The sequence below is a fragment of the Chanodichthys erythropterus genome, chromosome 12, assembly GCF_024489055.1.
Source record: "Chanodichthys erythropterus isolate Z2021 chromosome 12, ASM2448905v1, whole genome shotgun sequence".
Taxonomy (NCBI): Eukaryota; Metazoa; Chordata; class Actinopteri; order Cypriniformes; family Xenocyprididae; genus Chanodichthys; species Chanodichthys erythropterus.
The window spans coordinates 53,553,162-53,678,955 of NC_090232.1; the positions used below are offsets into that span (position 1 = coordinate 53,553,162).

The 125,794-nt window shown below is 37.2% G+C and overlaps 2 protein-coding genes across 3 annotated transcripts; both read right to left on the reverse strand.

The window, feature by feature from the left end:
- Nucleotides 1-4,014: 4,014 nt before the first annotated feature.
- On the reverse strand, nt 4,015-12,246 carry LOC137032637 (deoxynucleoside triphosphate triphosphohydrolase SAMHD1-like). 2 transcript variants are annotated; one of them, XM_067404484.1, is made up of 11 exons: nt 12,063-12,246; nt 11,127-11,255; nt 10,940-11,040; nt 10,455-10,590; nt 9,987-10,078; nt 9,734-9,897; nt 9,310-9,461; nt 8,674-8,751; nt 8,473-8,580; nt 7,668-7,787; nt 4,015-5,249 (listed from the first exon to the last, which is right to left on the reverse strand). In XM_067404484.1, exons 1-11 carry the CDS (start codon nt 12,162-12,164, stop codon nt 4,998-5,000), a joined length of 1,434 nt encoding a protein of 477 aa, XP_067260585.1. In that variant the 5' UTR covers nt 12,165-12,246; the 3' UTR covers nt 4,015-4,997. The 2 variants fall into 2 exon arrangements, with proteins under 2 accessions (XP_067260585.1, XP_067260586.1); XM_067404485.1 differs by lacking the exon at nt 12,063-12,246 and adding an exon at nt 11,740-11,860.
- Nucleotides 12,247-30,202: 17,956 nt separating this feature from the next.
- LOC137032470 (deoxynucleoside triphosphate triphosphohydrolase SAMHD1-like) lies at nt 30,203-102,109 on the reverse strand. Its single transcript, XM_067404233.1, has 18 exons — nt 102,104-102,109; nt 98,481-98,641; nt 98,266-98,381; nt 73,093-73,153; nt 68,386-68,392; nt 62,869-63,003; nt 62,688-62,812; nt 49,911-50,019; nt 44,890-44,981; nt 44,713-44,798; nt 39,285-39,418; nt 34,672-34,819; nt 33,758-33,846; nt 33,283-33,372; nt 33,091-33,195; nt 32,722-32,899; nt 30,605-30,699; nt 30,203-30,367 (listed from the first exon to the last, which is right to left on the reverse strand). Exons 1-18 carry the CDS (start codon nt 102,107-102,109, stop codon nt 30,203-30,205), a joined length of 1,902 nt encoding a protein of 633 aa, XP_067260334.1.
- Between the last annotated feature and the right edge of the window lie 23,685 nt (nt 102,110-125,794).

Below are 125,794 nucleotides of genomic sequence, written 5' to 3' on the forward strand. Positions count from 1 at the left end.
TATTAGTTGATACATTATTTATCACTCATAAATCATTGAAGTATTTATGTCTAAATTGTTTTAGTATCAGTATCTCAATAAACAATTATTAATCATGAACTAATGATTATTGTTATTATTATATGACACTCAAGGACACCGTACAATTAAAATAATAAACAATAAACAACAATCATTATTACAATGAAGGCAGACTTGAAATTATAGACATAAAAGCAAATCGCATTAAGCCTGCCTAAAAAGATGCGGTCTTAAGGAAAGATTTAAAAACAAGAAGACTTTCACTGCTTCACACATCCTGTGGTAATGAGTTCTGTAAATAAGGAGCTGCATGACTGAAGGCAACAGCAAGATTAAAAATTAATGCTGAAATAGGACGTCACTGACAGATTCCTCGTTTGATTTGAATTCTGGGTGATGAACCAACGTTAAGGGAAACACTACTAAAAATATCATTGTAAAACATGGACATTACTCTACAAAACATAGGCCCAAAGCCAAAAATTTCTAATGATTTAAACAAGAGTGTTTGAGGGTATCAAACGCCTTGAAACAATCTAGAAATAAAAGTAAGCTTGTCTGAGGAATTAAATTACTATAATCAAGCATATCAAGAATTCATCTAATATGACTGTGAATATCTCTCGCTTTGATAAAAAGGTATAATAAAAGGTATAATTATCAGTCTATTTGCAAAAACATGAGAGAATAATTTGAAATCATTACAGAATACCAGAATAATTAAACCATGCTTCATTGATGGTGATAATTCAGCTTTATCTACACATTCTTTTAATGCTTCGAAAACTACGATTCTTGTTATGTTTATATAGTTCTCCTGTGATGCCATCAATACCTGGGGACTTTCCATTAGACTTCTGTTTAAAAGCAATGTCTAATTCTGAAATCTCAATGTCAGCTTCCATCTTATTTCTAAAATCAGAGTCTATAGTAGGAACTTTATCTTTTAGGGAGGAAAAGAAGAAATCACAATCTCTCTCTGTAAATTTAGATTTATATAACTCATTACAGAAGGAATAGATGTAATCATCACTGTTTTCTCTTTGCTTATATTATTATTAATGGTAAGTGTATTAATAGTTTTTAAAGCTTATTTATGTTTTTCTAAATTAAAGAAATATAAATAATTTCCCCCTCTTCAATCCACCTGGCTCTAGATCGTATAAATGCTCCTTTAGCCCTTTCTGTTTAAAAATCATCCAACTCTGATTGTAGAAAGTTTCTGCTCACTCCCACTAAGGATGTCTTTATTACCAAATTCATTTAGTCTTGATAAAATTGTTATTTGCCTACATTTTCTAGCATTTGCAGTTTCCCTTCTTTAATTGCCAATCTTTTAATAGTAAATTTGACCCATTCCCATTTGCCAACTGAGGATAATTCAGACATAGTTTTAACATTATTAATCATTAACAAAACAGAATTACAAAAGGATTCACATTTAAGTAGATTATTATTAAACTTCCAATGAGTTCTGGTAGACGGTGAACTGCCATTGCTTCAAAGAGAGAGTGAAATGACACTGTGATCAGTTAAAACTGAAGGAGAAATATGAGGAAGAAAGAAGATTACTAGTTATCAACCAAAAGTCCATCCTGGAACACTGAATCCATCCTGAAAAGGATCCTTATGCGGGTTCATTACACGCCAAACATCGATTAGATCCAGAGACTGAGATATATTATAAACCAGGGGGTTATGAGAAAAAGTGGTGAAAGGAGTGGGGTATCTATCCTGCCATTCATCTGGAACAGCGTTAAAATCCCCTCCAATAATAAGTTTATCTGTAAAATATATGTTCTTCCAGTCATCAATTTTTGTAGCCATATTCTGAAAAAAAAAAAATAGCTTATTAGCGGCCTTGTTAGTGTAGCCATAAACATTAATCAAGATGTAAATGCATTAATTTGATTCAAGAATCACCATAATCCAGTGACCTTCATTATCGCCTGAACTAGCAACAATTTGACTGTCCATCCGTTTAAACAAAAAGGCGATCCCTGCTGAGTGGGAAGTTCAATGAGAGAATAGATCCTCTCCACCCCATTGTGACTTCCTGAATCTCACATCTGCATCAGTTGAATGAGTCTCTTGAAGAAAGAAACAGTTTAATTGAACTTGCTCCTTGCAAAAGAGAAAAACTGCCTTACATTTAACATTACACCTAATACCTAATAAACTACACCTAATTACATCTTTAAAACATTTAAAGATAACAGAGAAAAAGACATTTTTGAATTAAGAAAAACAAAGGGAAAAAAACTGCTAGCTATCAGATATCGTTCCTCTTACACAGACATATGTTAGTAACACATTAAAGGCAGATATAAAATAACTTAACATTAGTCCAGTGGACTATGAACATCGGTCAAGTAATATTTTTGATATTACCTTTGTAGTGGACCTACCTAGATCCCTACAATCGCATGATCTAAAATGAGATGTTACTGTGCCCTAATATTCAGTACTCTATACACAGAAATAAAGTTACAACTCAAAAACAGGCCCATCACTGCATTCACCATAGATTAAGCTGTCACTGCATATCCCTCGCGAAGGTAGGCTTTCAAGTTTTTCTTTCTTGTCTCCTCAACTTTGGGCCATAGACGAGCATGAGCCTCACTGTCATCCTTACAGAAATCCTCTCTAAAATGGATTTTTCTTTCCATGCAGACCGGTGCATTCGTCGACATCCTCCAAACCATATCACCTACAGTTCTCATGCCAAATTGAATGATTGTATTGACATCCACTCCGTGATTCTGACGATTTTTATCAGTGTTCTCTTTCAGCTGGAATTCAAAGGCACGAATGTATTCTGAATTCTCATCAAGCTTACGACTGAGGCTTTGGATGGCGGCGTACAGAACACTAGTGGAAATCTCATCCTTTTCCTGCACTGCTTTCACTCGTTTGGGCTCAGGACTTTTGAGAGGGGTGTGAGGCACTGCTGTCGAACATCTTTAGCAGACGGCACTTCAATCTCCATCGAATCAATAATTTCCCCTTCTGCTTCACCTGAAGCTTCTCCAACATAGGCATGTTCTCCAGTTTTTGCGCCATAACGCTTCAGTGAGTACAACATAAAAGGGCAAGCAAAGCAAAAGTTCTCTCGAAGTTAGTAATAAAAATGTTAAAGTAAACAAATAATTGCAAATGCAATAATCATAGATGGCCTTTAACACAATTTTATCAGAGCCTATGAAAAGTTCAACTTGTCACTCTTGACACGCCCCCAATAACATGAACCCTTGTGAGGTGTCAAGTGACATTCGCTATTTTGATAAGAATATATCATAATATGAATAATTAGTGGTTTTGTGTATGTTCAGTTTGTATTTATTCCCAGTTCACAAGTACTTCAACTGACCATTCCATGATAATCTTCATTTATTTTGATAATATATGCCAAAGCCTATTTTTTTCCCCAGAAATGTATTCAGACTTATTCAAATTGTGTAAGTAAAATGACACTTATATATAGACTAATTATTTTCATTGTTTTATATGATTTTCATAGCAGAAACTGATTTATTACATGAAACAGTCCAAAAATGTCTGGGTCGTCTGGGACACAAAGGCAGTTTTTCCACCTTTTGACCACAAGATGTCGTTAGTGTGCACCGTTTTAAAAAGCTTTCTGAACCTTTTACGATACAGTTGAGGGGAAAGCCTCTGTGCTTTGCAAAGCTTCAAATCACTCATTTTACAGTAACATACTGTAAAGTACATTACAGTAAAGAACAGTGTTGCCAGTATTTTATCATCACTTTACAGGACAATTTTTAAACACTACAGGTTAACAGTGATTCATTAATCACAAAACATGTCTACAAAGCAAATAAACGAATACAGACAAAAATAGAAGAAACACAATCAAATTTATTTAAGAAGGGTTGACACTGAAAAAGCAAAACTTTTTTTTTTTCATAAATCAGTAACAGAAATCACTAACGATTTCCCCAAAATCACAGATAAGATCTCTTACATCTTTAGAGAGGTTACAAAATTAAGAGAAAAAAAAGAAAGATACATTCCAGATAAACTGTTTTCTCTAAAACTGTGTATCACCCAAAAAATCACTCATAGAAAACATAATCAAATCTCTGCACACATAAGAAAAGAAATCATATAATATGAACTAATTAATCAATCATCAAACAAACCTGTCATAGCATCACTCATTTTTACAGTAACATACTCGAAAGTAGATTACAGTAAAGAACAGTGTTGCCAGTGTTTTACCATTAATTTTCAGGACAATTTTGAAACACTACAGGTTAACAGTGATAAATCACTTTCATAAATCACCAACGCTTTCCCCAAAATCACAGATATGAACTCCTACATCTTCAGAAAGGTTAAAAGATTAAGAGGAAAAAGAAAGATACATTCCAGATAAACTGATATCTCTAAAACTGTGTAACACCCAAAATTACTCATAGGAAACATAATCAAATATCTGCACACATAAGAAAATGTAATATGACCTGATTAATCAATCATCAAACAAACCTGTCATAGCATAACTCTTAAACACCCTCTACCGTTAACCATTAACTATATCCAAAATCCACCAACACCAAATACAGCTGCTCAGACAATAATATCAATCAGCCATTATTCCCAAATACCCTACTGTATATATAAAGAACTAAAATATTTTCAGATTTTTATTTTCATTGCTTTTTGTCATCAGCATCTCTATTCACAAAATAAGCTCACATAGACACACGAGTCATGACTTCAGCAGTGCAGTAGTGGAGGTTGTCAATCCATTTTAACCAAATTAATTGTATGATATGCCAAGCAATGAATCATTTATTCACCCTCATGTCATTCCAACCCCAAATGACTTTAGATTTTATTCTGATTTACCTCTCCTACTGAATTGGACTGGGAAACCTAAAAAGTAAATCATTGATTGTTGTTAAAGTTATTTAATATTTATTTTAAATATTAAAATGGGTCAAACTTTACTCTGTCACATGTTTAAGAGACTGAGCAGGGTTTCCTCTGTCCCATGTGTCAGGATTGCGATACTCCCCCTCCCTCAGTAGGTAGTAGGGCTCGTTGTATTCTTGACCCTCATAGAGCTTCCACATGCCTTTGATAACCTTACAAGAGCGGACCACATCTATACCACAGCGGTCCAAAGAAGGACAGTCCTCTGTGATGGAGCACTCGTTGCCTCTAAATTCATCTTGATCGTACACCAGAATCACAGGCTTGAAGAAGAGAGAAAAGATCAGACAATCAGGCAATCAAATCTCTGCACACAAACACCCAAAGAAATCATAAAACTTTGTGTCTAAACACCTCATTAACAGCAGGAGTTGGTTAAAATGACATAAAAGTTATAATGGATGAATGAAGTGTGCACTGTTTTTTTTTTTTTTTTACATGATTCCCAATTATTTAGGCTATATTCATGATTTATTTGTAAAGGTTTTACATTTTTAATTCATTGTTGTAATTAGCAATTAATTTAATTTGACTTCTGAAGCAGATCTGTTAAATGATAGCATCAGTTAAAGTTGATTAAGGGTCAAGATCAAGTTATCTGCATCAAGCCACTCCTATAATCACTGTTGTGGTTAAATTAATAGACTAACTGTACATCATGTGTGTAAGACTCCAGTGAAATCATTAGGTAATTATTCCCTCACGAATAAATCTCTCAACGAATAAAACTGGTGGTGTCTATATTATGATAGACTACTTAGCATTATAATAATATTAACAAATTTATTTCTTAAATCATTATTATTGTCCCTGGTTCACTCTTGTTAAGAAAGACCCAGCTAACAGAATTTTGTTATAAGAGCGTTCTCTAAATACTCAGTGTTGGTTCTGGAAACGTAAAAAATGTCCAGTTTTCTTGATGTTAGAGGAAAAAATGTCCATTTTTCTTGACGTTAGAGGAACTTTTTTATAAGGTATAATGTTCTGTTGATCAGCTTTATCAGAGAAGAAATGTTTTCTGAAAACATGCATTTGCTGATAAAGAAACAACATTATTATAACCAGGGGTCAAGAGCTTAACCAAAGCAAACACTGATCTCCATGATGATGACCTCAAACTAAACATCTAAACTTCTATTAATTCTCAATAAGATCTTCTATAGACGTGTGACAGAATTAAAGTCAGTCTGGTTAGTAATAAGTGAAGCTGGTAATGCTGTTTGTGGAGTTGTTTAATCAGATCTTCAGAGATTTAATGTATTTTATCATCAGTTCATCTAAGGCTGTGGCTGAAGAAAGTTGTAGTTTGTGTTCTTATTTCTCTTTCTTTCAGTGTTTGTTCACAGCAGGTGTTTGAATGATTGAAAGAATGTTTCAGGAACATCATACTAACCTTTTGTCATGATCATGAGTTGGAGTGCCCTGTTTAGCCGCCAGAGGGCACTCCAACAAGGACTTTTGTCACCTGTTTAAACTTAATTTCCCATAATTCACCTCCTGGACTGATTATCCTAGTTTCATTGCACTCAGCTGTTTTGTGTTTGATCATTAGTTCTGTCTATTTAGTCTTAGTTGTTTCTGTCCTTGGTTGTGGTTTGTTAATTTATGTTACATGCACTTTTTGTATCTCTGGCTTTCTGTTTATGGACTGTTACTGTGGATTTTGACCCTTGCCTTTTCTTTGGATTTCGACTTTGGATTACCCAATAAATGCTGCAACTGGATCCTAACATCTTGTTTTTGTGTGCAACCGTGACACCTTTAAATAACATTCTACTAACATTAAGGAAACTGAACATTTTCATGTTCTTGGAATGTTACAAATCAATGTTGAATTTTAGATCAAAATTAAGTTGAAAGAACATTTGAGGAACATTATACCTTATAAAAACGTTCCTGTAACGTCAAGAAGACTGGATGTTTTTAGTGTTCCCAGAACCAATACTGAATATTTAGAGAACTTTCTTATAAAAAAATCCTATAGAATATATTAGCTGGGGTAGCAGTGGCTGGAACAGACTTTAACCCTCTACCACACGCATTATGATAGACCTATAGAAAAAATATTTGGCTCTTTTTTCTTTTCTTAGAATGGCTTAACTTGAAGTGCTGTATAAAAAAAAAGGGAAAAAAAATAAAATAAGGTAATTTATGATATGTTGCCATACGGCAACAACGTGTAAATAACTTAGAATAAGTGTTAGTATATATAGTTAATATTTTTCCTCAGAAATGTTGTTTGTATTGAATCAATCAGTGCTATTATAAGCTTTAACAGTAATTATAAACAACACCTTATACTTATTTTCCAACATATTGTGCTTTTATTTATTCCATTCTCTTTTGCTGAATAATGCTTTATATTCTTTGAATTTCATTACTTTTTCATGATTATTATTTAAATTGCAAATATACAGAGTTTAAAACAAATATAATACTGTTCATCATGTATCATTGATGAATGTATCATCGTGTATCACTGAAGGATTTCACTCTTTCAGTGTTAGTTTTTAACACCTGTGGCTGAGACTACAATATACACCAGGGTATACATACCTTGACTATTTACATGCACATTATGGAGTGTTTTTGTGTGTTTGTGTGTGTGTGTGTGTGTGTGTGTGTCTTGTACACTGTGTCTGTGTATGGACATGAATGATGAATAAACCATAAACACACACCTCACCACGGCGCCACCATTTGAAGCACTCCTTAGCATCCCTCTCCTCCTCGTCAGACTTTTTTGTGTAGTAAACCCTACCAACATATTCAGTAAACTCCTCCGGCAGCAGACTGGATACCTGCAGATACAAGTGAAATAATGTGTTTATGATTATAGATCTGGGAAACTTAAACTTCACTTAAAATTTGATCTTTAAAGTAACAAGTGGTGTTGAGCTGTTTCATAACCATCTAAATACTTCTTAATAATACAATTTTCACCTTATGAAAAAAAGTACAAGATGATAATTTAGTGCTTAAACAATGGCTTGAACAAAATCTAACCAAACACTGATCTCAATTATGGTGAATCAAGTTGTTTTAAGAGACAGGAACAGAACCACCAACATATCTATAAATATAGAGAAATATAAATGTTCCTTCTCCATGTTTCTCTGAGTGTTTTGTAAAGTATTTCTGAGTTTGTTTAATAAAGAAGCTGCTGCACTAAGATCCTGATGTCTCTCCTTCGTTCTGCAACCAGCAACTCTGACAGGAGCAATATGATGATAATTTAGGTCTTGGGCAATCGCTTAATTACCTGCTATCACTAATTTGTTACTGTGAATGTGTGATGTATAGTAGCCTGTCAAAACTAATGTGACACTCTGTATAAGTACACATTTTTTCTTGAAACTACAGACTGAATAAGACAACGTGACTTTATTTTTTACATAATCTAATGATAAATTGTATGTGTAATTCAAACTGGAGAAAAAAAATCAGAAATGCTAAATTACTTAAGCAGCAAAGTGGTAAGTATACCTCGTATTTCTTAATCTTGAAGGGTTCAGTGGGGTTACTTTTCCTGTAGAAATAGACCTTGTCGATGGGTTTTTTATCCTTGCTGAAAGTACAATCCAGCTGAATCACCTGTGTGAGAGATTTACAATATTACAGCCACCTAAATATGTTGAAATGAAGCATAAAAGTCCAAGTGGAAAGTCAGTTTTAAACATAACATACATCAATGATGAAATCCTTCTTATCCAAGAACATAGTTGGGTGTTTGTTCCATTCTTCCACTGCTTTATTCCAGTTTTCCTGTAGCATTAATGATTAAAATCAAACAAATGAGAACAATTTGTCCACAAGAGATGCACATGATAACCCTTAACAATAAACAATTGCCATAAATGTTTCTTATTTACTAAATGTTTAATATTTAAACATTTCTTTACTTGTAAGTGCACATTTCCATTGACTGTAAAGTGTGACATTATGAAATGACAAATAAGATGCAAGGCATGATTTGTCATTTGTTAGTGGAGATGATGAAGTGAAATAAAAACTTTACTGCAGTCAAGACCAGAACTACTTTAGCCATTGTCTGGTTTGATCAGAAAACTGCAACTGGTAAACTGGAAGAGTCATTTAAGGGAACAGCACAATAATGGAATAAATTATATTTGCCCATTATGAAATTATAATTCTTAACAGGTGAGTTAAGTTTCAAAGGTAAAACTGTGTTTTGTAATCTAAGATCCAGTGCTAAATTAAGTTCTAATGATTACATTAATGCCACTGGTTTGTGGTCAACAATCTGTAAATGAATGTAATGTCATTCATTGATCCATCATGTTTTCCTCAGCTCTCTTCTACCTGGAAGATCTGTTTGTTGTTGTATTCAGTTTCTGTTACTCTGGTCTCTCCCACACACTTTGGCAGACGTCTGTTCACAACATCCTCCAGTTTCATCCTGGCATCTTTCAGCTCGTCATCAGTGGAGTACAAGATCTCCTCAAAGATGTGGTCTGATGAACGGAGAACATTTTTTGATTTAACTTTATTTGATGGCTATAAAAATTTTCACTGGTCAAATGAAATCAACACAGTAAAAATCATAATATGATCAAGATGCTTTGAATAATCTTTATTTACTTCATCTGAACCCTGTTTATGTTTGTGTATTTCCAGAATAGTTTAAGTTTACAAACAAACTATTTTAACAAGCTAAAAAAGGCAGGTTGCTGAGAAGCTCAAAATGCATGCGGCTACCCTTAAAAGTGCCATCTGTCCATCTTACCTGTCAGTTTGGACAATTTTGCAACCCTTTCCTTGTCGGATGCTATCGTACGCTTTCGTGAGCCACTTGACCTCTTCTTCTGGCCATCATCTCTTGAAGGGGCATCAGTAAACGGTGAGATCTTGGTGAGCTTGCCTTCAGCTGCCTTGAGGGCTTTTGTGATTCTAATGAACAAATCAAACATACATGAACCAATAAATAACTAACCAACACAAGGATATTTCGAGAACTGAGTAAAAACACTAAACCATACTTTATTTCGATGATGTTGCTGATCTTGTGCTGGTAGGCCTGACTGTAGAGAGTGTACCGGGTTTTAAACATGTCATAAACACTATCTGCCACCTGTGAGAGAAACAAGAGCACAGACTGACACACAAACACTGGAAAATACTGGAAAATAAAATTCACTCAATACTGAATGAATAGTATGGCAGTATCTATCTATTGTCAGTGATTGACATCTGATTCTGGAAATGTCTTTTTCATTACTTAACCACACTGTAATGGAGGATGAATATTTATTTATTATATTTAAACTGAAGTGAAATGTTTTAAAATACAATTACAGAATGAGCAATGATTGATCACTTAAAGATCTTTAATGGGTTATATAATGCATTATCATAACTAAAGTCAACATTTTGTAGTTGTATATGGATGTGATACTGCAGTGTTATCAAAACAGAGTGAAAGTAATCGTACGAGTAATAAATGATACCTTGTCTCTGAAGCAGATGTGATTTCTCCTTTTCACCTCACCCACCTCGTCCACCTCACACACCTGACACACTCGAGCAGATTTCAGCAGCCGCTGATGGTCGAAGCTGTTTGGGATGCCGAGGTGATAACAGTCTCTGTGAGATAAGAGAGCATTTAAAGGTATTTTCAGTACTGTGTTGGATTGTGCAGACCGAAATGGCAGGTGATGCTGATTTTATGCTGACTCCTAACAGTGTGGATACAGCAGTAATACTGATGCCATAGCAGAAAGGCTCTGTTCAGCCATGATTCACACGATCCACAAATAAATAAAAGTGCCTGTTAATGAGGGGTTGTTGAGATGCTAAACATTTTGGGGGTGGAGCTACCAAGATAGGAGTGTAAAATAACAACCACTTAAACATTTTCCAAAGTAATATTGTAAATTTGATCAAATTTAATATAAATGTAAAATAGCATCCTTTTAAAATGTAATATTTTTACCTTGCAAAATAGTCCCATCTGCGCACATCAATGCCGTTCCATTTATTTCTCACAATCTCAAACAGGAAAGTTTTGTCCTCACTCCAATTCCTCTCTTCCCGCTGGAAGAATGAAAATACTTTCAATTCTCAACTTAAATTGTGTATAACTTGCATTGAATTAAAGAGCATTTTACAGTATTTTGTACCATTTCATCTGAAGTAGTATGGTCCCCATCAATTAATTTCTTAATAAAGGTGAGATCACTCTTGTTTATCTTTCCCTTCAGTTCTCCATTCTTCGTTAATATGTTCTCAAGCATCAAGCTTGATGCTTCCTGATGACAAAAAAGCATTATAAAAAATGTATAAGCTGTATATATAATATAATTATTCAAGAGTGGTTCAGTATCTAAAAGTCAGTGATCTGCAATTTATTGGTGTCCTGTTTTTCTATTCTTGATGGCTACCACAGAAAAAAACAAAAAAAAACAATGACTTAAATACCGTTCGGTAAAAAGAAAAGTATGATGATTTGTTCCACCTAAAAATAAATAATAATAATTTTTGACAAATTTACAGATCAGTGATGAACATTTTGAACATTCTGGGTGATTCATTATAAATGTTCATTACTGATCTGTAAAGTTTTTAAAAAGGTCTTTTTGGAGTGGAATAAGTCATATATGAAAAGTGCATTTCATAGAAGAAAGTAAGCGTAAAGGTGATAAAACCCATATGACTGACTTTCTTCTATGAAACACACAAGGATAAATTTATAACAGCATGTCCAAGCTGTTCTCCAGTGAAGTGAATGATGACCGTGTCTTGTCATTCTCTTCCAATTTTTAATGCTGTGTCTTGGTGTTGAGGCTGTGCCCAGTGTCTGAGGCACATGTAAACACCAATAATCATTGGCAGACGGAAGTCTATGACGTCACACGCAGGGTGCCCGCGAGTATAAAAAGGCACCTGAGTTAAGGCCCTTTCACACAGGACGCGGTATGCGCTGCGCTCGCCGTTAGGTTCAGCGCAGCTCTTCAGATACAAAGCGATTTGCGCTGCGCTGGCCAGAACACAGTAGGCGGATTTTCCAAACTTGTATCGGGAGTTCTATACGTCTAATCATTTGATTGTTGTTCCACCTTTCGGTCAGCAGCAAAGTATATGTCCCGTGATAAGAAGTGAGCGATAGCAATCCCTGCTTGTAAGAAGAAGAAAGAGCAGCTCTTGACAGTGTCTGTCATGTCTCCATGACACAGCTTTTCTCCCGATGTCTCTATAGGACCAGCAAACTTGTATTGTATAGCTCTGGAAATTCCAACACAGTAAATAGCTGTTCATCCCATAGACTGTAAAAAAAGATGGACGACGCGACACCGCTTCCTTCCATTGTATTGAACTGAAGCCAAAATAGGCCGTTGAATGGGCGCTGACAGGTTACGCAATACGTCAAAAAAAAAAAGTTTGGAGCCTGGGCATGCGCAGAAGGAATCGTCAGTTGAGCCGGAGGCGGAGTCGCGATATCAAACTTCCGCCCAGACGACTGCGTCATCATTCATGTATTTTAAATAGACTATAAAATTATACACAATTTAAAAGTCTACCTATAAAATAATAGGCTATTCTGTTTCTAGAGCAATAATATTTTTGAAACAGCAAATTCAGTAGATAAAATCAATATAATATGCCACTAGAAACAACTCTAAATCGTCAGAAACGGTCCTGCCATTTTAAATCAAGTTCAACTAACGTTACAGGAGATCGATTGCTGTAGTTAGAGTAAGCTATCATTAGTTTAGTCCTGCTAATTATTATTTTATACCCATAAAAATAATAAGTAACTGCCAAATAACGATCACCTGCTTTTTCCCGACATGGTTAACATTAGGTGTGTTATCTTAACTAATAACATTTATTAATTAGCTTATAACGCCCACATTTGATGTTACAGAAAAAAAGTTCAGTGATCCGTCAGATCCTGTAGGTCGGTTAGTACAGTTTACTGCTGAACAACTCATTTTGTTGGTGTTAAATAACAAAGAAATCGAAAATTAACAGTTAGTTAATACATCTTCAATCTCCCCTCGAAGCTCCGACAGTCCTCAGACAAGCTGTCAATCAACTTCGAATCATGACGACACGCCCCGTTTTTATAGCATCAAATTGTTAGCTAAAATCTAAATCATCACAAAAACGAACAATTGAATATATATCAGTGTGATAACAACTACCTTAAATGACCAAAACCATCTTTCAGAAAGTTTTATTTGAAGCAGAATTTATTTTTAAGTTTTCACTGAAGTCTCATTCGACTGCATTGAGAGGGTGGGGTTTATGACCTGTACTGCATCCAGCCTCCAGGGGGCGATCAAAGAGCCCGTGGCTTCACTTTTCAGAACGTATGAGACACACCCGGTTCATCCATTTTGCTTTCCGATTGTTTGGATGCCCCGTTGCTATTGGTCGCGCGGGTAATCGTCACAGAGCGCAGCGGCAAAAGTTGAACTATTTTGAACTTTGACCGCGGCGTGCGCGCAAGCTGCGCTCCGTTGCGTCTGCGCTTTGGTCGACGCAGTCCTCGCGCGGCACGGGCGCAAGCCATTGAAACAAATGGGTTACATAGCGGTGGGCGTTTGGTATCGATATAATTTAATTTTGCCTATAAAACAAAGTGATTATTATTACTAATTATGTCACTATTCGCAAAGAAGAAAAACGTATTATGATTTTGCACTGGCCACACAAACATTTTTTAAAAAGTCAGGATTAAAATAAGTTGACGTTATAAACAAACGTTATAAACGCATTCTATAATACAGTGGTTCCCAAACTGGAGTACACGAACAAATGCTGAGTAGTTCATTTAATTCTACCTTAAAATAATATTTAAATCAAGCATGTATTTCTAACTGCCAAAATGCCGTAAATCCAGTACATTTAATCAGATTACCTCATCATTTGGAATCAAAAATGACTGTATCCACACAAGCAGCATGCATATAATAGATGGCGTGCTGAATCTGCTGCCTTAAAGGTCCCGTTTTTCGTGGTTTTTTGAAGCTTTGATTGTGTTTATAGTGTGCAATATAACATGTGTTCATGTTTCGCGTGTAAAAAAACACAGTATTTTTCACATAATTTACTTATCTGTATACCGCTGTTTCCACTGTCATAAAAACGGGCTGATGACTTCCTTGTTCTATGAAGTCCCTCCTTCAGAAATACGTAACGAGTTCTGATTGTGCCAGCGGTTCCTGTGTTGTGATTCGACAGCTCTGAGCGCACCTTGCCCGGAAAGGTCACGCCTCTTACCATAACGTGGAGATGCATGCGCTCAGTGTTATTGTAAACATGTCTTTAATTTTACCCTATCAATTTGAGCCGGAATCAGACCCGGTGATTGGACTGCGGGATGAAAATAACAGCGTTTCGACGACATGGCGACAAACACACTCTACAAACGCAACTCTTGTGTATTCCTGTGGGTGGAGGTTAGTCAAAAACTGTTTTAGTGACGTCATTAAAGAAGGAAGTAGAGGGATGTAGTCCAAACTGGCCGTTCGATGTAGGCGACTTCTGTTAAATAAAATATCTCGCTTGGCATTGAACTTTGAGCTTTAAAATTTTACAGATTTTATTTATACTCTAACAACAACATTACACACTAACTAAAGTTTGAAACATGGGATCACGAAGAACGGGACCTTTAAATCGCGCTAAATTACTGGCGTTCTCGACAATGCACCTTTGTAAAAGCGGGGATTTAGCACTTACTCGCATGAAGAACAAATATAGACACAGATAATGGATTCATTTCGATTTAAGACTCAAACTTTCTCCGACACAAAAACATACCTTGTGTGAGTTCTTGTGTTTAATGATGATAACGAGCAAGCACGCAATTGTTCCCAAATATCCACATGACTGCAAACGTGTCAAATTATACAACAGGTCAAAAAACAAAACGTACTTTTTAAACACATTACTGTCAGTATTTACTCTATTTTGCAATGAAATAATAGTTCTAACGAAAACTACAGCAGAACTTAAACACACGTCTGTGTTTCACGAACAATTATGCGGCTTTGAATGAATCGTGAGAATCAATGATTCATTGATTCATTCACAGCCATTCATTACTGAATGAATGACTCGATGACTCACTCATAAACTTAGTTTTACTTAGTTTTACCATCATTGCATATTTCTCTAATGAACATTTTTATATATTATTTTATTTATTTTGTAACATTATATATTTTATAAAGTTATTCATAAAGGTAAAAATATGCACTGGAAAATCAATTTAGAGGGCAAATATTGTCCCTTAATGCACTGTAAAATCCAATAAGTAAACCTTACTTAAAAAAAGCATGCAAACCGATTGCCTTGAAAAACCAAGTAAGGTGAAATAGGAATAGTATGTAGAACTAACAAGTGCCTGTCTAGTATTGTACACTTACAAGAGAGCTCCAGTAACTTAAAACAAATTTGTATCGTATACTCAATCAGAGATGATTAAGATTAGATGTAGCCTACTTGTCTTAGTATAGACTACTCAGAATTACTATTTTAAACAACTAAATCATTTAAAGTAAAATACACTTTGTGAGTATTCCTAATGCTGCGTTCATACCAAACACGAATAGAGCGTCAAATTCGCGTCTACCGCGTCTAGTTTGCCGCTTGAACATTTTGAATGCATTCGCGCGTCTAGAGCGAAATAGACGTGCGTAAAAAACAAGCGTTTAAAGCGAAATTGACGCACATCCGAGGCGAAATCCGCTTCTTGTGGGAGGGGCTAGGCGTTGCTAGGCGGTTGTCTGTTTGCAAGATGGCTGATATTGATCGTGCGTTCATCGAGAGAGCTACCGCTTTGTATTTGCGAGTCGATAAACGTGTACGTGACTCAAAAGTGAAATGTGTATTTACAACTTACCAGGTTGCCCAATCTCCTCACTGACACTCTTCCAAGCGAGGTCCTTTTTATTCCTGTCTCTATAGAAGTATGAACTTGTGTCATAAATCTCTGGGTGACTGCTCACTGATAATATCAGTCATTCCTCCATTTTGAATGAGTGACTCCGGGCGGGCCTGCCGCCACAGCAGCAAGCAGGCTCCTGATTGGTTAACGCGGTGCGAATTTACGCCAAAGTTCAAATTTTTCAACTCGGACGTGAATTCGCGTCAAACGCGTAAATGCACAAAAAGCACCATTCGCGCGTAACGCTCAATTCGCGTAATTCGCGCGTCAATTCGCATCTTCCGCGCCACGCTAAACGCCTCATTCGCGCCGCGAGACCTCCAGACTTAACATTGAAATCATTCGCGCCAGACGCTCTATTCGCGTTTGGTGTGAACACAGCATAACTCATTTATGCAAGTTGTGCTAAAGTGATGTTTTCTGCATACAACTTGGAATTACCGAGTTTAATTTACTTCAAAGGCAATCCAGTTTACTTGTTTTTACATTCCATATGAGTCCATCTTGCCGGGTGTTAAAAAGTAACACTGAAGCAGTGTTAAAGTTAATGAGATAATTGATTGATGATTGAGTGATGATTGACAATTAGTGGAGACACCTGATGTTAATAAGCAGAATCATTGTAGGAAAGAGAGAAAAAAGGTGTTAATTAATGTTTTATGAATGTTTCATTTCAAGTCACCATGAAAGAGGTCAGTGTTTGCTTTAGTTGGGCTCTTGACTCTTTACCTTTTATTATTAATTGTTCTCTGGCTGCTCCAACTTTGTGTTTGTAAAGCACATTTGTTATGGTCAGAGAAATTATGATTTGGTCACAATGTAAGTTGTTGGTGATATAATCATCATGTGATGACCTGATGTCGTTTAGAGTCTAAATCTCTGATTCTGTGTGCTTGATGTGTAGCTTTAGTATTAATGATTGTAGTCCTGTGATTTTACAGCTTGAGATCCAACAATAGCATGACTTTATCTTTTAAGAATAATACATTATGCACTGAAGCTTCAGTGTTTAAACACACACAGACATCAAGAATCAGCATCTGATTCTCAAGAACGGTGACGATAAATAAATACAAAATACTGACAAACAGATCAACTCTGAACATCACAAAACAAGCTACTGTCACAACAAAACAACAGAAAAATAAAAGCAAACATGAACAATCTACGAAAATTACAGGACAATTCAGCTGCATAATTTATTCATGCAGCAGTGCATGATGGGAGCCATGTTTTTGTTTTGATTGGTGGCTCCCATCATGCACTGCAACATGAAGCACTTGATTGTCACCATTGTTGAGGGTCATATGCTGATTCTTCATGTCTGTGTGTGTTTCAAAAAAACCCTTCAGATCATAAAAGCTCTACTGGATCTCAAGCGGTAACAGATTTACTATAAAGAAATAATATAACATCTACATCAGCAGTTAATACTGGATGTCACCAATGAATCTGGCCATTTCACAATGAGAAAACACAACCATTATGACTGTGCTTACCAAAGCACTGTAAACCTAAATTGAGCAACTTTAGCTCACATCACTTTTGGGAAACACAGCTCAGATCATAGTTTCTCTGGCCATAACAAATGTGCTCTACAAACACAAAGTTGGAGCAGTCAGAGATAAATTAATGTTAATAAAGAGAGTCAAGAGCCCAACTAAAGGAAATGCTTTTCACCATCATGGTGACTTCAAACTAAACTTTCATTCAAACATTAACATCTAAACATCTGTTAATTCTCAGTAAGAACTTTTGTTGATGTATGACAGAAATCAAATCAAACTGGTTAATAATAAGTGTAATAATGTTTAATGGCTGGAAGTCAGTTGTAGTTGTTGTGTCTCTCTCTTTTTCTCTTGTTGTTTCTTCAGTGATTCTGCTTATTAACATCAGGTGTCTCCACTAATTGTCAATCATCACTCAATCATCAATCAATTATCTCATTAACTTTAACACTGCTTCAGTGTTACTTTTTAACACCCGGCAAGATGGACTCATATGTTCACTTTGGGTGTTAATTTAACACTGGGGATTTTGCTGTGTACTATCTCCTGGGGCAGTCCAAAAAAGCTGCACAAGACACAGATCTAGCCATCTGGGGTCTGAGTCAGGAGATTTTGGGAGATATATATTTCCTTCTGGGGGTCCGTGAGGGTGGAGTGGTATTTAGCAAAGACAGAAGAATTATTTTTCTCTCTTGCTCTAAGCTTTTCAGGCTTCTCAAACCAAAATCAAAGTTTGTTCGTAAGTGAGGTCATCAGTGACTTAAATGTTAACTTAAAAAAATAAAATAAAATTCAAGCCCTCTAGAGCACTGTCCACGAGACTACAGGCACAATGACATAATTTAAGCGCTTTATCCAAAATACAAACTTCTACAGTTTACACCCCTAGAAGGCCAAATGTACTGTCACAAATATCACAATACAAAATTGTGTCAATTTTTATTGTGCATAGTTCACCCAAAACGCAAGTTTAGACAGATGTAACTTATCACCATCATAGACCCAGAAGGTCACACATTTTAGCTTCTAAGTTTAATAATTATTATGAAAAATTAAGAATAAAATACATTTAGAATTTAATAAACATGAAAAATATGTATTTGTACAGTAAAATTTTTGTGCTTACCTTCCAATTTTCACCTAATAAAGAGAAAAAACAGGAGGTTATTGTACAGTATATGATGTATTATCAGTGAAAAACTGATGTTTGCACAGATTGCTGCAGTCTATTTTAAAATTTTAAATATATTTGAATTAATAATTTTTAAAAAGAGAAAGAATCTGTTGAATGAAGATTCAACGTCAAATACAACATTTTTTACAGTCACTTGTCGCCACCTGGTGGTGAAACAATGTAATCGATAAATGCGTCGTTTTTAGCGCCAAGTTTCTTTCAAGAGCTCATTTGCTCTATTTTGATCGATAACATAGACATTAGTGTTTTATCTGAACTATAAACTTTGATCTCATTACTTCTGTGATAATTTGAATATTTGTAACAGAAATAAAGATACTGTGTGATTGAAAACACTGTTTGTGCAGCTGTTAATAACAGAGGTGTAAAGTCCAGGGCTCAGAAAGTAAAAGTCCTGCCATATTTTTCATTCCACCCACTGAAGCAGTGTTAAAGTTAATGAGATAATTAAGTGATAAATTGAGTGATGATTGACCATTATTGAAGACACCTGATGATAACAAGCAGAATCACCAAAGGAGAAAATCACAATTTTTAAGCCACCATCGTGGAGATGAGGGTTTGCTTTAGTTGAGCTCTTGTCCCTTGATTTTTTTTTATTATTAGAATTTGTTTGGGCTGTTGTAACTACATTAAAACCAAGCAGACAAGCAAAGATGGTCAGGTGGTGTTGGTTATGTTTTCACATAATCATTATTTTACTTGAATCCCTGAGCTCATTTAGAGCCCAATCTCTGAGTTGGATTTACAGTTATTGATTACAGCAGAACTGTGATTCTACAGCAGAGGGTCAGCTTTTACAATATGATTTAAAAAAAATTCAGAAAAGGTGTGCTGAACAAATAAGAAAAAAAAGTATTTTTTATTGTAGGCACACACAGACATCAAGAATCAGCCTGTGAATCTCAACAGTGATTCGTTCGTGAACCGGACATCACTATAACTCAGATATTGGGCTCTAAATTAGTTCAGTGATTCAGATCAAATAATGATTATGTGAAAACATAACCAACACCACCTGACCATCTTTTCTCTCTGCTTGTCTGAGACAACAAACAAAATCTAACATTAAATAGTCAAGGGTCAAGAGCTCAACTAAAGCAAACACTCATCTCCACGATGGTGTCTTAAAAATTGTGATTTTCTCCTTTGGTGATTCTGCTTGTTATCATCAGGTGTCTTCAATAATGCTCAATCATCACTCAATTAATCACTTCATTATCTCATTAACTTTAACACTGCTTTATTGGGTGGAATGAAAAATATGGCAGGACTTTTACTTTCTGACCCCTGGACTTTCCACCTCTGGTTAATAATACCTACATGACAACTGCTCTCTCATGACGAACTTTGAAGTAGATCAACTGACGTAAGGAAACCATGAAACTACCACACTGACGAGCTGATATGTCTGTTTCTATTCACAATCTCAGCACTCATTTTCATGTGTTTGTGTGTTCTGATCTCACGTGCCGATTGCACCTCTGAACTCCACAGCAGTTTGTTTGCGTGTCACTCGTAGCGCGTCTGTTTGTGATCCAGGGACAGAGCGAGCTTGACAGTTGTTCATGCAACGAACTTCATGTCTGTTTACATTTTAACACATTTAAGTGAAACTATCGAGAGTTATATCGAACAGTTTTTCTATCATTATCAATTAAGACATACCGTTGATAAATATCGATACGTTTTATCGCCCAGGCCTACTGCTTATAATGTCTATTAATCAGAGGTGTCAAGTAACGAAGTACAAATACTTCGTTACCTTACTTAAGTAGAAATTTCGGGTATCTATACTTTACTGGAGTAATTATTTTTCAGACGACTTTTTACCTCCTTACATTTTCACGCAATTATCTGTACTTTCTACTCCTTACATTTTAAAAATAGCCTCGTTATTCCTATTTCATTTCGGCTTGTTTTCATTCTGGCTTGAAAAAAAAAAAAAAAAACTATCCAGATAAATCGCGCCATCCGGATAGAGTGAATTCGATTGTGGTTGGATGAGAATAAACATATACAATTCTAACACCCTATTGGGTTGTACGCGATCCAGCGCACCTGCACGTCACAAATCACGTCAAATCACAAATCACATCACACTCCAGCAAGGATGACAGTGCTGGGGGTCGTTACTCGAAAAAGATTATTTCTTAAAAGATTATTTCTCTACTACTGGCTCATTTAGCCTATCAAACGGGTGCTTTCTCTTCGTCCTCCGCAAATTAAGCTAGGTAGTTCGGTAGAGAGACGTTAATTAGCGTATACACCGTTTTTTTTTTTTTTAGCGCGACCCTTTTTATTTATATGACCCATAGGCATATACAACCATGTAGCTAAACAAGCCAAAACGAATTAATTTAAAACGAAACTGAAGGTAAACCTGCGTTGCTCTCATGGTGTTATACCTCTCTCTTTCGGTGAAGTGGGGCAGTGCTCTTGCTGAATGGCACGGATTGCACTACGGACTATTGTTCCTTTTATATGTTTTTTAATAAAATTACTCCTTTTTTGGAACGCACTTCTGCGTCATCTTAACGAGACAGTCAAGGAGGAGTAGATTGCGCAAGCTGCGCCCTTTGTTTAACGTTAGTTTATTTATTTATTTTTGGTTTATCGCACCATAGTGTATATTGTGTCTATGTATTTGAAACATTTGAATGGACTGATAAAGGGAGCTGTAAAGTATTTTTGTTGAAGTACAATGTCGTTTTGACCATAATAATGTACTAAATCTAACTCGTATAAATATTACAGTAGTAGCCTATAGAAAAATACTATACATTCATATATAGGTAAAATCGAACTCTGAGCCTCCTGTACCCATTCTGTGACGACAAACAACTTCATTGTGCAAAGGATTATGGGGGTCCAAAGTGTCCATCAGTTATACCCTTTGAAATCCTTCATTCCGAAGGGCCCTTTAAAGTGGCCAGTTTTGAACACTTTGGTTTGGAACTACCTTCAATCTGGCGGCCATGATTGTTTTCACTCCGAAGTGCCCTTCGGAGGGCGATATATCCCATTTGGAACGCACCAAGAGTTTGTTGCCGTTTGTTGGATGCTCAGACGACCAAACAAATGCCGATTAAACATGTTCAGTCTGGTAAAAACAGACTCCGACCAACGCCAACACCTATCCAACAGACGAGTTTGTTGGCGTTTGTCGGTGCGGTGTGAACTTTGGCGGTTGGCGGGTGTTAATGTCAAGCCCTGATTGTTACTAACCTGCCCTGGGTACACCAAAACTACCCACATTTTTCTTGTCCGCTGCCCTCACAGATTCCTGCAGTTAAGTTTGGATGTACATTTACATTCCAGTAAAGGTTATTGATGACATTTTGAGGAGGTGGAGTGCACAATAGACCCCTGTGACACGGCCTAAGCTTTTGTCCTTAATGGCATTTTTTCCCCTTACATTACTTTTACTTTTATACTTTAAGTAGTTTTGAAACCAGTACTTTTACACTTTTACTTGAGTAAAAAGCTTGAGTTGATACTTCAACTTCTACAGAAGTATTTTTAAACCCTAGTATCTATACTTCTACTTGAGTATTGAATGTGAATACTTTTGACACCAGTGCTATTAATGCTTTATAAATGTTGAACTGACTATTTACTAATGCTTAACTAATGCTTCATAGTGTGCAGTTATTATAGTGTTACCACATTATATATTTATTTATATTTGTGTGTTTGTACTGCATGAGTAAATATGTCTGCAATATGTTTATACACATGAAGAATCATATCTGATCACATGTACATCGATATATTATGAAGTTTATTACTGAACATAAAATTACATATTATGATATATTAGTAAATATGTTTATTAATTTCTTATGTATTATTCATATAAAAAAGAGGCCATATATTGAAGCTTGAATCTAAAAGACCTTCTGAGTTACATGTTCCTAAAAATTAGATATGAAAATAATGATTGTAGTGTGCAGTAAACATAAACAACAGTGACCCTGTTTGATTTCAATCATTCACAGTGAGAGCAAAATCGAGGCTTCACTGGCAATAACACATGTGATACTTCATTTTAGATTCCTCATTCATGATGTCTTTAATATGTCAGCAGAGACAAAATAATAAAGGATATGTTACTCTATGATTTTTACAAAGTTTATACTGTAAGAAAAATCAGCCCCAAAAAAGCCCTTCTAAATAATTCATATGTAACAACTGACCACCAGCTGACCACAAACACTGGCATCAAAAAGTGAAAAGCTCATGCACTTACCACTATTTAGGGCTTCACTGATGCAGTTCTCGTACAGATAAGAGAATGGACCATGGCCTTAAACATATAAACAAAGAATATATAGAATTCTTGTTTGGTATTTTCCATGAGAACATTTTATACCATCTTCATTTGATTAAATATATCAATCACATATTATGTCATGCACTGTAAAATCCAATAAGTAAACCTTACTTAAAAAAAGCATGCAAACCGATTGCCTTGAAAAACCAAGTAAGGTGAAATAGGAATAGTATGTAGAACTAACAAGTGCCTGTCTAGTATTGTACACTTACAAGAGAGTTCCAGTAACTTAAAACAAATTTGTATCGTATACTTAATCAGAGATGATTAAGATTAGATGTAGCCTACAGCAAAATCCCCAGTGTTAAATTAACACCCCAAAGTGTACATATGAGTCCATCTTACCGGGTGTTAAAAAGTAACACTGAAGCAGTGTTAAAGTTAATGAGATAATTGATTGATGATTGAGTGATGATTGACAATTAGTGGAGACACCTGATGATAAGAAGCAGAATCACTGAAGAAACAACAAGAGAAAAAGAGAGAGACACAACAACTACAACTGACTTCCAGCCATTAAACATTATTACACTTATTAATAACCAGTTTGATTTGATTTCTGTCATACATCAACAAAAGTTCTTATTGAGAATTAACAGATGTTTAGATGTTAATGTTTTAATGAAAGTTTAGTTTGAAGTCACCATGATGGTGAAAAGCATTTCCTTTTGTTCATGTTTGCTTTTATTTTTCTGTTGTTTTGTTGTGACAGTAGCTTGTTTTGTGATGTTCAGAGTTGATCTGTTTGTCAGTATTTTGGATTTATTTATCGTCACCGTTCTTGAGAATCAGATGCTGATTCTTGATGTCTGTGTGTGTTTAAACACTGAAGCATAATGTATTAGTCTTAAAAAGAAAAAAATGCTATTGTTGGATCTCAAGCTGTAAAATCTCAGGACTACAATCATTAATACTAAAGCTACACATCAAGCACACAGTCAGATTAATTCATCATCAAATTATATTGTGACCAGATCATATTTTCTCTGACCATAACAAAAGTGCTTTACAAACACAAAGTTGGAACTGCGAGAGAACAATTAATAATAAAAGGTAAAGAGTCAAGAGCCCAACTAAAGCAAACGCTGACCTCTTTCATGGTGACTTGAAATGAAACATTCCATAAAACATTAATTAACACCTTTTTTCTCTCTTTCCTTCAGTGATTCTGCTTATTATCATCAGGTGTCAACACTAATTGTCAATCATCACTCAATCATCAATCAATTATCTCATTAACTTTAACACTGCTTCAGTGTTACTTTTTAACACCCGGCAAGATGGACTCATATGGAATGTTTAAAAATGTGTTAAAAATGAAATGTTGTAAAATGTGAAAATGAAAAGGATTTAATAAATTCTGATTTTAATTCAGTGTGTGTGTGTGAAATATATATATCTCATTATAGTCAATGATTGTACACTGTCAAAGCCAATTTTGTACTCTTTTTGAAGGGTCAATTTTTGTACTGTTAAATAAAGGTGCAAAATTGTCACCAAAGGTACAAAACTGGTCTCTTAAGGTACAAATCACTAGGGTAAAAATGTGTAGCTTTTTACCATTGTACCCCTAAAGGTACAATTATGTACTTTATTTTCTGAGAGTGTTGAAGTAAAGTAAACTCGGTAATTCCAAGTTGTATGCAGAAAACATCACTTTAGCACAACTTGCATAAATGAGTTAGGAATACTCACAAAGTGTATTTTACTTGAAATGATTTAGTTGTTTAAAATAGTAATTCTGAGTAGTCTATACTAAGACAAGTAGGCTACATCTAATCTTAATCATCTCTGATTGAGTATACGATACAAATTTGTTTTAAGTTACTGGAACTCTCTTGTAAGTGTACAATACTAGACAGGCACTTGTTAGTTCTACATACTATTCCTATTTCACCTTACTTGGTTTTTCAAGGCAATCGGTTTGCATACTTTTTTTTAAGTAAGGTTTACTTATTGGATTTTACAGTGTGGGAAAAAAAATGTCTGACATAAAAAGTTTGTGAACCATCTTATTCATACTGAAATAAAACAAACTCCTATTGTGCAAATAAACCACATTAGTTAAGGAATGCATTGTAAATCATTTTAGAACCTTTATTCATTATTCCTTTTATTAAATTATTTGTTAGGTTTTAAAATAGATACTACAGATATACAGTAGAAAGAGTTTTTAAATATTTTCTGCTCAGATGTGCTCATGTATGTTGACAGCACTCACCTAAATTGTAGCACAGAGCAGCAATTTTGACACACAGCTCGTCTTTCGGGGAAATCAGATCCTCATGGTTTTTTTTCAGAACGTCAATCATACATCCTGCTAAATATGCCATCCTTCAACACACACAGATCAGACATCATTTTAAACACAACACAGGGCAAAAAATTACATCAATTAATACTCTGCACTTTATCTTTACAAATTAAGAAACATCCCTTAAAGGTGAATCAACCACACCATCTGTCTGTGCATCTTCCACAGCATTACAATCTATAACTCATTAAAAGGTTTTTCAAGACATTAAGGTCATGGTGCACATGATGAAGTCAGTGACTGTGTGGTGTGTGGCATGTGGTGGCACATGCTGATTAAAGGTACATTCAGTAACTTTAATTAATAACAATATGTCCAGTATTTCGCAGAGACCAGTCAACAGTTTGATCTCACATTGATCTCACCATGAGCTCCCAGGATACTCGTGGTGTGGTCACAATGTGAGGTCAGAGTGATCTAAAAGTGTAACCTCACAGTGCAAATACTAGGCACCCAGCATGCATTGCAGCATGAAGCTTTTGATTGTCACTATTATTGAGATTCATATGCTGATTCCTGGGGTCAGATTTACTAACAACTTGTGCCAACGCAAACCCTCTTTTGGCATTAAAAAACTACTGTCAAGATTTACTAAAGATACAGAGAGAAAAGTTAGTGCTAAAAAAAACTTTTTTTTTTTAGGTGGCTGACCTTATTGCATATGCATTTGTAGAAGTTCCCTTTCGAAAGGGAACTCTACACTGCGTTTTACCGCATATGGGGAACGTTACACGTGAACAGGTGTCTGAAAGCAATGTATCAAATCACGCGCTAACCGGATGTTGAACGCAGTTGGACATAGTGGTGTATTAGAGGTAAAAAATGATATAAATACTGTTCAGTTTCTTGCACAAACCGATAGTTTCGTGTCTTAGGACATCAATGTGTCGTCACGAGCCACAGGGTTTAATTTGAATTTGTCTATGGAAGTTTTTTCGACTCTTATTGTTCAAGTTCCCAATCACTCTTATTATTTGACTGACAGATGGCAGCGGTTGGAGTTAAAAATCATCATTTGTGTTCAACTGAAGAAACAAAGTCACCTACATCTTGGATGCGCTGGGGGTAAGCAGATAAACATCAAATTTTCATTTTTGGGTGAACTATCCCTTTAATAAAGACCACAACTGACTCCCCCAAAGACTGCTAATTACCCATTATTTGCTTCATCCAATCCATTGCTCATCTACTTGGTATTCATTATTGTTAACGTCCATTTGTGTAGTAGTTTTTACTTTCTGTTTAATTATTGATTCAATTTTCTTAGTAGTTTAGTAATTTTCCTTCATAGTATTTAGTGTGATATTTTAGTCTTGCATATCTTTCTGTTAATAAATTCATTTTTATTGAAAACTGTGTCATTCTTGTGTTGATAGTCAATTATTGTGTTGTTACATCCTTCAGCTGAAAGAGAGTGAACCTTGAAGGAGTGTATGTTAAATATCTGTCAATAAATTCCAGGTATGTTTAATAATATAATAAAATAAAATTCACTATACAATCTAACCAATTGTAATATAGTGGCTATAATATTGTAAATGAGTGTACTATTGATGCAATTTTATTTTTTATCTTTTAATTTACATTTTTTGAGAATGTGAATTTTTCTAATCGAGACAGAAAGAAAATTTCATTTTGGGAATGGAGAATAATAATTAGCTTGAATATTCTATCTCTAAATGTGGGCGGGAATGAAACGCCTCTTTCCCCTGATTGGTCAACCAGACGTCAAACCATGTCGTCATCAGTTGTTCATCGTTTCAGCTCAACAGAATAAAAGTCCCTCGCTCTACAGCTGTACGGATTCTTAACGCATTTATTCTACATTTCATCTCTTTCTCATCAAATAACCAGACTAGTGAATGGCTTGACACAAATCGTACTGGTGCAGAGTCAGGGCTTAATTCTGTGTAGACATTAATTCATCTACACGTGAAATATTAGTTGCTTGATGCACTGGGCAGCCGGAGTGAATGTACAATACATTGCAGTAAAGTGCAAAGTACCAGTATCGATTTAAGTGTAAATCTGCAGCAGTCTTTTGTTTTAGATAACATGGATGAAATTTGAAATGTTATGAAAGACAGGCTATGAAAAGATATGTATTTGTGTATTTTGCAGTCACAGTATAACTATTAGGCCTATTTTGATTATTTTTTTCATAGAGAAGTGTAGGAAATGTAGGTTATCACTAGCGTATGATATGTCAAATATACAGAATGTATATAATAGGCTACATTCTATTTTTTTTCCTTTTCTTAAAGTCATAACGTTTGTTGTAGGAAATATTCTGAGTTTATTTCATTAATATTGAGTGTTAATGAATGTCACACAAAACGGGATATATCGCTCTCCGAAGGGCACTTCGGAGTGAAAACAATCATGGCCGCCATGTTGAAGGGTCGTTCCAAAACGAAGTGCTCAAAACTGGCCATTTCAAAGGGCCCTTCGGAATTAAGGATTTCGAAGGGTACAACTGATGGACACTTCAGGCCCCCATGATCCTTTGCACAGGGAAGTTTGACGTCACAGAGTAGGTACAGGAGGCTCAGAGTTCGATTTTACCTATAAATGTATGTATATTATTTTTCTATACTACTGTAATATTTATACGATTTAGATTTGGTACATTATTATGGTCAAAACGACATTGTACTTTACAGCTCCCTTAAACAGTCCATTCAAATGTTTAAAATACATAGACACAATATAGCCTACATGTGATAAACCTAAAATAAATAAACTAACGCTAAACAAATGGCACAGCTTGCACAATTTACTCCTCTTTGGTTGTCTCGTTAAGATGACACAGAAGAGCGTTCCAAAAGAAGAGTTTTTTTTACCCACACACCCTTCATCCATTCGAAGCTCTCACTCCGGAGGGTAAACCCTTTGAAGGAATTAGGGTATAGGGATGAGCCCCTCCGAATGGAAAGCAGGGCTACTTGAATTTATTCAGTTTTTTGAACGAATCGGTTGAATTCCTACCTACTGGCGACATTAATTTCATAATCCAAATATTGTTTCTTTATGTCATTCATTTAATATTTCTGTATTCAAAATGTTGTTTAAAACAATAATCTCATTACATTACGTAATTGTAATTGCTACACATTTACTGCCCTCTCTGAGAAACATTATCTACCATCTCATTAAACAGATCTGAAAGCAACTTCAGATGCTGCTTCTTTGACACCTCTGCAAGCCTTTAGTTGATACTGATTTAATTGGTAACAACCTATAGTGTCATATTATTCTAAGAACTTAACATTAAAGATGGCATACTTATACATATTTAATAAAATTAGGAAAAAATCCTCAAAATCAATGAAAATCAATTGCCCTTATGGTAAAGTTATTTTCTGACACAGACAGATGGCAATAAATAGCCTATAAAAATACTCTTCATCTCTTTATTGTTAGTGTTATTTCAGGGTTTTGATGAATGAGATGCATTTTAGAGTTCATAATATTTTCATATTTAATAGGCAAGAATGAACCTGGTGTTCTCCATGATTCCTGCACAGCAAAAACTGCAGTGTTAAATTAACTCTCCTGGGAGTATATGTGAGACCATACTCAAGAGTGTTAAAATAAGAGAGTTAAATGAACACTGAAGCGGTGTTAAAATTAATGAGTTAATTAAGTGATTAACAGTGATGATTGAGCATTATTGAAGACACCTGATGATAACAAGCAGAATCACCAATGGAGAAAATCACAATTTTTTTTTTCAGAATATCAGCTTTATCAATACAATTCAAAGGATTTCTCAAAAGTTGTTCTGAGCAAAAAAAAAAAAAAACCTATTTTAGGCACACACAGACATCAAGAATCAGCCTGTGAATCTCAACAACGGTGACAAGCAACATATTCTGATCAACAGATCAACTCTGAACATTAGAAAACAAGCTACTAAAAAGTCACATAACAACAGAAAAAAATAAAATATGAGAATAAAATAAATTACTAAGACAATTCAGCTCATAATTTATTCATGCAGCAATGCATGATGGGAGCCATGGATGAATTTTGATTGGTGGCTCCCAGCATGCACTGCAACATGCTTTATTATTCTCACCGTTGTTGAGATTCACGGGCTGATTCTTGATGTCTGTGTCTCTAAATGAAAGAGCTTTTTTTTTTCTTTTTTTTTTGATCAGAACAACTGTTTGTGAAATCCTTCAGATTATATTGATAAAGCTGATCTTCTGCTGCAGAATCACAGTTCTGCTGTAATCAATAATGTAAATCTAACTCAGAGATTGGGCTCTAAATGAGTTCAGTGATTCAGATCAAATAATGATTATGTGAAAACATAACCAACACCACCTGATCATCTTTTCCATTTGTTTGTCTGGATGTTATAACTCAGTTACAACAGCCCAAACAATATTAAATATTAAAAAGTCAAGGGTCAAGAGCTCAACTAAAGCAACCCCTGAACTCTGTGATGGTGACTTATAAATTGTGTTTTTCTGCTTGTTATCATCAGGTGTCTTCAATAATGGTCAATCATCACTGTTAATCACTTAATTAACTCATTAACTTTAACACTTTTCAGTGTTCATTTAACAGTCTTATTTTAACACTTTAACACTCTTGAGTATGGTCTCACATGTACTCCCAGGAGAGTTAATTTAACACTGCAGTTTTTACTGTGTGTTATTTCAGACAACAAAGCACTTGATTGTGATAAGCTTATAATCACGACTTCAGAAATGGAAGGTAGGAAATTTCTGAAAGCATGTGAAGGCAGTATATATTATGCCCTTTTTTGTTACCAAGGTTTGTCACTTGTGTAATTCCAAAAATTATCCTGTGTATATTTACTCATCAGTTTCCTCAATTCATAGATGATTCATGTCTTTTTAATTCATTGATTAAATGAATTTGTTTAATGCATTTATATATATAAGTAAAACTTTATTCCTTTGATTGTACATTACCCAAGTGAGTGTTCGAAGCGAGTGTGAGTGGCGCCCGGATACACCAGATATGTTCCTCCGAGCTGTTTGATGTGACGGAGTCTCTGAAACTGAGGTGTGTCAATGATCTTCACCAGCAGGGGGTGCAGCTCAATGTGACCATGAATGGGGTCATTGAAGATCTACAGCACAGAAAAGAGCAAATACTATATTCTGTTCTCAGTTTAGAAATACACCAGGAAAAGTGAGGTTTCAGAAAATATCAGCTTTTTGATGACTGCATCAATAAGGACAGCACAAACTAACATGTTCATTTATTTATTCAAAGCAGCCCAATATACTAATTTTATAAAAATAAAAATTAAATCAATTTTTAATAAATAAATAAATAAATAACCTGGTGTCATTTTAAGTTTTACCTTGCCAGATAAAGTTTCTTTGTCAGCATTTTTATCTGTAGCAGGAGCAGCCACAACACGTGACGATGAACTTGTTCCCTCTCCTGCAAAGATGTCTAACAGAAATAAAGTCAGTCTGGTTAGTAATAAGTGAAGCTGGTAATGCTGTTTGTGGAGTTGTTGAATCAGATCTTCAGAGATTTAATGTCTTTTATCTTCAGTTCATCTAAGGCTGTGGCTGAAGAAAGTTGTAGTTTGTGTTCTTATTTCTCTTTCTTTCAGTGTTTGTTCACAGCAGGTGTTTGAATGATTGAAAGAATGTTTCAGGAACATCACACTAACCTTTAAATAACATTCTACTAACATTAAGGAAACGGAACATTTTCATGTTCTTGTAATGTTACAAATCAACGTTCCTACAATGTTGAATTTTAGATCAAAATTAAGTTGAAAGAACGTTTGAGGAACATTATACCTTATAAAACTTTCCTGTAACTTCAGGAAAACTGGACGTTTTTAACGTTCCCAGAACCAACACTGAATATTTAGAGAACGTTCTTATAACAAAATTCTGTTAGCTGGGAAGCCATGTAAGTTGCTTTGGATAAAAGTGTCTGCCAAATGCATAAATGTAAATGTAATCATTTTGAATGGATCCGCATTGTATTTAAATTTAGTCCTTTGGTATCTCCCTGTGGGCTCGTTTGACAGGTTGATGTGCTTATTTGTTTAAGTTACTGTATAACTGAGCAGAGAAAGTACTTCTAAGTTGTAAAGAATGTTTGTAAAGTATGTTTGCAAAAAAGAACTCTGAAGGTTTAAATCTATCTTGAGTTTCTTCTTTAAAGAAATAATAACATGGGGTTGAAAAATAATAACAATACAAATGTTTTTGTGCAGTATTGATTCAGAGAGGAGGGGGGCCTTGGCACAAAAAAGGTTGGAAATCACTGGTCTAGGTTACTATTGTAACCCCCTTCTGGAGACGTTACGAGACGTAAATCAAAAGTCGGCCTGTACAATCAATCAGATATCGATACGGACTAGTGTCTGTGAATATTAAAGCTAAAAATGACTGCTATAGGCCTTTTTCACAAGAATCTGAAATCACGTGATGCCGAGTAAAGTTAGTTCCGCTATGCGTCTACGGCTATTAGATTGATATGCTCTTTTCTAAAATATCACTTCTTACCTTTTCTGTTTTGTCTGTTTTCCAAGTTGCTGTTGTATAATCTACAAAGAAATTATTTTCTACTTGTTTGTAGCTTATACGGCCACTCAGACCGTTGCTCAAATTTACCGGCAGGTGGATTTATTTTACCAGCTGTCAGGCTACGGCTACGCAGCTACTCATTCAGCAATTTCCCCGATCGTATCACGTACGACGAACATAATTTTTTTAATGAATAAATTATATAAATAAACTCCCAATATATACTTTAATGGGGGATATAAAGTCGTGAGATACAGAATATTGCCGTGAGTTTAATACGTTTTAAAAATATATAGCATGTATTAATCTCATATGGCATCACATCCCACATTCAAGCATAACTAATCCTGATCGATTAAAATGATTAAACTACATAATTAATTTCCAACTCCACACTGTACACAACTATCAGTCTAAAGACAATTAATGCAAAGTTGCATTAATGTTGCAACAGCACAATAATACTGTGCATAATACACACTTTAAGATGATGATGACAGGAAAATGAGTGAGAGATGACTGAAGTGTTTATATCCAGAAATATCATTAAAACACAAACTCAAAGGTCTTCATTGAAATTACAGATATTGCACAGTAAAAATTTAGCCTACTTATTACCTATTATAAATTAAATTAAATTAAACTAAATTGTTAGCTTTATAAACTGATTTGATTACATTTTTAAAAACATTTTTATTTGTCCTTACAATGTTTATATAATATATTCCCTGTACTCATGACTGTAAAATATGTGTCATACCGTGAAACCGCCAGAATCTTAACAAAAAAACATCCTACAGACTTTTGGTCATACCGCCCAGCACTAGCTCCAGCTTATTATTATTATTATTATTATTATTTAAATAGCTCAAGACAAGACAGATGATGCACATAAATGTAGTCAAAACAGCAAAACTGGAGTTACCTGAAACACCACTGGAATCAACGAAGTCGGATTCCTTGCACCAGTTCTGAAAGCTCTCCTCAGCTATCTGCTGGACCTCCTTCTGATGCTGCTCAATCCTCTCATCGTTCTGATAAGTTTTTTTGTAGTACACCCTAATAAGCCATTCATGAAACTTCTTTGGTTTAAGACTGGACACCTGCAGAGACAAGAGAGAACACACAACCAACATTTGTGCTCTCCTTTGGTCATTTGAAAGTGTTTTTATATATATAAATATACTTTAAACTTAAAAAAAATTGGTTAAAACACTGAATGAATGGGGAAGACTAAACTAGAGGGCCTTTTATTGGTCAAATATGATTTTTGTGATAAAGTGAATTTTTGTACCTGGTTCTTCTCAATCTTGAAAGCTGTGTCCCTGTTGTACTTGTTATAGAAGTGAACATTTTCAATGGGCTCTTTACCCACTTCACCAAAACCCATGTCAAGAATCTGAATGAGAAGAGATTTCAGACACAACATTAAGTTAATCAAATTCAAGAGGTAGGAAAGAGACTGATCTTCACTCTTTACACATACATAAATGTCAAAGTCCTTATCATCAAGTGCTGAGCTGCCAGACGTCCTCTTCTCATTGCACTCGTTGACAATCTTTTCCTTCAGTTCTTCCTAAAGGTTTGGAAGAGTATATTAGAAAACAAATATGTAATATAAAATGAAAATAATGTATATATATATATATATATATATATATATATATATATATATATATATATATATATATATACTCTTCAGTAATACGTCATGCAGTGTATTACAACATCACATAAAAAAATGAACATATTGATATAAAACATTTAAACACTGTCACATATACAGACATTAACAAATAAACTCTGAATAACAAAATTAAACAGCATCATTTTAAGCATTTATTTAGATATTTCATTACAATAAATGCTTGAATGAACAGCAAAGCAAATAAACAAAGGCAAAAATAACATTCACATAAATTAAATTGTTATATTGGACAGTTCAACAGACAGTAAGATACCTTTATTTTATCTTCCTTCAGTTGGGCCTCTCCAATAAACTTTAGCTGACGTTTGTCTGCCATTTTGAGGATCTTATCAAAGATGTGATCTGTGGAGGGGAGAGTAAAAGACACGGGTCAATAGAATATTATCATATCGATAGAATATTATCATAGCATTCAAAGAGCATATTTATATATAGCATATTTAGATTAATATGGATCTGGATATTAACATGACGTACAGAATACACATCATTTCATACAATTATTTCAAGCATGTAATGTGAACCAAGCTGATCCTTGACTTCAAACAATTCAGACTCTTATCAGAAGGCTGTTTTTTGTTTATATATTTATTTATTTTTGATTAGATAGTAAATTGCTTTAACACATAAACTGCCCCCAGTACCGCATTTGATCAGACATTGTGACCTCGAGCCTTAATGAATTGTGCACTCAGGGATTTCAGAGGATTTCATGTATTATTCATGCATCTTGATTAGAGTTAATTTCAAATGAATCAATAATTCAATGATTCTAACCTTTGAAAAAAAAATAGAAGTACACAATTTGAGATATGGTTCAAGTCTTCATTCATAAGTCATAAGATACAGTATCTGTAACTCTGATTTGTGAATGAATTGTTCGGTCCAATTTTAAGTGTTCAAAGAGGGATTCAGTTCTTGAGTCCTATGATCACATTAGTGCCTCAGGAAAGGGCATATTGTTTGGAGGATAATCTGAAAATAGGGCTTTTACAAGAATAAAAATCATAGTATTATGAAATTACATTCACAAGGAGAGCAGGCTGATTCTAATAGGGTCTGGGGGAAAGCTTCAATACCATTTCATTATCATTTTAAAAGGGCCAAACCAGAAGATGGACATTAATATAGACATAATAGCAGAACTGAAGATATCTAAAATCTTACTAGAAAAAGTTCCAGAATCAGTGAAGTTGACTTCCTCACACCACTGCTGAAAGCACTCCTTGGCTCTCTGCTGGACATCCTGATCAGTTTTTTTGTAGTACACTCTAACAAACCATTCATACAACTTGCTTTGTTTGTGACTGGTCACCTGCAGGAACAAGAAAAACCAAACACGTCTTTCTCAGAGAAATGCGCTTTATACCTGGGGATGAATTGTGGTACATTCATACCACAAACTAAATAGAGCGATCTAAAAAAAGCCTGAGCTCAAATCCCTTCATGAATTATAAATAATTATGAATCAAAAAGTGTTTGAGATAAGCGTTTGAGTGGTGGATCTAGGAATTTTTAAAAGCAGGGGGCACCCTTTACAGAGAAGGGCCAAGTTTAATGTTCAAGTCATGCGCAATTCTTAAATTAATGAGTTTTTCATACATTTTCCTCTTTCCTTTGCTGCTGGCTCTAGATCAAACTGTTCTTTAAAGCCCTAAGTTCAAGCACTTTCTGGATTTAGAAACTATATTTAATTTCTTCATTAAGAATAAAGCACATAATAAAATATGTAACAACATTTGAAGAAAAAAGCTTCTGTGCAAATTTGGAGTTCTGTTTTTCACACTTCGCTGTGTTTTGGGTTCCAACAAGAATATTCATAAGCACAATGATAAAATAAAATAGGTGTAGCTTAAAGGTAACCTATAATGCCCCTTTCTACAAAATGTAATATAAGTCTCTGGTGTCCCCCAAATGTGTCTGAAGTCTCAACTCAAAATACTCCATGATTATTATTATTATTTTATTTATTTATTTATTTATTTTTATTATACCATGTCCTAACTGCCTACTTTTGGGCGGGAGAAAAAATGTGCTGATTTGGTGTGTACCTTTAAATGCAAATGAGCTTGTGCCCCCTGCCCAAAGCTCACAATTCCAATACACTGAGGCATTGCTCTGTTTGTTCTATTTCTGGCTTGATTAAAATTTCAGTGAACTGTTCATAACAACTATACAGGCGCGCCGTTGGCACGGGGGACAGGGGGGTCAGGACCCCCTTAGTTTTGAAAAGACAGAAATCGACCCCCGCACTTTTGACAAGGGCTGCTTCAATCAGTCACACTATATCATCTTTTAGCTTAGGATATTTTCTTTCAAATGAGACCATTTTCACGTTTCTGTGAGCTTTTGTTCGTAAATAATCAACTGTTTTGTCGCAGATGTGAACAGGAAATGCGCTCTCGAACGGAGAAACACGACGCGATCTCCAAGCAATCGATCACAGCGTGCTACCATTTTAGGTAATGTTAGCGTTTGTCAATCAAGCCAAACCATCCATTCAGAAACCGAGAAATTTGACACTTTAAGGTAAGGAGGCTGATCTCTCAGGTTGACGCGCGAGCTGGCTTGTTTTGATTTCGGTAATTACATCTAGAAAGTTAAAAGCATTGATGGCATCTATAAAAGAGATATCTAAAAAAGAAACTAAAGTTATTGCCTCAACCGCCGACAGTGGGGAGGACGCACGAGAGGACCTGCGCGTTTAATTGGTGTATACTGTAATACTGCATTTACAAAGCTTATCAGTGGCATGCACTTTGATCGCAGTGCCCCCGCGTTCCCATTTCTCTCGATTTGAACCGTGAGCTCCAGTCCATTACAATTTAGGGCCCTGGTATACTTCATTTCCCACATTCCGCTCAGTCTCAGTCTTCAAAGAAACTCCTTTGCCCAGGAGCGCGGAAAGACGCGTTCGGTATGCACACGTGCACCGTCCGTGGTCATAACAATAACAATAACACAACCCCCCCCCAACGCAGTTTGGTCCCCCCCACTTTGAAAATGTCTCCTGCGCCCCTGCAACTATATGTTTATTTTCAACCAAACATTTTAACACACCTCTACATAATGTGAGTGTCTTTATCTTACTTTAATTTTTACTTTAAAACTGCACGTGGAACCTAATATGCTGCCAGGCTAACAAATGCATCTTCTACTCGCACCTGTTTTAAAAGTAAACCACACGCTTTTATTTTAGCAGAATGCTTTATAAAGTAGGTTCAACAGCATTAAGTTAAAGAGCACAAACTTTATCGTTTAACTGAACTGTGCACATTCATTACGTTATGCTCTTGTGCCGTCCATACAATAAACGCATGTCTTTGAATGAGCGGTGTTCATACGGGTTGAATTGATGTAGATCAGCGATGAGTGACAGGGCAGGGGCACTTCAGTGGCCAATCAGATTTCAGGTGCCCCTCTAGCCCCACCCCTGTATCCACCAGTGGCTCATATTGCTTCATTTTATCAGGTATTAACAATTGTCTTCATCTGAACAAATATGTTGGTAGTAACTCGCTTAAAAATATGTTCTTAAAAATTCATAATCATGACAATTAAGAGATAATATTTGCATAATCAGTATAGCTCTGTATAATAAATGGCAAAACTTTTATATTTACTGTTTAAACATACAAAAATTTCAAAGTCCTCAGCTTTCAGTCCTGGGCTGCCAGACATCTTGGTGTCGACTGTTTGTTGCCATTTTTTCTTCAGTTCTCCCTAAAGGTTTGTAAGAGTAAATCCGTCAAAATATTACACAAAGGGAAAAATAATATAGACAAAAGATATTTTGAGGCTTAAAAAAAAAAGAAACCTTCAAAAAAATGTAATGTAGTGTGTTGCATATTAATCTGATATTACATTTAATCCTGGCACATCACATAAAAAGGTACATATTAAAACATTTAAACACACACACACTAGATATTTCACCAAAATACAGTAAGCATTTTAAATTAATGTATTTGAACATTATGAACATCAAACAAATGTAAAGGAAAACAACAACAACATTGTTTTATATGGCTAATAATAATTTGTTGTGTGCACAAGTGTTTTAGAGGTTAACAAACCCATTTCTTAGGAAATTTATAGTCATGACACAATAATTCCAATAATTCCATTCCATAAATGTTCAGTTTCTTTCTTTCTTTTTCTTTCTTTCTTTCTCTCTTTCTCTCTTTCTTTCTTTCTTTCTTTCTTTCTTTCTTTCTTTCTCATTATTTTCATTATATTAAACTAAACAATTAATTAACCAATATTCTTGGAAATGCTATATGGCTGGATTACATCTGGTCAAATTAGTTAGGATCACTTGTATCATACATAATAAACTGAACACCCTACCCACACAGCAGGAGACTCCTAGGCGGATCTGCATTCAAGTCGCCAAATCTGCGTGACTGTCACATCCGTTTTGGCACTGCCCACAGGATCAGGATCGCCTCCGGGCGAGTCCATAAATTCTACTGTCAATCAGCGGATCCTGAGCGGACCCATGTCGGATCCGCGGACACCCACGTGCCTTTACTGTAACGGTTGTATCAATTTGCAGGTCCCAAACGGACCTGCCGCGGAGGTAAGGTTTTAATCGCGGATGCGGAGCGGATGCAGCGCGGAGTCAAAGTGGTGTCCGCGATCCGCCTTCGTTACAGATCCATCACTGCGCGCAAGTGGACTCCGATACGGGTCCGTTCACGGCAGAGGTGGAAAGTCCAGGGCTCAGAAAGTAAAAGTCCTGCCATATTTTTTATTCCACCCACTGAAGCAGTGTTAAAGTTAATGAGATAATTAAGTGATTAATTGAGTGATGATTGACCATTATTGAAGACAACTGATGATAACAAGCAGAATCACCAAAGGAGAAAATCACAATTTATAAGCCACCATCGTGGAGATGAGGGTTTGCTTTAGTTGAGCTCTTGTCCCTTGACTTTTTAATATTAGATTTTGTTTGGGTGCTGTAACTGAGTTATAACATCCAGACAAGCAAAGAGAAAAGATAGTCAGGTGGTGATTGTTATGTTTTCACATAATCATTATTTGACCTGAATCACTGAACTCATTTAGAGCCCAATCTCTGAGTTAGATTTACATTATTGCCATTATACATTATTATTTTGATGAAACATTTGGATTATATTGATAAAGCTGATCTTGTGCTGTAGAATCACAGTGCTGCTGTAATCAATAATGTAAATCTAACTCAGAGATTGGGCTCTAAATGAGTTCATTGATTCAGATCAAATAATGATTATGTGAAAACATAACCAACACCTCCTGATCATCTTTTCTCTTTGCTTGTCTGAGACAACGAACAAAATCTAATATTAAATAGTAAAGGGTCAAGAGCTCAACTAAAGCAACCCCTGATCTCTGTGATGGTGGCTTTAAAATTGTGATTTTCTCCTTTGGTGATTCTGCTTGTTATCATCAGGTGTCTTCAATAATGGTCAATCATCACTCAATTTATCACTTCATTATCTCATTAACTTTAACACTGCTTCAGTGGGTGGAATAGAAAATATGGCAGGACTTTTACTTTCTGAGCCCTGGACTTTCCACCTCTGCGCGATACCTCCGCGGTGGATCTTTTGCTGTGTGGGTATGGTCTCATGAACTTCAAGAGTAAAGGTCACATTTATAACTTACTGTACAAGTATGTTAAAATGGGTTAACATTCACACAAATTAAATCTGTTACATTGGACAGTTTAACACAGTAACATTCACACAAATTAAATCTGTTACATTGGACAGTTTAACACAGTAAGTTACCTTTAATGTATCTTCATTCAGCCGGGCCTCCCCAATAAACTTTGGTAGATGTCTGTTAGTGATGCCCTCTAAAATCTTTTGGGCTTCCTTCAGTTTAGGACTTGAATGGTTCAGGATCTGATCAAAGATGTGATCTGTCAGAAAATTTGGGTCAATAAAATGTTAATTAAGCATGTCAGGTGAGTCAAGCTTCATTAGCAGACACTTCAGCTGATCCATGATGCCAATCGATACAATTTAGACTCTTAATAGAGCTGTCTTAAACTGCCTTACTATTACATGGACAACAAATTGCTTTAACACCTCCACCATCTAAACTATTTCTAAGTTCATTTCATAGTTCTTACACAGGAAAATCCCCATGTTAAATGATCACCCCTTAATGTACAGTACATATTAGGGGTGTGCCCAAAACCAAATACCTTATTCAGAATGACACGGATAATGGCTTCAAAATGAATAATGGATAATGAATAATTCTGCCAAATAATATTCAGAAGAAGCTGACACAGGTAATAGGTGAGCCAGGAGAAAGCATGATATTATACACAATAATGAGTGTGTGAAGTAATTGAGTATAAATTTAAGAATGAAATGAACACAAATTAAAATTTGAAAAAAAAAAAAAACGCATTGTTGTTGCCCCTTTGTGTGTCCCCACTGAGCAAATTACGTCCAGAAGACGTCTTTTTGAGGTCTTGTCTCAGGTTGAAAAGACGTCCACGGAGGGGCCAGAATGAAAGTTTTTATGTCGTCTTTTTTTGACGTCTTCTGGACATCCGATATAGACGAACAAGCAGAATCACCAAAGGAGAAAAATCACAATTTTTAAGCCACCATCGTGGAGATGAGTGTTTGCTTTAGTTGGGCTCTTGACCCTTGCCTTATTAATATTAGAGTTTGTTTAGGCTGTTGACTGAGTCATAACAGCCAGACAAGTAATGAGAAATTATCAGGTGTTGGTTATGTTTTCACATAATCATTATTTGATCTGAATCACTGAACTCATTTAGAGCCCAATCTCTCGATTGACATTATTGATTACAGCAGAACTGTGATTCTACAGCACAAGATCAGCTTTATCAATATGATTCAAATGATTTCAGAAAAGGTGTGTTGAACAAAAAAAAAAAAAAGTATTCATTTTAGGCACACACAGACATCAAGAATCAGCCTGTGAATCTCAACAGTGGTGACCATCAAAAAGCATTTTGCAGTGCATTCTGGGAGCCACCAATCAAAATTCATCCATGGCTCCCATAATGCATTGCTGCATGAATAAATTATGATCTTAATTGTCTTAGTAATTTCCTTTATTCTCATATTTTATTTTGTTCTGTTTATGCAACTTTTTAATAGCTTGTTTTCTAATGTTCAGAGTTGATCTGTTGATCAGAATATGTTGCTTGTCACCGTCATTGAGATTCACAGGCTGATTCTTGATGTCTGTGTGTGCCTAAGAGAAAGATTTTTTTATCATGTGAAATCCTTCAGATTATATTGATAAAGCAGATATTGTGCTGTAGAATCACAGTGTTGCTGTAATCAATAATGTAAATCTAACTCAGAGATAGGCTCTTCATGAGTTCAGTGATTCAGGTCAAATAATGGTTATGTGAGACCATAACCAACACCTGATCATTTCTCTTTGCTTGTCCGGGTGTTATGACTCAGTTAACTGCTCAACAAAACTCTAATATTAATAAGGCAAGGGTCAAGAGCCCAACTAAAGCAAACACTCATCTCCACGATGGTGGCTTAAAAATTGTGATTTTTCTCCTTTGGTGATTCTGCGTGTTCGTCTATATCGGATGTCCAGAAGACGTCAAAAAAAGACGTCATAAAAACTTTCATTCTGGCCCCTCAGTGGACGTCTTTTCAACCTGAGACAAGACCTCAAAAAGACGTCTTCTGGACGTAATTTGCTCAGTGGGTCTCTTTTAGAAATCAGAGCTTGGCAAGGTAATATCGACTAAAATACTACATTATACATATGTTCTACTATATGATATGTGTATTTAAATGATTTAAACCTTGTACAATATGATACATGAAAGAATGCAGCACAGCAGGATTGCAAATCAAATATTTGCATTACGTCTCTCAGAAACCAAACTAGCTCTCTGTCAAGAGTAGCCTAATCTTTTTAATCTTCGTATTGTATGATAGGCTACATTCTGTCTCAGCCTCTCTCTGGGATGAGAATCATCCACTGAATATATATTTTTTTAAATTTTATGTTCTCTAATCTACGAAGCCTCAATAGGGACGTGGTGATGAAAAAAATTTGGGATGGAAGAATTGCATATCTTTGCATTCCCTCGCAAAGATATTATCATTCCCTTGCAAAACCTGCTGTGAGCTCAGACAAACAGTTACTCTTTAATGTCCCGCTGGCTGTCAGTAGTGTTAGTGCACACAAATAATGCGCGGCTCTTAGATTTTGAACTTGTTCGACTGAAATATAAAGAAATGCGGTCAGTGCTTAACTCAAGCACACTGTTAGACCATGCCAGGCTTTTTAACACTGTTGCTAGTAATTTACTGTTGATTGTACATTTACTGTAAACTACAGTATGTTACTGTAAAGACTCCATTAACTAAATTAAAACTTGAGTTACTTCATTTCATTTACAGAAGCGGACTGTCTTTAATTGTCCAACTGCCATTTAAATTTATAAACTGATATATTATTACTACAAACTTATTCCATTAGAGTTCACTAAAAACATCTTAAATAAAAAGATTGTCTCTGACAGTCTCTGTGTAATCTGTGAAACTAAGCAACAAACATCATATCATCAAGAGTATTTGATCTTCTCCTGAACTTAAGCACAGGATCTACTCTTCAGCACAATGGTGACACACAAAACAGTAAACAGTTATATACTGTAAACTGTGCCAGTATATGTTTTTTTTTTTTGTAACTTACAGTTTGTAACTGTTAAAATAGATTTTGTGGGTGTGTCTTTTTATCTTACACCTTTAACCCTTTCAACCCCACAGGAACATCCTCTAGTGTCCACACTACAGAGAAAAAGTAACAGTGACGCTGTGTTGCAGTGAGATAATTAAGTGAATGTGTAAATGATGAACACCTGCTGTTAACAAGCAGAATCACTAAAGAGAAGAGGAACAACAAGAACAGAAAAAAAATAGATGAGCAGAAACACAAGAACTACAACTGGCTTAAAACCATTACACATTATTACACTTATTACTGACCAGTTTAACTTTATTTCTACAGAAGATCTTTTTGAGAATTAACAGAAGTTTAGATGTTGATATTTAATTGATCAGCGTTTGCTTGAACTGAGCTCTTTACCCTTATCACAGTTTCTTGATTCACTGTGTTTAACCCCTTGTGTTACATTCTTATCAGACTAAAGTTTTAAATTATCGTCACTGTGAAACTACAGCAAGAGTTCCAACGACAATCTGTTACAATGAAGAACTTTTTTAAATACCATGCAAAAAAAAAAAAAAAAATGCTTGCTGGGAGTATTGTACTATGCTGGCATCCAGCATGCATTGCAACATTTAAACTTTTAAATGTCACCATTGTTGAGATTCATATTCTGATTGTTGATGTGTGTTTGTCTAAGTCATACAGTATCTTATGCACTACATGACTTCAATATTCTTCTAAATAACTGAAACATTGTTGGATCTCATGCTTTTAAATCACAGACATAGTATAACCAATAAATATAAGATACCCATGAAATCAAAGATTAGACACAGAAAGAGATCAGTGAATTAAACAAGTCCAAGATTATTACAGTATCATCACAACAGCCAAAAACACCTGATCAACTTCATGTTGGCTTTTTCTTGCCATATCAAATGTGTTTTATAAACACTCAGTTTCAGCAGCCAAAGAAAACTAATGTTAAAGAGTCAAGAGCCCAACTAAAGCAAACACTGGTCACCACGATGGTGACTAAGAGACATAGCATCCACTTTGGCCGTGTTTTGCCATCTGGCATCTAATCTTGTAAAGCCTAGTGATGCTTTCGTTTCTGGTGTTCAAACACACCACAAGGCACTGAACACCCCTCATTCTATAAGTGATGGGTTTTAGAGGAAGAAGCTGATTTGGGAGGCAAATTTGAGATTTTTGAAAATAGTAGTGGGGTCTTTAGTGGTAAGTGCATTTAATGCATCAATGGTCAGCACACACTAAATGCACCAAGGCTCCCAGGGGCCCAAGCGGTCAGCTTGCGCTGTGGGGGCCCTGATGTTCTGCTTTATTTGGCAGTCTCTGGCCTTTAGAGGCCCCCAGCAATACTGCATGAAGAGCACTTTTTAAAATACCTAAGCTCTTTGTATTGTCTTTGTGATGCAGGCTCAAGGTTTCCTACCAATTCTTACATTCTGTTCCTGTAGTGATGATTTGTGGCCTCTGGGATGTAGAAGAAATGAAAGCTAATAGTCCTGTCTTTTATTTTTGTTATTACACTACAGGATGGATTGTACCTGCTAATGTAATTATGTAACAAGTTTTAATTTAGTTCATGGTATATTTACAGTAACATACTGTAGATTACAGTAAATAACTGTATAATCAATAGTAAACAGTGTTGCCAGTATTTTACTGTAAAAAAGCCCGGCAAGGTCTAACAGTGTGACCAAAAGGGTTTTGGGTTTTGCACTTTTCAGACCGTCTCTTCAGACTTGTTTCTTTGCCACCTGCTCATAGAGACTATTTTATATATTATAAAGCTTGTTTGAGGAAACTTGGGTTTGTTGTAGCTCGTTGCCTGTGTTACTATGATTGGAAATAGCTGTCATTTGTGTTTTAACAACGTTTAGCTCATGAGTTATTGATCCAGGAAGTTCGAATCTGTGATATTGCCAACTTTACCGAACACCTTGAGTTAAGCACTGACCGCATTTCTTTATATTTCAGTCAAACAAGTTCAAACTCTAAGAGCTGCGCTTTATTTGTGTGCATTATTATCGTATGTTACTAACTGAAACACTACTGCCAGCCAGCGGGACATTAAAGAGGAAGTGTTTGTCCGAGCTCGCAAGGGAATGATAATATCTTTGCGAGGGAATGCAAAAGATTAGATTTTTTTTTTTCTTCCATCCCAATTTTTTTTCCACCACCACGTCCCTTTAGGGGCTCCATACTAATCAGCTATTCATCAAGTCATCTTACTTGAGGTTGTGGCTGTCCTGTCATTACCCAGGTTTTTTAATTTTTTTATTTTATTATTTCTCTACAGTTCTGTAGAGAAACAAATAAATTGGTTTATAGCTCAGTGGTTAGAGCAGGGCACTAGCAATGCCAAGGTCATGGGTTTGATCCCAGGGATTGCACATACTCAGAAACAAATGTATAGAATAATGCAATGTAAGTCGCTTTGGATAAAAGCATCTGCCAAATGCATAAATGTAAGTTCTACCCATTTCAGCTGACCTGTGAGATTGGTGTACTTTTCCATGTCGAATAAAGCATCTGAAATCTTCAACATGTCATCAGCTTCTTTGAGGACTTCTGTTATCCTAATGCACAAAGAGAAACATGCATGCTTATAACAGTAAAATCTGGGAAAATGTTGGACTAAATAAATCTGCTCTCACATACAAAACCTACTTGACGTCAATGATGTAGCCAATCTTGTGCTGAAGGGCCTGACGATGAAGAGTGTATCGTGTGTGAAACATGCCATAAACATTATCTGCCACCTATGGGAGAAACATAAATCAAAATATCACTGTATCTCGGACTGTAGGTGGGGATACACCCTGGACAGGCGACTGGTCTGTCACAGGCTTAATGATGATGAAGCAGTGACAAAATACATGAAGTACCTTGGGTTTGACAGAGTCATAGTGAACCCAGAAAATAATAAAGTCAAAATGTTTATCCAATTTGTAAAATATTTTACCTTCCCTAATATAAGTGAAGTTGCTCCTGTTGTAAGAGCTGTGTTTTGTTTGTTAATGAAGTTCACCACAAGACACCCCATTGATCAAGATGGTTTTCATAGTCCTACAGTTGCCCCATTATACAACCATATGCTCAGGAACTGATCACTCAAATAGCGTGGTGCATGAACTGCAATCTGTATCTCCTGATGCACCCAGTTTTATTCTGGGAGATTTTAATAATTGTACATTGGAGAAATCACTGGGACACTTCAACCAGTATAACCTGTCCAACACGTAAGAATAAAATTTTGGACTTGTGTTATGGATCGATCAAAGGAGCTTACAAATCAGTTGGTAAGCCACCTATGGGAACTTCTGATCACAATACAGTATTACTTGTTCCTACATATAAAAGCATATTTTGAAGCGTGAAAAGGCACAGGTAATTAAGAGGAAGGACTGGTCTGAAGATGTGACGGTATGTTTAAAAGGGTGTATGGAATCTACAGATTGGACAGTTTTTATGGACTCCGGTTTGGACATTGGTGAATTAACAGAAGTAATTTGTAGTTATGTGACGTTTTGTGAGGGTATGTTAATACCTGTGAAATCTTTTAAGAAATTTCCAAATAGCAAACCATGGGTCACAAAATCACTCAAGTTTCTTCTGTCAAAAAAAAATAGGGCCTTTAAAGAGGGAGACACAGTTGAGTATTTTAGGATAAAAAAAAGAAATTAAGTGTGAAATCAAAAGGGCTAAATCAGTTTACAAGGAAGATCTTGAGGTAAAATTGAGAATGGGAAATTTAGGTTCTGCTTGGGAGGGAATGTATTTGATAACAGATCAGGATAGTAGGAAAAGTAAAAATAGTATTAATGTAAATGGATTCAGTTCAGATGAAGTTTTGCCGCAGGATTTTAATATTTTTATTTAAGATTTGATGTTCATGATTTTAAAGAGCAAATTGATGGGTTGAAAAATGATTTTTAAAGTAAATGGGGAGGATCCCAGCTAACAAAAAGAAGTTGTCAGAACGTTTTGTTAACATTCTCTTTAAGTTACGAAAACGTTATTTCTGAATGTTTTTTAAACATTGAAAACGTCCAGTTTTTTTAATGTATCAAGAATGTTTTTTCTTGGTTTATATGAACGTTAGAGGAACATTCCATTCTATCATTTTGGAAATGTTATGAAAACATTATTTTTGAATATTTTCTGAACATTCAAAACACCCTGCCCCGCTAGAAATTTACATTCCCAGAACATTCTCAGAACATTCCCAATGGTGTTTAAGATGTTGTCTAGTAATGTTCCCAGAACGTTCAGAGACGGTCAAGATGTGGAGTTCTTTTAAGGTTTGGGGGACGTTATTTGGCGGACTTTCTCTGAACATTTAGGGAACCATATTTTATTTGGAAATGTTCTCAGAACATCCCTGCTGCCCTTGTCAAAAAAAAATTGATAAAATAAAAGTAGCTGCTCAAACAAAAACTATTTTTTTTTAAATGTCTTATAAAAGACAAAAAAAAAAAACAACAGCAAGATTCTGCGTATGAACAATGGTGACAAAATTTTCAGATAAACAGATTAACTCTGAACATCACAAAACAAGCTACTAAAGTGACAAAAAAGATTTTTGTTGATTATGTCTGTGTGAGATCAAAACACTGCTCAAAACTCTTGTCTGTATAATAAATTTAAAAAAAACCCCTAACCATTAATAATGCAAAACTAGCAGTTAATAGTGATGGCCGATTTCGAAACACTGCTTCATGAAGCTCCGAAGCTTCATGAATCTTTTGTTTCGAATCAGTGATTCGGAGCATGTATCAAACTGCTAAAGTCACGTGATTTTAGTAAACGAGGCTTCGTTACATCATCTCTGTTTCGAAACATTTCGAAATTTCAATGGTTCACCGATAGAAGGCGATGATAAAGTGAGCCCATGAATCATGCAGATTCACTGAGAACTATTGAACAAGTGTCTAGGGCTTTACCCTATGGTTTTACCTGATCTCCGATCAGTTTTATACAGTTGTAGATGTTTTAATTATACATTAGAATAATTAAAATTAATAATGGTAGTTATTAATCACTTATTGGCCTGTTTAGCTTGAGCCATGGAACAAAGAAACAAGCCAACATATTATACAGACACTCTATATTTAATCTTATTAGATGATTAATTAATTCCATTTAACTGATTTTACTTTCAATAAAAATTTTGTAATACATTTGTTAAAGGGTATTTTTAATGCATGTTTGGCCTGAGTTTTGTTGCATTTGCACTGTTCTGACCACTAGGGGTCACCGTGGAGACAGGTGTCAGATTGTTTCGAAGCCTCGAATCATTACGGCACATTTGATTCAACTGCTTCAGTGTTTCATGAAACCTCGATCTGCCCATCACTAGCAGTTAATACATTTGGGATGATCAGTGAATAAGGACACTGAATCACCAGCACTAAACAAACCAACTCATCTGATCAGAATTTCTCTTGCGTTTTTTGCTATAACTAGCATGTCTTGAGTCAAATCTAGTGTTAAACATCAAGAATCAAGAGCCCATCTAAAGCAAATGCTCACCTCCATAACGGTGACTTCAAACTTTATTATTTTCTATAAAACACACACGCAGAAGGTGACGTTCTTGTGACGTTGCCACACGGTCCTCTGTTGTTCATTTAATAACGTTCTGATATGAGTTTAAGGGGATGTTCTATTTTGTTTTTTTTATGGTCGCGCAAGAATGTTACAAAGAGGACATTTGGGAAGTTAACAGAACGTCCTATAGAAATAGTCCCCTAAACATTCCTAGAATGTCCTGAATGTTCCCTGAAGGTCCACCAAATAACGTCCCCCAACCCTTAAAAGAACTCCACATTGTGACTGTCTCTGAACATTCTGGGAACGTTATTAGACAACATCCTTAACACCAGTGGATGTTCTGAGAATGTTCTGGGGACGTAAAATGTCTAGCGGGGTAAACTGTCACCTAGTAACGTTCCCAGAACATTCAGAGAAGGTCACGATGTGGCTTCATCTTCTCTTCAGTTCTATTTAAATTTTTTTACAAAAATGTTAGATGAACTTCCAACCAACTTTTCAAAAACATTTAGCAAATATTAATATCAATTAGATGCTACGGCAATGTTGTTCTCACAACGTTTTCTCTCAGTGTTATGAGAATGTTCAAGTAAAAATAACATTGTATGGACGTTCCATGAACGTTGTTCTCACAACGTTTTCTCTACATAATGAGAATATTCATTAAGTACAGATTACAATGTAAGGATGTTTTTTATAAACGTTGTACTCAGAACGTATTATAATAACATTATGAAAACATTCAGCAAATAATAATAACATTAAAAGGATGTTCTGAGAATGTTATCCTAAGAACGTTTTCACTCAACATTACGAGAACATCAGTCAAGTACAAATAACGTGAAAAACTCGTTACAAGAACGTTGTTATGAGAACGTTTTTGCTCAACATTACGAGAACATCAGTCAAGTACAAATAACGTGATAAAGACGTTACAAGAACGTTGTTGTAAGAATGTTTCCTCTCAACATTATGAGAATGTATTTTAACTATGAAAACATTATAAGAATGTTCCTGAAACATTATTTTAGGAATGTTTTTTTCTAACATTTACATATCTTTTACTTAAAGGTCCCGTTCTTCGTGATCCCATGTTTCAAACTTTAGTTAGTGTGTAATGTTGTTGTTAGAGTATAAATAAAATCTGTAAAATGTTAAAGCTCAAAGTTCAATGCCAAGCGAGATATTTTATTTAACAGAAGTCGCCTACATCGAACGGCCAGTTTGGACTACATCCCTCTACTTCCTTCTTTAATGACGTCACTAAAACAGTTTTTTGACTAACCTCCGCCCACAGGAATACACAAGAGTTGCGTTTGTAGAGTGTGTTTGTCGCCATGTCGTCGAAACGCTGTTATTTTCATCCCGCAGTCCAATCACCGGGTCTGATTCCGGCTCAAATTGATAGGGTAAAATTAAAGACATGTTTACAATAACACTGAGCGCATGCATCTCCACGTTATGGTAAGAGGCGTGACCTTTCCGGGCAAGGTGCGCTAAACTGCTGTCGAATCACAACACAGGAACCGCTGGCACAATCAGAACTCGTTACGTATTTCTGAAGGAGGGACTTCATAGAACAAGGAAGTCATCAGCCCGTTTTTATGACAGTGGAAACAGCGGTATACAGATAAGTAAATTATGTGAAAAATACTGTGTTTTTTTACACGCGAAACATAAACACATGTTATATTGCACACTATAAACACAATCAAAGCTTCAAAAAAACACGAAAAACGGGACCTTTAACATTAGTGAAAGTTGTGGAAATGTTCCCCATTAGCTAGGATGATTGTCTTTTTTTAATGTGAGTGATGTGATAACAGTTTTTAAACAGTATAAAGTCAGGAAGGTACATGGGCCTGACAATATAGGGGGTAGGTTATCGAAGGAATGTGCCGAGCAGTTAGGTCCAATATTTTATGAAATTTTTGCTCTGAAGCAGTCTAAAGTGATTCCACTTTAATTTCTCACAACCCCATCAGAACAACCAAGAGGACAGAAACTTCTCAAAGGTAAATAGATGCTATGTGAAATAGATTCATAACTAAATAAAAACTTTTCAATGCAAAGGGGTGCAAACTTCTGTACTCAACTGTACATTGTAGTAGGTATAAATGGAAAAAGTCATTTACCTTGTCTCTGAAGCAGATCTGTTTTTCCCCGTTCACTTTACACACTCTTGCAGATTTCAGCAGACGCTGATGGTCAAAGCCATTAGGAATGCCCAGATAATAACAGTCTCTGTGTGAGAAGAGAGGAATTAAAGTAATTCAGTACATGATAGAACAACACAATGGTCTACATCTGTTAAGTTTCTTCAAATGCTCAATTTTAGCCTGTTCTCATGATGCTAAGTGCCTGCAACTTAGTCATACAAAAACTGCAACAATATTGCATAGAGCAGCCAAGTCCCAGCTAACAGAATTTTGTTATAAGAACGTTCTCTAAATTGCAAGAATTAGATGCTTTGTCTCCAGTCAAGACTTAGAGAAACTTGTTCATGCTTTCATCACCAGCAGGGTGGATTATTGTTATGGGCTCCTCACTGGTCTTCCCAAAAAGACCATAAGACAGCTGCAGCTCGTACAGAACGCTGCTGCCAGGATTCTGAGCAGAACCAGAAAACATGAACACATCACACCAGTCCTCAGGTCCTTGCACTGGCTTCCAGTTGCATTTAGAATTGATTTTAAAGTACTGTTACTTGTTTATAAATCACTCAATGGTCTAGGACCTCAATACATTGCAGATATGCTCATAGAATATAAACAGATCACTCAGATCATCAGGATCAAGTCATTTAGAAATACCAAGGGTTCACTCAAAGCAAGGAGAGTCTGCTTTTAGCTGTTACGCCAGCCGCAGCTGGAACCAGCTTCCAGAAGAGATCAGGTGTGCTCCAACAGTAGCCACATTCAAATCCAGACTCAAAACACATCTTTTTATCTATGCATTTGCTGATTGAGCACTGTGCTATGCACTCTCAGAAAAAAAAAAAGTACATAATTGTACCTTTAGGTGTACAATGGTACAAAGGTACAAATTTGTACCCTTGTGATTTGTACCTTAAGAGACCAGTTTTGTACCTTTGGTGACAATTGAAGGAAAGAGAGAAAAAAGGTGTTATTTAATGTTTTATGGAATGTTTCATTTCAAGTCACCATGAAAGAGGTCAGCGTTTGCTTTAGTTGGGCTCTTGACTCTTTACCTTTTATTATTAATTTTTCTCTGGCTGCTCCAACTTTGTGTTTGTAAAGCACATTTGTTATGGTCAGAACATAGGATCTGGTCACAATATAATTTGATGATGATGTAACCATCATGTGGTGGCCTGATGTCATTTAGAGTCTAAATCTCTGATTGTGTGCTTGATGTGTAGCTTTAGTATTAATGATTGTAGTCCTGTGATTTTACAGCTTGAGATCCAACAATAGTATGACTTTTTTTCTTTTTTTTTTAAAGAATAATACATTATGCATTGAAGCTTCAGTGTTTAAACACACACAGACATCAAGAATCAGCATCTGATTCTCAAGAACGGTGACGATAAATAAATCCAAAATACTGACAAACAGATCAACATCACAAAACAAGCTACTGTCACAACAAAACAACAGAAAAATAAAGCAAACATGAACAATCTACAAAAATTACAGGACAATTCAGCTGCATAATTTATTCATGCAGCAATGCATGATGGGAGCCATGGATGAGTTTTGATTGGTGGCTCCCATCATGCACTGCAACATGAAGCACTTTGTTTGATTGTCACCATTGTTGAGGGTCATATGCTGATTCTTGATGTCTGTGTGTGTTTAAAAAAACCCTTCAGATTATAAAAGCTCTGCTGGATCTCAAGCGGTAACAGAGATTTACTATAAAGAAATAATATAACGTTTATATCACCAGTTAATACTGGATGTCACCAATGAATCTGGCCATTTCACAATGAGAAAACACAACCATTATGACTGTGCTTCCCAAAGCATTGCAAACCTAAATTGATGAACTTTGGCTCATAGCACTTTTGGGAAACACAGCTCAGATCATAGTTTCTCTGGCATTGCAAATGTGTTCTACAAATGTACTCGGTTACTAACGTAACCTCGGTTCCCTGAGATACGGAACGAGTACTGCGTATGGGGAAAGGTCTCCTTTTTCCCCGTTACTGAAGCCTTTTTCAATAACGCAGTGTAACTGCATCGTTATTGGTTCATTCATAGACAAGTTGTTGAGCCAATGACGGCGCGGCATAGCTGCGCGGCCTATGGCGACAGAGTGTGCGAATATTCCCGCCAAAATGGGCGGGGTTTAGGGCTATATAAGCGGGCGTTTCGCCATAGGATTTCAGGTCATTCGACTGAAGCGACGACACTGAAGCCGCAGCCTCGTGGCACGGCATGTAACGCAGTACTCGTTCCGTATCTCAGGGAACCGAGGTTACGTTAGTAACCGAGTATGTTCCCTTTCGATACTTCGCTCGTAATGCGTATGGGGAACAAATTCAACCGCGCCGTGCCACGGCAGGGAACGACTGGACTTGTCTTGGGCACCGTGAGGGAACCAGAGGACAAGTGAGAAGGCCGGAGCCGTCGAACCCTCGTTACACTACAAAAAGGGAGTTAACTCCCAGAGTGGCATGAAGCGGAGCTCGATAGAGGCCGCTGGATCATACCGAGAGGACCCGAGCTTGTAAGGTCGGGACATCCAAATGATAAAATCTGACAAAAGTGGACGGCGAGGACCAGCCGGCCGCCTCACAGATGTCTTTAATCGAAACTCCACTAGACCAGGCCCAAGAGGAAGCCATTCCTCTAGTAGAGTGAGCTCTAACTCCTATGGGGCAGTCGAGGCACATAGAGGACGTTGAAAGACGTTTCTTTGAGACCGAAGACCATTTGGTGTGGCCACCAAAGCAGATAAAGAGCTGATCAGATTGCCAAAAAGGCTGTGATCGATCAACGTAGGTCCTTAATGCCCTGACAGGGCAGAGTAATTCCAGCTCTCGCTCGTCCGACGAGAGGGAAAGCGCTGAGAGGGAAATGACCTGTGCTCTGAAAGGAGTCGAGAGCACCTTAGGGACGTAGCCATGCCTAGGTTTCAAAATGACTTTGGAGTCATTGGGCCCGAACTCAAGGCATGCAGGGCTCACGGAGAGGGCCTGCAAGTCGCCAACTCGCTTAACCGATGCTAGTGCAAGTAGCAGAGCGGTTTTGAGCGTCAGGGGCCTGAAGTCAGCTGAACGCAGTGGCTCAAAGGGAGGCCCTTTAAGAGCTCTAAGGACCAAAGAGAGGTCCCAGGTGGGAACAGTAAGAGGACGAGGAGGATTTAATCACCTAGAACCTCTCAAGAAACGCACCACGAGGTTGTTTCGTCCCACTGACTGGCCAGCGATAGGAGCGTGAAACGCTGCAATGGCTGCTACGTAAACTTTGAGCGTTGAAGGGGTGCGATCCAGATCCAAACGCTCCTGGAGGAAAGACAGTATCAGAGATACGTCACACTCCACTGGGTCTATGTTGCGTGTAGAACACCAGCCAACAAAGACTGACCATTTCTGGGCGTAGAAGCGTCTCGTGGACGGAGCTCTCGCCTGAGAAATGGTATTCAGCACGTCCCTGGGGAGGTTAGCAGGCTCCCGTCGAGGGACCAGAGGTGCAGAGCCCAGAGTTCTGGCTGGGGATGCCAAATCGTCCTGTTCGCCTGAGAGAGGAGGTCCCGTCTCAGGGGGATCAGCCACGGAGATTTTGTGGAAAGCCTGAACAGCTCTGAGGACCAAACTTCGCTCGTGACGTGACTTCGGCTCGGAGGACATGAGCGTCGTCCGTGTTGACTGAAGTCTGAACCAGTGATGGGAATAACGGCGTTATAAATAAATCGGTTTTCATCCGAGTAAGCTCTCTCTCAGCCATAGGACCTGCAAATTTTTTTTCTCTGGTGTGTGCTGCGGTAAGTCATACACAAATATAATTTTAAACTGATAATAATGTACGATGCGCTGTGTGTGTGTCTGTCAGAGCATGCACGCGAAGCGCGAGCTCAAACCAGAATACCCTTTTTGATGCTTGATCGAAAATATGTGAAATGATTTTTTTTTCTAGTCGACTAGTAGTTGTTCATTTAAGCTATTAGTTGACTAATCACATTTATATTAATTTAATTTCTTAAATACTGAGAGAATAAACCATAATAAGGAATGTTTACATAATAAAGGCTATATAGCACTCAATGGCACGCATAATTGCCATAAAGAACCGGCAAAAGTAATGATTATGAGTGTGACAAAAACAGTAAGGAGACATTTTAATTGTTTATTAATAAAGTAATGTTTTCTGAATCAGTGTCGGCTGCAAAGATGAAGTTGACATTGCTGATTCTCATTGCTGATCATCTGCTCATATGGACGCGTCTAGAGAGATAACGCACATTTCATTCGGATTAGGCTACATAATCAGAGTAGCCTCTTTCTTTTCGTTTTTAATAACTTCATTTTCATTAAAGTAGATATTTCAAGCATTCTATAGATATATTTCTCATGTCTGCGAGGCAAGCAGCCTCTGAGTTTCGGTTCATTTAGCCTATAAGACACGCTCCAGTTCACGCGCCAGTGATCGCGCCCGCGCCTCCATGTCATGATTTTATTGTCTGCTATATTTGCTTGTTATATATTAAATCAAAGCAATTGGTAGATGAAACATTGATTAAAATTAAGATACAATTTTTACAAAACGAAATTCACTTTAAAGAAAGGCTTTCTACAAAGCAAAACTTAATGAAGTGGTCAAAATCTTATCTGACCCACTCCATGTCTCCCGATATATTTGCGCATCTTATGATGCATCTTACTCATGCTGTTCACTAACTTTTCATAATCGAATAAATGGATTTAAAACATAACATAGGACTATTTAAACATAAATATGAAACTACGTTTTCTTTAATGGCTACCAACACAGTACAGAGAAATTTCATGTCGTGAGCAAGAGCGGATCATGAGTCAGGAGTCGCATCAAGAATAATTTATTCTTAGACTTATATGTAATATTGGGGGCATTCAATTTATTTGGCATATTTTTATTTATTTATTTATTTTTTTAAAGTAACGCAATAGTTACTTTCCCTGGTAATTAGTTACTTTTATAATGATGTAACTCAGTTACTAACTCCGTTACTATTTGTGAGAAGTAACTAGTAACTATAACTATTTACTTTTTTAAAGCAACGTGACAAACACTGGTCTGAACAGATCTGTGATCTGGCCTTCGGGCAAACTGAAGCGAGTAGCCTTGACTTATGGTTCCCAGAACCCAGCTTGACACTCCGGGGATGGCCCGCCAGGCCTCGGCCCGCGTGACAAGGGGCTGAATGGTATTGGGTGACGGGCCGCCAATCGGGGGCCCGTGCACCGGAAAGAGTGGAAGAGGAACTTCGCTCTTTCTTAGAGAAGGTAAAATATTCATAGTGTTCGCCATAAGAATGGCATTTTGCATGGACGCAGCACTGGGCCCAGTTAGCACAATACTGAACATATCTCCCACGCCTGGAGCTGAACGAGGCGGAGGGGGGGTGGAACGAAAGAGCTTTTGGGGTGGTCCGGCCGTGGCGAGACTTTGCCCCATCCTCTTCCTTCCTGAAAAATCAGGAAGGCTTAGGAGGCGTCGGGTCCAGCATAATTTTAGGCCGGGGTCCCTGACGTTGCCTCGGGAAGGAGGAGCGCCTAGGATGGCGCTGTTCCTTGGGTGGTGCTGCCTGAGAGGTAGAGGGGGCAGGTTTGTTCTGCTGAGCCGGCGCAGACTTGGGGCGGCTGGAAGCAGACGTGGAGCTAAAGCGTTTAGGCAGGAAGTGTCGCATAGCCTGAGACGACTTGTGTGCTGCAGTAAAACGCTCCGTAAAGCCCTCTACTGCTGGCCCGAAGAGACCAGAGGGAGAGACCGGGGCATCCAAAAAGGCCGTCTTGTCCATCTCCTTAATCTCAGTCAGGTTGAGCCACAAATGGCGCTCAAGCACGACCAGGCTGGCCATGGATCGTCAAATGGCCTGAGCTGTGGCCTTTGTGGCACGCAGGGCTAAGTCAGTGGCGCTGCGGAGGTCACGGAAGGCAGGTGCATCGACGCCGGACTCGTCCAGAGAACGGAGGAGCTTCGCTTGAAACACCTGGAGAATAGCCATGGTGTGCAGCGCTGAGGCAGCCTGGCCCACGGACGTGTATGCTCTGCCTGCCAGGGCAGAAGTGGTCCTGCAGGGCTTGGATGGAAGGGCCCTCTTAGTTTTCCAACCCACAGCCGTGGGGGGACAGAGGTGAGCCGCCACTGCTTCGTCCAGGGGCGGTAGATGCTCGTAACCCTTCTCTTCTGAGCCACCCACAGAGGTGAGAGCTGAATAATGTGTAGTACGTAGGCGGGCAGAATACGGGGCGCGCCACAACTTCATCAGCTCATCGTGAACCTCTGGGAAAAACGGTGCGGCGCGTTGACGAGGGGCCTGGCGGGGACCCGGCAGGAACCACTCGTCGAGCCTGCTCCGTGATGGCTCCTCTGGCGGAGCCCATTCGAGGTCCAAAATCTCTACTGCTTTCGAGAGGATGCGGAAGAGCTCGGCATCCATACCCGGCTTGCAGTCAATGGGCTCCAGCGAGGGAAGGCGGGCGGGGTCAGAATCACCGGCCCAACCTTTGGTTTCAGAGGCCGCGAGAGACATGAAGTCATCAAGCGGCTCGTCCTCAGAACCGCCAAAAGAGACGAGGTCGCTCGCATCTGCTGAGGGACGCAGCTCAGAGCGGGAGAACAGGACGGTGGGCTGCTCTCTCGGGGAGAGGGTGAGGCACGCGGGGAAGCCGGCGTGACGTCATCCAACTCGGTGCGCTGGGCCGCTCTGCCCCGGCAGCGGCAATAAACCACGGCAAAATCCCTCTTTTAGGCGCGCCGGATGGCGGCAGGAGACGGGCTGGCAGGCGGCCGGAAGCGGGAAGCGGGCGACTCGAGACGGCGCTCAAGGTGGCAGTCGACGAGGGCACCAGCGCTGCTTCGTCGGCGAGCTCAGCAGTCCGCTGCGGGAGCCTCTTCGACGGCGGCGAGAGTTTCTTCCCAAGCGAGCTTCTTCCAGGCGGCGAAGGCTTCAGCCGGAGATCAGCGAGGAACGATGTGAAGTCATCGCTGAAGGAAAGAGAACTGAAATCCTATGGCGAAACGCCTGCTTATATAGCCCTAAACCCCACCCATTTTGGCGGGAATATTCATGCAACTATGCCGCGCCGTCATTGGTTCAACAACTTGTCTATGAATGAACCAATGACGATGCAGTTACGCTGCGTTATTGAAAAAGGCTTCAGTAGCGGGGAAAAAGGAGACCTTTCCCCATACGCAGTACGAGTGAAGTATCGAAAAGGAAACATAAAGTTGGAGCAGCCAGAGATAAATTAATGTTAATAAATAAAGTCAAGAGCCCAACTAAAGGAAATGCTTTTCACCATAATGGTGACTTCAAACTAAACTTTCATTCAAACATTAACATCTAAACATCTGTTAATTCTCAATAAGAACTTTTGTTGATGTATGACAGAAATCAAATCAAACTGGTTAATAATAAGTGTAATAATGTTTAATGGCTGGAAGTCAGTTGTAGATGTTGTGTCTCTCTCTTTTTCTCTTGTTGTTTCTTCAGTGATTCTGCTTATTATCATCAGGTGTCTCCACTAATTGTCAATCACCACTCAATCATCAATCAATTATCTCATTAACTTTAACACTGCTTCAGTGTTAATTTTTAACACCCGGCCAGATGGACTCATATGTACACTTTGGGTGTTAATTTAACACTGGGGATTTTGCTGTGTGACGGACAACAAAAAAACTCCATGAAATTTCCTAACTCTTCCATCTAGATAGCAAAATTCTGTTTTTACTGTTTCTTATGTGTTCCATTATTATTATGTATTTGGTTCTTCTTTATGTAAAGCACTTTGAATTACCATTGTGTATGAAATGTGCTATACAAATAAAATTGCCTTGCCTAAATATCCAGTGTTGGTTCTGGGAACATTAAAAACGTCCAGTTTTCTTGACATTAGAGGAACATTTTTATAAGGTATAATGTTCCTCAAATGTTCTTTCAACTTAATTTTGATCTAAAATTCAACATTGTAGGAACGTTTATTTGTAACATTCCAAGAACATGAAAATGTTCCGTTTCCTTAATGTTAGTAGAATGTTATTTAAAGGTTAGTATGATGTTCCTGAAACATTCTTTCAATCATTCAAACACCTTCTGTGAACAAACACTGAAAGAAAGAGAAATAAGAACACAAACTACAACTTTCTTCAGCCACAGCCTTAAATGAACTGAAGATAAAAGACATTAAATCTCTGAAGATCTGATTAAACAACTCCACAAACAGCATTACCAGCTTCACTTATTATTAACCAGACTGACTTTATTTCTGTCACACGTCCACAGAAGCTCTTATTGAGAATTAATAGAGGTTTAAATGTTTTGTTTGATGTCATCATCATGGAGATCAGTGTTTGCTTTAGTTGAGCTCTTGAGCCCTGACAGTTATAGAATTGCTTCTTTATCAACAATTGCAGATGGGTTTTTTTTTTCACTTTAATGCAGTGATATGTCTGTTATTAAAAACAAACATGTTGATCTTTGTCAGTGCAGAAATGTTTTCTAAAAAAACACATGCAATTGCTGATAAAAATCAATTCTATAACAGTCAGGGCTGAAGAGCTCAACTAAAGCAACCACCAACCTCCATGATGGTGACCTCAAATGAAACATCTAAACTTCTGTTAATTCTCAATAAGAGCTTGTGTAGACGTGTGACAGAAATAAAGTCAGTCTGGTTAGTAATAAGTGAAGCTGGTAATGCTGTTTGTGGAGTTGTTTAATCAGATTGTAAGGCCCGCCCAATCGGCCCAATGGCGGTTTCCCACAGGACGGGGAAGGTTTCTTGCACGTTCCATCTTTTCAGTGTGGCAAAGTAGTTTAATTCCAAATAATCTTTTATCTGACTCCATGTTATTATGACCTCAAATTTAGTTTATAATGTCAATTGATTATTGGTCATTTGTATAATAATTTGGCTTTACATTTGAATATTCTATTTAACTCTTTACTCTTATTGTACTTGTTCATTCGGTTCTCAGTGTCGCACAGGGTCCTCGCACTGGCCATTCATTAATATGTGGGCCCACGATCACAAACTCGCCAGTCTTGGTCACTAGACAGAGGTAATTGACTATACTGTTTAGAAGGCCGCTTTCATGCTTGCTCTATCTAAAAGTATTTGTTTAGTCCCCATAGATCTGTATACACTTGAATTAAAGTAACACTGACTCTAGTCAGAGGTCACAACCACTACTACAGATAAGCCGACCAATATTACTTCTCTTATAGCAGCTTTGGTTTGGTTATGCCATGGTTTCCCATGTACACTTAGCTAGAGTACACAGTAAAATCCCCAGTGTTAAATTAACACCCAAAGTGTACATATGAGTCCATCTTGCCGGGTGTTAAAAAGTAACACTGAAGCAGTGTTAAAGTTAATGAGATAATTGATTGATGATTGAGTGATGATTGACAATTAGTGGAGACACCTGATGATAATAAGCAGAATCACTGAAGAAACAACAAGAGAAAAAGAGAGAGACACAACAACTACAACTGACTTCCAGCCATTAAACATTATTACACTTATTATTAACCAGTTTGATTTGATTTCTGTCATACATCAACAAAAGTTCTTACTGAGAATTAACAGATGTTTAGATGTTAATGTTTGAATGAAAGTTTAGTTTGAAGTCACCATGATGGTGAAAAGCATTTCCTTTAGTTGGGCTCTTGACTCTTTTTATTAACATTAATTTATCTCTGACTGCTCCAACTTTGTGTTTGTAAAGCACATTTGTTATGGCCAGAGAAACTCTGATCTGAGCTGTGTTTCCCAAAAGTGCTGTGAGCCAAAGTTGATCAATTTAGGTTTACAATGCTTTGGGAAGCACAGTCATAATGGTTGTGTTTTCTCATTGTGAAATGACCAGATTCATTGGTGACATCCAGTATTAACTGGTGATATAGATGTTATATTATTTCTTTATAGTAAATCTGTTACCGCTTGAGATCCAGTAGAGCTTTTATGATCTGAAGGGTTTTTTTGAAACACACACAGACATCAAGAATCAGCATATGACCCTCAACAATGGTGACAATCAAGTGCTTCATGTTGCAGTGCATGATGGGAGCCACCAATCAAAACTCATCCATGGCTCCCATCATGCATTGCTGCATGAATAAATTATGCAGCTGAATTGTCCTGTAATTTTTGTAGATTGTTCATGTTTGCTTTTATTTTTCTGTTGTTTTGTTGTGACAGTAGCTTGTTTTGTGATGTTCAGAGTTGATCTGTTTGTCAGTATTTTGTATTTATTTATCGTCACCGTTCTTGAGAATCAGATGCTGATTCTTGATGTCTGTGTGTGTTTAAACATTAAAGCTTCAGTGTGTAATGTATTATTCTTAAAAAAAAAAATAAAAAAAAGTCATACTATTGTTGGATCTCAAGCTGTAAAATCACAGGACTACAATCATTAATACTAAAGCTACACAAACACACAGTCAGAGATTTAGACTCTAAATGACATCAGGCCATCACATGATGATTATATCATCATCAAAAAAAATTGTGACCAGATCAAATGTGCTTTACAAACACAAAGTTGGAGCAGCCAGAAAAAAATTAATAATAAAAGGTAAAGAGTCAAGAGCCCAACTAAAGCAAACGCTGACCTCTTTCATGGTGACTTGAAATGAAACATTCATAAAACATTAATTAACACCTTTTTACTCTCTTTCCTTCAGTGATTCTGCTTATTATCATCAGGTGTCTCCACTAATTGTCATTCATCACTCAATCATCAATCAATTATCTCATTAACTTTAACACTGCTTCAGTGTTACTTTTTAACACCCGGCAAGATGGACTCATATATACACTTTGGGTGTTAATTTAACACTGGGGATTTTACTGTGTAACATTACAATAAACAGAGGTAAGGCTCACCCTATTTAGGTTGGTCGATCAACATTTTGTTGTCCTAAATGGAAATTCCCTTTTAGCCTTTACAGTCTAAGTACACTTGAACTAATGCCAAGCGTTAGTCGGAGCTCTAAAATCACAGTTGGTGTGCCCAGGAGGTAATTTAGATGAAAGACCCTGGGAAAGGGACACACCCATGGTTGCAACCAAAGTATCCCTAAACTCTTAAAGGTCCCGTTCTTCGTGATCCCATGTTTCAAACTTTAGTTAGTGTGTAATTTTGTTGTTAGAGTATAAATAAAATCTGTAAAATGTTAAAGCTCAAAGTTCAATGCCAAGCGAGATATTTTATTTAACAGAAGTCGCCTACATCGAACGGCCAGTTTGGACTACATCCCTCTACTTCCTTCTTTAATGACGTCACTAAAACAGTTTTTTGACTAACCTCCGCCCACAGGAATACACAAGAGTTGCGTTTGTAGAGTGTGTTTGTCGCCATGTCGTCGAAACGCTGTTATTTTCATCCCGCAGTCCAATCACCGGGTCTGATTCCGGCTCAGATTGATAGGGTAAAATTAAAGACATGTTTACAATAACACTGAGCGCATGCATCTCCACGTTATGGTAAGAGGCGTGACCTTTCCGGGCAAGATGCGCTAAACTGCTGTCGAATCACAACACAGGAACCGCTGGCACAATCAGAACTCGTTACGTATTTCTGAAGGAGGGACTTCATAGAACAAGGAAGTCATCAGCCCGTTTTTATGACAGTGGAAACAGCGGTATACAGATAAGTCAATTATGTGAAAAATACTGTGTTTTTTTACACGCGAAACATGAACACATGTTATATTGCACACTATAAACACAATCAAAGCTTCAAAAAAACACGAAAAACGGGACCTTTAAAACTTTTAATACCTTTGGTTTACTTTCATGTAGATGAAACCATTGTACCAGTTGCACTGAGACATTTCAAATGATACCAAACATGACTGTTAATTCATTTGCATTGACAGAACATTATAATTTGTATATAATTTTTTTAAGTGAACTGAGTGATGGGAAGAATGTGTAAAGGGAAGGAAGTGGGGGAGAAGGAGCAAATGTGAAGGAAGGACAGGATGGAAAGAAGCTTTCCCGCAACTTCACGCTGTGGGGTGTGGAGACAAATGGCTGTATGCGTTTGTGCTGTCCATATCTCAGGAGATCAAAGTATCTGAGGATCTGTTTATCTTACAAGATCTTCAGAGATTTAATGTCTTTTATCTTCAGTTCATCTAAGGCTGTGGCTGAAGAAAGTTGTAGTTTGTGTTCTTATTTCTCTTTCTTTCAGTGTTTGTTCACAGCAGGTGTTTGAATGATTGAAAGAATGTTTCAGGAACATCATACTAACCTTTAAATAACATTCTACTAACATTAAGAAAACTGAACATTTTATGTTCTTGGAATGTTACAAATCAACGTTCCTACAATGTTGAATTTTAGATCAAAATTAAGTTGAAAGAAAGTTTGAGGAACATTATACCTTATAAAAACTTCCCTGTAACGTCAAGAAAACTGGACGATTTTAATGTTCCCAGAACCAACACTGAATATTTAGAGAATGTTCTTATAACAAAATTCTGTTAGCTGGCAACATGGCAGAAAAAAAAGAAGTACACTGAATTTACATTGAATCTTCAATAAAACATTAAAACATATTTAATTATTTTTTTTAATATAAGCAAAGTTGGTAATGCTTCTGTTGACAGGACATTTCAATTATACACAAACTGCCAATTTTTTATTTTTTTCATGGACTGTAAAACAATTTATAACAAAACAAAACAACAATATAAACAATTTAAACCTTCTTTAAAATACTACGTACCGAGCCAAATAGTCCCATTTGTCCACATCAATGCCGTTTACTTTATTTGCCACAATCTCGTACAGAAAAGCCTTTTCTGCTGACCGCTGGAAGATGGAAAACACTTTGAACTTTAACACTGTTTCCTGATAAACACTGTCTGTAACAGAAGCTTAAAATAACAATGTTTTACCTGACTAACTCTTGGCTCTTTCCTGATTAATTGTCCAATGAAGATGATGTCTTCATCTGGATTTAATCCGGACTCTTTCATGGCCTTTTTCAGATTATTTTTCTCTATCATGTGCTTAAACATCTCAACAGATGCCTCCTCATGCTTGAGAATATGAACAACATAAAAAAGTACAATGATAGTGCTGTACACATGATCAAACTATTACATTACACTACAACTAACCCTTTAAGCATTAGCATCTACATACATACAATGTAGCTCACTGACCTGTGATCAGATCATATTTATATCTGTACAGGGAAATTATGATGCTTACCTGCCAATTCAAATCTGAGAAATGAAAAAGAGATTTTATTATGTAAGACATGTATAATACATCCACTGTTTAGCTGATTCTTTTATGCACACTCTCTCTCTCTAACTCACACACACACAAACACACACACACACACACACACACACACACACACACACACACACACACACACACAGGTTTGTATTGCTATCTTAGTGAGAACATTGCATAGACTTCCATCAATTTTATATCAGGTCAATGATACTTTCTTTCCCCAAACCCAACCCCTACTCCTAAACTTAACCATCACAGAATCATCCCAGCTAGAAATTTGTAATGCTCTGGGAATGTTTTCAGCAGCAAGTTTTATTTTTGTTCCCAGAATGTTCTGCTAAAAGGTAGGAAAATATTCTCTAAAAACATTCTAAAAAATGTTTAGTGATAACGTTGATAGAACATTATCCCCTAACATTCTTATTAAGTGTTTAGCGGGAAGCTTTCCATTGGCCGCTGGATGTGAACTCAAATGTTGCTTAGACTTCAAATTTTGGTTGAAAGTGAAACTTTGTTTAACGTCAAGCTCAACATTATTAAGCAACTCACAAACAGCATTAGCTTCACTTAAACCAGACTGACTTTATTTCTGTAGTGTACAAAAGTTCTTGTTGAGAATGAAAAGAGGTTTAGATGTTGACGTTTTATTAAAAATAATAGTTATGTTTGCTATCACCATTATGTAGATCAGTGTTTGCTTTAGTTGGGCAGTTTGACCTGACATTGAAATGTTAATTTTTGTTTAACTGCTATAACTGGGTTTGTTATGTAAACAACAGCCAAAATAATTGTGATCAGATGATGTTGACTACTTCTTGATGAGAAATATATGATCATCATAATGGTCTGACCAACTGGGTAACTGGTTGCGTTGGTATTTTTCTACAGCATGACAACAAACAGTGTTTTAATCAACGGATCTGTATAATTAAAAACAAATAAATCACATTACATAAAACATTTTACTGAGCCTCTTAAACACACAGAGACATCAAGAATCAGCATATGAATCTCAACAATGGTGACGTGCTTCATGTTGCAATGCATTCTGGGAGCCATGGATGAGTTTTGTATGGTGCACTGAGAATGCATTGCAGCATGAAGCATGTCACCATTGTTGAGATTAATACACTGATTCTTGATGTTTGAGTGTGTCTCAATGACAAAAAGAGTTTACAATTTTTTTTTTTTTTTTTTTTTTTAAATGCTTGAGATTATCTGATTAAAAAACACTTAGATCTAATGCTATAAAATCACAGAGTTGTTATAACAAATAATGTGAAATTAACACCATAGATTAAATTGGGTGAAGTCAGATTATCAAACTACTCTCTGGTAGAGACCTGCACGTGATCTGCGGGACCCAACGCAACAGAGTGCGGTGTGGGACAAGATTTGATGGGCACATGTAGGTGCGGGCGGTGAGACACTACTTGTGTGTGGGTTGAAGGGTTAAAAAGGTTTGCGGGACTCCAAACAAAAACTAATAAATTGTTATTCATATATTGCAAAAAAGCAACAACACTCTCAAAAAGGATGTGTTAATTAATAACACATTTTTTGTGTTATGGCTATTTTAACATATTTTGTATCATTTTAAGTTGATCATGTGTATAGAGAGAGAGAGAGAGAGAGAGAGAGAAACAACACTGTGTCCAACACAACATGTGTTAACTATCATCCAATCACACTGTAATAATTGAAAATATCTAAAGATACTTTAAAATGAACAAAGACATTTGCTTTACCATTTCAACCCCCTCTCTCTTGCTACAAGGGCCATTTGGAAGACACAGAGGTGCTGATAGTGATCAAGCCCTGAGGGGCCAAGATGTGTGTACATCGGGGGTCTACAAATGGTCACACCTTTAGTACAGTGGGGGGAAGTTTTAATCTTCTGATTGGTCAGTTTGAATGTCTCACATTTGAGTTTTGGTCACATGGTCAGGGAAGGGATAAAAGAAGATTGTAACTATTGCTCTGTCTTTCTTGGATTCTTGGCTTTCCTTGGGCACTCTCTGGTCCCCTCTCTCTCTCTCTCTCATTCTCTCTCTCTCTCTCTCTCTCTCTCTCTCGGGTAACTTTTTTCATACATGCTGTGTATGATTAATGGTATATGATTTTATCATCTCATACATCTATTTTATAATTATTTTAAGTGTAACCATAATCAGATATTGTCATTAAACCCTTTCAATTACAAATGATGTGCTAACTAGTTTTGATTTAGTATTAACATTAATGTGCTCCCTATTGCAATACAATATTGTCACACTATAGCAACGCTCTCCCACATATTTTGCTATTATAACTGCGCTTATTTCCGTCGTTGGTATAAGTTGCAGTGGGTGGTAATAGACAAGAAATTCACAGTTTTCTAACATCTTGCTGATGAAGTTTCTTTAATCACTCGGCAAACCTTACAGCCTGAACCGCTGTAGGAGTTCCACCCTTACAGATGGTGCCGAAACCCGGGATCCCTTGCAGTGAGTTTTCTGAAATCTACTTTGATCGGTCGTCAGAATGAGGACATTTTTTCACAGTTGATCTTTTGAATGGATTAAAGCTGACCTTCTCACCAAGGAATGGGTAAGTCTGTTTTAATTGTTTAATGGTATGATATTCAGATCTCCTCAGGGATGGAAGGGAACATTTCTGGAAAGAGTGACATATTGTTTGCTTTATGGAGCAAAAAAGTTGAGCCTACTTTGTGCAAACTCAAGAAACAATATATTGGGATAAAATGTTCAGATGATGAAATGCTCAAATGGTGGGACATAATTGGCAAACACCAAAAGAAATCAAAACATGGTGAAATAATTGAGGCTTTAAACTTCATAAGTTGTGGTCACTGGGTAGGGGTAGACCTCCACCTTATTTTCAGAAAAATAGGAAACCACATTCTAAGAGCAAAGATCAACGCTCATTTGCAGGTAAAACTCTAAGTGAGTTAACTGCATTGTTCATGCAAGGCCTCTAGCTATTAACTTCACTTGCTACTGTAGAAGATTTTTTATGGTGAAAATTTAGTATATTATAGTAAAGATGATGTACTTTATTCTACCATAAAATCATAAACTCACATGTGTGTAGGGCTGAACAGGTGTGTGCTGAAAATATGATAGCATGCTGTAAACAAGAAATTTGAATCTGTTTGTGTGAATGGAAAATCCTGTTTCCAGTTGAAGACTGTAAAATGACCTTTCCAATAATATCTATAGAATGTATGGCAAAGGGCAGTTGCCTGAGTATATAAGGAGACTGTAGAAGCAATTCAGCAGCTGTCTCTGAGACTGGGATGAGCTGTCTCTGTGGAAAGACGCTCCTTTATTGGCAATAAAGTAAACCTTCTGGAATTAAAGATATTTAAGAAGTGATTTTTTAACATAAAGTAGAAACCACAACACTACACTGTAAAATCCAATAAGTAAACCTTACTTAAAAAAAGCATGCAGACCGATTGCCTTGAATAAACCAAGTAAGGTGAAATAGGAATAGTATGTAGAACTAACAAGTGCCTGTCCACACAGCAGGGGACTCCTAGGCGGATCTGCATTCAAGTCACCAAACCCGCGTGACTGTCACATCCGTTTTGACGTCGCCCAGAGGATCAGGTCTGCATCCGGGCGGTGCCATAAATTCTACTGTCAATCAGCGGATCTTGAGCGGACCCATGTCGGATCCGCGGACGCGCACGCGCCATTTAATGTTACGGTTGTATCAATTTGCGGGTCCCAAACGGACCCGCCGCGGAGGTAAGGTTTTAATCGCGGATGCGGAGCGGATGCAGCGCGGAGCCAAGGCGGGGTCCGCGATCCACCTTCGTTACAGATCCATCACTGCGCGCAAGTGGACTCCGATACGGGTCCATTCACGGCAGAGGTGGAAAGTCCAGGGGTCAGAAAGTAAAAGTCCTGCCATATTTTTTTCCACCCGCTGAAGCAGTGTTAAAGTTAATGAGATAATTAAGTGATTAATTGAGTGATGATTGAGCATTATTGAAGACACCTGATGATAACAAGCAGAATCACCAAAGGAGAAAATCACAATTTTTTTAGACACCATCACAGAGGTCATGGTTTGCTTTAGTTGGGCTCTTGATCCTTCACTTTTTAATATTAGATTTTGTTTGGGCTGTTGTAACAGCCAGACAAACAAACAGAAAAGATGATCAGGTGGTGTTGGTTATGTTTTCACATAATCATTATTTGATCTGAATCTCTGAATTCATTTAGAGCCCAATCTCTGAGTTAGATTTACATTATTGTAAATCTAACTCAGCAGCACTGTGATTCTACAGCACAAGATCAGCTTTATCAATAAAATATAAAGGATTTCTTAAAAGTTGTTCTGATCCAAAAAAGAAACCTTCTTTTAGTCACACACAGACATCAAGAATCAGCCTGTGAATCTCAAGGACGGTGTCAAGCAACATATTCTGATCAACAGATCAACTCTGAACATTAGAAAACAAGCTACTAAAAAGTCACATAAAAACAGCAAAATTTAAATAGTGAGAATAAAGAAAATTACTAAGACAATTCATCTCATAATTTATTCATGCAGCAATGCATGATGGGAGCCATGGATGAATTTTGATTGGTGGCTCCCAGAATGCACTGCAACATGCTTTATTATTCTCACCACTGTTGAGATTCACAGACTGATTCTTGATGTCTGTGTCTCTAAATGAGAGCATTTTTTTTTTCTAAGAACAACTTTTGATGAAACTTTTGAATTAATTTGAAAAAAAAACTGGATCTTCTGCGTTGAATCACAGTGCTGCTGTAATCAGTAATGTAAATCTAACTCAGAGATTGGGCTCTAAATGAGTTCAGTGATTCAGATCAAATAATGATTATGTGAAAACATAACCAACACCACCTGACCATCTTTTCTCTTTGCTTGTCTGGTTGGTTTTAATGCAGTTAAAACTGCCCAAATAAATTCTAACATTAGAAAGTCAAGGATCAAGAGCCCAACTAAAGCAAACCATGACCTCTGTGATGGTGTCTTAAAAATTGTGATTTTTCTCCTTTGGTGATTTTGCTTATCATCATCAGGTATCTTCAATAATGGTCAATCATCACTCAATTAATCACTTATTTATCTCATTAATGCTTCAGTGGGTGGAAAAAAAATATGGCAGGACTTTTACTCTCTGAGCCCTGGACTTTCCACCTCTGCCGCGATACCTCCGAGGTGGATCCGCCACGGAGTCCTTTTGCTGTGTGGGTGTCTAGTATTGTACACTTACAAGAGAGTTCCAGTAACTTAAAACAAATTTGTATCGTATACTTAATCATTTACTTTAGATGTGGTAAAAAGGTACAAATTTGTACCCTTGTGATTTGTACCTTAAGAGACCAGTTTTGTACATTTGGTGACAATTTTGTACCTTTATTTAACAGTACAAAAATTGACCCTTCAAAAAGGGGACAAAATTGGCTTTGACAGCGTACAATCGTTGACTATAATGAGATATATATATTTTACACACACACACACTGAATTAAAATCAGAATTTATTAAATCCTTTTCATTTTCACATTTTACAACATTTCATTTTAAACACATTTTTAAACATTCCATATGAGTCCATCTTACCGGGTGTTAAAAAGTAACACTGAAGCAGTGTTAAAGTTAATGAGATAATTGATTGATGATTGAGTGATGATTGACAATTAGTGGAGACACCTGATGATAATAAGCAGAATCACTGAAGAAACAACAAGAGAAAAAGAGAGAGACACAACAACTACAACTGACTTCCAGCCATTAAACATTATTACACTTATTATTAACCAGTTTGATTTGATTTCTGTCACACATCAACAAAAGTTCTTACTGAGAATGAACAGATGTTTAGATGTTAATGTTTGAATGAAAGTTTAGTTTGAAGTCACCATGATGGTGAAAAGCATTTCCTTTAGTTGGGCTCTTGACTCTATTAACATTAATTTATCTCTGGCTGCTCCAGCTTTGTGTTTGTAAAGCACATTTGTTATGGCCAGAGAAACTATGATCTGAGCTGTGTTTCCCAAAAGTGCTGTGAGCCAGAGTTGATCAATTTAGGTTTATAATGCTTTGGGAAGCACAGTCATAATGGTTGTGTTTTCTCATTGTGAAATGGTCAGATTCATTGGTGACATCCAGTATTAACTGGTGATATAGATGTTATATTATTTCTTTATAGTAAATCTCTGTTACTGCTTGAGATCCAGCAGAGCTTTTATGATCTGAAGGGTTTTTTGAAACACACACAGACATCAAGAATCAGCATATGACCCTCAACAATGGTGACAATCAAGTGCTTCATGTTGCAGTGCATGATGGGAGCCACCAATCAAAACTCATCCATGGCTCCCATCATGCATTGCTGCATGAATAAATTATGCAGCTGAATTGTCCTGTAATTTTCGTAGATTGTTCATGTTTGCTTTTATTTCTCTGTTGTTTTGTTGTGACAGTAGCTTGTTTTGTGATGTTCAGAGTTGATCTGTTTGTCAGTATTTTGTATTTATTTATCGTCACCGTTCTTGAGAATCAAATGCTGATTCTTGATATCTGTGTGTTTAAACATTGAAGCTTCAGTGTGTAATGTATTATTCTTAAAAAAGTTATACTGCTGTTGGATCTCAAGCTGTAAAATCACAGGACTACAATCATTAATACTAAAGCTACACATCAAGCACACAGTCAGAGATTTAGACTCTAAACAACATCAGACCATCACATGATGATTATATCATCAAATTGTATTGAGACCATAACAAATGTGCTTTACTAACACAAAGTTGGAGCAGCCAAAGAAAAATTAATAATAAAAGGTAAAGAGTCAAGAGCCCAACTAAAGCAAACGCTGACCTCTTTCATGGTGACTTGAAATGAAACATTCATAAAACATTAATTAACAACTTTTTTCTCTCTTTCCTTCAGTGATTCTGCTTCTTATCATCAGGTGTCACCACTAATTGTCAATCATCACTCAATCATCAATCAATTATCTCATTAACTTTAACACTGCTTCAGTGTTACTTTTTAACACCCGGCAAGATGGACTCATATGGAATGTTTAAAAATGTGTTTAAAATGAAATGTTGTAAAATATGAAAATGAAAAGGATTTAATAAATTCTGATTTTAATTCAGTGTGTGTGTGTGTGTAAAATATATATATCTCATTATAGTCAATGATTGTACACTGTCAAAGGCAATTTTGTCCCCTTTTTGAAGGGTCAATTTTTGTACTGTTAAATAAAGGTACAAAATTGTCACCAAAGGTACAAAACTGGTCTCTCAAGGTACAAATCACAAGGGTACAAATTTGTACCTTTTTACCATTGTACCCCTAAAGGTACAATTATGTACTTTATTTTCTGAGAGTGTTGAAGTAAAGTAAACTCGGTAATTCCAAGTTGTATGCAGAAAACATCACTTTAGCACAACTTGCATAAATGAGTTAGGAATACTCACAAAGTGTATTTTACTTTAAATGATTTAGTTGTTTAAAATAGTAATTCTGAGTAGTCTATACTAAGACAAGTACATCTAAAGTAAATGATTAAGTATACGATACAAATTTGTTTTAAGTTACTGGAACTCTCTTGTAAGTGTACAATACTAGACAGGCACTTGTTAGTTCTACATACTATTCCTATTTCACCTTACTTGGTTTTTCAAGGCAATCGGTCTGCATGCTTTTTTTAAGTAAGGTTTACTTATTGGATTTTAGTGGATTAGCAGCCCAATAGCAATGATCCTGTTTGTATTTCCAAACCTGTAATTGTGCTAAACATGTTGTGCGCATAGAATACATTTAATTACATTTTCACGGCATGTCGCAATCCGTGACGAAGCAGGCGAGAGCCAATGAACGTTGATATCACTGCCGTAAAACGTGTCGTGTAAAGCTTTTTGAGGCGGCAATTTTTGAATTCATAACGATCGCTGGATTTGTTTACGGTCTCTGTTGAGGACGGAGATGAAGATTGGCAGATGAAGAATTCAATTTGGATCTGTTCCTCGCAGTCGTATGGATTATAAAGATGTGGATTAAAGCGGATTAAATTGACTTTTGTGAATGTATGCTGCGTTTTGGTGTATTTTCTAGTCCTGTGTCTGAGAAAACGCCTTTTGTGTCCCATGGCGAACAAAATAAGTATTAAATGATAAATAATGGTTAATTAATGGTAAATAATCCTTAACAGGGACAATACACTAAGCATTGTTACACACAGACAACCGATGCCATGTACATAGGGCATATAGCATAAAGCTAGTTTGAAGAAGTGATGACATGGTTTAGAATCTCTAATGATGTTACAATATGTTTTATAGGTAAAAATAAAATTAATCATTTGACCCACTGAGCAAATTATGTCCAGAAGATGTCTTTTTGAGGTCTTGTCTCAGGTTGAAAAGACGTCCACTGAGGGGCCAGAATGAAAGTTTTTATGACGTCTTTTTTTGACGTCTTCTGGACATCCGATATAGACGAACAAGCAGAATCACCAAAGGAGAAAAATCAAAATCTTTAAGCCACCATCGTGGAGATGAGTGTTTGCTTTAGTTGGGCTCTTGACCCTTGACTTTTTATATTAGATTTTGTTTGGGCTGTTGTAGCAGCTAGTCAAGCAAAGAGAAAAGATGATCAGGTGGTGTTGGTTATGTTTTCACATAATCATTATTTGACCTGAATCACTGAACTCATTTAGAGCCTAATCTCTGAGTTAGATTTACATTATTGATTACAGCAGCACTGTGATTCTACAGCAGAAGATCAGCTTTATCAATATGATTAAAAAAATTTCAGAAAAGGTGTGCTGAACAAATAAGAAAAAAAAGTATTTTTTATTGTAGGCACACACAGACATCAAGAATCAGTCTGTGAATCTCAACAGTGGTGACCATCAAAAAGCATGTTGCAGTGCATGCTGGGAGCCACCAATCAAAATTCATCTATGGCTCCCATCATGCATTGCTGCATGAATAAATTATGAGCTTAATTGTCTTAGTAATTTCCTTTCCATTCTCACTATTTTTTTTTTTCTTTTCTGTTTGACTTTTTAGTAGCTTGTTTTCTAATGTTCAGAGTTGATCTGTTGATCAGAATATGTTGCTTGTCTCTGTTGTTGAGATTCACAGGCTGATTCTTGATGTCTGTGTGTGCCTAAAAGAAAGATTTTTATTTATTTTTTTTTTTAAATTAGAACAGCTTTTGTGAAATCCTTTATATTACATTGATAAAGCTGATCTTCTGCTGTAGAATCACAGTGCTGCTGTAATCAATAATGTAAATCTAACTCAGAGATTGGGCTCTAAATGAGTTCAGGTCAAATAATGATTATGTGAAAACATAAACAACACCTGACCATCTTTTCTCTCTACTTGTCTGGTTGTTATGATTCAGATAACAGCCCAAACAAAATCTAATATTAAAAAGTCAAGGGTCAAGAGCCCAACTAAAGCAAACACTCATCTCCATGATGGTCGCTTAAAAATTGTGATTTTTCTCCTTTGGTGATTCTGCTTGTTCGTCTATATCTGATGTTCAGAAGACGTCAAAAAAAGACGTCATAAAAACTTTCATTCTGGCCCCTCAGTGGACGTCTTTTCAACCTGAGACAAGACCTCAAAAAGACGTCTTCTGGACATAATTTGCTCAGTGGGGAGCTTCAGCTTTCTGTCAGTTTAAATGAAGGTGTCATGTCACTCTTATATTTTCGTCTTGATTGAAAGGATATTGTAGTTTAGGAAGTAATGCATATATGGCTTAAGGACAAAACAGTAAATATTCATATACAGTATATAGAATTATTAATTGCTTTCACACAGCTGAAATCACTGAAATTAGTGAAGTAAGAAAACTCAAATATATACTTACCAGGCCGGACTTCAGGAATGAACATGCCATCAAACAAATGAGAGAATGGACCATGACCTGAAAGGACCAATAAAGTAACAGTTGATCAATGACTATTTTGGTTCTGATGTATTCATCTATAATGAAGTCCATTCTTCAAAATTCAGCTTTACAGACAAACCAGGCATAAGGTGTATTGTTCACACTCTTCTAGATGCCCAAACTCCCAGTCAACATGTGAGATCATGTGATGATCACAGTGACCTCACATCATTCTCATACAGTGATACTCTCAGTGTTAGTAATATGTGAGCTCATTGTGAATTCAAAATGTTGAGCAGGTTGAGAGGAAGCAGTTCAAATATTGGTCAACGGGGGATATTCTCATGGTGAGCTCACAGTATGAGTGCACAGATTTATAAGAACATTCTCCAAACATACAACTTTCTTCAGCCACAGTCTTAGATGAAATCAACTGAAGATAAAAGACATTAAATCTCATTAAATCTAAAGATCTGATTCAACAACTCCACAAACAGCATTACAGCTTCACTTATTACTAACCAGACTGACTTTATTTCTGTCACACGTCTACAGAAGCTCTTATTGAGAATTAACAGAGGTTTAGATGTTGTCTCATTGTTTAATTTGACATTACCATCATGGTGATCAGTGTTTGCTTTAGTTGAGCTCTTGACCCTTGACTTTTTAACATTATATTTTCTCTGACTGCTGACAGGTGAATGCCATCCAGTAAAACATTTAGTGCTGCTGGATACCCACTAATAGATGTCCTAAACTTTGAAAGAAATTCTGAAAATATTTTGATGGCCATTTAAAAGCAGCTCTTTATTCTGACCATTTTTCACAAGCAACATATTATTCACAAAAATGAGTGAACCGGTTCAAGGAACGGAAACAAACTAATTTTTGACAGGAAGATAATCACAAATGGAAACGAAATAGAATTTAATCATTCTGAACAGAAACGCTAATTTTAAATGGCCATTAACTGGTTAATAATGTTATTTTATCGTTCTGTTTAATATTTTGATTTAACAGTCAACCAACCACAAATTCAAATAGTACAGCCTATGCAAATGTGACGCTGACGCATCCAACATAAGTGAAATGCCGTACACAGGCTCTAAAGTGTGTGAAATGCCCGCGCTGACGCGCTCATGCTCAGCTGTTAAGTCATCATAGGTCAGGTAAGTCACAATGCCAATGACCTAGCATTAGTTTTTCCGATGATGATATATGTCACCAACAGTCAAGCATTAGGCCTACATTTACGTGAAAATGAATGTCAAGTAATATGCAGCTTGTTGTGCGTTTTGAAACCAGCGAAAATTTGTTTGGAGTGTCTTTTGTAAATTATTAATGATGTCATGCTTTTACCTGTATTACCATAAATGGAGTAACAACTTACTCTCTTAGAAGGAAAATTCTAGTGGTTGTGTCGGCACCTCACGTGCACACAAACAAATTCTTGCATTGCTTACTTGATTCATGCTGAATGAGAAAGGTAAGCTTCAGATTCACTTTAAATGAATTCGTTTTGCATCTTATTTATTTTATTTGTTTTATTTCTAATAAATAAACCTGTTTCTCACCTTGAATATAGCAATAGAAGAATTTTTTTATTTATTTTGGCTTGACGTTTATATAGCCTGAATGGGCCTCTGTTACCTTTAGAGGTTTTCTTGTGGAGTAAGGGGAAGTAAAAGGTTTGTATGATGAATGCTGATGTCTAAGTGTGTTGATTTTTAAAGAGTTTTGAACAATCTAATATAAATCAGTTCAATGTTAAAAAAAATAAATAAATAAAAATAAATAATAAAATAAATAAAATTCTATCACATTTTCAAGTTTATTATTTCCTTTTCACATAACACTTCAATACCAAAAGAAAACTACAATAAAGCAGATTATTAAACCACTTTAATGCAGTCATTCATCTGTTATTAAAACAGACATGCTGATCTGCTTTATCAATGCAGAAATGTTTCCTGAATACATGTGATTGCTGATAAAAAAAGCAACTCTATAACCTTCATGATGGTGCCCTCAAAAGAAACATCTAGGCTATTTCTTAATATGCGTTCTTCAGCGATTTTGCGTCCTTGTGTTCTTGCTCTACGTCATCATCAACCGTCGAAGTTCAGTTCCAATAGAGGGTGTTGGTACACGATCCGTTATACTCATGCGTAGTAGACTCTTTAGAAAACACACATGCGCAAATGATAATTCTGTTTTGCGACAACCTGCACGATCCGTTTTGTGTGTGTGAGTGTGAGTGTGTGTGTGTGTGTGTGTGTGTGTGTGTGTGTGTGTGTGTGAGAGAGAGGGAGAGAGAGAGTATAACGTTTCCCCACACTTGTTTGTAGTTCTTCATGTAAGTGCAGATAGTCTTTGCAGAAATGCAGAGGTGGGAAGTCCAGGGGTCAAAGAGTAAAAGTCCTACCATATTGTTATTCCACCCACTGAAGCATTAATGAGATAAATAAGTGATTAATTGAGTGATGATTGACCATTATTGAAGACACCTGATGATAACAAGCAGAATCACCAAAAGAGAAAATCACAATTTTTAAGTTACCATCATCAAGGTCAGGGTTTGTTTTAGTTGAGCTCTTGACCCTTGACTTTTTAATATTAGATTTTTTTTGTTTGGGCAGTTTTAACTGCATTAAAACCAACCAGACAAGCAAAATTAAAAGACAATCAGGTGGTGTTGGTTATGTTTTCACATAATCATTATTTGATCTGAATCACTGAACTCCTTTAGAGCTCAATCTCTGAGTTAGATTTACATTATTGATTACAGCAGCACTGTGATTCTACAGCAGATCAGCTTTATCAATACAATTTTTTTTCAAAATCACAAAAAAAAAAAAAAAAAATTCTGATCAACTCTGAACATTAGAAAACAAGCTACTAAAAAGTCACATAAAAACAGGAAAAAAAAATAGTGAGAATAAAGGAAATTACTAAGACAATTCAGCTCATAATTTAGTCATGCAGCAATGCATGATGGGAGCCATGGATGAATTTTGATTGGTGGCTCCCAGAATGCACTGCAACATGCTTTTTGATGGTCACCACTGTTGAGATTCACAGGATGATTCTTGATGTCTGTGTGTGTCTAAAACATTTTTTTTTTTTTGTGTGTGTGTGTGACAAGGACAACTTTCAAAAAAGAAAAAAAAATGTATTGTAAAAGCTGATCTTGTGCTGTAGAATCACAGTTCTGCTGTAATCAATAATGTAAATCTAACTCAGAGATTGGGCTCTAAATGAGTTCAGGTCAAATAATGATTATGTGAAAACATAACCAACACCACTAGATCGTTTAACTTTGCTTGTCTGGTTGGTTTTAATGCAGTTAAAACAGCCCAAACAAAAAAATCTAATATTAAAAAGTGAAGGGTCAAGAGCTCAACTAAAACAAACCCTGACCTCGATGATGGTAACTTAAAAATTGTGATTTTCTCCTTTAGTGATTCTGCTTGTTATCATCAGGTGTCTTCAATAATGGTCAATCATCACTCAATTTATCACTTAATTATCTCATTAATGCTTCAGTGGGTGGAATAAAAATATGGCAGGACTTTTACTCTCTGACCCCTGGACTTCCCACCTCTGTGCATAGCATAAGCTACATTTAAAAGCATTAAAATAGACCCGCTGTTAAATGTTAAACACAATACAACTAAGGCCGGGTTCACACCGCAAGTGGCAGCAGAGCGCGTATTTTTTTTTTGCCGTCCATGTTAACAGATGAGAGCGTTCACACCGCACGCAGAGGCTGCGCGGCAGCGCGGAGCAGGAGCAGAGCAGAAGCAGCAGTGCCGCGATCGTTTCGGCGCTGGGTCTATTTTTGCTGTGCTGCTGATGCTCAATTAAAGTGAAAGCACACCTTTGATGGACAAAATAAATATGATTTCACACAAAAAGTGCTCAAAATGCACAGAATAAGCATATCTAGTGTGTTTTAACAAGAATTGAAGTATGCCAGGAAAGGAAATTAATATTAAAACATAGTTATAGAAGATTTACTCGTTTAAACTTGTTTTTAATTATTCAGTTTGGGTTAAAGTATGGTATATTATATAAAACTAAACTAAACTAGCCAGAAAATATGATATATAAACATTATTTTAGTTATTACACAGACAGCAATATCAAACCCGAGTTTGCAGTCTTGTAAACGTTCATGCGTCAGATGATGTAAAACACAAAGCTTACCTCATTTGTGTGCAGCAATGGATGACACGAGGCTTTTATTTTTATATTTATATTTATTTTTATTTATTTTATGTTTGTGAGTGTTGTACACCTTGCATGTTAACAAACTTTCAAGCCTATCAAGTTTAACAATGACCAATTATAAAAACAAATTTATAGCTGTCTTTGTAAAGAAATGCTCACTTTATATGCAGCTTCGAGCCGCTGCTGTGACGCTGTACAAACGCTTCCAGTGTGAATACTCGCGCGTCTCTGCAGCTGCAGTTCATGCTCACGCGCTGCTGCCGCTCTGCTGCCACTTGCGGTGTGAACCTATGGCGTTCGGACGAGGTCTAAAATATGAAGTTGCAACATGCACTCGTCTCACTGACGGCTTAATTTTTTGCTATTAAATCCATTCATTTTAAGACGCAGACGAGGAGTAGACGTCACGCAGACGTCACGTAAATCACGTGTGGCAGTGAAGTGTCGAGTCAGACGTTCACGCGTGATTCACGTGTAGCAGTGAAGTTATTTATTTATTTATTTTTTCGCTAACACGTATCAGAACACGGTCCTCACATGGCTCAGTGCAGTGTGTGAGCCAATGCACAATTTTATGGGGTTCCGACGAGCTCTTTAATATGAAGTTGCAACATGTATGAGGGGTGACTTCAACAAAATGTGATGATTGCTAAGCAAACTGAGAGGAGAACTAACGTGTATACGCACGCCAGCCGTCTGGCCAAAATCCCATAGTATTCAGGCGTCAGACGTCAGATATGAGACGTTAAACGTAACGGTCACGTGTTGGAGCTGCGCTCAAAGTGCGCGGCGGCGATGGCGGCGACGTAGTTGAGAAAGTATATTTTTTACTTTGCGTCTGGATAACGTACGTGTGGATAAACGTCTGGATAACGTACGTGTGGATAAACGTCTGGATAACGTACGTGTGGATAAACGCCTGGATAACGTACGTGTGGACTAGCGTCTGGATAATGTATGTGTGGATAACATTGATAATAATATTTTAGCTTTATTCTTATTTTGTCCAAAGGAAGCTTTAATTAAGGTGTAAATGTTCATAATTGTAGGAAGCATTACAAATCTGTCTCTCTGAATGAAGCTTGGCCATTCCTCCGGCCACCTCTGTTGCGCAAGCACCGCATTTGCTGACTTTTCTCCGTTTAAAGGACACAGCTGAACTATAGGCTTTCACCTCTTAATATGGAAAATAATAATAATAATAATAATAATAATAATAATAATAGGCTAATAATAATAATAATAATAATAATAATAATAAAATAACAAGCCCAAAAATGCATATAAATGGCCATGGTAACACTGCAAGTGCGCGCTTGGCTTGAAGCGGCTAAACAAATAAAACAGCAGAGACGAACTCAACGGTCAAACAGGTTTTTGTTTTTTTGTTTTTTAAGCGCATGTTTACTTAGAAAAATAATGTAAAAGTGCTGCAATGGCATAAAAAACATTAAGGTTAGCACAACGAAATAAACAAATATATTGCATGGTTATACACGCTCGTTTGAGATGTGTTGCATTAATTATTATTAGTAGGCCTAGACTTATTTATTTGTTCATGTGCTTGCATTCGATTTGTCTAATGCAATAAATTGAATTATTATATTTAAGCTTTAGTTATATTTTAAGTGATGTTGCTGGGTAAGTGAATTAAGAACAGTGCTCAGTCATAAAAAAATAAATAATGTTGTGTGTGCGTGAGGCGCCGACGCGATCACTTACATTTTCTTATAAAAGCGGGAAAAAAATAAAATACTCAGACATTTATGGTCACATTTATGTAACATTTCGAATCTGTGAAGGGTTAAATAGGCCTATTATTTCACAAGAAAAAAAATGCCTGTAAAATAAAGAAAGCAAAAAGAATTTCCTTTCTGTGGACTTCTCAAAAATGAACCGAAACTCAAATAACTTACTTGTCGCAGTTTGTTCCTTTCATTTTGTTAATATGTTTATTATTTAGGTGAAATAAATTTCGCGCATAGGTTATTTATTCCTTTTATAGAAGTGCTGCTGCCCAATGATGATGATGAATCCTCATGTTCTGTTGTTTATTCTGCTATTTGTTCATGTAGGCTAAAACTAATTAAACCCCTGGGATTTTATTAATGGGTCACAGACACGTATTCATTGTAATTTCGTTTAATTCTAATTTTACCTTGTCGGTTAATGAAAAGATAATGATCTCGTCGGTTGAAAGTCAGGGGAGGAAACGAAGTGACAAAGGCAACATTTAGTGTTCGTTTAGTTTAAGTTTTTTTTTTAACTAATATTTTTTTTCTTATATTCAGGTTTATTTCGATTAGCATAAATGTTTAATAGCTAGTTTTATTTTTTCTTACTTAACTATAATAACCCTGCCTGGGAAACACATCCACAACTGCAGTACAGTCAATTTTCCAGCTGTTTAAGCCATGAATATTTACAAATTCACAAACTAATTATTGCCGTCTGGGACACAATCTCAGGCCGGGAGTCTCAGACTCATCGAAGCCAAATACAGCTATTGATGCTCGGGAAGCTAAGCAATTTCTTAACGATCAGCATTTCATCTGAAAGAGGTTCGCCTGAAAATGTTGTCCAATAGAGGGAGCCACAGGATAAGGAATATTTTAAGCTTATTTTCCTTATTTTTAAGCTTATCTGTTTCCATACTTTTGAACTATAACCATTAAATTTCTTTAACCATGTTCTGACAATATAGTTTTACTGTACATTGACATATGAGAAATGCTTATCCCAAGAATAATTATTTTTATATGCTGTCTTAACTAATAGCCTATGACAGTTTGTTCTGCATGTGCATTTCTTTTTTCCGGTATATAGCTTACAATATTATAATTTCTATTAAAATACATGATTAAAGTGTTTGATAATAGGCCATAGCTTGCACTCTGAATTAATCTTTTAATTTCGAATTTGGTCTTTTAATTTAACTGTCTTTAATGCATCATGCATTTTTTTTTTTTTTGTTTGATTTGTTTTGTTTTATAAAGGATTTCTATGGGGGACAAAACTCTGTAACAATATGTTTTACTTGGATAATGCTGTCATTATCTTAGCAGTAGTGTTTATGACAGGAGAAATGTGTTGATTAGTTGTCTCTGGTTGTCACTGTAGGACATTAAGCCCAGGCATTTTCAAGTTAAGCAATAGCACATCTTTTAATGTCAGTTGATTGGCTAATAGTGTACGTTAGGTCATGTTTTCGTCAACATATTTAAACAAAATTAGGAATGGAGAAATATTCAGCGATTTTGAGGTGCGTTAAATGTGTTTTCTTTTTGCTCAAAACAAAGCAAAAACACTAATTTACAGAACTTCAGACAATTTACAAAATAACAACTGGCAAAACTTACTTCAGACGTCACGGCGCAGACGTCACGTAGCTTCTCACGTAGCTTCTCACACGGTTTTGGTCACGGCTTCTGCTCACGGCAAGGTACGCGACGATCGACACGACTGATTGCTTAGTTAGCATCGTAAATAGAGAAACGACACCTCATATAAATAGAGAAACGACACCTCATACAACATGCACTCGTCTCACTGAACGTCATGTCTGCGTCTGCCACATTACAGTTCGACTGCCTGGACGTGACGTCTGCGTTTGCTGCAAGGGTTTCCAGCATATTCCATACACTAATTTGAGCTTTATTATACCTATTCATTCTCTATTATTGTTTACACTTATGCTCATTGGAAATAATATTTAACGTTTTCAAGGCCATTCATTATTTTTAGCATGCAAGCCACCCATGCAGCTTTGTTACTACAAAGTGCCTACTTTCAATTTTATGATAAAATATATAGGCCTAGAATAAAAGTGTTTTTACGCTCTTTAATTTGAGACAATTCGCCAGGATGAATCAATGACGTTTTCCTCTAATATTTGCAGCAATAAATAAACATGAATATTTGAATGCATGTTAAAAAAATCAGAACAATTTAATATGAACCACTGTCTCATGCAATTGATCAGTCAGTTTCAAAAAACGTGGCACTAATGCCGCTGTGTGATATTTATACTGAATGAAAAAAAATTTCGCACAGTGGCCAAAAGAAAAAAATGAATAATAAAAAAAAAATAATAAAAAAATTGTGAGGGGATATTTGAATTATTTGTTAATAAACTAGTGTTTTCTGATTGTCACAAAGATGAATTTGACGATCTTGACTCATCTCCTCAACTGGACGCCCTTTAGATAAAAATGCTTCTTTACGGATTACATAGGCTAATAAAAGTTTGTTTTCGATTTTAATTATTTCGGTTTAAAGTAGTAATTTAAAGCATTTTATAGATATTTTTATCATCTCTGAGGCTATTCGCTTAGTCTCGGTTCATTTTTGTGAAGCCTTCCTTCTTAAGCCAGAGACGCGAAATGCGCATTCTGTTTGTTTTTTTATATTTATTTATTTATTTAAATCAATAGCGCACATTTATCTAGGGTAATTTTTTTTTTAAATTAGTATGGTAAAATGCATGACTTGTTTTTTTTTCTTTTTTCTCATCCATAAATATTATTTTATGCAAGTCGTGTTGATTTGTGAAGAAGGCTAAATTGATCAAACATATGCTCATTGCGCTTCCTGCGGCTGGCCGCTCGGTTGTTCCTCAAAAAAACAAAACTTGATTTTAACAAACATAGAATGTTCCCAAAATATTTCTAAATTAACTAAAGAAACGAAAAGAAATTGACCACCCATTAAAAAACAAAACTGGAATATTGTAATGGCTGCACATCAGCTGTGTTTGGGAAAGAGAGAGAAAGACAGACTCAGCTAAAATATAGTCTGATTATGGTTATGGCTAAAAATCCCAGAAAATATCGAGATATCATTTTTGTCTCTATCGCACACCTTTATATAGCCTATTTAATTAATCTTTGCTTGTTTGGTACACAATCCACTGATCATAAAGCTTAAAAAAAAAAAAAAAAAAAAAAAACCTTATCTTAGATTTTCTCAACTATATCTGCACTCTCAAAAAGGATGTGTTAATTAATAACACATTTTTTGTGTTATGGCTATTTTAACACATTTTTGTGTCAATTTAAGTTGATCATGTGCAGAGAGAGAAAGAGAGAAAGAGAGAAACAACACTGTGTCCAACACAACATGTGTTAAACTATCATCCAATCACATTGCTGCTACGTCACTCCACAAGCCGTTAAGCAAGTTTGTGCCTCTTTCTTCATTGGCGGATGACTTGTGTTCATTTTGACACATTCATTGTGTTATGATTTTAACACAGTAAATGTGTCAGGAAGGTGATCTGCTGTTAACAAGCAGAATCAAAGGAGAAATTCACAATTTTAAGTTACCATCATGGAGATGAGTGTTTGCTTTAGTTGAGCTCTTGACCCTTGACTTTTTAATATTAGATTTTGTTTGGGCTGCTGTAACTGAGTTATAACAGCCAGACAAGCAAAGAGAAAAGATGATCAGGTGGTGTTTGTTATGTTTTCACATAATCATTATTTGTCTTGAACTCATTTAGAGCCCAACTTTGAGCTAGATTTACATTATTGATTATAGCAGAAGATCAGCTTTTTCTACATAATTCAAAGGTATTTCTTAAAAAGTTGTTCTGATCAAAAAAAAAAAAAAAAACCTTGCTTTTAGGCGCACACAGACATCAAGAATCAGCCTGTGAATCTCAACAGTGGTGACAGGCAACATATTCTGATTTTAGAAACATTAGAAAAGAAGCTCCTAAAAAGTCACATAAAACAGAGAAAGAAAAAAAAATAGTGAGAATAAAGGAAATTAAATTAAGACAATTAAGCTCATTATTTATTCATGCAGCAATGCATGATGGGAGCCATGGATGAATTTTGATTGGTGGCTCCCAGCATGCACTGCAACATGCTTTATTATTCTCACCATTGTTGAGATTCACAGGCTGATTCTTGATGTCTGTGTCTCTAAATGAAAGAGCTTTTTTTTTTATTTTATTTTATTTTATTTTTATTTTTATTTTTATTTTTTATTTTTTATTTTATTTTATTTTATTTTATTTTATTTTATTTTATTTTATCAGAACAACTTTTGAGAAATCCTTCAGATTGTAGTGATGGGAAGTTCGGTTCTTTTCCGCGAACCGGTTCTTTCGGACAGTTCGATTCAATAAACCGGTTGAAAAAAACGGTTCACCGGTTCTTTTACGCTCCGACGTAATGACGTCATCCGCGATGACGTCGTCTATCACGGGCCGGGATGAAAAAACAAGTGATTCAAATATATAAAGTTAGTAATCATAACATCAGTCAACTAAAACATTATAATCTGAAGCGTTTCTTACAATTTAGTTTTGCATCTAAAGCATCCAAACACATATACATTACAGGCAGTGATGTGCAAACAAAGTTTTACAGTTATAAAGTGAATAAATTAGTCTTCATCATGATCCTCTTACATTATGATTAAATAAACTTACGTTTCGCCAGATTGGCCCCTCATTTCGAGTCCTCTCATAGCATCAGTTGTCCTAGTTAACCGGTGCTGTGATGTTACTGTTCGGTAGCTTCAGATCACACGCTGAATCACGCATGCGCAGTATCATCAGCTCACCGGTTCTCAAATCGGACACATCCGAAAGAAGCGGTTCTTCGGTTGTGTACTGATGATCCAAAAACCGTTGCAACCGGTTCTACTCGAGAACGAGATTGAGATTCGAGAACCGCGAGAGCGATTCAAAAGGAGTCGCTTGTTTGCTCTCGCTGCAGTTTGATTACGTCATTTTTTATCTTTATATCACCTTAATTGTTTAGAAATTAAAGCTGTCCATGGATTATTTATGAAACAAATAAATGTTTTGATAAATCTAATTGTTTTCACTCTTTTAAAAAAAATAACTTGAAAGCACAACTGCACAACTTTAACTATATTGCTTTTTAAATAATATTAATATAGAAAAATGAATTTGTTGAACTATTTCTGAACATTAGTTTGATCTGTGTACAAAATATTATGTTCATGTGGGCATGTAGTTTATTATGTACAGTATTATGTACAGTATTTTATGCTATTAATCTGCTATGGTGTATTTGGAAAAGCACAATAAACGTTATATTTTCAGTATGTTTTATATTATCACACTGTCCGATGTTCAACAACTTGACAATAACGTGCTTTTCGTTCACTTGAAAAGTTAAACGCATGCGCAGTATCATCAGCTCACCGGTTCTCAAATCGGACATGTCCGAAAGAAGTGGTTCTCGGTTGTGTACTGATGATCCGAAAACCGTTGCAACCGGTTCTTGACTCGAGAGCGAGAACGGTGACAGGCCGTGTATGTTCGTTCGTGTCGCGCATGTGCACTCATATCAGCTGCTCTGCTGCTCGTGCTCATCATCATCAGTTCTCTCTTCACAGCAGGTTAAGTCAGTACTGTTGGAGTAACTGAATAACTCCGGGATGTTGGTTTATTTCGAGAGGTAGTGTCAGTGTCAGGCACGTCAAAAAGTGTGTAACTTTAGTAATTTGTGGATTCATGTTTGCTTACTGGAGATGCGAACTGTTTGGAACGATTCAGACCGATTTGGTGAACTGGTTCGACCGGTTCACTGAAAAGAACCGGTTAAAAAGAACGATTCGTTCGCGAACCGGACATCATTATCAGATTGTATTGATAAAGCTGATCTTCTGCTGTCGAATCACAGTGCTGCTGTAATCAATAATGTAAATCTAACTCAGAGATTGGGCTCTAAATGAGTTCAGTGATTCAGATCAAATAATGATTATGTGAAAACATAACCAACACCACCTGATCATCTTTTCTGTTTGCTTGACTAGCTGTTACAACAGCCCAAACAAAATCTAATATTTAAAAAGTCAAGGTTCAAGAGCTCAACTAAAGCAAACGCCCATCTCCACGATGGTGGCTTAAAAATTGTGATTTTCTCCTTTGATTCTGCTTGTTAACAGCAGATCACCTTCCTGACACATTTACTGTGTTAAAATCATTGACTCAGTGAATGTGTCAGAATTAACACAACAAGCGTCGTCCCTAAACTCACACACTGATGAATTTAACACATTTTGAGTCAGTTTTAACACATCCTTTCTAAGAGTGTGTATTGCATTCATTTTAACTGGTCAAAAATAGCACATCTATGACACAAATTGTGTGATTTATGACACATTAGTGTGTTAAATATTTTAACACATTGCCTGTGTTAAGAAGAATAACACACTGGTTGAGTTAAAAAAAGTAACACAACACAACATGTGTTGTCCTTAACTAGACACACGGATGTGTTAAGATATAATGTGTTGTTTTTAACTCAACCTGTGTTATATCTTAACACACCCGTGTGTTAAGTCATCCGCCAATGAAGAAAGAGGCACAAACTTGCTTAACGGCTTGTGGAGTGACGTAGCAGCAATGTGATTGGATGATAGATAACACATGTTGTGTTGGACACAGTGTCGTTTCTCTCTCTCTCACACACACATTAGTGTGTTAAATATTTTATGCCTGTATTAAGAAAAAATAACACACTGGTTGAGTTAAAATTAACACAAAATGTGTTGTCCTTAACTAGACACACAGATGTGTTAAAATATAACACAGGTTGTGTTGTTTTTAACACATCTGTTTTAAGAGTGTGGTTGTCCTGCATCTTCAATAAACAAGTTAAAAAAATATACATATATTAATATATAACAATTTAGACATTTTTTTTTTTACTTTTTTAAATTGTAAAAGTATAAAGATAACATAAAAAGTATAAAGCCTAAAAGCAATGTTTTAGCGAAGTTTGTGTTGCTTCCCAGCCGGCAGAGCCATGTGGGGCCCAAATGGGTTTGACCTGGGCTATCTAACTGGGACCCAGCCAGTTTTGCACCCAGTTTCCATGTAGGCCCCACATGGATTTGCCCAGATGAAATGAACATTGTTCAGAGTGCACACTACAGGCTGTTAAATGTAACACAGAATCAGTGTTGGAGTTAATGAGATAATTAAGTAATTAATTGAGTGATGATTGAGAATTAATGAAGATAGGTGCTGTTAACAAGAAGAATGAATGAAAGAAAGAGAAACAACAAGAACAGAAAAAATCAAAACACTAGAACTAGAACTGACTTCAGCCGCAGCCTTAGATGAAATCAACTGAAGATAAAAGAAGACATTAAATCTCTCCAGATCTCAGCAGAGGATTAAACAACTCCATATACAGAAGCTCTTATTGAGAATTAAGAGACTGTTGTTGATGTTTTATTGAATTTTTTTTAATGTTACCATCATGGTGATCAGAGTTTACTTTAGTTGAGTAGTTTGACTTGTTTTTATAATGTCAGGGTTTCTCTGGCTGCTGTAACTGAATTAGTTATGGCAAGAAAAACAAGAGCAAACACAATCTGATGCTGTGTCTGCTTCATGATAAGAATATAATCACTGCGCAGTGGCTTGATTCACTGATCTTATGACTGAGTTTAATATGAGCAATATCTTACTGTGTTTTATTGTGATTCATGTAAAGATCCAGCACAGATTTAATCAGAAAATCTGAATGAGTTTTAAAACAGATTGCATACTAAACACTTTGATCTACGGTGAGATTTACTCACAAACATACATCAAGAATCAGCGCATGAATCTCAACAATGGTGACATGCTTAATGCTGCAATGCATTCTGGGGTCCATGGATGAGTTTTGCATGATGCACCCAGAATGCATTGTGGCATGAATCATATCACCACTGTTGAGATTCATACGCTGATGGTAGATCTCTGTGTGTGAGGAAGTTTTGCTGGAGTTTGAAAGTGTTTAGTGTACAATGTGTTTTAAAACTCATTTAGCTTTTCTTACTAAAACAGTTTAATCATTGTATTTCTAGAAGAGTCAACACAAACTTAACATTTTATTCATATAAAGCTCAGTCATTAGATCAGTGAAATAAGCCACTACATGACAGTTATATTCTTATCATAAAGCAGCTGATCATATTTTCTCTTGTCATTGTTGCCATAACAAAAGCTACAACAGACACAGTACAACTAACACTAAAAAAAAGTCAAGAGTAAAACTGCCTAACTAAAGCAACGACTGCCCTCGATCATGGTGACATCAAACAAAACTATTATTTTCAACAAATCATCAACATCTAAACCTCTGTTAGTTCTCAATAAGAGCTTCTGTAGATGAATGTCAGAAATAAAGTCAGTCTGGTTAGTAATAAGTGAAGCTGGTAATGCTGTTTGTGGAGTTGTTTGATCAGATCTTCAGAGATTTAATGTCTTTTATCTTCAGTTGATTTCATCAAAGGCTGTGGCTGAAGTCATAGTTCTTCAGTGATTCTGCTCGTTATCACCTAATTATCTCATTAACTCCAAGACCAATTCAGTGTTACATTTAATAGCCTGTAGTGTTCACACTGAGTAGTGTTCATTTCATCTGGGCTAAACCATGTGCTAAACAAGGGTGTGCTGGTTGGGAGGCGTCCGACCAGTGGGACTGTGACAGTTAAGGGGTTAATACGAACTTCTGTAGATGTCTGACAGAAATAAAGTCAGTCTGGTTAGTAATAAGTGAAGCTAATGTTGTTTGTGGAGTTGTTTAATCAGATCTTTAGAGATGTAATGTATTTTATCTTCAGTTGATTTCATCCAAGGCTGTAGCTGGAAGTAGTTCTTGTGTTTCTCTTTCCTTCAGTGATTATGCTTGTTAACAGCAGGTGTTCTTCACTAATACAAAATCATTATTCAATCACTTAATTATCTCATTACCTCCAACACTGATTAAGTGTTACATTAAACAGCCTGTAGTGTGCACACTGAGCAGTGTTCAGTTCATCTGGGCTAAACCATGTGGGGCCTACATGGAAACTGGGTGCAAAACTGGCTGGGTCCCAGTTAGATAGCCCAGGTCAAACCCATTTGGGCCCCACATGGCTCTGCTGGCTGGGTTATAGGAATACTCATGTCGTTTAGTTTTATGAAATCCGTTTTGAATTTTTTTTTTTACATTTGGGGGTTATTGTGTTTTTATCTTTTTACATTTTTAATGTAGCCTACACGCTTGATGGCCAACCCATCGATCGCAATCAGCTGCTAGATCTGAGACTGTTGCTGTAAAATATAATAAAATATATGGAAAAATGCATTATGCCTGATTAATGTTCAGTTTTTCAAGCACCTCTCTTCTTATATTTTACATTTAAAATATAAATTAGGATTCTAATATTTTTTTATCATGTTTTCCTTTCTTTTTTAAAAAGAAAATGTTAACTTTTATTCAGCAATAATGTTAAATTAAGATTTCTATATTTTGAATAATAATCTGCCAGTATTCATCAATCAATCCTGTAAAAATATCACAGAAAAATATTAAGCAGGACGATTTTTTCCGACGTTGACATTGAAGGATCATGCGTCAAAGAAGACTGGAGTAATGATGCTGAGAACACAGCTTTGCATCTCAGAAATAAATATAAAATATATTAAAATAGAAAACCATTATTTTAAATTGTAACAATATTATAATAACACTATTAACCAGACCCCGCCCCTTCAATAGGCTATATAAATAAATAAAACCTTATATAAATGATTCACCGATTTTATTTGTTTGTTTATTTATTTATTTGTCAAGTCCTCGATCCTTATCATTGCGTGAAATGAATCGTTAGTGGATGCGTGAAATGAAAATAGAGCTAAACAACGACGCTGGCACTCGCTCACCAATAGATGGCGTCGTTGGCCCATGTTTAATTAATTTTATCCGACAACAGAAATAAATGATTGGGTGCTTATACAAGTATGTAAATAAATAAATAGTTTCAGTAGCCACAAGAAGAAAAGAAAACAGATAATTTAACAAAGAAGTCATGAATAGAAGTAAAAACTACTGGCAAGAATTCTACACTCTAAAAAATGCTGGGTTAAAAACAACCCAAGTTGGGTTAAATATGGACAAACCCAGCAGGTTCACTCTCAGAAAAAAAAGTACAAAATTGTACCTTTAGGGGTACAATGGTACAAAGGTACAAATTTATACCCTTGTGATTTGTACCTTAAGAGAACAGTTTTGTACCTTTGGTGACAATTTTGTACTCTCTCAGAAAATAAAGTACATAATTGTACCTTTAGGGGTACAATGGCTTGTCACTGGGGCTGTACCCTCAAAGGTACACATTTGTACCCTTGTGATTTGTATCTTAAGAGACCAGTTTTGTACCTTAAGAGACCAGTTTTGTACCTTAAGAGATCAGTTTTGTACCTTAAGAGAACAGTTTTGTACCTTTGGAGACAATTTTGTACTCTCTCAGAATATAAAGTACAAAATTGTACCTTTAGGGGTACAATGGCTTGTCACTGGGGCTGTACCCTCAAAGGTACACATTTGTACCCTTGTGATTTGTACCTTAAGGGATCAGTTTTGTACCTTTGGTGACAATTTTGTACCTTTATTTAACAGTACAAAAATTTACCCTTCAAAAGAGTACAAAATTGGCTTTTTGACAGCGTTCAATCGTTGACTATAATGAGATATATATATTTTACACACACACACACTGAATTAAAATCAGATTTTATTAAATCCTTTTCATTTTCACATTTTACAACATTTCATTTTAAACGCATTTTTAAACATTCCATATGAGTCCATCTTGCCGGGTGTTAAAAAGTAACACTGAAGCAGTGTTAAAGTTAATGAGATAATTGATTGATGGTTGAGTGATGATTGACAATTAGTGGAGACACCTGATGATAATAAGCAGAATCACTGAAGAAACAACAAGAGAAAAAGAGAGAGACACAACAACTACAACTGACTTCCAGCCATTAAACATTATTACACTTATTATTAACCAGTTTGATTTGATTTCTGTCACACATCAACAAAAGTTCTTACTGAGAATGAACAGATGTTTATATGTTAATGTTTTAATGAAAGTTTAGTTTGAAGTCACCATGATGGTGAAAAGCATTTCCTTTAGTTGGGCTCTTGACTCAATTTACTAACATTAATTTATCTCTGACTGCTCCAACTTTGTGTTTGTAGAGCACATTTGTTATGGCCAGAGAAACTATGATCTGAGCTGTGTTTCCCAAAAGTGCTGTGTAAATTTAGGTTTACAATGCTTTGGGAAGCACAGTCATAATGGTTGTGTTTTCTCATTGTGAACTGGCCAGATTCATTGGTGACATCCAGTATTAACTGGTGATATAGATGTAATATTATTTCTTTATAGTAAATCTGTTACCGCTTGAGATCCAGCAGAGCTTTTATAATCTTCATTCTGCTGTTGGATCTCAAGCTGTAAAATCACAGGACTACAATCATTAATACTAAAGCTACACATCAAACACACCGTCAGAGATTAAGACTCTAAATGACATCAGACCATCACATGATAAAATCATCATCAAATTATATTGTGACCAGATCCTGTTTTCTCTGACCATAATAAATGTGCTTTACAAACACAAAGTTGGAGCAGCCAGAGAATAATTAACAATAAAAGGTAAAGAGTCAAGAGCCCAACTAAAGCAAACGCTGACCTCTTTCATGGTGACTTGAAATGAAACATTCATAAAACATTAATTAACACCTTTTTTCTCTCTTTCCTTCAATGATTCTGCTTATTAACATCAGGTGTCACCACTAATTGTCATTCATCACTCAATCGTCAATCAATTATCTCATTAACTTTAAAGGTGCCCTCGAATCAGAATTTGAATTTACCTCGGCATAGTTGAATAACAAGAGTTCAGTACATGGAAAAGACATACACTGAGTTTCAAACCCCATTGTTTCCTCCTTCTTATGTAAATCTCATTTGTTTAAAAGACTTCCGGAAAACACTTGGATCTCAACATAACACCGACTGTTACGTAACAGTCGGGATCATTAATATGTATGACCCCAATATTTGCATAATGCCAGCCCATTCGACGCATTAGACAAGGAAAGGCAGTATTAACGGCTGGATCTGTGCACAGACAAGGTAAGCAAGCAAGAACAACAGCGAAAAATGGCAGATGGAGCAGTAATAACTGACATGATCCATGATATCATGATATTTTTACTGATATTTGTAAATTGTCTTTCTAAATGTTTCGTTAGCATGTTGCTAATGTACTGTTAAATGTGGTTAAAGTTACCATCGTTTCTTACTGTATTCACGGAGACAAGAGCCGTCGCTATTTTCATTTTTAAACACTTGCAGTCTATATATAGCATAAACACAACTTCATTCTTTATAAATCTCTCCAACAGTGTGTAATGTTAGCTTTAGCCACAGAGCATAGCCTCAAACTCACACAGAATCAAACGTAACCATCTAAATAAATACTTTACTCACATAATTCGAAGCATGCATGACGAACATCTTGTAAAGATCCATTTGAGGGTTATATTAGCTGTGTGAACTTTGTAAATGCGCTGTAATATAGTCGAGAGCTCGTGTGGCAGAGGAAGCGCATCTCTTAAAGGGGCCGTGCTGAAAAAATCAGTGCATAGTTAATGATGCCCCAAAATAGGCAGTTAAAAAAATTAATTAAAAAAAAATCTATGGGGTATTTTGAGCTGAAACTTCACAGACACATTCAGGGGACACCTAGGACTTATATTACATCTTGTAAAAAAACAATCTAGGGCACCTTTAATACTTTTTAACACCCGACAAGATGGACTCATATGAAATGTTTAAAAATGTGTTTAAAATGAAATGTTATAAAATGTGAAAATGAAAAGGATTTAATAAATTCTGATTTTAATTCAGTGTGTGTGTGTAAAATATATATATCTCATTATAGTCAACGATTGTACGCTGTCAAAGGCAATTTTGTACCCTTTTTGAAGGGTCAATTTTTGTACTGTTAAATAAAGGTACAAAATTGTCACCAAAGGTACAAAACTGCACTCTTAAAACAGATGTGTTAAAAACAACACAACCTGTGTTATATCTTAACACATCCGTGTGTCTAGTTAAGGACAACACATGTTGTGTTACTTTTTTTAACTCAACCAGTGTGTTATTCTTCTTAACACAGGCAATGTGTTAAAATATTTAACACACTAATGTGTCATAAATCACACAATTTGTGTCATAGATGTGCTATTTTTGACTAGTTAAAATGAATGCAATACACACTCTTAGAAAGGATGTGTTAAAACTGACTCAAAATGTGTTAAATTCTTACACATCAGTGTGTGAGTTTAGGGACAACACTTGTGTGTTAATTCTGACACATTCACTGAGTCAATGATTTTAACACAGTAAATGTGTCAGGAAGGTGATCTGCTGTTAACAAGCAGAATCATGGGAGAAAATCACAATTTTTAAGCCACCATCGTGGAGATGAGTGTTTGCTTTAGTTGGGCTCTTGACCCTTGACTTTTTAAATATTAGATTTTGTTTGGGCTGCTGTAACAGCTAGTCAATCAAACAGAAAAGATGATCAGGTGGTGTTGACCTGAATCACTGAATTCATTTAGAGCCCAATCTCTGAGTTAGATTTACATTATTGATTACAGCAGAACTGTGATTCTACAGCAGAAGATCAGCTTTATCAATACAATCTGAAGGATTTCTCAAAAGTTGTTCTGATTTAAAAAAAAAAAAAAAAGCTCTTTCATTTAGAGACACAGACATCAAGAATCAGCCTGTGAATCTCAACAATGGTGAGAATAATAAAGCATGTTGCAGTGCATGCTGGGAGCCACCAATCAAAATTCATCTATGGCTCCCATCATGCATTGCTGCATGAATAAATAATGAGCTTAATTGTCTTAATTTAATTTCCTTTATTCTCACTATTTTTTTTTTTTTTCTCTGTTTTATGTGACTTTTTAGGAGCTTCTTTTCTAATGTTTCTAAAATCAGAATATGTTGCTTGTCACCACTGTTGAGATTCACAGGCTGATTCTTGATGTCTGTGTGTGCCTAAAAGCAAGTTTTTTTTTTTTTTTGATCAGAACAACTTTTTAAGAAATACCTTTGAATTATGTAGAAAAAGCTGATCTTCTGCTATAATCAATAATGTAAATCTAGCTCAAAGTTGGGCTCTAAATGAGTTCAAGACAAATAATGATTATGTGAAAACATAACAAACACCACCTGATCATCTTTTCTCTTTGCTTGTCTGGCTGTTATAACTCAGTTACAGCAGCCCAAACAAAATCTAATATTAAAAAGTCAAGGGTCAAGAGCTCAACTAAAGCAAACACTCATCTCCATGATGGTAACTTAAAATTGTGAATTTCTCCTTTGATTCTGCTTGTTAACAGCAGATCACCTCCCTGACACATTTACTGTGTTAAAATCATTACACAATGAATGTGTCAAAATGAACACAAGTCCACCGATGAAGAAAGAGGCACAAACTTGCTTAACGGCTTGTGGAGTGACGTAGCAGCAATGTGATTGGATGATAGTTTAACACATGTTGTGTTGGACACAGTGTTGTTTCTCTCTTTCTCTCTCTCTCTCTGCACATGATCAACTTAAATTGACACAAAAATGTGTTAAAATAGCCATAACACAAAAAATGTGTTATTAATTAACACATCCTTTTTGAGAGTGTGGTCTCTCAAGGTACAAATCACAAGGGTACAAATTTGTACCTTTGTACCATTGTACCCCTAAAGGTACAATTTTGTACTTTATTTTCTGAGAGAGTACAAAATTGTCACCAAAGGTACAAAACTGGTCTCTTAAGGTACAAATCACAAGGGTACAAATTTGTACCTTTGTACCATTGTACCCCTAAAGGTACAATTTTGTACTTTTTTTTCTGAGAGTGTTGGGTTAAAGGGCACCTATTTCACAATATGTAATATAAGTCTCTGGTCTGGACAAGTTTCAGCTTAAAATACCCCACAAATTTGCCCCTATTTGGGGGTGAGCAAAAACATGCCTTTTACTATATTACTATATTGCTTTCTAAAAAAATAAATACAAAATTGGCTGAAAAAAATGGCTGGGTGAAAACAACCCAATCCCTGGATTTGTCCATATTTAACCCAGCATTTTTTAGAGTGTAGCAGCTGCATTATGGACTAACTTTAACTTGTTTATTGAAGATGCAGGACAACCAGATATCGTTGAGAAAACCTAAGATAAGTTTTTTTAAGCTTTATGATCAGTGGATTGTGTACCAAACAAGAAAAGATTAATTAAATAGGCTAGAGCCAAAGACACAAGCAGCACGTGAAGTGATCCATCATCTCTTTTAGTTACAGCACATGAATGAATATGAAAGGTTATTTTGTTTATGTGTGATGTTAAAACATGGAAGAATTGAAAGAGAACCCCTGGCTCTAAACCCCTGTCCTGACATTTTATCCTACCATTCAGATTTTCCAACCAGGGTTTACTGCGCATGCACACATTAATATTGCATCCTTTTTCTCATGCTAAACAATATTTAATGTATCTGCATTACTGTGAGGGAAGGGTTGGGGTAGGTGTAGACTTCAATAAAAACGCAATTGGAATAAAAAAATATTTATTGTTGGTTCCATGTACCTGTATACCTTCTAGCTACAACCGCAAATATAACACATAATTATTGTATTTGCATTTCTGTAAGGGTATGTTTAGGGTTGTGGTAGGTGTTGACGTTAATAAACCATAACTTTACAGTAGCATTTTTCGATGTCGAATTGTACTACCCACTGTTTTAGTGGGAGATAGGGAAAATCTGACAGGGTAGGACAAATCGACAGAACACCGGGTTTTCTGCACCTGTTAATACAAATACATGTTTTTATGCATCTTCAAAAACATTTAGGCTAAATAAATAAATAAATAAAAACAAAAAATAATAATAAAATGTGCTCGCTTTTGTCTTTTGAGGTGTAAATGTTTTATAGTATTCTAACAGATCGCCTGTCAATCACTTTGGCGAAACTATAAAACTAAATATTACAACTCCAAAATAAAAGATATGCAAATATTGTTTATGTTAGTAAAATTAGCCCAAAATATAGCAGTGTTTAAACATTCGTTCTTTTGGTATTGGTCTAGAGACTCCTAGTGGTGAATACATGCTAGAACAACTTTTTTATGATTTCTTCAAAGTATCCGTGGATATGTGGACAAGAAGCAATTGCATACAGCATTTTTTATATTATTTGTATAAATGTTTACTTTTTGGAATAAAAAGCTATACATAAGAAAGGTAAAAAGCACTTAATTGCTAATTAAACATAATTGAGGATAAGTGTAAACAATAATAGAGAATGAATAGGTATAATAAAGCTCAAATTAGTGTATGGAATATGCTGGAAACCCTTGCAGACGCAGACGTCACGTCCAGGCAGTCGAACTGTAATGTGGCAGACGCAGATGTCACGTCCAGTGAGAGGAGTGCATGTTGCAACGTCATATTTTAGACCTCGTCCGAATGCCATATATTAGTAGGTACCGATAGTGTAGGAAAACCGTGACATTTTCTACTACGTAATTACGCGCATGCGTGAAACGGATCGTGCAGGTGGAACGGATCGTCACCGTCGACCTTTATGACTGCGGTTACGCCCGCTAAGTGGCAAAAGGCTGAGCAGCAGCATTGGTTTTCAGCGTGAATGTCGCGAAAAACACACAAAACACATCCAAAACGGGAAAGAGCTTTGTGATTGACTGTACAAATAGCTTTGACACAAAACCTGAGGTAGGCCTATATATTTAAAGACTGCCGAAAAAAGAAGCAAATGGATCACTGCAATTCACAGAAACAGGTGGACTCCAGGCAGAGAAACATGGATTTGCAGTTATCATTTTGTGTCAATACAATATATACGGTATGTTTTTTACCTCAAAATCCAACAATTTGTTATATATTGTGTTAACAACTCATCAGTTATTTACCATCTGCATAATTGGGTGTTTTTCAATAAACAACACTGACAAAAACTATATGTTTTAGGGCTGGACAATATGACTATATATTTAACACTGATATAAGTGATTACGCGGATTTAAACCTACCTATATTGTAGTTATATGAAATATTCACAGGCAGATTTGCTTTATGTGTCTCCCCGGCGTTGAAATCAGGCACATATAAATGTCAGGAAACACGACTCCAGGCTGCATGTCAATATCCATGGATTAGGTTTATTTGACAAGTTGTAAGAAACACTTTCGTGTCCAACCTTTAGTGCAATCGTTTGTTTTACTCGCGTTTTCGCAGTGTTCTCTATTAAATCCAGTCACACGCAGCAGGTTCTTTTACCACTCAGTCCAGCTGAGGGAGCGCGTTCCAGCGAGAAAGTGACGTCGATGCATACCCTCTATCCACCTGTTTCCGCGGGGCACTGCTGTAAAAAAGAACGTGGGTACAACTTCCGGTGAGGCAGCGGAAGTAGCATACCAATGGTATTTTGTGTGCTAATTAGCGAAGAGGCTAAGTGTTTTTTGGATCATTGTTTACTTTGTAAAGTTGCAAATCTTTATGAGAGATGTCGTTACGGCGCTCAGGGACAACATCTCAGTTTAGTACATTTATTAGTTAATAATATCACAATACAATAAACAGTTTTCATGCCCTTAAATGTCCTTTACTTTACTGACCTTCCACAAAAGTGCTGCTGCATGACTAGAGCATCCTCAAATATTGATGCTGGAATCTTAAATCTGTAAGTAAAAGTCAAACATTCGCAAGTTTGGATCGCTAAATCTTGAATGACTGTCAACTGTTGAATGAATGAGTATCACGTCCAGCTTGTTTACTTCGAACCGGAAGACACTCCCACTTTTGACGCAAGGCCTCATGGGCGTAGGAAACTTGTGGATACTCAAGAACGCAAGAACAGAGGACGCATGAAAGTACCCGGATGTGTTCTTGATATCGAGGATGCATCGAATGCAAACTTGAGAAAATCGAACCGTTAAAAATCTCAGAAGACGCTGCAGGTGGTCGACATACAGAAGCCTGCGAGCTTTAAAGTTCTCGTTCTCACTTATGAGATTCCCTACAAGCTCGCATATATGTGACGGCTCGTGAAAGTAAACCATTTGTTTTGCTTAATTTTAATAAAGTGATAACCTGAAGAAAGCCTGCAGTATTTTTATTGGAAAAAAAATAATCTTAACATTGACAAAGCTTGTAACACAAAAGCTACTCATTTTCATACACGCAGTGAAATAAAAAGATATAAATTTATATGAAAACAATGTCTATAATAATATGAAAGAAATCTTTTAATAGGTTATGACATTTGTTTGTGATGTTATGTTGTATTTATTGTGCATTAGCCACTTATAAGATGCTGGGGTGGTCAAGATCGCAGCACATCTCAATTCTCAAATGATGCGTTCTGTGTCCTCGCGTCCTTCCGAGTTCGTTCTTTCAAGGTCGCCTGGCAAGACCGGACTCCACGAGAACGCAAGTCCGTTCTCTGCGTTCTTGGAATTGAGAAACAGCCCTAAACCACTGTTAATTCTCAGTAAGAGCTTCTGTAGACGTGTGTCAGAAATAAAGTCAGTCTGGTTAGTAATAAGTGAAGCTGGTAATGCTGTTTGTGGAGTTGTTGAATCAGATCTTCAGAGATTTAATGTCTTTTATCTTCAGTTCATCCAAGGCTGTGGCTGAAGAAAGTTGTAGTTTGTGTTCTTATTTCTCTTTCTTTCAGTGTTTGTTCACAGCAGGTGTTTGAATGATTGAAAGAATGTTTCAGGAACATCATACTAATCTTTAAATAACATTCTACTAACATTAAGGAATCTGAATATTTTCATGTTCTTGTAATGTTACAAATCAACGTTCCTACAATGTTGAATTTTAGATCAAAATTAAGTTGAAAGAACGTTTGAGGAACATTATACCTTATAAAAACGTTCCTGTAACGTCAAGAAAACTGGACGATTTTAATGTTCCCAGAACCAACACTGGATTTTGTAACACCCCCCCAACCCCCCCCCCCCCCCCCCCCATATGTGTTAGAGCTACTCACCCATATCATGGCACAGAGCAGCGATCTGAACACACAGGGAATCCTCTTCTGTAATGTTAAGCTCTGGCTGATTCTCCTGTAAACTCTCAACCAGACATCTTGCTAAATATGCCACACTAACACACAAAAACAAAGCATGTCAGCTTATTTGAAAAATAATAATGGTACAGCTTAAAGGCCTGTCTGTGTAAAACTCAAAAAAGGGGTAAAATTACCCAATGGAGTGTTCAAAGCGAGTGTGAGTGGCGCCCGGATACACCAGATATTTTGATCCGAGCTGTTTGATGTGACGGAGTCTCTGAAACTGAGGAGTGTCAATCATCTTCACCAGCAGGAGGTGCAGCTCAATGTGACCATGAATGGGGTCATTGAAGATCTACAGGGTAGAAAATACATCAGTTTGTTAATTGAACGAGTTTTAACTTGCAACTAAATATAACCTAACCTGCTGGGTTAAGATAATAGTTACATAAAACGTTTTACCAATACATTTATAGCAATAATAACATTTTCTTTTATTATTTTTTCTACATTTCCATGCAGACAAAAGCTTCAGAGAATTTTAGAGTTGTTGTTGAAATATATATATATATATATATATATATATATATATATAACCACACAGCAGGAGACTCCTAGGCGGATCTGCATTCAAGTCGCCAAATCCGCGTGACTGTCACATCCGTTTTGACGCCGCCCAGAGGATCAGGATCGCCTCCGGGCGAGTCCATAAATTCTACTGTCAATCAGCGGATCTTGAGCGGACCCATGTCGGATCCGCGGACGCGCACGCGCCTTTACTGTAACGGTTGTATCAATTTGCGGGTCCCAAACGGACCCGCCGCGGAGGTAAGGTTTTAATCGCGGATGCGGAGCGGATGCAGCACGGAGTCAAAGTGGTGTCCGCGATCCACCTTCGTTACAGATCCATCACTGCGCGCAAGTGGACTCCGATACGGGTCCATTCACGGCAGAGGTGGAAAGTCCAGGGCTCAGAAAGTAAAAGTCCTGCCATATTTTTTATTCCACCCACTGAAGCAGTGTTAAAGTTAATGAGATAATTAAGTGATTAATTGAGTGATGATTGACCATTATTGAAGACACCTGATGATAACAAGCAGAATCGCCAAAGGAGAAAATCACAATTTTTAAGCCACCATCATGGAGATGAGGGTTTACTTTAGTTGAGCTCTTGACCCTTGACTTTTTAATATTAGATTTTGTTTGGGCTGCTGTAACTGAGTTATAACATCCAGGCAAATAATTAAAAAAGATGATCAGGTGGTGTTGGTTATGTTTTCACATAATCATTATTTGACCTGAATCACTGAACTCATTTAGAGCCCAATCTCTGAGTTAGATTTACATTATTGATTACAGCAACACTGTGATTCTGCAGCAGAAGATCAGCTTTATCAATATAATCTGAAGGATTTCTCAAAAGTTGTTCTGATAAAAACAAAGAAAAAGTTATTTTAGGCACACAGACATCAAGAATCAGCCTGTGAATCTCAAGGACGGTGTCAAGCAACATATTCTGATCAACAGATCAACTCTGAACATTAGAAAACAAGCTACTAAAAAGACACAGAAAAACAGCAAAATTTAAATAGTGAGAATAAAGGAAATTAATAAAACAATTCAGCTCATAATTTATTCATGCAGCAATGCATGATGGGAACCATGGATGAATTTTGATTGGTGGCTCCCAGAATGCACTGCAACATGCTTTATTATTCTCACCATTGTTGAGATTCACAGACTGATTCTTGATGTCTGTGTCTCTAAATGAAAGCATTTTTTTCTAAGAACAACTTTTGATGAAACTTTCAGATTATATTGATAAAGCTGATCTTCTGCTGTAGAATCACAGTGCTGCTGTAATCAATAATGTAAATCTAACTCAGAGATTGGGCTCTAAATGAGTTCAGTGATTCAGATCAAATAATGATTATGTGAAAACATAACCAACAACCCCTGATCATCTTTTCTCTTTGTTTGTCTGGCTGGTTCTAATGTAGTTAAAACAGCCCAAATAAATTCTAATATTAAAAAGTCAAGGGACAAGAGCTCAACTAAAGCAAACACTGATCTCCATGATGGTGTCTTAAAAATTGTGATTTTCTCCTTTGGTGATTCTGCTTGTTATCATCAGGTGTCTTCAATAATGTTCAATCATCACTCAATTAATCACTTAATTATCTCATTAACTTTAACACTGCTTCAGTGGGTGGAATAAAAAATATGGCAGGACTTTTACTTTCTGAGCCCTGGACTTTCCACCTCTGCGCGATACCTCCGTGGTGGATCCGCCACGGAGTCCTTTTGCTGTGTGGGTACACACATACATACATGCATACATGTGCATCTCAATAAATTAGAATATCATGAAAATGTTTTTTTTTTTCTGTTATTTTTTAATTTAATTCAATTTTTTTTTTTTTTCATTTTGATGTTTACAGCTTGCTGCTCATCAAAATAAAATAAAAAAAAAACAGTATCTCAAATTATTAGAATATTTAATTTCAAGTTCTATTAAATTACCATTCTCAGGGTATAAATATTGGGTTTAGGTCAGTAATCCCAACAGCAGTCATGGGGAAGTCTGCTGACTTGACAGTTGTCCAGAAGACGATCATCAAGACCCTCTAAAATGAGGGTAAGCCACAGAGGGTCACTGCTGAAAGAGCTGGCTGTTCGCAGAGTGCTGTGCCAAAGCATATTGATGGAAAGTTGACTGCAAGGAAAAAGTGTGGTAGGAAAAGTTGTACAAGTGAAAGGAATGACCGCAGGCTTGAGAAGACTGTCAGGCAAAGCCGATTTAAGAACTTAGGAGAGCTTCAAAAGGAGTGGACTGAAGTTGGAGTCAGTGCATCAAGAGCCGCCGCACACAGACGTCTTCAGGGAATGAGCTACAACTGTCACATTCCACCTACCAAGCCACTTCTGAACCAAAGACAACGTCAGAAAGCGTCTTACCTGGGCTAAGGAGAAGAACTGTACTGTTGATCAGTGCTCCAAAGCCCTTTTTTCAGATGAAAGTAAATTTTGCGTTTCATTTGGAAATCAAGTCCAGTGTGAAGTTTCCACAGTCAGCGATGATTTGGGCTGCCATCTGCTGGTCATCTGCTGTCATCTGCTGGTGTTGGTCCACTGTGTTTTCTGACGTCCACAGTCAATGCAGCCATCTACCAGGACATTTTGGAGCACTTCATGCTTCCTTCTGCTCTTTATGGAGATGCTGATTTCATTTTCCAGCAGGATTTGGCACCTGCACACACTGCCAAAGGTACCAAAAGCTGGTTCAATGACCATGGAGTTACTGTGCTTGACTGGCCAGCAAACTCGCCTGACCTGAACCCCATAGAGAATCTATGAGAGACACCAGACCCCACAATGCAGAAGAGCTGAAGGCCACTATCAGGGCAACCTGGGCTCTCATAACACCTGAGCAGTGCCACAGATTGATCGACTCCATGCCACACCATATTTATGCAGTAATTCATGCAAACGGAGGCCCAACCAAGTATTGAGTACATAGAAATGAACAAACTTTTCAGAAGCCTGACATTTCTGTTTAAAATATCCCTTTTTATTGATCTTATTAAGTATTCTAATTTATTGCAATGAATTGTTAATTTATTGTGAATTGTTGGGTTTTTGTTAAATCTGAGCCAAAATCATCACAATTAAAAGAACCAAAGACTTAAAGTACTTCAGTGTGCATTGAAATTATTTAATACACAATTTGAGTTGAATTACTGAAGTAAATGAACTTTTCCACGACATTCTAATTTATTGATATGCACCTGTATTTTTGTTGTTAAACTGATCTTACCTTCATCCTAACATCAGTTTGAAGCTTTGATGAGTATTTCTCTGCAATGATTTGCAAATCCCCATTGATCTTTTTTCTCACTGTGGGATCTAAATAACATTTTACACATTCAATGTAAGAAATAATTTATTTTAACAAAACAACAAGAAATCCCAAGTAGCCAACAAGTATGCTTGTGTAACAACTCAAAATACATTAAATAAATAAATAAACAAAATAAAATAAAAATCCAAACTTAAAATTTACGTATTTAAATCACATATAAAATTTCCATCCAGCAAAATCCCCAGTGTTAAATTAATACAACTCATTGTAAATATGTGTCCACACTACAGGGTGTTAGAAAGAAGCAGTGTTGAAGTTAATGAGATAATTAAGTGATTATTTGAATGATGATTGACCATTATTGAAGACACCTGATGATAACAAGCAGAATCACCAAAGGAGAAAATCACAATTTTAAGACACCATCACAGAGGTCAAGGTTTGCTTTAGTTGGGCTCTTGACCCTTGACTCTTTAATATTAGAACTTGTTTGGGCTGCTGTAACTGAGTTATAACATCCAGACAAGTAAAGAGTAAAGATGATCAGGTGGTGTTGGTTATGTTTTCACATAATCATTATTTGACCTGAATCACTGAACTCATTTAGAGCCCAATCTCTGAGTTAGATTTACATTATTGATTACAGCAGAACTGTGATTCTACAGCACAAGATCCAGTTTTCTTCAAAATAATTCAAAGGTTTCATCAAAAGTTGTTCTTAGAAAAAAAAAATTTAGACACACAGACATCAAGAATCAGTCTGTGAATCTCAACAATGGTGAGAATAATAAAGCATGTTGCAGTGCATTCTGGGTGCCACCAATCAAAACTCATCCACGGCTCCCATCATGCATTGCTGCATGAATAAATTATGAGATGAATTGTCTTAGTAATTTTCTTTATTCTCACTATTTAAATTTTGCTGTTTTTCTGTGACTTTTTAGTAGCTTGTTTTTTAATGTTCAGAGTTGATCTGTTGATCAGAATATGTTGCTTGACACCGTCCTTGAGATTCACAGGCTGATTCTTGATGTCTGTGTGTGCCTAGAAGGCAGACTTTTCTTTTTTTGATCAGAACAACTTTTAAAAAAATTCTTATTTTATTGATAAAACTGGATCTTGTGCTGTAGAATCACAGTGATGCTGTAATCAATAATGTAAATCTAACTCAGAGATTGGGCTCTAAATGAGTTCAGTGATTCAGATCAAATAATGATTATGTGAAAACATAACCAACACCACCTGACCATCTTTTCTCTTTACTTGTCTGGCTGTTATAACTCAGTTACAACAGTCCAAACAAGATCTAATATTAAAGAGTGAAGGGTCAAGAGCCCAACTAAAGCAAACCTTGACCTCTGTGATGGTGTCTAAAAAATTGTGATTTTCTCCTTTGGTGATTCTGCTTGTTATCATCAGTGTCTTCAATAATGCTCAATCATCACTCAATTAATCACTTAATTATCTTATTAACTTTAACACTGCTTCAGTGGGTGGAAAAAAAATATGGCAGAACTTTTACATTCTGACCCCTGGACTTTCCACCTCTGTGTGTGTATGTGTGTGTTCATATATTCACATTTATATGGGAACATGTATGTGCAATATACATACACAATAAAGGATAAAACTTTATGAAAATTACATGTAATGATATTTTGTATTCATTTCTAAATATATATTTTTATGTATCAATATATGGCCATACATGATCAATGCATATATTGCAGTATATTGAAAAATAAAAGCACTAGTTTCCCATATATGGAAATGTATTATGTAATATATCACATTATATTTTGCAGTATATTCCCATACATTTTTGTTCCATAAGGGAAGTCAGCGGTAGTTCTCGTGTTTCTTGTGTTTTTTTTCTGTTCTTGTTGTTTGTCACGGTCTTGCCATGTTTTTCTTTTGCTTTTGTTTTCTTTTTGTTCATCATCTGTGGATGTCTGCTTGTGATTGGGAACACCTGCCTGCGGATATTTAAACATCTGTTTGCTAACTAGCAGTGTGTGGAGTTGTTCTGTTGTTGTGTTCTTGCTCTTGCAGGAATGGGCACAGGTGGCAGGTGTCCTTGGCTTGGAACTTCTACACCACCAGATCCTCAATATTTCTTCAGTTTTGTGGTCATGGATGGGATCGTTGGCGTTTGAATGTTTCCTATATTTTTTCTGTTATGCCTTCACTAGAGATTTATAATAAAATATACTTTTGCAATGTATTTTTGTTGCAGTTATGAGCCGAACTGTAACTGTTTCTCTTTCCTTCAGTGATTCTCCTTATCATCATCAGGTGTCGCCACTCATGGTCAATCATCACTTTATTAATCACTTAATTATCTAATGAAATTTAACACTGCTTCAGTGTTACTTTAACACTCTGTAGAGTGGGACCATATGTAGGCTTAGTGTTGATTTAACACTGGGGAATCTGCTGTGAACTTGTAGTTAGCAACTCCCCAACACTGCAAAATGCATGCAACTAGATTAAGTGAATGATATTATCAGTTTTAAATTGCAACTCCTGTCACTAAGGGAAAAAAAACAAACAAAAAAAAAACAACAACAACAACAACAGCAAAAACAGTCAGTGCTTTTGATTACTGTTTTTTTTTTCTTTGAACGCTGATTTTTTTTTTTTTTTTTTTTTTTTTGAATGCTGAACGCAAATGGCAGGTCAGAGCCTGATCTACTATTTGAGAAATCATTGTGATTCTACACAGATCTGCTGAACTTTACAGCTAAGATGAGATCTCACACACAAAGGAGCCAGGTGTACTATTGAGACTTTGTTTTACTTTTTTGATTTCTGGACTTTACATACAACTTTTGACTCTATCAAACACTTTGTTTATGGTGTTGAGTTGGAACCAGACATTGTATATTTATTTAAATTGTGGAAATAGTTTATACAAAGTTTCTTTCTTGTGTTTTATAATGAAATTGCTGGCTGTTAACTGATTGGATATAATTTGTTCCAAACAATTATTTTTAAATCCTCCTAGAGGTGAACTTAGGCCCTATTTAAACTCTGTTGAGTTATACTAGGGGCTGTTGAATGCTTGAATCTGATTGGCTGACCAACGTTCTAAGGTGTGCAATGGGCTATATGCACAGTTACTTCCGTGCATATACCTAATTTTCCAATAAATCTGTTTTATTGATTGCAATAAAGACAAAGCTATTGGGACCGTTTAAAAATGCTGTCTCTGTAATTAGACATACACACATTTTCCCCCCAGCACTTCAAATGTTATTTTTAATGTGATGACCACAACCATTATTAGTTCATCCTTCTGAGATTTTCCCAATTGTAAAACTGAACAGTTTCAAAATGTAGGAAATTCAACATTTGATAGAAAACACTTTTAAAATTAAAATTAAAAAAGACAATAATTACCACTTTAACCAGCAGGTGGCAGCAAAGTAGCATTTATTTGCGCATATATCAGCCATAGGATGATTATATAGCCATTATAATATTGACATTGCTATTTATGAACATGTAAGTAATCGCTCTTCATATTACCCTCCTTGTGCCAATTTATCTATGGGTAGAAGGAAAAATAGACAAATTTCCAACGTGACAGCGCATGCGTCTATATCAGCTATGGAGCCTGTTCAAAATGCTGATGGAAACAATAACACAGTTTGCCAAATTCTGACAGTAACAAACCATTTTCCATTAAAACAATAATATACTGTAGAAAACAATGCATTCTGGGTAATATTTGTCATTTTTGAGAAAATAGCAGGAATATACTGTGAGTTAACATCGCTCAAAGTCGACACTCAGAGGTTGTGTCCTAAATCACACCCTATACCCTCATTCACTATTCCCTACATTAGTTCACTAATATAGTCCACTGGACAGAGTGAATGAAAATAAGTGAGTGAATTCAGTGATGAACACCTGATAACAGAACCACTGAAGGACAGAGAAACAAGACCAGAAAAAAGAAGAAACACAAGAACTACAACTGACTTCAGCCAGACTGAGTGTCAAACCAGTTCACAAACCAGTGTGACATTATTTCTTTCTTACATGTACAGAAGTTACTGTTGGGAATTAACAGATATGGATGTTGATGTTTTATTGAAAATAAAAATGTATTGAAGTTTGTAGTCACCATCGTAGTGACCAGTGTCTGCTTTAGTTGGGCTCTTGACTCTTTAACATTAGTTTTCACTGGCTGCTGTAACTGAGTGTTAATAAAACATGTTTGATATGGCAAGAAAAAGCCAACATGAAGTTGATCAGGGGTTTTGGTTGAGCCTGTAGTGATCTTCTACTTGTTTAATTCACTGATCTCTTTCTGTGTCTAATCTTTGGGTATTTTATCTTTATTGATTATACTATAACTGTGATTCAACAGCATGAAAACCAGCAACGCTTCAGTAATTTTGAAGATTATATAAGTCTTATAATGCATACACTATTTTGAGCTTCTGCATAACTTGCACAGCAGAGACATCAACAATCAGAATATGAATCTCAACAATGGTGACATCTAAAAGTTTAATGTTGCAATGCATGCTGGATGCCAGCATAGTACAAAACTCCCAGCATGCACTGCAGCATGAATAAATTATGCAGCTTTATTGCCACCATTGTTGAGATTGATGTGCTGATTTTTGATATCTGTGTGTCTAAATAATGCTGCAGCTGTTTTTTGTTCATGGTGTTTGAAAATCAAACTCTTTTTAGTTGATTGTTGTTGGAACTCTTGCTGTAGTTTCACAGTGATAATGTAAAATATTAGTCTGTTAATAATGTAACAATGGAAAAAACACAGTATGAATTCAGTGAATCAAGAGACTATGTGATGGGAAACCGAGGCTTTCTGAAGCATTTGAGGCTTTCATCAAATTGTGCCAAAAAACGGTTCATTATTCAAAGCTTTTAACACAGTGCGCATTAACGACATCTGGTGGTCAGACTTGTTTTCTGCACCATATCTAAATCATCGTGGAGCAGATCTACGGTTTGAAAAAGCACGTGACCAAAGCTTCGGAAGTCCGTGACATACTGAATCACTCTTGTCTTGAATCAGTTCTATCTAATCTGTAATCTCATCTAAATTAATTTGTGACAGTGAGACCACCACTCGTGTCATGTGTCAACGGATTCACATATTGATTAAAATATACAATGATGTGATCATAACTGATAATAGTAGTTAAAAAAATATTCTGGGTGAGCTGTTTAACCCTTATGTTCTGTTCAGGGTCTCTGAGACCACAGCAATAAAACATGATTAACCCTTATGCGGTCTTCGTTTGGGAAGTACACTCAGGGTCTTCGGGGTCTCCACAGACCCCAGGCAACAAAATGCAATTTTGTAACAAAATACTTGTTTTTTTAAAAAACATTTAATTTTACTCTGTTTATTAATGTTTTTACTCCATGTTTGTACAGTTTTTGGAGGATTTATCATATTTTTTAAATTTATATAAATAAATTAAAAAATATTTTTTTAAAATAGGTTTTTATACAAAAACACATTTCTAAATTTCATTCATTGGGATAACATGGATAATTTGACATGGTTTAGTGTAAGATTTTTGCCCATCTTTTGGAAAATGCAGTTTTAAAAGTAAAAAAACTATCATTTTTACCAGTAGATGGCTGCAGAGCTCCACTATATGCTATGTGCTATTTGAATGACTGAAAGACATCTTTTCACAAGTATTTTTCAGTTGAATTCATATCTAAATATTATGAAATCACAATTATAACAATAAAGGGTACTTTTTGTCAAAGTTTAGTATTTTTTGTAATGAAAAAAAAATAGTTTTTCAATATTGTTACATTATGATGAGACTCCACTGTGAAAATGGACAAAATTCATCCTCAAAATCAACATTTTGGAAAAATTATTTTTTTTCAGTACAAAAAATGCTAAACTTTGACAAAAAGTATTTTTTATTGTTATAATTGTGATTTCATAACATTTAGATATGAATCCAACAAAAAAAAAAAACTTATGAAAAGATGTCTTTCAGTCAGTCAGATAGCACATAGCAAATAGTGAAGCTCTGCAGCCATCTACTGGTAAAAGTGATTTTTTTTTACTTTTAAAACTGCATTTTCCCAAAGATGGGCAAAAATCTCACACTAAACCATGTCAAATTATCCATGTTATCCCCATGAATGAAAGTTAGAAATGTGGGTCTTTTATAAAGTGAATTTTACATAAAAAGCTGTTTTTGTAAAAATATTAATTCATTTATTTATTTATATAAATTTAAAAGATACGAGAAATCCTCCAAAAACTGCACAAATATGAAGTAAAAATATTAATAAACAGAGTAAAATTACATTTCTTTTTTAAAAAGCAGTTATTTTATAACAAAATTACATTTTATTGCCTGGGGTCTGTGGAGACCCCGAAGACCCTGAGTGTGACCATTTTCTTTACACTAACATAAAAACAAGCTATCACTCCGATTTTTTTTCCTTTGTAGATCTAGAAAGTGTTAACAACGGTACAAAGTTTCATGTCATTTGGACAAAGAGAATATTTTTTTTTTATTTGAGCAAACGTCGTTTGGGGTCTGTGCAGACCCCAAAGACCCTATAAGGGTTAAATGCATTTTCTTTTATGCATCACCTGAAGCACCATTTTTTTTTTTCAAACCAGCTGTCTCGATTTTCTGATACTGCATGACGTTCGAAGCCTCAAACGTCATCAATCACATGGTATTGTCATTTCGATACAAGCATCGGTACAGTGTGCTAAAGCAAACGCTGATCTCCTCAATGGTAACATCAAACTAAACATTTTCAACAAAACATCAACATCTACACTTCTGTTAATTCTCAATAAGATCTTCTGTAGAAATAAAGTTAATCTGGTCAGTAATAAGTGTAATAATGTGTAATGGCTGGAAGACAGTTATAGTTTCTGCTTGTATTTATTCCGTTCTTGTTCCTATTTTTAGTGGCTCTGCTTGTTAACAGCGGGTGTTCATCATTAATGCTCAATCATCACTTACATATTAAATTAATAATCTCACTGCAACAGCGTCAATGTTACTTTTGCTCTGTAGTGTGGACACTAGAGGATGTTCCTGTGGGGTTGAAAGGGTTAAAGGTGTAAGATAAAAAGACACACCCACAAAATGTATTTTAACAGTTACAAACTGTAAGTTAAAAAAAAACAGTTATATATAATATAACAGTTATATATATAGTTTACTGTAAAATTGAGTTTTGCTCTGAAGAGTAGAGCCTGTGCTTAAGTTCAGGAGAAGATCAAGAAACACTGATGATATTTTGCATGTTGTTTTATTTAACAGATGGTGACTGTGTAGTTGCTGATGCAGTGAAAATCTTTTTATTTAAAATAAATAAAAGTTTTTAGTGAACTGTAAATAAATAAGTTCGTAGTAGTAATATGCTCATGTTATTAACATATAATATTTTTTTTGTAAATTTAAATGGCACTCTGTCAATTTGAGGCAGTCGGTTTCTGCAAATGAAATGAGGTAACAAGTTTTAATTTAGTGCATAGTATCTTTACAGAAAATAACTGTACATTCAATAGTAAATCACTGTACAGTATTGCCAGTATTATACTGTAAAAAAGCCTGGTAAGGTCTAACAGTGCACTAATAGTCCTTGCATGTAATTGTTTCGAGGAATTCATATTTTGCTTTATTTAAAGCAATTGCTTGCATCAGTACATTTCATATTTATGCAATAAAAACAGATAAATGAAAATCTAAGCAAAATACATGAGCTAAGACTTTCTGTATAAAATTAAAATAAAAAAAAAAAAAACTAGACTGAGGACATCAATGCATGAACAAAGATTGAACTCTTTGACATTGATGTCAAGTGTGTACATTGTAAAAAATAAAATAAATAATTGCCAGGAATTTACAGGATTAAAGAGCATTATTTTACAATAAATTACTGAAGTCAGAATTGTATAGTGAAATGAATGCATGCCTGGTCATTTTCTTACAGATAACTGTTAATCAACAGCAGAATGATGATGACACCACAGTAATTTACTGCTCTTGTTTTACAATGAATTCACATGATAAAGTTGTCTTTAATCATTATGTTTGCTATTTAGTTTCCCCCTGTTCACTCAGTCTTTGTCCGTTCACCGTTTATGTAAGTTGTGTTGTATCTCTATGCCTTATACCCTGTGGATTACGTCATTAAACTAGTATTTGGATTTATTTTCCTCGTCTGTGCTCCTTCCTGCAACCTACCGTAACAAATGGTGATTGGTGTTCGTTATATTCATATTCAAATTTCTGATCTAGCCAAGTTGGAAGTGTGACAAATGAAAACATTTGTTACAACAATGACGAGTTAGAATATAAAATAAGCTAAACCTATGATTTTGAATCAGTCAAACTACATTATTATAAGCATTATTTCAGCATAAAGATTAACCAATATCTTATTGCAAATTCATAATAACTGTTTGTAGGTGGATAGTTCACAATAATGAAGCAGCTGCTAAAATTTATCTTTGAAAGGTGTGACATCATCTTGCAACACAAAATGTTTTTTCTTCCATTGCCTCATGATGCACAGACATCAATACTCAACATACAAAACACAACAATGACACTCAACAAATAATAATAATAATAATAATAATAATAATATTAATAATAATAATAATAATAATAAAGATCAATTCTGAACATTATGAAATAAACAACACAAACTGCTAAAAGTGAGACAAAAGTAAGCTGAGCAGCACAGAAAAAAAAAAAAAAACAAGTATAAAGAAACTTCATAATCTATTCATGCCACATTGCATGCTGGGAACCTTCATAGTACATGTGCACTGTAGAAATACAGTATGATATTGTTTGTTTACAGTAATTTTTTGAAAGTGCAGATATATACAAGAAAAGTCCTACTGTGAAATTACTGTGAAAGTCATGCAATTATTAACTGGAATACTGTAATTTCACACTAAAATTTTTAACGGTGTACAACATTCTGCGTCAGCTTGATTTTAACGATTAATTAAGGAATTCACTTTGAAGAAGAGCAGTAGTGGTGCGTGTGATCTAATTTGTTGAGCTGTTTCTGATTTGTAAAATGAATACTCAATTCAGCATCACAGTAACAATGTAAAATAGAATACAGTAAAGAACTGTAATTTCAGTCACATATTCATTATAAATATACATCAAGCCACCTTTATTTTACAATAACGGCTGTAGCAACAGATCATTTTACAGCAATGTACTGTGTTTTTACAGTACAATTGTAGTTGATGATTTACAGTACTCTTGTTAATTTACTCTCAGCGCATAAGTTTGTTAAATTTGACAGTACATTGTTTAATGTATGTGGATTATTTATAATATGCCCTCTGTATTTCTCTTTATTTTTTTTAGTTTTTTTTTTTAGTTTTCACTATGCACTCCATGTTGGCATATTTGTAGTTTGGCAATTATGAATTGCCTTTAGTCTTTACAGCAGTGGTTCTTTGATTATGCGTGACTGTATTAAACCGAGGCCCCAAAGAAAGCTTTGGCTCCAGGTCCCTTCATCACAATCATCAGGTACATCACAATATAGAAGAGGATTGCAGCTTCCATTTCATGCCGACTTTAAATTACCAGCAACAGTAATATGACAATATGATGAGAAGTGAGAGGAAATTATTGAAAATGACATCACAAGACCACAACCGCATGAAGTCTTTCTGAACCTTTTCTTTCTTTTTTTTTTTTTTTTTTTAGAAATTAAAATCACATTGAAATCAAAAAGGTAAAAACTCACATAACCTTTGTGTTCTCTTACCTGTTGTTTGATGAAGCAATGTTTTTAGTTTTTCAACACTGTCGAAAGTTTCTTCAACAGACATCATTTTTCTCTTGTCCTTCTGTTGTTATCAATTTGGTCAGCTGTAACAAACTACAGTATGTTAATGAAGGTGTGTCGCTTTGCTTTCAGCTTTTATACCTGTGAGACTGTGAGGGGTGTGTCACAAACACTGCTGAGCTCAATCACTGACATTAGAGACATCAGTAGAGGTGAAGGTGAGACAGAAATTAAAGATGTTTCATACAGGTTATTAAAGATTGGCTGATGACATCAAGTTTTGCCACACTGTAACTTAAACAGAGCAAAGTAGGATTTGAACTTAAAATAAAGCATATGTCTCATTTAGTAAGACATTGGCCAGGTTTCACAGACAGAGTTTATCCTAAACCAGGATTAAGTCTTAGTTCAATTAAGGCATTAAAGCAGCTTTTATAAACTTTCACTAGAAAAAAACATTACTGGTGTGCATCTTGAGACAAAACAATGGCTCTGACATATTTTAAGATATATCAGTTAAAGTTACTTTCAGTTAAAACAGCTCAAACATGCATTTTAGTCAAGGACTAGCTTAAACCTTGTTTGTGAAACCAGGGGATTGAGGAATGGCATAGACACTTTCATTGAGGTGCTTCATTAAAATAAAGCAGCAATTTTTTATTCATTTATTTTTTTTTTGACCCCTGTGGCTTAATAATCCTTCCTGAATTTACCTGTGAGATGATGGCAAGGGTTTTAAAAACAGCTCTTGACAATCCATAGGTCTCTCTCGCTGATCTAGAAATAGAGTAACCACCCATCCCGCATTTTACAGGACAGTCCTGAAATTGGGAGAGCTTTGTACCGCAAGATGTAAGACGTGTCCCGCATTTGAGTTATGTCTGTATTATTATTATTTTTTTTTTTTTCATCCCAAAAATTATAATACTTTGACTTTAGCTGTGAGAGATTTTCCCGCTGATGACAACTGAGTGGACAGCGCAAAGGAAAAAGTGCGGGCCTCATCAAAGTCAAACACAACTACACCAGCAAGGATTTCATCTCACATACTGCTCAAAGAGCCATTCAAAGCTATGATGATTCAAAGCATGTAATCATCCATCCGGACATGCGGTGATCCTGTGAATGCTCGGCGCCACCCACGGGAATGGTTAAGCAACTATGAAAAAAAACAAAAACAAGATATTCTCCATTAATTTTCACCAATAAAAAAAACTTTCAGACATGACTTTCACGTTAATAGTTCAAGGTGGTTTCTATGGCGTTATTATAATGATAAATGTCGAGATTGCATTATTGCAATGAAAGCAGGAATCTCTCCACTCATAGGCCGATTCCCTTTTCACAAAAAAATGGATGCACATTCTTTCTTGATCATATATTACATGTGCATGCTCAATCTTTGTCCTCCTGCATGTGCACTCATGAATCTAAAATGGTTTTCTCCCCAGGATTTAATGCTGCCAGAAGCGCAACATTATAGTGTGGGCACTCACCGGCACAACATTAATGGGTGCATATGCCAAGTTTGCCAACGAATGTAAATCAATATTTACATAGCATAATAGTAATAAGTATTTTTCTCATACATGTCCCGGATTGTCCCAGAAAATCATTTACTGTTCTGCAACAGATCAATAGCCAGCTGGTCACCCTATCCAGAATTGTCATTTGGCTTTTTAATGCATTTACAGTCATGTGAAAAAGAAAGTACACCCTATTGAAATCTATAGTTTTATGTATCAGGACATGATAAAAATAATAATAATAAAAAAAAGCATCTGGTCCTTGGCAGGTCATAACTTAGGTAAATACAGCCTGAACAACAACACATGACATATCAAACAGTGTCATTATTTATTTAACAAAAACTATGCCAACATGCAGAAACCATGGGCGACAAAGCACACCCTTACTGCTTCCATATGAATTAAAGAGTGCAAGTATCAGTCAGACACTGCTAATCACATGATTAACTGATTATCAGCAAACATGACCAACTCTATAAAAGCAGATGTTCTGTCAGTTTGCTGCTCTGGAGACTTCAGGTGTGCATTAACACAATGCCAACGAGGAACGACATCCGCAATGATCTTAGAGAAGCAATTGTTGCTGCTCATCAATCTAGGAAGGGTTATACAGCCATTTCAAAACAATTTGAAGACCATTATTCTACAGTGAGGGAGATTATTCACAAGTGGAAAGCCAATCTTCTCAGGAGTGGACATCCCAGCAGATTCACCTCAAGATCAGTCAATGTAATGCTCAGAGAAACTGCAAAAAACACAAGAGCTACACCTCAGACTATACAGGCCTCAGTTAACATGTGAAAGGATAAAGAAGTTAATAAATAAAGTCAGTCAGGTTAGTAATAAGTGAAGCTGGTAATGCTGTTTGTGGAGTTGTTGAATCAGATCTTCAGAGATTTAATGTCTTTTATCTTCAGTTGATTTCATCTAAGGCTGTGGCTGAAGAAAGTTGTAGTTTGGAGAATGTTCTTATAACAGAAATTTGTCAGCAGGGTGTGCACTCATGTTGTGAGCTCACCATGTGACACCCCTGTGATATCACCATGATCGTTTTGAGAAACAGGAAGTAGAATGTCCCCTCTGTGACAAATATTTGACCTGAACCAGTATCCTTTCAACCTGCTCAACATTTTGAATTGACAACAGCTTATTTAATTAAGTTAGCAGTTAAAAATACTACTCACAATGAGAGTATCACAGTATGAAAATGATGTGATGTCACTGTGATCATCGCATGACCTCACGCAGATGTGTAGTCGAGACCAAGACGAGAGCATTCAAGAGGGAAGTTAATGAGATAATTAAGTAATTAATCAAGCAGTAGTGATGAACACCTGCTGTTAACAAGCAGAATCATTGAAGGAAAGAGGAAAACAACAACAAATAAAACACCTGTGCTACTTCTGAACATGAAGATCAAATGATCAATGATCTCTTTGTCAAGTCCAGTCAAAACAAGTCTTACACATCAGTGCTTGTGTTTTGGGTCAACACTTGTGTTAATTTTGATACATTCATTGTGTGATGATTTTAACACAGTAAACGTGTCAGGAAGGTGATCTGCTGTTAACAAGCAGAATCACCAAAGAAAATTACAATTTTAAGTCACCATAATGGTGATCAGGATTTGCTTTAGTTGAGCTTTTGACTTTTTATTATCTGAATAATAAAAAAAATATTGAAACAGAACACAGACATCAAGAATCAGCCTGTGAATCTCAACAACGATGTCAAGCAACATATTCTGATAAACAGATCAACTCTGAACATTAGAAAACAAGCTACTAAAAGTCACATAAAAAAAAATAAAAAAAATAGTGAGCCTGCACTCACATTGCACTTAACACTCTGGGCTGGAGCACGCTTACGTCATATGCAATGCAACTTTTTGTAGAAGAAAACAGGAAGAAATGCACTTTCACTAAGATATTGCCTAATTGATTTATCATTTATGCTGCACAGCGATTTCCACTTGCACATATCAGAGGATTATTATGAAGGCAGCTGAGGTTAATGGAGGAATTTACTTGCAAACTACAATTCCTGTTCATCAATAAGCTGAAAACCAGACAGTTTATAAACCCGAATACAGTTGAACTAATTATATTAATTGAAAAGTGCACTGTCCAGGTAGTAATAAAGATGTTTGCTGTCATAATGATAACAGTAGTACACACAAAAGTAGCAGCTGTTCCGTGCTCCGGCATGGTTAGCACTCACACTGCACGTGTGCCACACTTAAGCCCAACTAAACTGTGCTCTGGCCCACCTTTTCCAAGTGGGCTTGGGACGGATAAACGAACCGTGCAAAGGCACAGTACTGAGTGATAACACTATTCAAACGCACTCTGGCATGGTTCAGAGTGCCTAGTGTGAGTACAATGGCGTTCGCTGCTGTTTCAACACCAACATTCCAGATTTTTTCTAAGGCAAAATAAAATACAACAAACAGATCAGCAGTGATGTCCCAGATAGCAAACAATGATCAAAACAATGTTAAATCAATGTTAATGTGTCAACGTTAACCGCATAATGTTGAAAAAATGTTGAAATTTCAACAAGAAATCAATGGAAATGGCATTGATGTTGGTTCAACACCATCCTTGCACTCTCAGAAAATGAAAACTATGATGATGAAAACTAAATCACTCAATCATCTTTGTTTCTGGTTTCTTTGCAACAAATTATGTGTTTCAGTAAACACTGTTACAAAGAGCACAAACTCACACAAAAAGCTTAGAGTCAAACTGCCCAACAAAAGGAAACACTGACCACCACAATGGTGACCAAACATTTTCAATAAAACATCAACATCTAAACCTCTGTTCATTCTCAAAAAGAACTTCTGCTGAGATTTCAACATTAATTGAATGCTTTCCTGTAGCTCAGTGGTTAGAGCAGGGCACTAGCAATGCTAAGGTCATGGGTTCGATCCCAGGGATTGCACATACTCAGATACAAATGTATAGTATAATGCAATGTAAGTCGCTTTGGATAAAAGTGTCTGCCAAATGCATAAATGTAAATGTAATTGCGGGTGCAAAAGTGATATTGATTCAATGCGGTTAACGTTGACACATTAACATTGATTTAACATTGTTTACTATCTGGGATAACTGATGGAAGTGTCTTATTTATCATGATAATGACTTTTCCATTACACTTCACAATACGCATTTATAGGAGCATTTATAATTCTGATAAAAACTGTCCATATATAACAGGCTTGGTGGGTTCATAATTGGTAATGTTTTTTTTTGTTTGTTTTCATGTTTAATAGCTGTCCTTTTAAACTTTTGTTCTTAGCCCATGTCAGATGTGTCTTGTCTGTTGATGTGATGTGTCTGTTGAGGTAATGTCCTGAAAAACATAAGAAACACCCCTGTGAAATATGCAACCAAGCAGATTCAAACTATAAGGTGTGAGTGTAAATTATCACATTCATAAAATAATTCTGTGGTTTACTGTGTGAAAAACAGGTGAGGCAGCTTCAGATGAACAGATGATCTTTGTTTGTTTCAATTGTGAATTTTCACTGTTTTACACATCACTGTTGCAATCGACTTTGCAAAATAAAGAATAAAATATTTTTTTTTGTCTTTAGAAAACAATAGAGCTACAAATATAACTAAAATGCAATAAGGATTTACAGAATGAAACTTGCAGAAAGGAAGAAAAAGGCTGTTGCTGGTTCTCTTCTCTCGATCACAAGGTTGATCAAATCACAACATCCTCCTCGAGATAAGAGGACAATCATTGCAGCAGCATAATTAATACTGCATTATCTTAAAGTATTGTTCAATAAAACCACTTACATATATTATACAGTACCTCAAGAGTACAAAATGTTTTTTTTTTTTTTTTTTTTTTTGGAATCTTGTGATAAAACTGACTATTTCTGTTTAAATACAATAAATCAAATGCAATATATGACTTTTTATTAGTATTTTTTTTTTTACTAATTGAACATATTTAATGATATAAAATAAGTTTCTCTGTTTATAATTATATAATTATATATATGTATATAATTGGCTGTTGGGAAATTACATTTTATATGATTAAAGTTGACTTTAGCATGCTAAATTGACTTGATTTTGATTGATTTTACTTGATTAGCTTGATTTAAAACCCTTTCAAACTTCCAAATGCAGATTGACCACACAAATCAAGACTAGGCCTACATCGTATATATGCTGCCCACATAGCAACATTGTGTTGGCCCAGATCTGGCCCACATGCTCAAATGAATTACGGTCCTTGTGTGGGCCGTTTCTGTTTGCCAGATCTGAGCCACAAGCAGGCCACAGCAATGCCACATGTCAGCCAAGAGCAAAGAAATAAACCTGAACTGGACCTTATCTGAGCCACAAAATCTGTGTATATTAAATATAGAGTCATCTCAGCCTTAAAGGTCCCGTTCTTCGTGATCCCATGTTTCAAACTTTAGTTAGTGTGTAATGTTGTTGTTAGAGTATAAATAAAATCTGTAAAATTTTAAAGCTCAAAGTTCAATGCCAAGCGAGATATTTTATTTAACAGAAGTCGCCTACATCGAACGGCCAGTTTGGACTACATCCCTCTACTTCCTTCTTTAATGACGTCACTAAAACAGTTTTTTGACTAACCTCCGCCCACAGGAATACACAAGAGTTGCGTTTGTAGAGTGTGTTTGTCGCCATGTCGTCGAAACGCTGTTATTTTCATCCCGCAGTCCAATCACCGGGTCTGATTCCGGCTCAAATTGATAGGGTAAAATTAAAGACATGTTTACAATAACACTGAGCGCATGCATCTCCACGTTATGGTAAGAGGCGTGACTTTTCCGGGCAAGATGCGCTGAACTGCTGTCGAATCACAACACAGGAACCGCTGGCACAATCAGAACTCGTTACATATTTCTGAAGGAGGGACTTCATAGAACAAGGAAGTCATCAGCCCGTTTTTATGACAGTGGAAACAGCGGTATACAGATAAGTAAATTATGTGAAAAACACTGTGTTTTTTTACACGCGAAACATGAACACATGTTATATTGCACACTATAAACACAATCAAAGCTTCAAAAAAACCACAAAAAACGGGACCTTTAATAAGCCTGTTAACAAGCAGAATCATTGAAGGAAAGAAGAGAAGAGCAGAAACACAAGAACTACAACTGTCACAGCCAGTCACAGCCTTAGATTAAATCTCTGAAACGTATAACTAAAGTATTAAAACTTTTATAAAAATAAAAGCTAATTCAAAATATTAATGAAAACAATAATATATGATAATAAAATCATGAAATCATTCATTTTAAGTTTTTAAATATTTCAAATTGCTTTTCAACTTTTAAAAGTTCATCTAAATAGTGGTGTGAAACACTGAAAGTATAAATAAATCATAAAGAGATTAAAGTGAAGTCATAAAATCTGCATACATATTATTCATTATAAAAATAGAAAAAACAATGTTTAAACTTTAAATGTAAATGCTTGAAATTTTATAGAACTACACAATTATCTATTTATATGTGTATTTAGTGCAGTAAAATTTAATCAATCCATAAAATTTTTTTGGATAAAATTATATCATTTCAAGAGGACATGCGTATAGAAAAAACACTCCAAAAATATATTAAAGGTGACCTATTATGCCCTATTTAACAAGATGTAAAATTAGTCTCTGATGTTCCCAGAGTGCGTATGTGAGGTTTTAGCTCAAAATACCCCACAGATAATTTTTTATAGAATGTTAAAATTGCTTCTTTTAGTGGTTGATCAAAAACGAGCCGTTTCAGTGCGGTCCCTTTAAATGCAAATGAGCTGCTGCGATCGGGCTAAAAGGGCGGAGCTTCAACAGTTCGTTCCCATTCAGTCGGTCACGTTCGACGTACGTCGGACAGACCGACGAATAGGAATCTCGCTAGAGAGGCCAATCTACTTCGAGTGTAACTAAACGAGCCAATGCACATTGGCATGCAATCATATGCATCAGCTGCTCGCCTCGCAGCGCGGGTATATAATGAGCAGCAGGTGCGTTGCATCTTCAGCTTTTCGCTTCGGAGCCAAGCCTTCTATGAAGACAGCTACTGAAAGCGAGTGTGGTGAACGAGTCTCTCTTCAAGACGTCTCTTTGTTGCGAGGTGCAGGCGGACAGCGCAGCAGCGGGGCCGATTCTCCTTTTGTTTTTGTTTTTGCCTTTAATTTGATTGAGCAAAGCTGGAATCAGCGTGAAGGCCGTTCTCACGGCTGGTGAAACGGTGCGCTTAGAGCGCTAAAAAGCTGTTGTTACAGCTGGTAAGAGGAGCGCCTTCAAGGAGAGTGCACACGACAGGCTGCACATTCCCTGTCTGTGCTGCAGCGGCTATTCCCCTGCGTGCTTCAGCACCTAAAAGAGTCAGTCCTTGAAAGAGCTAACACGAGTAGTTCGCGTCTTTTTAAAGATGTCGTTCTACTTGTGTGTTTCTGGATGCGGTCGTTACCTGGCGCCTCGGGATGGTCACCAGCGCTGTATCGCGTGCTTGGGCTTAAGGCACGCTGAGGCAGCGTTTGTGGATGAGTCATGTACCCATTGTGGGAAGATGACCATCGCGGAGTTGCGGTCGAGACTCCACTTTCTGCAAAGGGGTGGAGTCCCGGTCCCGACGCCTCGCTCCAATCCTCCTCAGAGGGTTGCTGCGAGCGGCGGGGCTGGTGACTTGAGGATAACGGTGAGCGCGCTTCCTTCGGGGAACCAACCCCCTAGGAGCCCTCCCCCCTCGTGCGCTCCGCAGCCAGTAGAGCTGCCCTCGGAACGTGGTGGACCACCCCAGAGGTGTGTACCATCCGTTTCCTTCGGAGCTCCCCCAGACGACCGGATGTCGATCGCTGCATCGGAGGGTGAGCCTGATACTTCTGGGGAGGATGAGTCGGCGCAGTTGCCTCCTTCGGGGGTGACAACTGTGCCCGACACGGACCCGGAAATGATGGCTATGCTTTCCCGGGCCGCCAACAGGGTCGGGCTCGTGTGGAATCCTCCACCGTGTCCCGAACCCTCGAGGTTGGATGACTGGTATCTCGGGGTGGCCAGGGCTGGTTCTCAGCCCCCACCCCAGTGCCCTTCTTCCCGGAGGTGCATGAAGAGCTCACGGGCACGTGGACGGCACCTTTTACTGCCCGAAACCGTGTCGGTGGGTCCTCCTCCCTCACCACCCTTGATGGCGGGGCAGCGAAGGGTTACACGCGCATACCCCCTGTGAAACGGGCCGTTGCTATGCAACTGTGCCCTAACTCCACCTGGCGGGGGAGCCGTCTCTCCCTTCCCGGGCCTGTAAGTACTCGTCGGATCTTACCGGCAAGGCTTATCAGGCCTGTGGGGAAGCTGCCTCTGCCTTACACGCTATGGCGTTGTTGCAGGTCCATCAGGCCAAGGCACTGAGGGACCTGCACGAGGGTGGTCATGATCCACAAGTTCTCCAGGAACTTCGTGCCGCGACGGACCTCGCGCTTCGAGCGACGAAGGTTACGGCGCGGTCAGTGGGTCGTGCGATGTCCACTATGGTGGTCCAGGAACGCCATCTCTGGCTGTGTCTTGCGGACATGAGGGATACCGACAAGGTCAGGTTTCTTAATTCCCCCGTGTCCCAGACCGGCCTTTTCGGCGACGCGGTCGAGAACTTTGCCCAACAGTTCTCGGCTGTACAAAGGCAGTCTGAGGCCATCAGTCACATCCTGCCGAGGCGGTCAGCTGCTGCACCTCCACCGCCGGCGGCACCTCAGACTACCCGTCGCCGAGGGCGCCCCCCTGCAGCCGCCCCCGCTCCCGCGCCCCAGCAGCAGCAGCCTCCATCCAAGCGGCGCCGTGGAGCCGGTCGCGGGCGGGGCGCCCAGCCCGTCCAGCCACCCCCCAAGAAGAAGGGTGGCAAGGCCAAGTCCAAGCGGCCCTAGGACGGGCGACCCGGAGATGGAGGGGACTGCTCTTCAGGAGGTGGTGAATGCACCACTCCTTCCCCCGGAGGAGGGCCGGGTGGAGAATCTTTTGTTGTTTCCTTTTGTTCCGCCGCTGGCTCAACGGCCAGCGGTACCCAAATTTTCAAGAAAAGAGCAGTTTCCTTTATCTCCGGGTCCGAAGAGGGCTCGGAGAGCAGTGGGAGGGCTAGAACCTCACCACTCTCATCCACCTCTTCTGTCGCCAGCGGACAGCAGCGAGCAGCAGGTAAGCAAATCCTTGACTGCTCCCTCTGTCCACCCGTGGAGGCAGGTAAGTGTTGCACAGCACACTGTGACCCCGCTTCGGGCCGCCTCACACAGAGAGCCTCCCGGGCCGCGTCCCTGCGTTCCACCTCGCTGCCCCGCGGCGGGTACGCCGGTGGTCCCCTTGGTGCCGCTGGTGCGGTCTCTGGGAGCCTGGCTAGCGCTCCCCAGTCCGTCTCGCTGGCTCCTCCGGACCATCAGGCTCGGCTATGCGATTCAGTTCGCCCGGCGTCCCCCCAAGTTCAGGGGCGTCCTCTTCACTTCAGTGAAAGATGTCGATGCCCCTGTTCTGCGTGCGGAGATTGCAGTCCTACTGGCGAAGGACGCGATAGAGCCGGTCCCTCCAGCCGATTTGAGGTCAGGGTTCTACAGCCCCTACTTCATTGTACCCAAGAAAAGCGGCGGGTTACGACCGATCTTGGACCTGCGAGTTTTGAATCGGAGCCTTCACAAGCTACCGTTCAGAATGCTTACGCAGAAACGCATTTTCGAGTGCATCCGTCCCCGAGATTGGTTTGCAGCGATCGACCTGAAGGACGCGTACTTTCATGTTTCGATTCTTCCGCGACACAGGCCATTCCTGAGATTCGCGTTCGAAGGTCGAGCATATCAGTACAGAGTCTTACCCTTCGGGCTGGCCCTGTCTCCCCGCGTCTTCACGAAAGTCGTGGAGGGAGCCCTTGTTCCCATGAGAGAACAGGGTGTTCGCATTCTCAACTACCTGGACGACTGGCACATTCTAGCACAGTCTCGGGATCAGTTGTGCGAACACAGGGACTTAGTGCTCAGGCACCTCAGCCAGTTGGGGCTTCAGGTCAACTGGGAGAAGAGCAAACTCGCCCCAGTGCAGAGGATCTCTTTTCTCGGTATGGAGTTGGATTCGGTCGAACGGGTAGCACGCCTCACAGAGGAACGTGCTCGGTCGGTGTTGAACTGCCTGAATACGTTCAATGGCAGGACAGCGGTCCCACTGAAGTTTTTCAGAGGCTCCTGGGGCATATGGCGGCTGCAGCGGCTGTAACACCGCTCGGGCTGCTTCATATGAGACCGCTTCAGCACTGGCTTCACGGCCGAGTCCCGAGATGGGCGTGGCAACGCGGCACGTTCCGGGTGCCAATCACTCAGGAGTGCCGCCGAACCTTCAGTCCGTGGTCGGACCCTTTGTTTCTCCGGGCAGGAGTGCCCCTAGAACAGGTGTCCCGGCATGCTGTGGTTTTCACAGATGCTTCTGCCACCGGCTGGGGTGCCACGTACAACGGGCATGCAGTCTCAGGGGTTTGGACGGGACCCCATCTGCATTGGCACATCAATTGCCTCGAGTTGCTGGCAGTACGCCTTACGCTGAGCCGCCTCAAAGGCCTGCTTCGCGACAAGCATGTACTGGTCCGTACGGACAACACTGCGACCGTTGCGTACATCAACCGCCAAGGTGGTCTACGCTCCCGTCGCATGTCGCAACTCGCCCGCCATCTCCTCCTGTGGAGTCGGAAGCATCTGAGGTCGCTTCGCGCCATTCATGTCCCCGGTGTGCTCAACCGTGTGGCCGACGAGCTATCACGAGCTGCGCTGCCCGGAGAGTGGCGACTCCACCCCCAGGTGGTTCAGCTGATCTGGAGAGAGTTCGGAGAGGCTCAGGTAGACCTGTTTGCCTCACCAGAAACCTCCCACTGCCAGTTGTTTTACTCTCTGACCGAGGGAACAGTCGGGACAGACGCACTGGCTCACAGCTGGCCCCGGGGCCTGCGCAAATATGCGTTTCCCCCAGTGAGCCTACTTGCACAGACCCTGTGCAAAGTCAGGGAGGACGAGGAGCAGGTCTTGTTAGTTGCGCCTTACTGGCCCAACCGGACCTGGTTCCCAGAACTCTCACTCCTCGCGACAGCCCCTCCCTGGCCCATCCCTCTGAGGAAGGACCTCCTCTCTCAGAGACGGGGCACTCTTTGGCACCCGCGTCCAGACCTCTGGAAACTCCATGTCTGGTCCCTGGACGGGACGCGGAGGTTCTAGGTGACTTACCCCCGAGGTACTTAACACCATCACTTCGGCACGTGCACTGTCTACGAGACGTGCTTACGCCTCGAAGTGGAACCTGTTCGTCGAGTGGTGCTCTTCTCGCCGAGAAGACCCCCGAAGATGCTCGATCGGTGTCGTGCTTTCCTTCTTGCAGCAAGGGTTGGAGCGTAGGCTGTCCCCCTCCACCCTCAAAGTCCATTCTGCTGCTATCTCCGCTTACCACGACCACATAGATGGCAAATCTGTTGGTCAGCATGACCTGGTCGTCAGGTTCCTTAGGGGGGCGAGACGGTTAAATCCTCCTCGTCCCCCCTCCATACCCTCTTGGGACCTTACTCTGGTGCTCAGAGCACTCCAGATTGCTCCCTTTGAGCCTTTGCTGTCAGCAGACTTAAAGATTCTCTCTATGAAAACTTTGCTGCTGGTGGCATTGGCCTCCATCAAGAGGGTAGGGGACCTGCAGTCATTTTCGGTCGACGAATCATGCCTAGAGTTCGGGCCGGGTGACAGCCACGTGGTACTGAGACCCCGGCCTGGCTATGTGCCCAAGGTTCCTACCACTCCCTTCAGGGATCAGGTGGTGAGCCTGCAAGCGCTGCCCTCGGAGGAGGCAGACCCAGCCCTGGCTTTGCTCTGTCCAGTTCGCGCCTTGCGACTGTACATAGACAGAACTCGAAGCTTCAGGACCTCAGACCAGCTCTTCGTCTGTTACGGAGGCCAGCAGAAGGGAAAGGCTGTCTCCAAGCAGAGGATGGCCCACTGGATAGTGGATGCCATCGCCCTGGCTTACCAAGCTCAGGGCGTGCCCTGCCCGCTCAGGTTGCATGCCCACTCCACGAGAGGTGTGGCATCCTCCTGGGCGCTGGCTCGTGGCGCCTCGCTAACAGACATTTGTAGAGCTGCGGGCTGGGCGACACCTAACACGTTCGCTAGATACTATAGCCTTCGTGTCGAGCCGGTCTCCTCCCGTGTTCTCGCCTCAGGTCAGAGGCACGGAGAGGCCCCGGCTTAGTGTCGGCTTGCTGCGCTACATGCGCATTCTATTCTCCAGAGAGTCCCTACGGGCAGACCCTGTTGAGTCCTCCGGTTACCCTTCGGCAGCCGACGTGGCGGAGCGTCTGGCGCCAGGCCTATACTCCGTTGTATCCTTGAGAACCGGATTTAGGCTGGGTTCCATATGTGTGACCCTACGGGGATCCCATATGGCTTTTTCCACGGCTGCTCCTAAACGAAGCCCGTGTCTTTCCCTCTGGGAGAACCCATCTCTCACCGAGTGGAGTCACCCCAGTTCTTCCATATGTTGTACAACCTACAAGGTTAGTCCATATGTACTTATCCATATAACTCCTTCGGGGAAGGATATGGCTTCCGCAGCGTTCCTTATCGCATGTAAGGCTACGCTTTCCCAGCGTTATCCAATTGTCGCACTGAGTGGGTTTTGGGAACAACAGTGATCGACCCTCTCTGCGTAGCCTGGTCCCACCGTCCTTAGGCAAGGGGGTTCAGGTGGCTCACGACAGAGCGCTGGAAGAGGGCAGCCCCTGTGGCGCTTTGGTAGGGATTCCTATTCGTCGGTCTGTCCGACGTACGTCGAACGTGACCGACTGAATGGGAACGTCTCGGTTACATAGGTAACCCTCGTTCCCTGAAGGAGGGAACGGAGACGTACGTCCCGTCGCCACAGGCGTTGTCCTGCTGATGCTGCCGCCTGCTGGGTTCGGCTCCTCAGCGAAAACCTGAAGATGCAACGCACCTGCTGCTCATTATATACCCGCGCTGCGAGGCGAGCAGCTGATGCATATGATTGCATGCCAATGTGCATTGGCTCGTTTAGTTACACTCGAAGTAGATTGGCCTCTCTAGCGAGATTCCTATTCGTCGGTCTGTCCGACGTACGTCTCCGTTCCCTCCTTCAGGGAACGAGGGTTACCTATGTAACCGAGACGTTCTCCCCTGTCAGGATTCAGTCAGGACGCACTATAATGTCAGAAACTGCGAATATATGCTGCATGCAGATAGAACAGGTATAGTTTAGTTAAATTACGGTTATAATTTATATTGCCTTCTTGTTTTAA

What these genes read in the sequence shown, in the direction of transcription:
- LOC137032637 (XM_067404484.1), bottom strand. Translation starts at nt 12,164, where the DNA reads ATGACAGACACTGTCAAGAGCTGCTCTTTCTTCTTCTTACAAGCAGGG. An exon ending in AAAATTGTCCAAACTGACAG is followed by an intron (nt 9,462 to 9,733) that starts GTAAGATGGACA and finishes TCCGTTCATCAG; the next exon opens with ACCACATCTTTGAGGAGATC. An exon ending in TCAAGATTAAGAAATACGAG is followed by an intron (nt 7,788 to 8,472) that starts GTATACTTACCA and finishes TTGTATCTGCAG; the next exon opens with GTATCCAGTCTGCTGCCGGA.
- LOC137032470 (XM_067404233.1), bottom strand. An exon ending in TGATTCTGGAACTTTTTCTA is followed by an intron (nt 33,847 to 34,671) that starts GTAAGATTTTAG and finishes TCCCCTCCACAG; the next exon opens with ATCACATCTTTGATAAGATC. An exon ending in ATAAGGACTTTGACATTTAT is followed by an intron (nt 33,196 to 33,282) that starts GTATGTGTAAAG and finishes CTTCTCATTCAG; the next exon opens with ATTCTTGACATGGGTTTTGG.